This window comes from Sphaerodactylus townsendi, linkage group LG03, assembly GCF_021028975.2.
Source record: "Sphaerodactylus townsendi isolate TG3544 linkage group LG03, MPM_Stown_v2.3, whole genome shotgun sequence".
NCBI lineage: Eukaryota > Metazoa > Chordata > Lepidosauria > Squamata > Sphaerodactylidae > Sphaerodactylus > Sphaerodactylus townsendi.
The window spans coordinates 79,938,711-80,082,547 of NC_059427.1; the positions used below are offsets into that span (position 1 = coordinate 79,938,711).

Genomic DNA, 143,837 nt, shown 5'->3' on the forward strand with positions numbered 1-143,837 from the left:
TTTAAAGTTAATCTTCTTTAGACAGAGCATTCCACTAGATAGAGGCCAGGGCTGAGAAAGCCTTGGCCCTAGTCAAGGACAGCTGGATGGCCTTTGGGCTAGAGACCACCAGTAGCTTTTCAGAGGATGACTGTAAGGCTCTTGTGGGCATGTACTAGAAATGGCAGTCCCAAAGATACAAGGGTTTTAAGTCATGTAGGGCTTTGAAGGTCAGCACCAAAAACCTTGAAACTGATCCAGTATGCAACTAGAGACCAGGGCAGCTGTCAAAGCACTGGTTGGCTATGTGCTTTCCATGGTTCCCTAACAAGGTTGCATGCATCTGCAGCATCTGCAGTATTCTCAAAGATAGCCCTGCATAGAGCAAGCTGCTGTAGTCCAGTCTGGAGGTTACCATTGTATGGATCCCTGTGGCCAACTCGGCAGGTGACAGGTAAGGCAGGAGCTAGCACACCAGGAGGAGATGGGGAAAAGCTGTCTGAGCCATGTTGTTAACCTGGGTCTCCAAAGAGAGACATCTAGGATCATACCCAAACTCTTGACAGATGGAAATGGAACCAATTGCATTCCCTCAAGGATTAGGAGTTGGACTGCCTGATCTGAACCCCCTGACCTAACCACGGGACCTCCATATTCATTGGATTTAGCTTCAGACAGTTCTATTTCAAACATGTTATCAACCTATTGTCGAAGGCTTTCACGGCCGGAATCACTTGGGTGCTGTGTGGTTTCCGGGCTGTATGGCCGTGTTCTAGCAGCATTCTCTCCTGACGTTTCGCCTGCATCTGTGGCTGGCATCTTCAGAGGATCTGATGTTGGAAAAGCAAGTGGAGTATATATCTGTCTAGGGTGTGTGGGGAGTGTCCAGGGTGGGTGGGGAAACCTTGTCTGTGAGTAACAAAGGCGGCAACCAGGTCAATAGTTGAGGGCATCTGAATAGAAGTATGAGTAACAATGAAGACTATAGCCTGGGAGTAACCCTGTAGATAGCAAGGTCACTGGTGGGAGCATCTGAATAGACAATTTTAACAGGAAGGAAGAAACTATGAAAATGAACAGAACTTGGCTGCCAGTGTTGAAAAATACTAGGGTCAAGACTGTGTCAAACCAGCTCCACACAAACACAGGATGACCATAGACAAAAGAAACAAAGGCCAGGATACTTCTATTCAGATGCTCCCACCAGTGACCTTGCTATCTACAGGGTTACTCCCAGGCTATAGTCTTCATTGTTACTCATACTTCTATTCAGATGCCCTCAACTATTGACCTGGTTGCCGCCTTTGTTACTCACAGACAAGGTTTCCCCACCCACCCTGGACACTCCCCACACACCCTGGACAGATATATACTCCACTTGCTTTTCCAACATCAGATCCTCTGAAGATGCCAGCCACAGATGCAGGCGAAACGTCAGGAGAGAATGCTGCTAGAACACGGCCATACAGCCCAGAAACCACACAGCACCCAAATGTTATCAACCATTTGTCCCAAGGAAATCCAAAACACCTTACAACATTATCCCGGCCTCCATTTTATCCTCACAACAACAACCCTGTATAGTAGGTTAGACTGAGAAAGTGTGACTGGCCCAGTTCATGCTCAGGTCTCTTAGATTCTATTTATGTTGCAGATTAGGGGAGGGGTGAGATTGACAAGGCAGCAGCTTGTCTAAGGTAGAATTTGAACCAGAGATGTCAACCTTACGTTATTAGCCTCTACACAACATTCACTTCTGATATAATTTACACATTAAACTTTGCATGTAAATCTGCCCAGTATCAGTGATTGACAACAATATAAAAAATGTGATTTACCCGAAACAGTTCAAACAATAACTGGGAATGCATTAAGGCAGCTCATTAAATTCATTAAATTGCAATTGATTTTCCTAAGGTTGATCATCTATATTTGCAAAATGGGCCATTCAAATCCAGATGCTATTTTCTAATCATGTAAATAAGTACATATGACCAATAAGGTATAAGAAAAGCTAAAGCTGAGACTCAAAACTTGAGCAGTCATTTGGTAGATTTCTCCCACTAATCCATTGTCTTTAGTAGAGTGAAATAGATCCATCACAGAGATTTTATTTTTCTCCCCCTTGCAAGAGAAGTGCAGCTGCATTGATCTCTAATAGACAACCAGCACACATGATGCTTTTTATTGGGCAAACAAAAGGTTTAGTTGACAAGGTTCAAGAGGTCTCAGATTAACAGCAATATGTAGCTGCCTGATACAGAAAACTGATACGTTGACTTAACAGACTTAATAGACAATATATCATATTAAAATAGAGTAACCAGAGTGAAATGTAAATGTGGCAAAGCAGACAAACCTTCAGGCCTGCCAACACCTTATTTGATCATAAAATCAAGGAAGGGGCTTTAAAAGGCACCGAATATCAATTTAGTCATTCTGATCAAGAAAAGAGAGAGAAACTGAAAGAACATGCTATGTAAGCGCCAAAAAGGATGGCAAGAAATAAACATGAATTTCAAATTATTTTAAACATCATGATTAAAAAGTCTGTCCTTAACCTTGGTAATATTTGAGGGTAGCAGTGCAGCACTGATCAGATTTTACCATCAGAAATAACCCAGTCCAGTATTGTATTTTTGTATCTGTAAATTTTAAAATATTGTGCAATTTTGTGCAAAATATACCATATTTCCTGCCATATCTTAAAACTGTACACCAGGAATCTAGTTGCATTACAGCCAAATCAGAAAGAAGGTAAAACCTCTCCTGCTAAATGAAGGACTGTACATTTCGCTTCAGACAAACCACAGATGTCTCCAACAGGAAAGGTCTCCTGGGACTATTTATACAAGCGAAAGTTGCCCAAAGGATACGTTGTAGGGCAAGAAAAAAAAAGTAAGTCCTCCTGTTTTCATATAGTAACTTCTTTACATGGACCATTTATGCCATTTGAAGATGAAGAAGCAGATCCTCATGTATTCTACATCTTGCATAAAAGCAGAGGTCACAGCCCATCAGCTGTGTACTCATGCACATCACATTCATTTCAAAGGGCCTTCTTCAGGAGCAGGCCTTCTAGGTGAATTATAGCCAGGCTCTGATGAATGGAGCTTTGACTCTTAAAAGCTCATACCCCAAAAATCTTGTAGGTCTCTGAGGTCCCACTGGAGTTGAATCAAGGTATTCTGTTGAATAACAACAGGGCTATCCTCTGAAACTAAAGTCAAGCTCAGAGTCCTTCTGAATGTTTGCCTGTATGATTGAACTAAGAACACAACATCATTACAACTTAGTTCTTAATTATCAGCACAGCCCCTGACCGTTCAGGTCCTCAGGGGATTGTTAGATCTAACTGAATGATTGCTGGGAGAGGGTTTGATTCCAATCCCAACTCTGCTATGCACCTCATTATTTTAATCAATTAAGACTATCATTGAACCACACAGAGTCATTGTGAGGACCAAAGCAATCCTTTCTGTAGAGTACTTTGTAAGTGTGGAGTCCTGTCTCACTGAAGAAATTGAACATACAACCTTCCCAGAAAAGTTAAAATGTGCCACTGAGGTACAACCAACTCATGCTGACCTTTATGGGGGTTTCAAGGCAAGAGAAGAGCAGAGGTGGTTTTGCCATTGCCTTCCTCTGCATAGCAACCCCAGTTTTCCTTGGTGGTCTACTATACAAGTACTTACTCTGCTTAGCTTCTGAGCTTTTATGAACCTTGTTTGAATGTCCCCTTTAGTTCTTCTCCCCGATATGCCTCTGCTCTCAGCCCCTAGCACACAGCTTTTTTTTTATCAACACAGGAGGGCAAGGGATCAATCAGATGCTACCTCCCAAGAGGAAGTGGCAGGAAGTGAGGTGCAGCTTCAGTGGGGTGTGTGAAAGGTGTCTGGAAGATTAGTGAGCTGGGTCAGCACACTGTGGAGGTGCCTGATGAAGACCCTGTGTGAGGTAGGGTGGTTTCACAGATTTTTTTTCTGAGAGGGCGAGGGGGTGAAGAATTTTGGGAGGTGTGGGAGGATGTTGTGCAGGAGGGCAGTGGGTATCCCTAGGCTGTGATGGAGTGCTAATAAATGAAATGTAAAAAACTTAATGTATATGCAATGTCGTTTTTATGTTAGCTAAGTATTAACTTGAGCTTATTGTATCTTTTGATTGTAAATATATGTGCATTGTTTGTTCATCTTGTTATTCCATTGCTTTCCATTCCATTATTGGACCATTTATTTGCAGTTATAACATATACATTTTAAATAACAGCAATTGTATTAATTACAAACACTTTGATAATATGGGGGCACAATTTTAGAGAAATGGATTGTCAAGGGGATATACGAGTGAAAAAAGGTTGGGGACCACTCAGCTAATTGATAGGGTCATTCTCCATCCAAGAAAAGTTACCAGTTGTTACTGCTGAAAAGGATTGCCCTCACTGGTATTTCTGTACACAGCATTTCCACTTTTTCCAAACACTATCCCCATTCACTTTCTTGATTATACAAGCTTTGGAATCCTATTTCCTTTATATTCTCTTGCCTGCTTAGATGCAGAACCTTGATGCTTGCTCAGTGGCGAATGTTTGGTTTGAATACTTGGCAGGCAAATACTGCAGACAGAAGGAGCACAAGCAGAGGCTAGCCTTGCTACACACATGCATATTCCCCCACACTACAATGGATAGCTAGGGAGCAAGGCAACATAATGTTTGGAAACAACAGAGCTGAAGATTTAGGAAGAAGAGAGAAGCAAAAGCAGGCCAGGCAACATCTGCAATCTCATCCATGATAAGTAGTATACCTGCAGAGAGAAGAGGCAAAATATATATTGTTGTTTGTACAATATAATAGTGACAAAGGTTAACCACCACCACAACACACATGCCAATAATAAGTGGTATGCCTTCAAGGACAAGTATTTGCTTGTATCTTCTGGAAGGCAAGCAGGATAGCTGCAGCAGCAAAGACTGATGTAGGAGCCAGAAATAAATACTGTCCTCCAGTGAACAGCATGGCCAAACCAAAGGAGACAAGATAGATCTTTGGTAAGAAGGGATTTGGAATGTTTCCTTTCCATGACAGATCATTGAGTAGCAAATTTTTGAGGTCTCTCAACATTTTAACTTCATTTCAAATCAACCACACTGTTTCCTCATACAAATTACTATCCACATCTGCAGCTGCATAACCAGGTTAGGATGGGAGTTCAAGCCCCAGGCATTCCTTGGGGGATGCAGGAAGTGCCACAATCCCGATTGATCTAGCCTGGCCTTACTGTCAACAATGGCAGCTGCCATGCCTCCTCTTTCTGCATCCTGGGTCTGCCAGCTTCTGCCTCCTTTTGCCAGCAACCCACCCACCTCTCCCTTGGGCTTGTAGATGGTCCACCAGAGGGTGGGCTCTCAGGGCAGCAGGCGCAGCAGTGAGCTTGGATCTCACCTGACCTTTCTGCCAACAATGCCAGCCACCATGCCTCCTCTTCCTGCTCCCAGAGCACACCAGCCTCTGTCCCCTGCAGCCCTGGGAGTTGGGGGGGAGGGGCAAGCCAGATCCAAAAGTTGGGGATGAGAGGCAGATCCAGATGTTTGGGGATGAGAGGCAGATCCAAAAACTGGGGAGGGAGACACAGATCCAGAAATTGGGTGTGTGAGAGGCAGATCAGTCAGAGGTTGAGGGTGAGAAGCAGATCCAGAAGTTGGGAGGGGATGATAGACAGATCCAAAAGTTGAGGGGGAAAAGCAGATCCAGATGTTGGGGTGAGAGGCAAATGTAGAAGCTGGAGGGGGAATTTGAAAGGCAAATCCAGAAACATTCAATAGTGATGAAAAATCTAAGAATAAGTATACATAACTTCAACGCCCCCCCCCCGCTCTCATTGACATGGGCAGGGTCGAGGGTGTCTATATTGTCGACCCTCCCAGCTGCTGCCCCCCCTCATAACCCCATTTAATGAGGCTTACTCAATTCTAAAGGTAAGCACAGAATCTTAGTGGAATTGGGCTGTGATTTCTGAAATGGTCTTCATGAATGCACCTTTGTTTCTCTTTTAAGCCATGTTCACACATCACTTTGAATGCACATACAACACATGTACAATGTACACTTGATTTTTTAATATCTGCGTTGAGCCGTGTTCATATTACCTACATTCAAAGCATGTACAACTGAACATGTTATTTAAATCTCAGATTTATCTAGGTGCTTGTGCCTAGTTTCATTTGTAAAGTTAATGTGTTGAATTTTACTTATAAAAGACATGTACAAGCAAATTGTATGTGCATTCACTGTAACATGAGAACACAGTTTCTCATTTGCAAGCCTTGAGAGTGGCATTAAGGAGGCAGTGAAAGTGGAACTGGATGCACTTTTCCGGTGAAACCTTTCCACATATTACGTTCTGTCACACAATTTAAAATATTTGGAGAGAAAGCAAGAAAGCCTGTGTGCATGTAGGAATTGACCTTTTGCGAAACATGAAGCAATACCTTATTTTTGCTGATCCTTAGCAGGCGAATGCAACCCATATGAAATTTTTGCATCTCCTCAGACTTTGTGCTTCTCACTTCAGTCAGTTCGCACATTCACTTGTGCCATGGGTTTGAGGGATGCATGGGTGAATAGGTCATTCTTTCTAGGGTATTTCTGATGCAGTGCAGTTCCTAACACTTTCACTGTTCTCCTCCTGTCTCATAAACAGGTATGGGTCTTCTGTGTACTGTGTACTGTGTACTGTCTTTGTCGTGGTACTCAGATTAGGTGATCTGAGAACACCGTCCATTCTACAAAGCTGTATCACATCTTGTAGTCAAACCATAATAATTTTCTTCTCTAGGAAAGCACAGCTTAGCTAGTGAATTCTGTTCTTTTACTGTGTAATTAAAGAACTGTTGTAAAAAGTGAGCAACAAAACTTCCACTCTTGAGCCCCATTATCAGATACGTGAAATGGAAGTGTCTGATGAAATGGACTCTAGTCTATGAATCTTCTCTTTTAATAATTCTGTGTTATGGATGCTACAAGATTCTGTTTTTGTTTTGTTTTTTAATGCTCCAGAGGCTAAACTGAAGAAGTTTGTTGTGAAACATGGCTCTGACTTACACCACAGAGCCACCCACTGTTGTCCAAAATGGCAGGGAGGCCCGAGGGTTACAGGCTTGGTCAGCTCATGAAAGGGATGGAGTCATGGGCCAAAAGGATGAGCCTTTTGCTTTTCAACCCCAGCAGTTTGTTGTGAATTTTGTCTCTGCAGCATATCTATGAGGTGAAACCACCCACTGGCTAGTACAGAGTGTCTCCTGTCTTTGCTTGGTGACTTAGGGCCTAACTACATATCACACTGTGTCCCCATGTTCACATAGGGCCTGTTGATCAAATGTACACTGGAAGTCCCATGCTTGGAAGCCTTCCCACTTCACTAACTTGATAAATCTTGGATAAAATATTGAACCATATATTGCCAGTCACATGTAATAGTGATCCAGCTGTTTCATACTTTCCTTCAGTTTTATGCACAATGACTGGGGAGAAAATTGCTTTTGATGCTGGACTATTTGTTGTATACATGTACAGCCTGTTTGTACCGACCAATCCGCTATGGAAAAATGGGTGAAAACTGCTTCCACTTCAGGAAGCACATGAGCTGGTTCTGATATGATATTTCTCCTGTTATCACAACCTCACACCTTTCCCTTATCCAAATTAACTCCATACCTTTCTTGATTCTTATTTGCTGCCTGAAGTTAATCTTTGCTGCCTTCATACAAACCTCCCCTTATATGTTTCACCTTGGCACCACAAAATGGATTGCTTCTCTGCTAACCTTTGGGAAATCTCAGGGTCTGATTCAGAACTCTCCCCTCCTTGTATAAGCCAGGGGTAATATAATTAAAGTGAACAGTTGCCCCATCCCATGTTTGATATAGCTTTCTATACTTCTTCCATGGAGTTTGTCTTGAATCATAACTGAGTACAAATTCTGGGTAGAAATCAGCATTGTTTTTTATTATTAGGACAAAAGAGTTTAACAATATTTCAGGTGGAGATGGTTCAGGGATCTCTGATGTATTGTGCAGCTGACTATTAAATAACAACAGTCTGAGATCCTACCATGAGTACCCTATGGGCTGCAGGAGCTGCAGGTCTCCCGCCTTTTATGATTTATTCATAAATCTCACCACTTAAAAAAAATTTTACTAGCTCAAAAACTTTAAGGTTGTATAACCTTTGATAATTGAACTTTTCCTTCCAGGTTGTAGCCCATGTAGTCACACAACAGAGACTGCGTGTACAGCATGCACTTCAGAACTACATAGGAGGGCACCACCCGCTAACAGGTGCTTGGTTTCCTTGGCTACTTCAAACCCTTGAATATTAGAATCAACATTTTAGGGAGGGCCAGAAGGGATCCATTAAAAAGTGTTGTGGTCCTGAGATTCAGGCCCAACTCCTAGCAAATCTCCCACAATGTAATCTTGTAGGCATAAAGTTGACAAACTTAATGAGGTCTCAAGATGATAGTGTTGGTTTACTTTTGTCTCCTCTTTTGTGTCCTGCTCTGAGCTCAGTCTCTAAGGTCTATCTTCCAGACTCAGTCTCTAAGATCTACAGAGCCCAAGGTGTACTCATAAGGCTTTGGGAAATGAGAATAGATGGTGGAGTGCTAAGGTAAAATTACATGTTCCCAAATCTCAACTGCTATTTCTCAGTTGTACAATAAAGTTGCGAGGAGATACTTTGCAAAATGAAGAAAGAAGCAGGAAGTAGAGCCAGGAGAAGGAAAGGTGATTAATTCCGTTCATACCCCACCCCCACCCCAACTTTCGCTCTACAGCTCCATCCATTCAGAACTCTTTTCTCATTTGAGGTTCCAGACCTTGTTTTCCAATGGAACCACAGCTCTGAAAATCTTCTAAGGGAAAGGAAACTGGGAGTGGGGGTGGAGGTGGGATCTGTTTAGTTAGTACAAACCTAGTTTGCACATCTTTATCAATGTGGTGTAGTGTATAAGAGCTTAATTTCAAATCCATTATTTATGCTGTCTTTCTCTCTCATGGTAACACCTATGAATGAGGCTAAATAAGACTATTTACGGACTTTGCAGGTTCAGCTTTTTGCATGAAACAAGGGCACGCAATATGAAGAAGTACAAATGAAACTATCCTCATTTCTTTCACAGTGACTATTCTCATTGGTATACAAGCCTTCCTTTGGAACTCCGCAACTAAATGAAGTGATAACAAAGATAGACAAAATTACTTGCAGCTTTAAAGGTAATCCATAGGATTTTCTCCCTGTATATAAAAACTCACGATTCAGAACTTATACACATAACATGCAAAATTAAAACAAAATATTTTAACATGATTTACTCATTTGACCTTTGGAACCTAGAAATAAATAGATTCATAACAGCTATCTGTCTAATTGCAATGACAATTAAGGCTGAAAGTTGTCATCTTGGAATCTGTGTATGGTCTTTAATTAAGCTGGTCAGAAAAAAACAGCAAAATTCAACAATTTTCACATGAACTGCTATTTTTTAAGATATGCCTGTGAGATCATGCCTGCAACATTCATTATTTATTTATGTATTATTGAATTCCTTCCATTCAGCCCTGAATCAGACCTCAGAAGCTAAGCAGTGCCTGCCCTGGTTTGAATTTATATGGGACATCTTCAAGGAATACCAGGGTCACAATGCAAAGGCAGGCAATGTCAAACCACCTCCACGTGTCCATTGCAAGGGTTGCTATAAGTCAGTTGTGACTTAACAGCACCCACATACACACACCCTCCACTCCAGGATGGTCATTTGTCCCACTTGATAATCTTCTTCCAGAGCAAATAAAGACTATGCATACATTTGATATTGGGTAATGAGAGGGAACAAGGACGGAAACTGTTTACCACTTGAGTGTTTGGCAGCAGCTAGGTTGCTGAGGTTTTGATGTTCTGGTATTTAAGATCAGCTGTTTCAGTGATTGTTAAATGGTAGTTGTCTCAAAGTTAAAAACGGCTTTGAAAACTTCTTCAAGTTTAATAAACTGTACAGAAATTCAGATCAATAGATAAAATATGTCCTGGCGCACTGAACTGCTGAAAGAGGAAACGATTGAAATAGTACAAGTGTTTTATTTGGACAGCATTCACTTAAAACAAGAACAATGAAAACAGTTAAACCATTTGAAAACCCTCCATGTTCACTATCTTCTTCCTGCAGCTTCTGGCCCACTGGGGGAATGTGAATAAAATAGAATTGAAATGTGTGCTGGCCTTTTTTAATTAGACAAAATGTTGCGAGTTGCTTCTACTTATGCGTAAAGAGAGATAAGCATGCTTAAATTCTTATAAGACACATAATGAAACACATTTCTACATGTTCAAAATCTTTAATACTTTATTATACATTAAAGTCTAGTTTTTAAATCTGTATTTTTCCCCTTCCCTCCCCCAGAAGTACCAAGATTGTAGAACTCCCTTCCTGGGGAGTTCACTCCTTAGGGAGCTGCATCTTGTTCCATTTCTGTTGGCATGTAGGTGTTGGGAGGTGCCCAGTGGAACAGCATGGTAAGCTGCAATACTATAGCCAAAGCTCTGCTCACAACCTGAGTTCAATGCCAGAGAAAGTCGGGTGCAGGTAGCAGGGTCAAGGTTAATTCAGACTTCTAACCTTCCAAGCTGGTACATTGAGTACCCAGCTTGCTGGGGGTTAGATGACTAGAAAAGGCTATGACAAAATAATGTCACCCCACTGGTCAGTAATGACCTGGTGCTTGCGTAGGGGACTACCTTTACCTGTAGGTGTTTATGAAAGAGGGAGCTTTTCCAGGGAATCTTTTTGGGGGGTGGGGGTGGGGAAGGAGGCTGGCTGCTTTTTAATTTTCAGCTGCGTACTGCTGCTTCCTTCCTGTGCTGTTGCTGATCTTGTTGCAGTTCTGCTTGTTTTGCCATTATTTATCCTTTATTTTTACATGGTAGAAAGACAGAAGAGTTGTTTCCTTCAAAGATTCCTTATAAGTTTTGAAACTAGGCTACGGCTGCAATCCTAAAATCACTTTCCTTAGGATGCACAACATATAGTAATATGGGGCTTGCTTTGCTCTCTCAATGTCTTATACTGAATACCATACACACAATTAACATCTGATCTCAATTAAAAGATCTTGTTTGATCTCCATGTAGAATCCAGTCCAAGAATTATCTCATAAGCAATAAAAGGAAGTAGGTAATTAGCACAGATAATAAATAGGGGGCTCTGAAAGCACTAACCCCACTCCCTATTTACCTATAAATAATGTATGTACAAACAAACATCTATACATGAACAAAAATGAACTTTATGAATGAGGGGGATTAAATTCTGGCCCCTCCCAGAGGTATCCAAAAGATGAAAATTGTCCATAAGTGTAACTGTTTTACCACATATCTGTATTTAATTTGCAGTTTTAAAATTGTCCTTGCTACTGGGATCATGGTACATGAAGACTTTTGCTGTCCTTATCTTGTTCTTCCAAACAATCATTAATATTCACAGAGCAGCACTTCCTGTTTCAGCGTCATGTGAGGCTACTATTGAAACTCTTTTCTCACTTTATTGCATAATCTCTCGTTACTCTCAAATGTTTGAAGCAGGCAAAGGTAGGGAGCTCAGCTTCAATAGCTAAGGACTCTTTGGGCAAAAAGCTTTTACTTCAGGTGTCTGCTGCTCAGGTATTTTTGCAAAACGCCCACGTAAGCAGCATTCTTTGCTCCTTTCACTCCAGAAGATAAATTATGCTAGTTTGTTCTGTGAGTGAACTGGGGCATGTGAGATATTTCACCATCTGAAAATGCTCATTGTAAGGGGAGGTCACTTCAGCTTTGCTTACTCAGGTCCCTGAATTTACTGCAATAGCTTGGGTTTTTTTCTGTCAAGCTGTCAAACTTTCTTTGCAAAGAGTTTCACTTTCAGGTTACATTTTTCAGCTAGAAACTGAGAGTGCATTTAGCTACTCAGCTATCTTGCTCAGGGGAGCAATTTCAGATTTCATTAAGGATGGGACAACAGATTTTAGCATCGGGAACAATGTTTAGCCATTTGGTGAAAAAAAACAACGCAAAAGACAGATGTCCCAGCATTCCTACAACTTGAAGTGTTACAGTCCTCTCTGTTTCCTCAGCTTCCATTTCCCTCATTATATAAACACTTGTCACAATCTAAAGCACTGTTAAGCCAACTACTTGAATACTCTGAAGTGTGTAACTTTGTACAGGATAGTGTTCTCAGCAATAGATCTGTAAAAAAAAAAAGATACAGATGCACTTTAAAAAAAATAGTGTCCATATTCTAGAAACACTCATCACTTTGCGGTGAAACATGAAATTTTCTCTCTGGATCAGCTTCACAGAAAACAGGCCTGCCTGTCTGCAGTCAGATCTGGCTGTGCACTTTACTGACAGGCTGAAGCCTTGTGATGTTACAAACTCATCTCCCTAGATAGCTTCTGATGATAGCTGTGTCAGTCTGCAGTAGGACAGCTAGATTCAAGTCCAGTAGCACCTTGCAATCCAATAAGGAGGTATAATCTTTTGAGAGTCAAACTTTCCATCATCAGATAACATTGGAATGGAGATTTTTCTCCTTATGTCCCAGTCCATTTACAGCTGAACATTAAGACAAAAATAATGACTGCTGGAGAATTACTCTGCTTCAGGGTGGACAATGAGGAAATGGAAATTGTTGAAGACTTCCTAATCGTTGACTCTACCATCAACCAAAAGGGACAAGCAACCAAGAAATCAGAAGGAGACTAGGAAGGGCAGCCATGAAGAAGCTTGAAAAGATTCTTAAGTGTAATGATATGTCACTGGCAAACAAGATCAATTTAACTGATGTCACAGCATTCCCTGTTATTATGTACGAGTGTGAAAGCTGAACAGTTAAGTAAGCTGACAGGAAGAAAGTAGATTCCTTTGCAATGAGGTGTTGGAAGACAGTGTTATAGATACTGCGGACCACTTTAAAAAAAGATGTGGGTTCTGGACCAAATCAAGCCTGAACTGTCCCCAGATGCAAAAATGACTAAACTTAGGCTGTCGTACTTTGGTCACATAATAAGAAGACAAGAGTCACTGGAAAAGACAATAATGCTAGGCAAGGTTGAAGGCAGCAAGAAAAGAGGAAAACCCAACATGAGATGGATTGACTTTATAAAGGAATCCATGGCCCTCAGTGTACAAGACCTGAGCAAGGCTGTTAACAGTAGGACAAAGGATAGGGCACTTATCACACATACACAACGGAAGACATGATAGAGGTCTATAAAATTATGCATGGTGCGGAGAGAATGGACAGGAAGTTTTTCCCCCACTCTCATAATACTAGCTCATGGGGTCCATCAGCTGAAGAGTGAGAGATTCAAAACAGACAAAAAGAGATATTTGCATAATACATAGTTAAATTGTGGAATTCCCCATCCCAGGATGTAATGATGGCTGCCAACTTGGAAGGTCTTAAGGAGGGAGTGGACATGTTCACAAGGATAGGGCTTTCCATGGCTACTAGTCAAAATGGATACTGGTTGTGATGCATAATTATTTTCTCCAGTATCAGAGGAAAATGCCTATTATATTAGGGGCTGTGGATCACCGACAGGGTAATGCTGCTGCGGTCGTTTTGTTTGTGGGCTTTCTAGAGGTATCAAAGTTGACCACTGTGTGAATAGACTGCTGGACTTGATGGGCCTTGATCTGATCCAACATGGCTTTTCTTATGTTTTTATGAGTACATTTGGGAGAGCTGATCCTTTGTTTGGTGCTTCCTTCTATTTTTTTCTGCTTGGCATCTTCTTGCTTAGGAACTCATCCATAAGGGCACTGTGGGAAAAGGGGGAACAGATGGACCAGGGGGGAGGAATCATGCATCTATCCAGATCTAAATGCAACCTAGATTGTGAGTACTTCAGTTAGAACTCGTCTTTTTATTTTCCTTGGTGTGCCTAGTTTGCAATACCCTGAGTTTGTGCCTTGTAGAAATCAAGTGTTGCATAACTTGAGAGACTCATATTCTTTAAGTCTGCACAGGTCCTTACCCACTTGTTTAGCTCCATGGCATGTTACTGAGTGAACCCCTTGCAAGACTGGCTCTGGGCAAATGCACTGGAGAGAGGGGTCTAGATTTTACCCAACATGATGATGGTGACCAAAGGGGGGGCGACCAAAGGGGGGGCAAAACAGTACCGACTCTTGCTCATAGTGTGACAAAGGGAGCTTGGATTTTTGAAAGCTTACACCTCAAAAATCTTGTTGGTCTCTAAGGGTCTACTGGACTCATCTCCTGAGAATAATTTTTCAACCCTAAGAAACTGATTATATTTTTAAAGCACCAAATTACTTATATTAATGTGTTGAACAGCAACAATGCAGAGGCAATCTGGTTCATGTGTCATTTGAACTGCAGAAGTAACAGGGTCAGGGAAGAATGAAGCTCATCCAGAAAACAGAACATATGGATCTTGTTTTAAAGTATTCCATTCCCCACACACACACCCCATATATTCCATTTCTGTTGGCTCCAGCTCCTCAATTTCCAATCATTTCCTTGAAACCTAACTTGGAAATCTGGCAGCATGTCTACAAAAGAAGGCTGACTGTGCCACTGCTTCAAGCTGCAGGCTGGAGATCACATTTATGAATGTTACTTTGTATTTGTGTGGGTGTGTGCTGTCAAGTCACAGCTGACTCATAAGTTTTACATCTGACTTGTAGGAGCTTCCAGGCAAGAGATGTTTGGAGGTGGTTTGCCATTGTCTGCCTCTAAGTCATGACCCTAGTATTCCTTGGAGATCTTGTATTCAAATTCAAGGCAGGACCAACCCTGCTTAGCTTCTGATATTTGATGAGATCAGGCTAGCCTGGGACTATCCAGTTCAGGGCTTGCATGCTCTAAAGTGAACAAAATCTTACTTCAAATAGAAAACCAGCACGCCAAAGAATGAACTCAGCTAGAACCTGAACAAAGGTGTAAAAAAAAACCCTTGGATTTGGGTCTTCTAACAGAATGACTCAACATTTCCAATGGTAACTTTCAGAGTCCTCAAAAAAAGAACTAAAATATTTGTAGAAGTATTATCCCCACAATTCCAACCAGTGTTTAAGCCAGTTCCAAAGAACAGAATGATTGCCAAGTCAAATAATAAACATGTTGGGTGATCCTGTCATTGAGCCTCATGTCAAAAAATGTCCTGGGAAGATGGGGAAAGCATCTGGAATAGAATAAGTGGTGACTACATGATTTCTCCCAGACATTATTTAAGTCTAAACATTCCCTTTTCTATTTCAAGTGATTGCACAATTGCCCTTCCACTTCTGTGATTTTATGAAAGTGTTTAACTTTTGACCTTAAAACCTAGCTTGCTTTCTGACAAGAATTACAATGTTTGGACTCTGCAGTTACAATTGTAGTTTCATATTTTTGCTTGTTACATAACCACATGTATGAACCAGCAATCTCATGTCGTAGCTCTGAGCACTGAAACTCAGATTCCTGACAGGCAATGCTGGGGTTCCCTTAATTTGTAAGGTCAAGAGCTCTCAAAGACCTAGCACTCCATCCAGTTCATTGCTGTGAGGAGGGGGCATTCTCAAAGCAAACAGTGTTCTACTCATTGGCTTTATAAAATACTAACCGTAAACCCCATAGGACAAACAAATACAACGGGCTCTAGAAAACTGTTGGTGGATTAGTGTTGCCCACCGATGAGGCCAGTCCGTCCTGTGTTTCCTCCCTCCTTGGTCCCACATCACCAGTTCCATCCTCATCCTCCTCTTTTTTCCTGGATACCTGCATTGCTTGATCTTTAAAGTGTCATAAAGCTATTTTGATTTGCCTCGGGCTAACCAGTTTTTCCCTAAAGTGTAGCTAGAGCAAGAGTTGCTGAAAAAAACCAATAATGCTGTGTGTGAAGTGCTGTCAAGTCACTTTCAACTCATGGTGACTCTATGAATCAATGTCCCCCAAAATATCCTATCATTAACATGTCTTGTAAACAAAGACTAATGCTAAGAAAGTTGAAAGCATCAGGAAAAGAGGATGGCGCAATATGAGATGGATTATCTCAATCAAGGAAGCCACAACCCTCTCAGTTTGCAAGAGCTGAGCAATGCTGTTAACAATAGGTTGTTCTAGAGATTATTAATTCATAGGGCCACCATAAGTTGGAAGCAACGTGTCTTGACTGCCCTTAATGCACACCTAGAGCAAAACAGATTCTGCTGGAGAAGGGTCTGCATAAACCACTGAATGACTTTCCACTTTAAATTGGAGGAGGGTTCCTAAGGCTTAGAGAAAGGCTTTGTGGAAGTCTTCACCCCATCCTTTGTGAAGCGAAGCTCTAGATTACACCTTGTTAGGAGCTTGAAGTTGGTCCCCTGTTCCTTATTAACATTTCCTAGTTCCTTATTTGAGAATCCTCCTTCAAATAATTGCACAAATAATTGCACAAACTGGAAACCATCTTCAGCCTCCTCAGCTCGCTGTTGTTAAATCACGGCACTAGAATCAACTAGGCCCATAATTGTGACAGGGGGCAGAGCACATTGTAAGAGCTCAAGAGGAGGGACATGTGCGTCTCTGGGTAGGCTGGGAGGCCGCGCCTCACCACCTGGCAATGAGCGTGCTGGCGCATGTGGGCAATATCAAGGCAGCACGCGGTTGCTCCGGCCCATTTTTGACGCCTGGAAGTGAACTGAGCGGGTGTTTGTGGTCTTAGCAGTTCAGCTTTGGTGGCGAGTACTTTGGCTATGGCGTCAAGAAAGCAGGGTGGACGCTTGACGGTTCAGGTTGAGAGGAGTGCGGGGCGAGAGGCCCCCTCTCTCTGCACCAATGGGAGAGTTCTTCTGGCCCCTGGGGGAGCTCTAGCGGTTTTCCCCCCATTAGGCGGGGTTTTCCCTCTCAAGGCCACAGCCCTTTATTAATATAAATTACAATGAAGCTCAGTCTCATTAGATCTCAGAAGCTAAGCACTGTGTATAGAGCAAGTAACCGCTGAATTCCACTGTTTGTTTGGGTTGGTATTTTACTGATTCTGTGTAAGCCCCACCCAAAAAAGTGTGTGTGTGTGGAGACTGGCTGGAAGTGAGCTATGCATGCAGATTGGCTGGAAGTGAGATGAGCAAGTTGATTGGCTGGAAGTGAGTCATCTCCACCTTTTAGGCTTGCTCAATTATATATGGAAATGTTAAAGTTTAATGGCAGATAGAGTTAAAATAAAGCTGGAGTACTCTCAGATAACTACAAGCAAAGCAATATTCCTTAACAGCTATAAAACTTTCTGATCTCTAACTGTATAAACTGATATTCTATCTATTTAATCTCCAAGACCCATAAGTACTAACATCCAATCCCAGATGTTTGCTGTGTTTTCCAAAAGTGATGCTGCAGCCCATGTAGAATGAGGCAGTCACCTGAGAATAAGGGGTAAAAGTCAAAGAGCACCTAGCTGGGGCCAAACTAATATTTTTAACCTCACCAGCCTGCATAGCAAAACTGGAACCCATCAGGATCTAGTGACTAATTAACATGTTCAGCTATTGAAAAGACTAGAGATGCCAGCACCAAATACTCAAGAGATCACTCTCAAGGTCAAAATGGGGCACTTCATGGATATCAGATTAGCAGCAGGCAAAAGAATCATACAACTGGAAGGGGCCATACAGGCCATCTAGTCCAACCCCCTGTTCAAAACAAGATCAGCCTAGAACAACCAAGCTACTGCCTACAGACCAGAGGCGTAGCTCCAAGGGAACGGGGGAGTGCACGAAGCACCAGGCGCGCACCCCTGTGGGGGTGTGATGAGGGCATTATGGGGGCAGGATGGGGTGTTCCAAAGCAGGGGCGCTCCAGGGTGGGGCAGGGTGGAGGACGCACCAGTGCACTGGGTGCTTTTCTCCCTTGCTACGCCTCTGTTACAGACTGCCAGTGAAGGAGAATTCATCAACTCCCTGGGCAGATGATTCCACTGTCCACAATCACTGAAACAAAGCTCAGCCATCTTAAAGGCAACAGTCCTAAATAACAAGCGGTTCTTCCATGCACAAATGTGACAAGCACATAATTCCCTGTAACTACTAAAACTGAAGTAATTTTGTATTACATGACATGACACATGAAATCAGGAAGGGAGGGGTGTTAATAAACCCACTATCCTGAAGAAATACTTCACTTTCAACATTGTTCCTTAGGATCTTGGAGAGCTCATTGACTTGGCTCAGTGCACTGAGAGCAGACATGTTGCTCTCATAGGAAAAAGCAGAATAATGTCTTTGCTCAGCCATTCACCTCGCCTTAGGCAAATATGCTCACAATTCTTTCTGGGCACCATTCTTAGCGCGCTTCTTGATAAGAGTTTACTACTTGGGGATTATAGCCATGCAAACAGAAAAGAAATCCCTTCACCTACACTAACAAAACTGAAGGTTATTTACCCACCTATTACACTGAAGAAGAAAAATTCCCAGAGGCAGCCATGCACGCATGCATTAGAACCTACATTCAGATTTAGATTCAAGTCCAGTAGCACCTTAGGCACCAACAAGATTTTCAGGGTGTAAGCTTTTGAGAGAGTTCCCAATGGAGCTTTGAGTATCACTAGCTTATATTCTGAATTATTATTATTATTATTATTATTATTATTATTATTATTATTATTATTATTATTATTATTATTATTATTATTTTGTCTCTAAAGTGTTCCTGGACTTGAAACTAACTGTTCTACTGCAGGCAGCAACCTTCTGAAACTACATCCAAATCACAAATTGAGGTCACTATTGAGTTAAAAGAACCCTGTCAGAAGAGTTTGAAATGGAAGGAACAAATGTAATAAAACTCAAGCAGATAACTCAAGCAAGATGTGGGGTATCCTATACTTTGGTAACTCCTGGGTGTTGAATCAGAGGTATTAGATGGAGGTCCAGAGTCTATCCTAATTTTCCTTATTTGCAGGTATCTCGTTGTGTCACTCAACCCCTTTTCTTCTGAGTAGTGGGCTGAGACAGAGCTGAGAGGAGCCAGGTGATAAAGTGGTAGGTTGCAACCCAGAATCCTCTTGGCTGTCACAAGGTTCAATTCCGCACAACATCATAAATACCAAGTTACATTTGGTATTTAAAAACTGAGTCTATTTTATCCGGGTTTCTCCCTTCACATGGGTGCCTGTTTCCATGAAGGAGTCGAGTTAAGACCGGGAGGAAATACTCCAATTTCTTTCGCACAAGCCTGGCTTTTTTTGCTTTTACAATGCAGATGCAGCACACATGCTTGAACATCCCCTATGTGCTGCGTTCTGATTGGCTCTTCCCCCCCCCCCAAGGCAACACTTCTGACTGGTGGATCCACAGCAACCGCAGGAAAACCAAGCAGGACACCACCACCCCTTTCCCTAGCTTTGGAAAGGAGCCGGTGCAGTGAGCAACATGGCAAGCATGTTGTGCTATGCAATGTAAAAACGTTTGACCAATACTGGGCACAGCACTATGTGCCATCCACATTTAAAGGTGTGCAAGAATCCACAGCACAAGACACTCACCACCACCACCCCCAACATACCAAATAATACTTCCCCAGTCCTCCCTCCCAGGACCCCGTTGGGAATGTGAGCCTGGAGCTACAGGGCTGGGCTCTCCCAGCTGTGGCTCAGCCAGCGAGTGGTGCTTGGCAAGAACGAGGGGGAACAGGGCGAGTGCTCGTGCTTTCCTGCACAGGCTTGCTTGCCTGGCTCCTGAAAGAGCTTCCCGGCCCCATTGGGAATGTGAACCCAGAACTGCAGGACTGGGCTGGTCGGGCTGCGGTTTGGCTAGCGAGCGGGAACGGGGGTGAGCGCTCATGTTTCCTGCATGGGCTCGCTTGCCTGGCTCCCGGAAGAGTTTCCCAGCCCCTCCCAAGATCCCGTTGTGTGTGTGTGTGTGTGTGTGTATAATTCTCTCTCTCTCTCTCTCTCTCTCTCTCTCTCTATCTATCTATCTATCTATCTATCTATCTATCTATCTATCTATCTATCTATTAGCAGAGTAGAACAGAAGAGACAGATTCTCTGTTGCTTTTTATAAATGAATTTACTAACTATGAGGGAGGGTTACATGGAGATAAAATAATAAATCCTTTCTTTCCTGTTACACATCTACATCACTGTATGTTTGGTTACATCTTGCTACCTATTTGCTGTCTCACATGATGTTGTCTTCCTGGTGTCTCCTCTCCGGTGTCGTGTCTGCTCAAACAAAGAAACAGAGTTAACCCTATAACTTCAGATGTACGTGCTCACTAACATGTAAGCAATGGCTATCTGACTGACCAATAGCTAATCAATGGATCAGGTCATAAACAGTGATTTCAGCAACTCATTAACGTACAAACAGTTAACCCTTTTATAACTAAGTTGTGACAGACACTTGTAAAATCCCAATACTTTGGGAACGTGAGCCTGGAGCTGCAGGACTGGGCTGGCCAGGCTGCAGCCGGTTAGCAAGCAGCACTTAGTGAAAGCAAGTGAGAATGGGGCGAGCGCTCATGCTTTCCCATATGGGCTCGCATGTCTGGCTCCCGCATGAGCTGTCAAAGGGCAGAAAACTTGGGGAATGTTTCGGAAAGGGCGGGCTGCCATGCTGGTCTGCGGCTCAGCAGAAATGAAGTTGATATGACGTCAGGCAGGCTGGGGAGTTCAGGTGGCAGGACAGGAAAAATCAATCAATTTTATTCTCTGGTGTTCCCATGGAAGCGAGTTCAATGCGGGATTTTGGGAAAGATTGTGATTTTAGCAGTTTTTGAAAAACCTGGGATGAGGGAAATATGGTGGGACAAACCCGTTTTAGGACTGGGACCAGTGCGAACTTCTTGGCCAAACTGGGATATTTCCCTTGCTCAACCCGGGCTATTTGGACCATGTGGAGTTGACCAAGGAGTACAGTCCAATTCCCATCAGGGCCAACTAACAAAAAGCAGTACACAAGACCATTGTTTCCAAATTCTGACCTAGCTGGCTGCCTCACACCAAGTCCTTTAGGGTAGACTCCAACCACGCTCCCTTCCCTCTTCATTCATCCAGTGCTTCTTGCATCCCACTTCCACAGTCTCATCACTGTTTAAAGATAGAGGGAAGAGTGCTGCTAGGCAGGGGGGAGATCTGGAAGACCAGATAGCACCTCTCACAAGATGAGATCCCCCCCATCCCCAGCTGGCATTTTGAATTCTTATTTTATGAGGGAAATTTCAATTCAATTCAACCTTTAATGGCATACAAATAGGGGAAATTAAGAAGTTGTAAAAGATTTGGGGTCACAGAGTGAGTGCCCTGGCAGTGGGGTAAGTATACCTCACTCTCTGTATCACTATCATACCTTGCCAGAGGAGGACACTGTTAGATCTCTTTCTGCTATACTTGAAAACACCAGTGCAGATAACCTAACAGTGGTATTGCAGTACCAGTGCAGCAAGGTTCAGAGGATACTAGGGACCAATAAAGTTCTATCTGGTTCTGCAAAGCTTCTAGTTCTGACCTAGTTTTTCAGATTAACCAGCAGATAGAAACTAAGCCGCCACCAGAATCCTTATTCTGTCTGCCCTGCTGTCTTCCAGCTCTGTCATGTGTCTAGCTGCTGTCCTCCAGACACCCAGCCCTGATGGATGTTCTACTGATCACAATAATTCTCAATCACAAGTATGGGAGCTTAGCTAGCCACACATATAAGATGAGTGCTGTGCCTGCTGATGGCGAATGGATGATACCTTACAAAAGCTGGAGCAATTGTCTATACTAAACCAACACACCATTGGTACTGGAACATTTTTCAAGGTCATACCACAGCCAGTTTTTTAATTGCCATGAATCTTTTATGTTGTTTCTTTCAAGCCAAGCTCCAGACCCACAAAAATAGTCCACTTGGAATTTACACTCTTCTAAACTTTGCATTGCTAATAAAACTACCAATTGTTTTACTAATTCTTCTAGATCCTTGAAAGTGATATTCTTAGAAAACAGCGTCAAAGTTTTATTGCAGAAGGTGTATGTAAACATTGACTGTGGCATCGACAGACACAGGGTAGGAACGTGAGTTCAGAATGATCATATTACTGGGAGGATTTCATTAATCTGAATCCACATTTGCTTAGTGCTGCAGTATTTTATTACAGAGAGAAATCCATTTAATAGGAATTTACTGAAGACTATGAAAGGTTCCCAGCTTAATGTGATTTGAAAAACTTTATTTATTTTATAGATTATCTAACAGGAGAAAAATGCTGCAGTAGCAATTTAAATTTTTCTGCCTTTGGGAAGCACAACCAGGGCTCTCTGGGCAGTATTTCCTCACTAGTTCCTTGCTAAACAACACAATGACAATAATGGATTTAGTGTCCCCAGAACACATGGAGCAAGGTTTGCTGCCCGAGGAAAGCACTTGTCTTTTGGAAATGCTATATAATTCAGTTTGGCTTGGTAAGGATTTTATTTTTCAGATAAAGCAAGTAGAGGAGGCATTTTGTTTGACTCTCTCTCTGGACTTAAGTGACTACAAGAATGAAACAAAATCTAATTCAGTCTTGAAACTTCAGTTGTAGCCAAAAGTAGGCAGAATGCAGAAGACATACATGCAGTGGTGGGATTCAGCAGGTTTGCATCTCTTCAGCAGAACCAGTTGTTAAATTATTTGAATCCCACCACCAGAACTGGCTGTTAAATTATTTGAATCACACCACTGCATACATGGATATTATTTACTGTCGTTCAGTACTAGCTTTGAGAGGTCAGAGATTCTCTGTCTGAAAAAAATTATGGAAATGGTTCTTCATTAATCCAACCTAAAACACGAAGCTGTCTTACAGTGAATCTGACCATTGGTCATCGTTGTGACTAGAAGTAACTCTCCAGGGATTTGGGTGGAAGTCTTCCAAATCATCTGCTGTCTAATCCTTTTAGGAGGATCTGCTGGAGATTGAAGCTAGGGCTACCTCAGTCCCACTCAGAAGACTAAACAACTAAATAATGACTTTGGGATGGGTAAAATCAAAACAAACAGAACAGCCTTTACCACCAGGAAGTTCTTCCTAATGCAGAGGCAGAGCTGCAATGGAGACATCTGGGGTGGCTCACCCCGGGTGCCACCATTGCAGTCACGTATCAAGGTAAGGGGGTGTCGGGGGAAGGATGGGCTTGTTGGGGGCAGGAGGGGGCACACGGGCATTTCATGTCCCAGGTGCAGTTTCCCCTCCTTTTGTCACCATCCTAATGTTTAGGTGGAATCTCTTTTCCTGCACCTTGAACCTATGACTCCTTGTCCTTGTCTCTGAAGCAGCAGAAAAAAATGCAAGCTTACTCCCTCTTCAGCATGTCATCCCTTCAAATATTTAAACATGGCTATCATGTCACTCCTTAACCTTTTGTTCTCCCTTCTAGAGATACCCAGCTCCCTAAGTCTCTCTTCATATGGAATCCAGCAGACCTTTTACCATTTTTGGTTGCTCTCCTCTAGACTTGTTCCAGCTTGTCAATATCCTTTTTGATTTGTGGTGTCTAGAACTTGATACAATATTCCAGGTGAGGTCTGACCAACACAGACTAAAGTGATACTATTACATCCCTCAGTCTAGACACTAGAATCCTATTGATGCAGCCCAAAATCACATTAGCTTTCTTAGCTGCCACATCACACTTTTATTGGCACAGTGTGGTATGTACAGGTACAATTTCCCTGAGGAGGGGTTATGGAACTTTCTCAGCTCCTGCCCATACCTGCCTTTTTGCCTCTATGCTGTCCAACTGCCCCCAGATTTTCTCAACTATGACCTCAGGGGCTGTTCCCAGCTCCTTAGTCCAGCCTCTGAACCCAGTGTCCTAGACAGCCCATAGTAAATCATAGAGTTGAAGAGACCATACTGGAAGAGAAATCACTGCGTGCAGAGTACAATAGTGATTTGCAGTGCAATCCTGTGCACAGTTATATGCCAGTTTAAATTCACTGAAATAAAAGATGAGTTTGAGTTTCAATTGGTTTAGAGATAGGATTGCACTATTAGTGATTTGTTTAACTTGTGTATATCTGGGAGACTAGACTTCATCTTCCTGTTTAAGAACTATTATTCCAATCATGTACATTCCACAGTATGTAATAATGGAGTTGTGAGGACAATGGTTTTATGCAATGCATACTGGCTCCCATATATATATATTCATTTTATCTATATATTTTGAGACTTGTTATATACATACATGCATGCATTACCAATTTAACTTTAACCAAATAGATGACAAAGCATCGGTGAAACATGCAGGGGTTGTCCCCTCCACTGCACCAACCATTGTGTGTGGGGGGGTTGCCTTTTCTGCTTACTGGAGTGGCCCTTTCTTGTGGACTTCTGTAATAAATAACTATTGATGTAGAAATCATCAGTGATAATGACGATGACATAATGAATTCTCAGTTGAAATGTTTTTGTAATAGAAAGTACAGTTAATTACAGTTGGGGCTGGTTCCAGGTGTGTGTGGGCCCTCAGCAAAAGAAGCCCTCTTCTCTAACAACATCCCTTCCATTTTGCTCCACCCACTGGCTCTGCCTTTGCTTCTTCAACCACTTCCTTTTCCATTTCAGTTTGCTTACTCTGGGGAAAGAGAAATCATACCAAATTGTGCTTTATTAGTTACTTATATTACTTTGTATAAAACCAGAGAGAAGAAAATAAGCCTTCCATAATTTTATTTGATGCACTATTCAGTAAACTTGGCATCATTTGTGTAAAAGGAATAAAAGTGTTTTTCTCAGTCTCAACATCTATGGAAAGGTTTCTCCACTCTCACCATTGAAAGTGGGGAAGCCAATCTACATCTGTCCAAAATGTTTAAGCAATGCCCAACATACTAAGATGTTCAATTAGAACCATCAGGTTGAAGTCAGGTTGAAGGAGGGGAACTTAATCTTATCACTCAGCACTGGATCAAGGAATCCATAACTTAGTTAATTAAAAATATTTTTAATAGTGAGAAATGTATCATGTATTTGACTGAGGCACACAGGCAGCGGCCGGTGGGGCAAGACTGCATGAGGCAAATTTCCAGGTGACATCATTCGGGCCCATGGGGGCAGCAACGGCAACAATCCACCAGCAGTGAGAGTGCTGAAGGGCATCTGTCCATCGCTGGCAGCCCCCAGATGGTAATGGGGGGTAGTGGCAGGGGCTCCCACAGAATGCAAAGGACCATCATGCTTGGAACTGTTTTGCTCTGAACTATTGTACTGGAACTATCATGCACCCAAATCTCTTACTCAACAGTCATGGCAAAAACATGGTGGCGGACTACCAGACCCCATAGAGAACAGAGTTCAGTGTTACTATTACTGGGTGTGCTGACTGTGAGGGAGGGTTGGGGTTGGTTCTTACAGCTGTTAGAGACTTTGATTGCATTAGCTAGTTTAATTGTTTGTTAAGTAGTAATGTTGTTATATTCTTAGTTGTTTATAGAGTTAGAGTTAGGGTAATATGTTTATGTATTAAGCTTAGTTAGTGACTGTTCTTATTTTTAAGTTAGCGCTAGGCTTAGCCATTGCCCTACCACCCTATAGACCAGTGGTGGCGAACCTTTGGCACTCCAGATGTTATGGACTACAATTCCCATCAGCCCCTGCCAGCATGGCTAATTGACCATGCTGGCAGGGGCTGATGGGAATTGTAGTCCATAACATCTGGAGTGCCAAAGGTTCGCCACCACGGCTATAGACTGTCTAGATAGTTAGAACTAGATTGTATTTGTAGTTCTCGTTTTTGAAGAAGTCGCCATCTCTACCTGTATTTTGAACTGTTATTGGGCTAGAATTATTGTTGTTTTTTAAAAATAATTGTGCAATATTTATTGATATTTACTGATTTTGTTAGGTATATTGTTATGATTGTTATCTTGTTGATATTATTATATTGTATCCTATTGTGTTATGCCTATTGATGTTTTTCCAATTTATTGATGGTATATTATGATTTGTAATGTATGATGTTGTGATGTCTGCTATTTGCTGACTTTATTGCCCATCTTTATTGATGTTAACTATTTATTGTAATATATTGAATGTTATTGTTACGTTATTATGTTATTGTTATGTACGCCACCCTGAGCCCTCCAGGGGAGGGCGGGATACAAACCGAATCAATCAGTCAGTCAGTCAGTCAGTCAATTTTTACACCAAGAGTTGCACCTTGGAACAACTAATTGGATCCTACAACAAATATCACAATCCAAATCTTTATATATCTAAATATCTAATAGCCAACTGTGGGCCAATTTGATAGTGAGGCTTGGAGCAACATGAGGCTCAATAATGGGGTAGAGAAGGGATTCCTCTGTGCAAGTCTTACAGGTCCCCTCTTGTTTGTACTATTTTAAAAATTGAGTCACATTATCTTTTTAAACTGTTAAGAGCCTTGAGTGCCTGCCCTAATTGGCTGCAAAGATGACCAGATATACTTTTTACCTGCATGTACCCATAATGATGAAGAGAGAGTCAGCAAAACTGATTTGACAGCACCTACTCCAACATGACACATTGCAAGATGTCTGAGACAGAGCTTTCAGGGTCAGTTTTGGCAAATGCTGCAAGACCAAGGATAAAAATGAATAAAGGTGATGTAATGTTACAAAAAAAATTCTTTGCCTGGCCAAAATTGTCTGCAGCATGCACAACACGAGATTCCAGTTGTGGAGAGAACAAGATACAAATAATGCCTGGGGAGTTTTTTCCTAGAACAATGGCTTGAATCCCTTTGGTACCATTATCACAGTATTGGCCACAAATATTACATTTCTGTCACTCTGTCCAATGCAATGCTTGTGAGACCTTTTTCCAGTGACATCCAAAAATTCCAAAACATTCTCCTTCGTGGCCACTGATTTGCTTTTAACAAAGAGAGAGTGACTGTGTGTCATTGGAGTGGGCAAATTGTCCCTTAACACCTTGGTGAGAGCTTAGCTTGGTGAAATGTCCCTCTTACATGAATGCCCTCCAATAGCCCTTTATTTCCAAAAAGGAAAAGTTGGCAGCTGAAGTATGGATATATGTACAACTAGGAGATCCTATGAACATCAGTGATCTTGAAAAATCCAATTGGTGTTCTATATCTTTGGTCCTTTGTCTTATACTTTGCTTTGCTTGGTCAAGAAAAGCTTGGGGTAGAAGGAGAAATGAAGACTTTCAAATTTGCTTTCAATAGTATTTTGCCATTTAGACTTAAAGTTGTCACACAGGCTCAGTGGTAACAGAACATTTGGGTCAAAAATTAATTTTAACCATAACCAAGTAGATGAGAGGCCAAATCTTGTTTCACCCTTCAGCAAGCCTGTTTCTAACCAAACCAATGAATTAGGGACATATTTGGGAACCTGAAGAATTGCACCTTCTCTAGCAGTATAAAACAAGAAGCAGGTGACCATATTCCATAAAACATTTATGCCTTTGTTTTTTGTCTGAAACAATCTGTAGGAAACTGGTACAAAATAGGCCCCCTGTGTGCAGAAAAATTTGATTATATTGTGGACAGATCTCTCCCCTAAATCTGCAGCATATTTACAACATTCCACCTTCAAGCCAGACGCCTGAAGTGTCATCTCCCAGATATCTAAAATTGTTTACCTGTTCTAGATTTTTCCCTTTTATACACCAGGCCTTGATTCTTGAATGTTTGCCAAAACCTTGGTTTGCTGATAATTAATTGTCAGCTAATCTGGCAAGAGCTGTTTTCAACCCAATAGCATAATTGTATCATAGGCATAAAGTAATACCAAAATATTCCAGTGCATAAGTTTTGGAGGTAGTAGTTGGGCTACCCGTGAACAGTTAGAGCCTGTTAATCCAGTTATTCTACAGAAACAGTACAATGCAACTGGCAGTGTTTTACATGTGTGCTTTCTCACACAACCCAACTGTAGTCCTATTTCCCCTCCCACACAAATACACAGCAAATCAGTCAGTCAGTGATTGCAAGTGCTTTTAAAAAAAAATACTGTTCAGTTAATCTACATCCCTGGGATCCACATTTTTATATACATGTGCATTTTGCATAGCTTTATGGAAGTCATCACTTGCCCTTCATGCCTGACCATTCACGATCCTGGGTAGAATCATCTATTATCCATATTTTAAAAAACTGAAAGACAAGGAAAGAAAATTATGGCACCACATTTACTGCTGTTCAAAAACTATTCAAAGTGAACATTGGACTGGTAAACATATTAGATATTTGATTCATGAGTAATCACACCTGTCAACCATACTATGTTTACTTGTTGAGTAGGTTTTCTGCAAAATTCACAGCTTTTAGGCAGATCACTCTGTAATGTTTTCCTAGGGAAAATTTTTGTGTTCCTGTTATATATATTTTTGAAGGACCATAGTCATGTGAAGGAAAAAAAGTTGTTTCATTAGGATCCTAAAGAATGGAGGATTTTATTTATTTATTCTGCCTTTTGTGACTTTTGGTGGCCCCGGTAGGGTTTTCAAGGCTAGAGACATTCAGAAGTGGTTTGCCATTGTCTGTCTCCTGAATAAAATACTTGCCAGGGTTAACCCTGCTTACCTTCTCATCATCACCACACACTTGATCTTAGCCAAAAGACCAAGATTGCTTACCTTCTGAGATCTGACAAGATCAGGCTAGCCTGAGTTATCCAGGTCAGGACATGGAAAACTAGGGAAAGTCTAAACATAGTATCCCAGCCATACACATACACTGGGGAGCATACCACCAATATAAAAACAAATTGGCTTAAAGAATTGTTCTCTAGAACAGTCTTGCTGCATTTCCCTGACTATGATGACAAAGCAATAGTGCAAAATGCAGACTGGGAACGAGGCTAGAAACATCCAGACTGTTTCTGTAATTGCACTGCATTCAAGTTGTTGCATCACATGGTACAACTAAAAAAACCTGAATGAAACAGTCCTAAGGAAAACAAGAAAATGATGAAAGCTTTACCTTACTGCACTGTATTCTCGGAATACAAACTATAAAAATAAAGAATGACCAGGGAGTGATTCAGTCTCCCAAGACACTTAAACAGAATCATTTCCAAGGACTATCATGATGTGAAGCTGCTGAACTGGAATTGATTAGCAAATATGATTGCCACCAAATTTTAACTAAGGATTATGAATGATTCTCATATGAAAAGTTGGCTCTCTCTCATCAGAGTCTGTAGGGTACATCAAACCGTGTTTAGCGCTGCAGAAAAAAAGATTGTATTATTTTACTAATACCTTCAGTTCTCACTTTGACCATCCTTCCAATCTTCCTGTGTTCTTCAGCTTTCTTGGTTTTTTCAGTACATCAAAGTGAGCTGTTGTTAATGTAATAATAAAAGACTCAAGGCTGATTCCCACATTGGATTCACTAACACATGAGCAGTCGCAGCACCATAATCACACAAGAAATTACGAGTGAGCAGGGCTGTACAGGGAGCCATAATCCATAATCACAGCAATGCTTTTTCTAGCTGCTGCACTCATGGAAAGAGCTGTGGCCATATTTATGCACAACCAAGTTTACACTAATATTGCACTTCTTGGGTCTAGAGCAGTGGTGGCAAACCTATGGCACGGGTGCCAGAGGTGGCACTCAGAGCCCTCTCTGTGGGCATGCATGCACAGAGTTCATCATGTGGGGGGAAATTGCCCCCCCCCCACATCTAGGCTGGCCTGGGCTGCTGGACTTGATGTGCATGCACCTCAGCAGCAGGGAGGACTTGGCTGGCAGGCCTGGTGCCTGTGCTCCAGGTGGCTGCTGCTCGGGGAGGGGGGTGGCAGAGGCAGCAGAGATGCTAGAGAGGCGCAGAGCGGTGCATGTGGGACTTGTTGGAGGCTATAGCAGGCTGGCCCCTGCTTGAGGAGGTTATTCAGGTTAAACTGCAGTGTTGGCACTTTGCGATAAATAAGTGGGTTTTGGGTTGCAATTTGGGCACTCGGTCTCGAAAAGGTTCACCATCACTGGTCAGAGTAAACCAATGGGAAAAACACAGTGGAGAGGATCCATCCTCCAAGTAACCTTCCTCTGTGAAACAGCTGAGGTAAAAGGTAAACAGGCTCAGATACAGTTTTGTATCTAAATGAATTAAATTCAACTGAATGGAACAGTCCTAAGAAAAGCAAGCAAGTTATAAGACCTTATTGCACTGTAAGCTGGAAATACAAACTGTATGGATAAAAAGGAGCAGGAAGTAATTCAGTCTCTCTAGATACTTAGGCCATTTCTGCACGGCACAATTATACTGGGTTACAATTGGTATCTTACAATCCGGGTCAACTTTATCCTGGTTTCTCCCATCTCATGGTTGCCTGTTTCTGTAAAAAGAATCAAGTGAAGACTGGGAGGAAATACTCCACTTTGTTTCGCATGAGCCAAGGTCCGTTGTATTTACACAGCAAGTGTATCTGTGCATGCACAAACATCCCCAGTGTCCCACATTCTAATAGGCTGTTGTTTGCAGCAACTTTTTTCCAGTTCTGGGTAAGTCCCAGCACAGGCCTCAACAGAACAAGTGGAAGCAAAAAAACAATGGGACAGAGCATCACATCACGTTCCCACTCCTATTTTTGTAGAAAACGAGAGACTCCCTGCCCCCACCGCCCCCATGAAATGCCCACTAACATTAGGCCCAAAGTGCACATCTCCATAGCTATGCTGTCATGGACTCAGAATCAGCCAGCTAGGAGTCCTCTGATGAGGAGTAATGGCAGGATGACCCCACTGTGCTGGAACCCCAGTCAACTGAACCTGAAGCACCACCAGAAGCCTCACAGGTTGCAGACAGAGCTGGCCCAAGTCATGAGGTGGAAGCCAGAGTGTTTGCAGAACCACCTCAAGTTACTGAGGGCCAGTCTAGCAGTCCACCCAGCTCCCCTGAGTCTGTAAAACAGCTGAGGATTCACACCAGGCAGGATTTGCATTCTAAAAGGCACAGTCTCTAAAAGTGCATTCTTGGAAGCCTAGGGCCTAAGGCATCACAGAGAATGCTGTGAGTCAGCTCAGGATCAAGTATGAGCTACAGCAAAGGCTTACAAGAGACTGCTTCAGGAGGTGGAACTTGCAAAAACCACCTGGTTGAAAGCCTGACAGCTTTCTGCTGTGCCTGCTGGCAGACTGATTCCTTGAACCTCTGACTGGGATTGGATTGCCTGACCTGATCTCACTTGGACCCTTGACTTCCTCTTTCCAGACCTGCTTGGACTCTGTTTCTGTGGACTCAGAGTAAGACTGCTCTCTCCCCCTCTTGCTTCTGTGCATGCTATTAGCTGGGACCTGATTCTCTGGGAACCTGGCAGGCTAGGACATTTGCACTCCTAGCAACCAGTACATGGACAGAAAAGAAAATGGGGACATTTTGGGATTCCACTTTTGATTAACCCAGGAAAAAATGGCACCCGGTTGCTACCATGAGCAGAAAATGTGCTTGGGGGAATGTTTCAGGAAGGGCAGGGTGCAACAGTCAGCAATTCAGCAGAGTTGAAAACTGACATGAAAACTGACAGGTAGGAAGAACAGGGGGGCGGCCGGTGGGGTGGAAAGATCAAGCAACTGGGCAGGGAGAATAAACTGGTTCTGCTCCCATGGTGTTTGCACAGTAGGGGTTTCAACACAGGATTTTTGAAAATCCTGGGATGAGGGAAATATTGCGTGACAAACCTGCTTTAGGACCGGGAACCATGCAAACTTCTTGACTATACCGGGATATTTCCCTTGCTCAACCTGGGATATTTGGAATGTGCAAAAATTATCTTAAAGAAAATAATTTCCAAGGGATCTTACAACTTGAAACTACTGAAAGTTGTGGTAGAAGGTAAATGGAATTTAGACACCCTTTTGTTCCTGACACCTCCAGCCTAAGAACACTTCCTCCAGTTTAAGAGGCTCTTCCTCCAACATAGAGGCCACTTTCACTAGAGGAAGCCTCCTTAGAATGGAACAAGGCTTCAAACTTCAGTCTAAAGGAGGGGTAGCAAAGTATTTTAATAAGCGAACACGGTGCTCAGTGGAGTGGTAGGAGTAGAATCCACCCCACTGTTACCTAGGAATGCTGCAAATTTCACAGCAAAGCTGTTTAGCAGTCAAACATGCTCTCACAATCTGACAGTGAGCCAATCACAGATATGTTCAGCTGGCACCAAGAAACTTGGGGCACCCGCTAAGCAACTTTGCAGCTACCTGTTGCAGCTGACTGATAGATGGTCAGGGGATCAGATGGGAGTCAGTTCTGATCTGTAAGCACTCCTTTGTGTCGTAGCCTTCTTACAATGGAACAGGGGAATCCAAAGGTCATTCACACCCAACGCAGAATTGGCTTTTTAGCTCCACATTGCGGAAAGGAAAGGAGAATGGGATAATTTCTCTTCCCTTGCCTGAAAGCTAGATGGGGCAGAAGCAATGCTACTGAATCTCCAAATTGCTGCATCTCCTCAGGACTAGGATGCAGTCTACTTTCTAAGACAGACCCCAATTTCCAGTTGATCCTATCAGCTGAGACTTGGCTCTTGATCCCACCCTACTACAAAAGCTCCTACTCTGGGTACAGAGCAAAATGTCTCCAGCAGGCAATCAAAAGCCAATTCCCAGTGGTTCCTTTAACAGCTAAGAGTCAGTTTCTTATGGCTGCAAGTAACCTGTTCGTGCACATAGATCTGAACAGGTTGCAGACAGTCAAACAGTCTGTCAATTAATCAGCTTCATGATCATCACTGGTGAACAGAAAGCGAGCTGAGCTAGTAGGTGTTCAAGCATCCTACTGTCAACTGAAATTGTTATTTACACATAACATTCTAAATGAAGAAGCATATATAATTAATCATCCTGGAACTGCCAGGTTGTGATGGCCATTACAGGCAGCTGCAAATACAGGCCCCTTTCCAGTCTCCTCTTTGCCTGAATTCCTAACTAGGAAAGAGCCTCTGCCATTATCCCATGCTCACAGTAGTGCTCAGTTGTTCTTTGCAAGTGCAAATTGCAACCTTTTAGGTTTCATTTGCCAGTGTAAACAAGGAAATTGCTGTTTCAGCTGTTTTCCTTGTTCTCTCCAGCAATGGCTGCTCTTGTCTGGATTCAGGAAAGCAGTTACATGTACCCAATGCCAGAGAGAGCATAGAAAACAGCTGGTGCACTTGTCCTTTCTCCTTGGCAAAGCAAAACTAGATTCTACATGAAGGAGTGGACAACAGTTGCTGGGACTCTCCTTGCCAGTGATGTTGGGCAAGATGAAGTCCTTAAGGTGGCTTTCCATTTGCTACATTTCCATGGCTGACACCGACAGGAACTGACACAAGTAGGTGTCATCACACATATTCCCTCATTAATTGGATGGTACATGAAGTAGCTCAAAGGTACAACATTACCATTTATCTTTCACTTGGAAGATATTAAAACAGATACTATTGAATGTATCATGGGATGGGAACCAGTTGAAAAACTGTAAGTTGCCCAATTTTATCACATAGTAACATGGGGTCCTTTACACATTTCCCTAGCCACATGAGAACTTTTTTTCATTAATGGTTCCCACCCAACTGGGGAAATATTCAAATAACCACATACTAGATATAGTTCACGTGGTTCCCAATCACAGAATATCACAATGCCAGGAGTACAGATGCCAATTCCCTAGAAACTGCTCACATGATTGGTACTCATCCACATTTATTCATTTACCTCAGCCTGATGGGAAATCATGTGGTATAGTGGGGAAAGTGTGGATTGAGGTTGTGTAAACCCAGACTCAAGTCTCCACTTAGCTATTGAGCTCCCCGGATGACCCTTAGCTAGTTATTCTATCTCAGTCCAAACTACCTGACAGAATTCTGAAGATAAAATGGAGGAGGGAAGAATGATGTTGAAGGGCAGGGTAAAAATGTAATTACATACATATGGGAGTCATGAGCAGCAAAGTAGTTTCTAAAGGGTTAGGGTACTATTTAAACAACTCTTTATTAAACCTCTCCACTATGCTGTCCTTGTTCTAGTGAAGCTAATCAAGACTGTTTTAATTCAAGATGTGTATGTCTGAACCCTACTGCTGAAGTTAGTAGGTCTAAACTGTGACAGTTCACAGCCTCAGAAAGTTCTACGGGTCTATATTGTGTCAATTCACAGACTCAGAAAGGTCATTTGAAACATTCTGAAGCGAGATCTCTTGCTACAGCTTCAGTGAGTTCTTTAGCAGTATTTATTTATTTATTTATTTTATTAAACTTATAGGCCGCCTTATCCCCGGAGGGCTCAAGGCGGCTCACAACATGGCTGTTACATCAAACAGCAAATCAACAGCATAAAATACTAAAATCATTAAAACCTAAGACATAAGCAGCAGTGTACAACAAGAAACTATAAGTTAGACAACCCAATTTATAAAATTGTTTAAGACAGGCGCCCCGTCAAAGGCCAAAGAAAGAAAAAGAAGGGGAGGAAGTAGGCAGGGCCTGCGATGGAATGTATAAATAAAGCAGGCCCAGCTATAATAAGATGGAACGGCAGCCTCAAGAACGGCAGTACTTGAGTGGTGGGTCAGTCTTAAAGAATGAGTAAATAGGGAATATAAGGTTCACTTATTCCTAAAAATACCTGCAGGGAAAAAGCCAGTGCATACTATCAGGTTGATTAAATCAATCAGATTTTTTTTTAAAAAAAAAGATTAATGCAATTTAATAATATAACTACTGGTACCATTTAATTATACTGAAGAAACAGTATAAGCCACTAGGAAGTTTTTTTGCAACTACCCTGCTGAAAGAAATGGGTGTGGCACAAGAGCAAACAAGGATGCCCAGGTGGATAGTGTCTTAAATCTCTTCCTCCAAATCAGAGAGTACAATGGATACCAGGCTAATATTTAGATTTCTGTCCCTCTTTATGCTGAAGTGTCAAGGCAGGTTGCATTACACCTAACTTGCTGAAACAGGAAGGCTGATGCACCTACAAGGAATCATATTTCAGCAGAGGGAACCACTCCATGTACATGCAAAAATGCATGTAGAAAATTGCGGAGCTCACTTATGAGGCTTTGTGTATATGCATCAGAGTGCGTACGGGCATCTGGAGTAGAGATTTAAGTCATACTGTAACATAATCTGTGCACGATGACAATCTGAAAACATAGCATGTAAAAAAAACCTCATTCATACCCATAAAAAACAGCATACTTAAAATGCCTGTTTTTTAAAAAAAATCTTTAAAGATAACCAAAATTGAACTAATATGGGTATAATTTTATTTCTGATGGGCTCAAATTCATGAAAATTGGAAGAACTTTCATTGAAGAATATGCGGGTGCAAAATCTCTTGTAATGAAAGAGTCCTCTGGCAACACCTCCCTTAGCTATTCAAATAAACCCAGCTATATATACAATGAAGGAAACAATATCTCTTCATCAGTCCTTTGGTGAGAGTTATAAGATCAATGCCAAGCCATTACCTTTAAAACAAGCAGCTGAAGCTCTATGTAGTGCCAGGATGCTGTAATCTTGTGGCCATATTCAGTCCCGTGGGCATTTTTTCAAACAGAATTCATTTGTACATGAATACTGAATGAAGTGGTCCTCTGGGAAGAAAAGGATCTTTGACAGAAGGAATGGTTTGGTTGTTTAAACAAGCTGCAACTACTTTTTTTTAAGATGCCGATGCCAACATTATCTGTCAAGGAGGATATACATAAATATTTCCTACCATGTTGGGCTAATGATCCATCTAGAACAATAGTCACCCATGACTGGCAGCAGTTCGCCAGGCTTTCAGGCAGAGGATGCACTGTTTCCAGGCACAACTCAAATTGCTGAATAAGGTCCTAAGTGGTTTACAGAGGGAGAACTGGAAAGACTTCCTGCTCTTGGACAATTCATCCCAGTTGTTATCCTTACAAATACTGCCTTTATACCTCCACCTTCAGAGGTGAACTAGATGAGCAGAAGTGAGCAACCTGGTAAGGTCCTTTTCAGTGGTGGCTCCTCACCTGAGAAATGGTGTCCCCTTTGAGGCTCATCTGAGGCAGCAGTCCAGACTAATTCTTTTTATTTTTATGCTTTTAACTCTCGTGTTTTTAATCAGTTTTACAATCTGCCTAAGGACTTGTGAGGACTGTTTCAGCTGCCACTAGTTTTATACTTCTGGGTTTCTATGTGCTTTTATGCTTCTAAGCTTTTGATCTGGTTTTTCATGGTTGTTAATTTTAATGATTTTATTTTATTTATCATTTATGTTGTGAGAGGCCTCAAGCAATTTTCTGAAGGTGTGGCGTGTAAAAATTGTAAGTAAAAATTTCAGGAGTTCTGCTTGGGAGTCTCTAGCTGGAAACCAAAGTTACCTAGGAGCCCTTACGTTCTGAACATGCACATGCAGCTGCCGGGAAAGGACAATTGTAGTGATGCTGTAAACTCTGAACTCCATGCCCCACCCCCCAGAATTATGTTTGGCTCTTTTTTACATGCCTGCTGACATCAGCAAAAGTGTTTTTTTTTAATTTGGGAAGTCCTTTTAAGTGGAATCTTACCCCACATTTTAAATTGTGTTTATAATCTTTAACGTTTTTAATGTGGCTGAAATTGTTATATTTCTAGATCTGTTTTTGTCATGAGCTGTGGGGTGAGAGGAGTAACTCATGAATATTCTAAAACAAACAGATTTTTTCTCCATCAAATTATGACTTCAGAATATCCATCCCCACATAATGTTTCCAAAGTCTTCCATCAGCGCAAATCCTATGTTTCAGGCCAGGACTTGCCATGAGAGAGCAGGGAGTTTCTTCTATCAGGCGCAGGAGTAAGGGAAGAAGAGCCACCATCCCCTCCTAAGGATGTATGGTATGGGAGAATGGATAGGCCTGATCCTTTGCAGGAGGGCTAGTGCTACCACCTAGATCAACCAAGTGTGGTTGATCTGAGCCACAGTGGTGGGTATATATATATTGCTTGGAACAATAAGGTTCAAACAGAAATGACAGCAACCAAAGATATACAATTGTTCTCAGACAAATTGAAGAAATAGGAAACTTCTGCTGAAGTTTTGAAAATCATCTGTTGAGATAACCAGTCTTAGGGTTATATCAACAGATGATTTTCAGAACTTCAGCTAAAGTCATTCAAGTGTCAACTGTAGCAATCAGAAATTCAAGTGTCAACTGTAGCAGTCAGAAATCATAGAGTCCTGAGGATGGAAGAGAGTAGAACACTCACTCCAAGTCTGAATTCCTAAGATGTCTCTTGGCATGTCTGACTAAGGAATCAATGTGACAGCTAATCTACTAGTATAGGAGTTATTAAAAAGAGTTAATCCTATACATCCTATACATACATGTTGTTGGCTTCATGATTATACATGGACATCACTGAAAGATGCATGAAGGTAATTTCAAGATTCAGCTTTTCCTTTTAAAAAAAAACCCGAGGGTTCCCTGTACTGACATGATTCAGCTTTGTCATGGAAAGGGAGCATCACATAGCTTGTGCACTTTGGCTGGCAGATGCAAATGCCATTTTCCTGTTTCACACATTATTCAGTTTCAGGCTTCCGTTCCATACTGTTTTATTAATGTGCACATGTTCTTCTGCACATTGGGCTGGATCCAGACACATTTTCCACTAACGGAGGGGAAAAAGAAATGTTCACCTATTCCTTTTTTTTTCTGCTACAGACCCTTGATTTTCCCTTTGTGCAGTTTGGGGTGGAAGGAGTTTCTCCCCAGGAGCAAGATTCTGTGGAGTTAATGGGCTACAGCAAAAGAGGGAGGCAGGAACATTCTGTTTCACTGACAGAAGTGCTTTGAGTGAACGGAAAAATTAGTCTGGATCCAACCCAATGGTATAATACCAAATAAAAAAGAACATTGGTCCAACTGTATAAACACTAAAAGACTGTTGCTTTGCAGTGCTTTATCAATGGCCATGCTCATATAGTCAAAACAAATGGTAGAAAAGATACATATGAATGGAAAGAGCACAAAACTGCCATGAACCAGACACACACAGTGCTCTATACATAATTCAAAATAGAAAAACAGAAAATGTTTAATGTTTTGACTTCACTGTGAAAGGAGGTTGTGTCCTTTGTTAAACTACACCAGTTAAACTACACCAGGCTGTAACAAAGAATTGAAATTTCTATCTTGGGGATAGATGACGCTTGCTTCAGGGAATTTGGGCCAGTCATGCTTTCTTTCAGCTTAATCTTCCTCATAGGGCTGTTGTGGAAAAAAGAAGCAGCGAGATCCTGAGCTTCTTTGAGAAAACCAGGATAAAAATGTGCGAAGTAAATAAATGAATGCTGCTGGTTTCATAGATGAGAATTGGAATAGAGAGGCTTTTGTTTCCTCCCAACTCTGATTACCTGACTCTAATATACTTATTACCAAAAGGGTGTTGAAATAATATTGTGGCTCAAAAACACCTACAGAAATCACAGCATCCTCTGCTCCTGCATCAGTTGTAATTATATAATTCCCAAATCCTGTGTCATCTCTCTTACAATATATTTTAACCTTTGACCACACCATCCTATCCCAAATTCACTTTTCCCCAGATAACCTAACCTTACTCTTTTCCCCTTCTGCTTGCTTCTCCTTTGATGCATATGTGGCTTCTAGCTTACTCCCCTCTCTCAACTGTAGCCAACCTGACCTGGGTGGTGCAGAGGGAGAGAGAATAGTCTTTCTCCCGGAATGCTGCCCTGTCAGTCCTGGCAGAACAGTGCCCTGAACATAGGAAATTCCATCTTGGGACTGTGTCTGAACTTGTGGGCAAGAATGCTTAATGCCCCCCCCCCCCCCCCCCCCCCCCCCCCCCCGCCTAGCACATACTCAGGAAACAGCATTTGAATATGGACAATAGCACACCTGGGCGAAACCAGTTATTTTGTCTACCTCTCTTAATCTACTCAAGAGTCTTCCTCTGACTCATCCTCCTGTGACCATCTATGTTGCAACACCCACTAAGGGGTGTTACCTGTTTTGTCCAACACCTGGCAAAAACCATGGAGATAATAGCTCAGCCATCAGGTCAATGGTCTGATACTCAAGACCATTACCTCACCTGGAATAGCAGGAAAAATCCTTTGTTTAAGGATTTCCCCTGCCCCAAGATATGTTTTACCCTATAAAAGTCTACCCCAGACCCCAGTCAGATGTTCAATATTATCATACCATCATGGTGCTCAATAATATTGTTCCAACAGCGCTGATCATCCAGAGCCTAGCCATTAGGTCTCTGTTTCCTGGACATCCACTAAAGGACTGGTAAATATTATATTTGATGCCCCATCCTTTCTTTCTATGTATATCCAAAACCTGTCTTTAACCTCTAAATTACATCATAGGAAACCTTGTATGTGTGTACCCCAGTAACTGAGTGATTGTGAGTGGGAATTTATGTCTCAACTCTGCAAACAGGTGTGCAGAGAGCAGGACTTTGGAAGAGGATCTTGGCTGGCAGGTTGGACAGTACTGGAGGAGGCAGCTCTTCAAATATCCCAAGCTGTTTAGAGCCTTAAAGGCAAGAGCCAGCTGGCAATAAATGGGTACTCAGAGCAGATCTCTCTTTACAGGGGTGACAATGATCCACAAACCCAGTCCCAACAATAGCTCAGTCCCTATGGAATATTCTCAACAGTTTTCCAAAATAGCTCACATTACAGTAATCTAATCTGGATGTAATCAGAGCATGGATCAACATGGCCAGATCAGGGTTTTTTCAAATGGAGCCTATGTTGACAGATAAGCTGATAAAAGGTGCTACATGACACAGAGATCTTTCCCTCCAACCACTAGCCAGGATCCAGCAGCACAATCATCTTCAGGAGGGTGGAATCCCTCCAGAACAGGCTGACTTCATAGTCTTCAGATAACTTTTCCATTGACCAACAGTGCTTTAGTCTTGTCTAGTCTATTCAGTTTTCAGGTCCCCACTCCCCTTGCTACTTTCTCCAAACGTTTGGCACCTCCATAGACCCATTTGATTCAACTGTTAAGCAGAAATAAAGAGGAAGGTTGTCTACCTATTGGTGGCCCCTCCCTTCAAATCACCGGGCAATCTTTTGCAGCAAGGTCATATATACATTGAACTGCATGGGGGCCAAGATAGATCTCTATAAGACACCTTGGAGCCCAGCAGAGGTTCTTCAGTTCCACCTTCTGTAATCAGTCAGCTAAGTAAAAACTGAAGTCCAAAGCAAGGTACCCTCCTCCAACCCCAGTCCAGCTAACCTATCAAGAAGGATATCATGGATGATATTAGGAAAATGCTCCTGAAAAATTGAGGAGAATCAGCTATGTTTGAGGTTACACAGTATTACATTTAGGAATCTGATCAGTTGCAGCTGAAAACAAAATAGAAGACTAAATGGATTTCATGAAAGTATAGTGATATGCTTAGATATTCTTCTCATTCCTTATGATCCCACTTCCCCCGCTCCACTTTTTGCAATCTGTAGCTTGCTGCAGCCTCCTCATTCTCCCCAAAGATGACCCCAACCAGATTACATTATTCTCTTTTCTTCTATTTTATCCTCACAACAACCCTATAAGATAGGTTCGCCTGACTGAATGGCCCAAGGTCACTCAGCAAGCTTCCGCAGCAGAATTTGAATTGGTGACAGATGATAGTCCAGCTCTCTAACCACCTGCACACAATGGTTTTACTTCTTTACATTTCCCATATAAATATTTTGCACACATCATTTAAAAAAAATAATATGCATTAGGGATCTTAAGCGCTTGACCCTCATTTCATTTTGTATTTTTCACCATGTAAGTCTTTATGTTCCATTTGTTTGCAATGAAAAACATCAGGTCCTCAGGGCAGACTCACAGTGTCAAGTGTGAGGCATCCTGAGGAAGGCAGAGAAAGCAACTCTGTGCCTCATTGCCAGTAAGTCCTTTGGGATCCTTTGATCAAGAAAGCCTGAAAGGAGGGGATAGCAGAGCTTGTTCTAATGCTGGGGTAACAGTTCAAATTAGCCTCTTGTCTCACATCCATTTACTTACATAAGCATGTATAATCTGTCTTGTTTGACATCAAGCTGGTAACAAGACAAATATACCATCCAATGTATTTTTAAAAAAGGAAACCCATACATTAAAACACCATAGGCACAATCCAGGCTAAGGAATACACTTTTCAACTCTGTGTGAAAGTTAGATGTGTGCTATATCTCCCATGGAAATCAATGTCTGTTGGTAATGTCTGTAATAACTAGACACTGAAAGCATATTATTTTCTTAACAATCTAACGCCAATTACCCACTGGAAACTGGTGCGTGGTGGGACAAGAAGGGCATCAGGGCAAGACATCTTGCCCCGATGTGCTTCTTGTTTGTGGCATGCCAAGAAAGGAGCACATCGGGGCAAGAAATCTTATCCAGACACACTTCCTGTTTGTGGCGCACCAAGAGAAAATACGTGGTGGGGCCAGATTTCTTGTCCTGACGCACTGGAAAGTGAGAACACTTCTGGTGCAACTTTTCCCACCACACTTTTCACAGAGCTGGGTGAGGCTGGGGAACTTTGGCAGTGGGTAATCGGCCTAAGACTGCAGTCCAAGGCACACTTATTAGAGAATACGTATTCTTGGAATCAATGGGACTTGGTCCTGAGTAAGCATTAATAGGACTGAGCTGCATTGTAAACCATCAATGGGAAATTGCCTGCCTTATTTAAGACCCACTGATTAAATTGTTAGACTCTCCCAACCCCCAAATGCTGTCATTCAGTGTTATGATCAGCAGCCCCCCCCCCCCCACACACACACACCCATCACTAAGACACCTTGCCTGCTGCCCTGGCCTTCCCCACCCCCTCTCTTAATGCGATATATAAAACTTAGTTGTGTCATAGTTACTGTGTAGAAAGAGATCTCTAACCAAGCATGAAACATTGAAAACTTGTATCTTTGAGCATCAGAGCAGGTCAGTGCTGAGATTCAATGCTACAAAGCACTGTGAGTGAAAGAACACATTCATGACACACCAGAAAACATTTATCTGCCAGTTGGGTGACTTCATGCAGGTAAAGTGCATTGATTTCTAATGTGAATTTTCAGAGACAAACATGAGCACAAAGAATGGATGCTACTAATCTGTACATAGTCGGGGAAACCTAATTCTACCTAACAAAGCACGACCCAACCCAGTGGCAGAATGTCCTCTCGCCCCAAACTGCATTTCTAGTCAGAATGGAATCAAGGGACGGAGGCAAAGACTAGAGAAACAGAGAAGTCTGGTCTAAGGGAAACTTCGTAATTGTTTGTTTAAAATATTGGGAAGGGGCAAACAGTTACGGAAAGGGCGGGGAAACAGCTATAAGAACTGAATCTCACACTCTTCTCAATTGCTTTTTTAAAAAACTCCGTCTCGGATTTGGAGAAACCAACATCTCTTATTTCAGTGATATTGATTAGCAAAAGGCAGCGCCCGGCAGAGCTATTCATTTTGTGATCGGAAACTGCCAAATTCTCCTTACCTGTCACGCTTAGGTGAGTTGTCTCCGATGTTTTCCAACTCTGTTCAAAAAAACATCGCGGGGGTGGGAACAAAAGGAAATCTGTCAAACCCGCTGATCTCTCCCTTGATCCAGAGACCGTGATACATTTGCAGGAAAGGTGGTACGTCAAAGGGGGGATTTCGGAATCTTAAACCCGTGAGTTCAAACCAGGAAACAAAAAACCACTGGCATTTTAAAGGTTAACCCTCTGTGCCGAATAATAGGCGTTTGATCCAAACACAACAGAGAGTAGCTGTTCAGTCTCGCTGGCCAATAAGAGCAGCCAGTGGGAGGACTCAGGATGCTACAGAGGCCGGCTTTTCAGTTGGGGGTTTTCTTTCTCTTTTTTTAACACTCCCCCCCCCCCAGCGCCGACCTCCCCCCCCCCCCCCCTTAGTTTAGTAAATTAATGCAGCAAGAAAGTCTCAAGATCTGGGAGGTTCCATTGAGGAGAAGCTGGGACGAAAAGCAAAATGGTCCGGGTCAAGAAACCACGGAGAGACTTTTCGCTTGTTATTTCTTGCTGACCGCCCTGGGACTCCCAGCCCCATGAAACTTGCCCTGAGCTCCCTTCTGCACTTTAGCCCCGAGCGATGGGACGCCTTCCCTGCAGCACTCATCACTTATTCGTGAGGACAAGATCCCGGGAAGAAAGAAGCAACAGCAGCAGCAGCGAGGAGACGGGCAGGGAAGCAACCTGGCCGGAACAATGCAGCCAGTGCCCGAGCAGGATGGCACATTCCCTTGGATATAACTGAAAAAGGCAGCCCCGCTTCCCGAGGAGATTAAGCCGTTGGGTTTCTGCCTCCCACCCACCCCTGTCTCCCCACATGGCCAATATATTCTCGTGGCGTTCTGCATGGTCCAGAAGCCCGGTGCGAGCGCTGGGATCCCAGTGAAAACAAGGGAGATTTCTTGGCAGGAATCTGGTCATCCCGCAACGGACGGCGAGGCTGGGACACGCAGAGCAGCGCCGGAGTTTAAATGCCAATTTCTCTCTCCAAGGTGCTGAAACGTAGGGGGGGTTCCTGTCCAGGGTCCTGAATTCCTCACCAGTCTAAGCTCAGCTCTTTCCTCTGGCCCACACCGCCTCTAACTACAAGGATTGCATTTAAAACGAGACGAAAAAAAAGAGGAAAATTCCACCATTTTATTCGAGCTGGGGGTTTTTTAGTGCCAATTTTTTTTTCTCACTCGCGGACTACAAATTCATCTGATCTGAAAAAATGTGTAACCTCAATGCACTTGGAGTCTACCTTTGGGAGACCATAGTATTCTTCAGGTAGGCTGTTTTTAAAAACCACTGAGCTAGGGCTGTATGTGTATGAGATTGCGATGATAGATCTGGTATGTTTCCTCGGTTGAAGCCTGCTTCTGAGAACACAGTCAAGCCATCTTTTGGGACACCCACATACCTTTTTCAGGTTCCCGTTGTTTTCTGTTTCTCATTGTTTAATCCTGAATATAAGGACTTCTGACAGCTTTATGAGTTACTCGGTGTAATTAGCACTGCATTCTCTGCCTGTAACCGCAGTGCTGAAAATACCAGGGGCTCAAACTGGTAGGAATGCGACAACTAGTGGTGACTGCAGAGGTTGCACTTGTACTCCACGAAACTAAATATTTCATTTTCCGTCTTTTTTTAAAAAAATGCAAGTTTAGGTGAATAAAGTGGATTATAGTCCTATCATCAATTTATAATCCAGTTTTTAAAGAAAAGAATTGCTTTATGCCTGGTGGATTATTCATTTTCAGCTCAACAGGTTTAGTTCTAATATTTTTCTGTTATGACAACGTTTTTTTAAAAAAAACTTTCTACAAAAGTTTGCTCTTTGTCATTTTTTTTACCTTTTACTTCACCCATTTTAAAAAGACATGATTGTGTATGTTTCTGGTTTGTCTCATAACTTTATGATATGCCAAGCGTTGCTATGTTTCTCTCTAAAATGTTCTTATTGAACAAATGGGAAGAGGGATCATGAACATCCCTGCTGTGTGGAAATTAATAATCATCTGCAGCGGTAATAGATGTGCATTTGGGAACTGATATTTCTTTCACAACCTGCAGGGTTCATCAATCTTCCACTTCATTTGAGTTGCATGACCTGAACACTTCACCCTCCATGTGCTCTAGAAAAGCACAGTTGTATGTTTTCATAAAGAATGCTGAATCATGCCATTACACACACACACATGGCTTTACCATCATTCTGCATATGAACTTTGCTAGTGCCGTCACTACTTTTTCTATCTGTCTTGGCTTACCATAAACGAATCATTATAATTCGTTGATTTTGAAGATTAACTGGCTTTGTTGTCTAAGCATGTCAAGGTCAGCCCTGGAAGCTTTTCCAGTCATTTAAGAATCAAAGACATAGGCCTCCGAGAAGAAACATGTTTGTCCTGGCCAGAGGTCATATTATGAATATTACATTTTTAAAAGCTTTTAGATATGATAACAGGGGGAATTGATTGCAGTGCTGCACATAGTTAGCCATTGACTTAAACTGAGTTGAAGATAGAAACCCTTCCTTAAAAAATGATAAGCGTGTGAGATGCAGTAATCTTGCGCCTCGGTCTTTTAAATGGAGATTTCTTAGGGAATATGACAAAAGTGTGCTCCAGACAGGGTGGCAAACAGGTCAAGTTGACATGCCAACCAAACCTCTCATCTTGGCAAATTTCATGCCATGCTTTTATTGAAAGGTGGTTAATAAGATGAATTATATCTAAAATTGCCTCACTGATAGGTTTATGGTGTTATTAACGCTTCTGAAGAGAAACTAGAAAAGCATGTCAAGCTAAAGTTTTAACAGTGTCAGCATAGTATTCTAGAACAGTTATCCAGCGAGAGGGCCATCACAAAGAAAGGGGGGGGGGGATGTGCATCCACATTTCCATTTCCCTGTTTTGTTCCAGACTGAAAAGTGTACATTTTATGTATTTATCATATTTTATGTGACATAAATTCATATATTTCTCATTTGCAAGAATCCTGATAAATAAGTAGTGTTCATTTCTATGAGAGTTGTAGATTGTGGATTTATATCTCACCCTAGAGACTAGCACCAAAGGCATGAAGCTTCATATATTTTGGTGTTTTCTAATATTCTTGGTAGAATAAATATGAAGCAGCCTTCTGCTCTTGTATTTCTGTCTTTTCAGAAGCAACAGTAGAAAGGAGTTCCTACCAGTCTCTGCTGCTGTCTATGACAATTTTGGGCAATTTAGGAGGCAAAAAGCCCAACAACAGTGTCATCCCCAAATATTGGGGAGGATTTCCATGGTGTAGATTAGGGACAGCTGGGGGGAGTGAATATAAGTCAATTATCCGCATGGAGGATGAAATGCTACCTAGTGATCCAATAATCTATCATAGAACAGAAATATGCACTACATTTATCATCTATCATGGAAATATCATGGCCACTCTCATTGCCTGTCTGTCAAGACAAAATATTTTGGGATAGGAGCAAGGCAAATACTGCGTCAGTAGTCTGAAAAAATGAAAAAAGAGGGAGGGGAAAATGTTTCTAGCGATTACATGAGAGAAGAAAGCTTAGCTTCTGTTAAACATAAGGCCTTCTGTAAGCCATTAAAACCTCCTAAATCTGTAGGGATAAATAACATCTGGTGTGCGGTTGCAAACATTATGATATTGCCAATATAATATTTGTTTCTGTTACACTTGAAGTGTTTTTGAAGTTTATTTGCAACAGCTTTTTAAGCAAGAAGTTCATTCATATTGATATTTGTGTGGCTTTGCACACTGTAGCTGTTTCATTCTATAGCTAGAATAAACTGCTCCTGCTAAGGAAGAAAGGAAATGGCAATTTTATTTGACAGATACATAGGCAAGTTTCCCAGCAGATCTCTGTGCATAATTCTGCAAAGCTGGGGCTTTAATTCTTTTTTCTACTCACTTTCATTGCATTCTTAAATGCAGCATTTAAAATTTTGCCACCATTTCATGCAGAAATATTGACACAACTGTATGTCTATCCGCCAAACAAACTTAATTTCTTACCCCATTGTCTGCACAAGAAGTTCATATTGTGCCTTGACAAGGGTGATCTTGCAAAATGGACATCTTTTTGTTTCAGAATTTTCAATATTTCCAAGATACAGTCTATTCAGTTCACATTGAGTGGAATGCTTGTGGCATTTTGTAAAAAAGACGATCAGTGATAGCTCTAACTGTGAAATTCTTTAATCATATTTTGAAAGTGCTGAAATATTACAAACATATGTATTTTACTTCCAACATTGATAAGTCACCTTTTCAGAGATCTTCTTAAGACCAAAACATAGGTTAGAATGTTTATTGATGAAGATAAATACTGGGGCTTCTAAAAGTTATCCATACGCATTGGATGGAGACTAGTTATTAGTTCTCCGGCACTGGAATAAATTCAATGTAACTTCTCAAAAGCCAAGTAGATAGGTTGGTTGGACTGGGTATACTAGAGCAGAAACATCCGAGGTTCTGTTGCACCAAGAGCATCCCTATAGTTTGGAGAAATTGGTCTATTTGAACTATGAAGGAATCAGGTCTCTTCTAGTGATTGATTTGTGCTGAGAATTGTCCTGATTGGGTATGCTTGCTGCAACTTGCTAACACTTTGCAGAACTTGGTGGGTGTAGTTGTTTCTGATATTTGCCTATTTACTACTGATTTCCTTTTAGAAGGCATTCTAAAGCACAAGAGGCACACATATTTAAAAAAAACACTCCCTTCCATCTCACATAAGATAAGTAAATCTATTTATTCTACCATATCCTTGGGAAAGAATAAAAACAAAAGGCAATTGGCTTATCCACTTGATTCACAGACTTTCTGTTTCTTCTTCTGAAGCCCTGCAATGCTGAATAACAGTGTGGTGCAACCTACAAATGGGGCAGCAAAGAGATTTCTTGGTGCATGTGTCTATTGGATATCCCCCCCTCCTTTTAAAAAGGAACTCTTTCCACATAACAAGGAGGGGGAATCATGTGGTCTTCCTGTTGAGAACCCTGATTTTAAGTAAATGTTATTTTAAGTTGGTAAGCATTTTTAAAATAGATTTCCTATATGTAGTTTCCTATATGTAGTTCATAGAATCGACAACTAAACTTATTTTGTTGTAACTATTAATATCTTGAAAATATAAAAGTTTATATCATACATTTTAATGCAGTGATTCCCCATTTTTATTTTGTATTATCCTGTTTAAAATCATTTTTAAAATCATAACAGATAGATAGATAGATAGATAGATAGATAGATAGATAGATAGATAGATAGATAGATAGATAGATAGATAGATAGATAGATAGATAGATAGATAGATAGATAGATAGATAGATAGATAGATAGATAGATAGATAGATAGATAGATAGATAGATAAGAGCCTGCTGAATCAGACCAGAGTCCATCTAGTCCAGCACTCTGCTACTCGCGGTGGCCCACCAGGTGCCTTTGGGAGCTCACATGCAGGATGTGAAAGCAATGGCCTTCTGCTACTGCTGCTCCCAAGCACCTGGTCTGTTAAGGCATTTGCAATCTCAGATCAAGGAGGATAAATCGATCAACCGAGAGATAGAGAGATAGATAGGAGTATCATGGACATTAATCTTCCACACTCTTTGACGTAATCCAATGCCTTCCTGTCTTTACTTGTGATTAGCCACCAGAATTTCTGATAAATCCTTTGATATTTTCATTGATGTGAAAGAAGTCTTACAAAGCAGTATTTGGGAACTCATTTGTTCCCACCTGCATAACTTACTACATGCAGCTTAATGTGGCTGTAGTTTATTACTGTTTGTATCTCTGTTGGCCTCTTGTAAGAAGTAAAAACAGCCTGCTAGATCAGTTCTACATTCCCCCGCAACCCACCCAGCATCAGCTACCAAGAAAGCTCCAGGAACCTCTGTGTGGCACAGAGCAGCAACCTAATCTTGTGTAAAAGGAACAAGAGTTATTCCACTTTGCCCCTTCAATGCACAGCTCTACCAGGACCACCAGGTTCTCAAATTGTATACTGGGAGTTCTTCATAGGAGAAAAAGAAATTGCTGTGGAGTTAACGAGCATGTCTCAGACTTGTATGATCTCAGTTTTGATCTTTCAGAAAATGCCTCAGGATGAAGAGTTTAGGGAAACTATCCAGGACACACTTTTGTATGTTTAATGTCTGTGACTGCATCTTTATTAACTGCATTCTAGACAGTGTCTGATCTTTAAAGGATGAGAGCAGCTTTTAGATTCATTTGCAGACATATAATAGATCTGAGCCAGAGTCCTAGAAGGTGGGGGGGGGGTCGTTGTTTGCTCCACAAATGACTCAACTCTGCTAAGAAAGCAGCATATTCTTGGAAGAAGTAGTGCAGTGCAGCTGCCTCAAGTCCCTACCAAAAAAGGCTCAAACTGTCACTTTTATGGAAGCTGAACAGTGTAGTGAGATTTGCTCATTTGGTCAAATCAGATTCGCATTTCCAGCATATGAACATACATGTTCATCGATGCCTGATGAGAAGTCCCTGTTGGTGACTAATGGGCATTATCTTACACAGTAAACAGAAAAGTCTTTCTGCATTTCTGCTCCACACCGATATGAAAAACCAGTGTTAATTGTAGATATTTCTTAGCAAAAACACAGACATCCACATGCAGCTAACTGCATGTACTGATGTGAAGCAAAGAGTTTTAGTTCACCCTGAAGCAAAGTTATTTGAAAAACAAAGCAGTCAGATGATGAGCAGATACTCCCTAGATTAAAACTCTGTATATCCATTATTTCTACCCAAAAATGATGGTTCAAGCAGTCAAGATCATAGTGAATGACTACCAGGTCCATTTAAATCTGATGTTTAGATCATTTATTTATTTATTGTTAGCAGAGGGTTTTCATTTGAAGCTGCATTAATATGTACGCTGGCTATGCAGTAAGGCCCACTGGGCCTTTAGCAGTCAAAGGAAGAGTTCACAGAAGCAGATATCTAATTTTTCCTGAGGGGTAGTCACTGCAGTCCATTGAAGCTAAAATAGCAAAGAGTATTGTGGCACCACCCAAATGACCAAATTTATTATGACATAAGTGCCTGCGTAAGACCATATTGGGCAGCATTGTATAGTGGTTAAAAGTGGCAGACTCTATTCTGGAGAACAGGATTTGTTTTCCCACTTCTCCACTTGAAACTGGGTGGCCTTGAGCTAGTCACAATTCTCTCAGAACTCTCTCAGTCCCCCCACCCTACTTCACAGGGTGTCTGTTACGCTGAGGGGAAGTGAAGGAAAAATTACTGTAAGCTGTTTTAAGACTCCTTAAGGTAAAGAAGGCATAAAAATCAACTCTCCTTCGATGTGAGTTGTGGCGTATGATGATTTGTGCCACAATGAATTCATTAGTCTTGAAGATTTTTTTGTTCTTTTTGTAGTTATTTTATTTGTGTTGCCTCTAATTGGTTGTTGTTTCCTTAGCTGTTTTTTTTAATTGCCCCATTATCTGTAGGGCACTTATAGTGTTGCAAAGTAAAAATAGTAATCTTCATTCCCTCCCTTCAGGCTGAGATCCAGGGATGAATCTGTCCACCTCTAAATATAAAGTTTCATATAGAAGTCTAGACACATTTACTTGCATTGGTTTCAGTAGAATTTACTTTCAAGGAAATGTGTTTAGGACTGCAAACAAATCCATTCTCTCCACGTGTATACACACACATTCACACGTACAGGGAGACCTGCATTTCCTCTAGTGGCTGTGATTCAAATAAGTTACCTGTTACCTGTAGGTAAATCAAATAAGTTACCTGCAGGTAAAAACAGCTGAAATCACCACCTATGGATAAGTGCAAAATGTAAGGGTTCGAAAAGCAAAATGGCTGGCTAAAAACATGAAAGACATTGTAGTTGATGTTGCTTTCTGAAAGCCAGACAAAGGCATACCTACTTTTACATATAAAAATAAAGAGAGCAATCAATGCAAAAATTTACCATAATGATGTGTTCCATTGCTCAGCTTGTTGATTTATCTCCCACCCTTTTCCCCCTCAATAAAATAGTCATGATGACTACAGCTTTCTATTATAAAGCATAAAGATTTTTTATGGGTTGCTACCAATGATTACTCTACTGAAAGGTCACAAGCTTTCATTTTTTTTAATGATGCAAATTAGCATATATTCAATTGGACATTGGTGAAGCTATGAGCTTTACATCTCAAAGAAGGTGGCTTCTCTAGAACTGACATGTATTTATTCAGGGACTGGCTACACTAATCCTCTGCCCTGTCCTCTGCCCTAAAACATCCTCAGACTTCTTCCACGGAACATTTGCCCCATATCTAGTCTTTATTACCCAAATTGGGGGGGGAGTAGAATTGTGTTGCTGGCCAACCCTCACAATTCTGTTGCCTGGACTCCAGCATTAGACACTAATATTGCCACATATTGCCAGATAATATCACCAGATAACATCCAAACTGTCTTATTCTGGTAACTGCAAGAAACACTGAACATTTCCCTTCTAATACTGCTATACCAATGTAGTCTGTATAATAGATTATGCAAATTCGGGGTGATAGGGGTGGTCTTCTTTTGCATAGAACATAGTACGTTGTGTGTAGACAATTATTTACTCATTTACCTGTCTTGCACTGTATAAGCCACCTATTTAGCTAGTACATCATCACATTTTTGCAAATGTGTTTTTATGTCGGCAGTTAAGTAAACAAGTCTTTGTTGGATCAGTATAAAATTAATCGTATGGAATTCTGATGGGCAAACCGAAAATATTGCATTATGTCAGAAGACTTCCCATTTTTAGCTCATTTCTTAACACATGTCCTCCATATTTTGTTTCTATGTGGGTCTCTTTTTTTTAAAGAAGAGAGAGCTTGATTTGTAGAACAAAAAGCCAGGATGGGTTTTGCATTCCTTCGTTCTGAGCAAAGGGAGAGCGCAGGAGTTTGCCGATAGGGAGATCATCACATGGATGGTACATTGATTCCTGCAGTGCCATCAATCATTGCACATTGCCTTCAGACTCAAGCTGGCAGCGGCAGCCCAAGCTACAACAACATCCGATAGATCGCTCCCAAGACAAAAACCCCGCCTCCACATTTGTTTTCATTAACAGTGCAGTTTCCGATGGAACATGCACGACCACAGCCCCGAAAATCAAGGGGATTCTGGATGTATATATTTCAAGGCCATTCCAGCAGCAGAGTAGCCTCTTAGGGGGAAATTGTCACTGCCATTTCTCACACATCTGAAGCTTTCCATCATTTTTCTGTTAATGGATTGGGGGGGGGGGAGTGTTGGATTTTTAATGTTGTTAACTATTCAGGTTTCAAAGAAGGAAAAGGGGGGGGAGAGCTGGACACAAGACTAAAGGGATCATGAATGCAGAAAATGTAGCATCACCTTACCCTACACTCAAGTGTGAGGATGATTGGCTTTTCAGACTGATATATACCAGTAGTTCACAGCCAGACAGGTAGTATACAAAGAACTCAATCAATAGACTGACCTTCTGTGCCTATTTTGCAAAAAATTAAATTTGGCCATGAAAATCAGCTATTTACAAATATTGCTTTTGACATCCCAGAACATTTTCACAGATGTTTTTTAAAAGGTTGGTTTCCAAGCTAAGTAGTACAATATTTCCGTATTGGGGAAAGACTGAGGAGGAAAACAATGCCAAACCGTTCAAGCTAGTGAAAACAAACTTCCTTTTCTCTACTATCAAGTAAAACTATGGTAATAAAAGTCTCTCTGCCTAAAGAAAATAGGATTCTGTGAGACTGGAAATGGTATCTATAGGCACGCTCACACACATGCACACAGCATCTATACATGAGGTCAAAATTTATCCAAATAGAAAAAATGCATATTGTTCTAGTTGAGCCCATTTCACTTAAGAAAGAAGACAAACCGCCTTTCCACCCATCCAATCTTGCTGTGAGTTCTCATATAGTCACAACTGTTGTTTAAATAACTGCACAACTTCTCTTTATTCTGCTTCATCTAACATGATCACCTCTAAAGTCAGTGGGACTAAAAATTAGCCAGACTACAGTGCTGAGGAACAGTTGAGTCAAATGCAGCTCATTCTTTCCCATTTATGAAGCTCCATAGATGGGAACAGAAAGAGTTCTTTGCATTTGAGGAAGATCTCAAGCATCCTAAGGAAGGAGCTATCTTGGATTCTCTAAGTTTAGTATTGGTAGACTTACTTCCAAATAAGAATGATTAAAATTACAACCTTTGCTGAAAATAAGACTCATTGATTTCAGTTCACATTCAGTTCACAGTACACCTTGTTGAAATAAATGGCAGGGCTACTATTAACTTTAGTGCTCTGAACTGCAGCTTCCTTTGCTTAGAGTAGGAGTAGTAAAGCATTATTAATTTGTATATCACACACACACACACACACACTTACACAGATATAGACAGTGTTGCATTGCTCATGATAACCTTAATCAGTTCCGTAGGCCTGTAAAACAGAGCTGTTCCACCGGGCTTTTGCGGGGGCTGGTCACTGACTGTCCTTTCCCCCACTAGCCCCTGCATATCATCTAGCTGGTTGTTTGTTTTATGTCAGTTCCCTCCGGGGGGTGGGGGATAGGATATCTCAGGTGCCACCTAACATTGTGTTTTTACTATGTGGATCCTGAAATTTTTAATGTATTTAATTTTGTTGTGTATTGGTTTTGTGTTGTGTATTGGTTTTATCTTGTACACCACCCAGAGCCCTTCGGGGGGGTAGGCAGTATGCCAAATTTAATTAATAATAATAATAACAACAATAACAACAACAGCAACAACAACAGTTAAAGGCCACTGAACCACATTCAGACCCTCAGTTAGAGGCATTCTGCTAAAACTGTAAACTACCATTAGGTCTGAAATGATACAAAATCCCTGATCTTTTGTTCTGTGTCTTATCACTCATTACTGCAATAATAGAATGTTAACCATGCACGTGTAAATTAATCTGTAATCCTTCCCTTAACACAAAATTGTACCTACATGGATTCCATTATCAGATAAATTATCAACCAGAAAGTAACATACGAAAACAGAAAAACTTACCAGTACACCTTTTGCTGGACCAAATTTTGTTTATGTAGAAATGTAAACATTTCATATTCTACTAAACTTGATCTCATCACATGGTGAAGAGATCTGAGTGGAAGAAGGGTTTGCATGTTCCACCTTCAATTCAAGTTCTTTCAATAAATGGAACGACCTTGTTCCTTTAGTTTGTATTTCTCTGCAAACAAAGCATTTTTTACCACTGAGGGGCTGGAGTGTGTGCATTTAAGTGACAGAAAATGTTTTTTCCTGGAAGGTTTCTTCTGCAATTTCATGAAAGCAACTAAAAAAAGTTATTCTAGGTGCCAGAAACTGTATTGAAATGCATGGAGATAAAAACCCACAGTTTATAGAAAAATGCAGTTATTATCTTTTATCCAATTTTAACAAATGATAACAGTTCTGGCATGGAAACGGTTTTCTTTTCAAAAATCATTTATCACACATTGTTTCTATGTGCTGCATCCATGCAGATACAGATGTTATTAAAATGAAGACATACAGACAGAATGACATCTGAGAAGTAACAAGGAAATCAAAGGGAATTTCCAAAGCCCACAACAGTCAATGGCAACATTCCTACTGATTTCAAGTGGTTTCAGTTCTGGCTTTCAGAATTTCTATCTGCAGGATATGTTGAAGAACACATGGACCACTGGCCCTTCAAATACAATGAGATGTTTATTGTTATTCTGTACTTGCTCACATAGAAATCCCACGGATTTTATTCTACTTTAGATTATTGCATTATTACCAGAACTATAAATGCAAGACTGCTCTTAATGACCTCCGTGAAACTGATGAAAATAATATTTTATGGGTTAGGGCTTATACTTTAATAACACAAGGTCAATCCTTTGTAAATTCCAAGGTATTTGTATTTATATAGTGTATTTTTCAGTGCTCATAGTGCATCACGTACATTGACTCAGTAACAGAAGCACAGTAAGGGAAGCTAGTGTTATGATTTGCCATATTAGAAATGCTGTATTATAGATATCACCATCATCTATCACATTTTTACCCCACCCTTTATCCAAATAGCTCAGGGTGACACACATAGGCCGTTTCCGCACGGGCATAAAATGACGGCCTGGAGACGGTAAAAACGCCGTCTCCAGGCCGCCATTCGCACATTAGTACAGCTACAGCGCTATACGCGCCGCCTTCACGCCTACCTGCCTGAAGCCGGGCGTATCTCCCAGAGCTGCTGGGAAGCGCTTTTGGGGATACGCCGCCGCGGAAGCCGCTGCCGAAATAACGGCAGCGCTTTACACCGCCTCCCCCACTAGCACTTATTTTAATTCTGCCGCCGGTGTTGCCGCCGAAGCCCTGGGGACACGCTCCTCTCGCCCTGGCGCTTCTGGAGCAGGCGATAGTTATTGGGGCATGTCCCCAGGCTCGGGCGACGTGCCGGAGGCCCAGGGACAAAGCCGGAGCCGGGCAATACCGGTTCGGTCAAGGCGCCGCTGCCTGGTTAAAGTTTCCAGGACCGCCCGTATGACGGTCCTTAGTAATTTCGCTGGTCGGCGACAATGCGCGACTCGCCGCTTTTCCTCGGGCCGCCGCTGTGCGGAAACGGCCATAGCTTTATACTCTTTTATTTTATCTCCACAATACCCTGTGATCTAGATTAGACTGAGAAACATGACCGGCCCAAGGTCTGAGATGTATCGGAACCTAGGTTTCCCTACTAATTCAATATGCTAACTATTACACTACATTGGAGAGTAGCTGACTGTATATCTGATGGAGAGTGTTCATTTTTTTATTTAGACACAAAATAAAAATGGGAGATTACCTAACTCATATTTAGGTCTTAACCGCTGTGTAAGCCCAGTGGTTCATGATACAATCACATTCAGTTAAATGAAACATCATCATAGGATCATAATTATATTTCACTCTACTGAATAATGTGTTTCATTCACAGTGAGGACTGCAGTTCTTATACATTGCATTTTAGTGGGATCTGTCCATCTCCTCCTATGGGCAAAATTCATGTTTCGCTGACACCAATGGCATGAACAGCTTGCTCAGTGTTACAATGAGATTAGACCTTTCTAGCACCCCATGTGAATTTGGAACCTGGCTTCTCCAGCAAATCTCTGACAATACTTCTGACTAAGAATGTTCTTTTTTCATTAGGCATATAGGTGTGTGTTTGTTTGTTTGTTTTTTAAAAAAACCAAAACAGTCAGAACTGTCATTAAACTCGTAGACAAGCCATCATGAAACTTGCTGTTTTGCAACCACTTAAAAAAGAGTAAAATGTAATGCAAAGCCCATACCATAGCAACTCAAAAAGAAATAATGCCCATTTGAATTGAAATATTAGCCACTTGAAATGTTTATATTAAAAATGAACAAGGAACACAATAAAAGGTAGGAAGGTAGTATCTCGTTAATGTTGTTGTCAGCTGGACCCCATCAAGATGATTGCAACTGTTCCCATTCCAGTTTGACTATGTTCATTAAGAAGAAAAACTGACCCTGAGGCAGCAGTACATTAAGGTGATATTGTAGAAAGAGTACCATTAATTGCATACAGGGGATTTGTACAAAACAGCCCAATAAACTGTTTGTGCAGCCAGGCTTTGGCTCATCTGAACAGTTCGTAGTGTAAGGTTTGCTTTTGCCAAGGGGCTGTGTTTTCTATTGCTTTGTGACCCTGAGCCACCCTTTGGTTATCTGGGCCCAGCTGCAATTTCGGCCTACAGTGGCTTGCCTTGGTTTAATCAGTCTAATTGGACTGTTTTATGGGCTTGGAGGACGCTTTTGCAGTAAGGAGGGGTGGCTGATAGAATGTGTCACTGGCACATACAGCTTGCTGCAGTCTGAAGCAAATTTTTACTCTATCTACCTTGTGCACAGGGTGTGAAATGGTTTTCCACTGCAATTCCTATCACATAAAAGGGCCATTTAACCCTTCTCAGTTACTCCTATCAGTGTGTGTGTGTGTGTGTGTGTGTGTGTGTGTGTGTGTGTGTGTGTGACAATCTAACCTTTCCATAACACCTTCCAGAGTCCCCAAGCATTTCAGAGATGGCTAACATAGTGAAGACTGAACCGAGGTATCCAGACATAAGTTTTATGCAATCTTGACCTAAATAGACAAACTCTAAAACTTAAGATCATTACATGCTCTCTGTAAGAAGTACAATTTGAATAAGTCAAAAGTTATATCTTCACTAAATTACATTGGTGTCATCTAGAGATCACTAAATTTTAGGGATTCATTAAATTACATTGAGGCCTAGGAAAAACAGTACTTGGAAAGTGGTGGGACATTAGCAGGGTATAATGCCATAGAGTCCATCCTCCAAAGCTACCATTTTCTCCAGGGGAACTGATTTCTGTCATCTGGAGATAATGTGTAATTTCAGAAGAACTCCAGGCCTCACCTGAGCTCTGGCAATCTACACCATCCTGTCTATAAATTTAAAGCAGTCATTTATGAGTTTAAGTAAATAAAATGGGTAAACAATGAATTCAAGGTAGTATTGCATTTTCATAGAATTATAGAGTTGGAAGAGACCACAAGGGCCATCAAGTCCAACCCCCTGTCATGCAGGAACACACAATCAAAGCACTCCTGACATACATTCATCCAGCCTCTGTTTAAAAAACCTCAAAGAAGGAGACTCCACCACTTTCCGAGGCAGTGAATTCCACTGTCAAACAGCCCTGACAGCCAGAAAGTTCTTCCTAATGTTTAGGTGAAAATTTTGTGAAAGAGTGAAATCATTCTAGTTGTTAGCAGATTCCAGCAATGGTATTTTTTTCATTCTTATGGCTAGCAAAGGGATGTATGGTCCATGGGTAACCTTTATCAGGCCATTCATTTGTCCTTCAGTGTTGCATGTAGTTCATTCTGCAGCGCTGTCACCACCATCTGCTTAATCCTCATTGTTTCTTACTGAGATTCTCTTTTGTGCCTTTACTCTGACCCCATGTTCATGATTTTCAACTATCAATGTTGGCCTTCAAATTCCCTAAACATTAGTCAGAAGATCAACTAAAAAAAAGATAGCTTGCTCATCTTCATTGTCTTTATCATATGAAATCATTTTTTCTTATTTAATACATAGACTGGAAAGAATTACAAAATGGTTTTCCCCGGGCCGGGGGGTGGGGGAATGTATTAGAGATAGGGGACAGGAATATGTGAGAATTTATTTTAAGTACATCATATCTTAAATTCTGTGTTAAGAACTCCTAAAAAGTCTGCCAAATGCTACCAATTTAGAGGCAGCACACGTCACACAGAAAGGCATTCAGAAAATGAGCTTGGGTGATTTTTAAATTGAATTATATACAAATATTGATTGTGCTACCCATTTTAATATTTAATTTTTAAAAAACCCATACCCCTTGAGAGTTTTTTCGAGGCATTTTGAACTACCATCTATTTGTTTTTTTATATAGCATGAGTCAGAAGTAATATGAAGAAGAGCTAATAGAGAATTTAAGACTACCTCTCCAGAGGAATTTTGTGGGCACATTAATCCTATCTCATAGATATGCAGAAAAATGCAAAGGTTTAAGGGAGAACAAAAAAGAAACTACCTGAGGACAAAGTGAGTATGCATGTATGGTAGATAGCCAAAGGGTCATAGGAAAGACTCAGCTACTAACAATCTGTAGTGGACAAGTGTGAAAACAGGAAAGACCTGACAACAACTGGGTACAAGATGAGAAGGAAAGGGCGAAAGTGCAGATTAGATGTGCAAATGTGGAAGAAGAGATTATTTGAAAGGGAATACAACTACAGCAGCTCTGAAGGATTGAAAATTATTGGAGGTGCTGTTTTCAGGTACATTTTCCAAAATGGTGCATTAAGAAAATGGTGGAAACTAATATTTGGACCCCTTTCTTTTGTGAGAAAATAGTGGCAAGGAGTTGTCAACTATTATCTTAAGGTAATATCATCATTTGTAACAGAATATCCATGACTGAAGGAGGAAAAACAAGTAGTTGACCAGTTTAGATAAGCATAGATCAGAAAACAGCAACCAGAATTAATATCTATGAATGTAATCTCTGTCATTGCACACTTGCTAGCCCTTAGAGAGGTCACTTCAGAGGTTTTGCTACTGTAGATTTAATAAAGATCTTCATCTCTTTTTCAGGGTAGCTTTATAGAAAATTGAACAGGGGCCTCTTTCCAGAGATCTATGAGCCACATTGTGTTTCTGTTACTTTCTAAGGTCATTCTCATATGACATTCATTTTGAAATACATCTGTGACACATTTCCGAGTCTGTAACTTATGAAATATGGGCACAAACTGTAATCAGTCTACTGTGTAGGCTTGAATTCTGTTCACTAGAGTAATTATTTATGGCATCATGCTTGAAAAGTCTTGTATACACAACCTCTCCCTGTGTTGACTGGTGCGTGGAGAGGGAGAACTGGCATGAGTGTGCTGCCTCTGCCCCTCGCCCCTTCATACCTGCCACCATGTGAACATGGCACCTAGGTGAGGAGGCAGTGTTTACCTGTATGATTCCCTTTGATGCTGTTTTCTAAATGTTGCCAATCATTGGGAGGGAGCATACATGTGGATGCTGCCTCTGTGCACAGGTGCCGAGCTCACAAGCCAGCAGTTGTTGGGGGGGGGGGCAAAGTCAGCAGGCTCATGCCCACTGTCCCTCTCTGCCTGTTCAGCTAGCAAGTGCAAGAGTCATATGTACAAAGTTAAAATCTGTCCCCAGTCTCACGCTCTAGGAATGAAACATTTCTGCATAAAAGATTAAGGTATTCAGTTTCCCATGGAATTGAAACAGGTCTGGAAAAGTTAGCCTCTGTTGTTGAAACGCTTTGTATACCTTTTTATTTAAATGATCTTTATGATTTACCCAGAGTTACCAAGGAAGATACCTTAATGACAAGACAACAACCCTAAAAGGTCAAATTTGCAAATATTCACTTATATTCGTTATTGATTTCATACATCTTGAGTCAACATCTGATTTTACTTAGAAAAGACTTCAATTTAAAGCACAGTAGCTTCTTTATGAGCACATTGGGAGCAAGCCTTCCACTTGATTCATATTTAGGTTTCAAGTGAAGGTTCCTCATGTATGGAAATGCCAGTATTACAGCATAAATAGAAGTGTACACAAGTAGTGGCTCTGCACACCGGTCTCCAGGCTGTAAGCTTTACAGCAACCCAGCATGCTCCCAGAGGGCTCACCTGAGGATCACTTACTATCAGTATGTGAATCAGTATGCTAAAGATACACATGCTGATTTGCTGCTGTAGTATTTCTGAATGAATTTGTCTGTGGGAAAAAGGATGATTAGGCAGCAGTTGAAATATTATGACAATAAGCAATGTCAAGAAAAGAGGAAGCTTCTGACAGTTAACAGAGGATGTGCTAAAAATTTTGAAAGTGGCAAAGCCAGCGTTGTCACTGTGGTCCATATGTACATGCATTTGCATAGAAACAAGGTGTTATGTACAAAAACACATACTCTGATTAATCTACCATTAACAGAAACATGTTTGTACCCTACTCATTAACAAAAATAATTTGGCTTCCCATATTCAACTGCTATTCTGGAACCAATCTGTGTTACAAGCATATGATCTATGGCACTACATGCGATAGCAGTGACATGGCAGACATTCACAAAGCCATTATATTGTAAAATGAATTTTGGATTTAGCTTCGTGTTGGCTACTCCAAAGAAGTAAAATGCACAGATCCCTGTTTTTCAACTCAGAGGAAAATAGGTGCATTTTACTTAACATTCTCAAAGTAATCACAGCCAGTAATTTGGGGAGTTAGTCGAAGTTTCCTCCCAAAATCAGACTGGGCCTTGAGGTATTCCAGACTTTTAATCTTGGGAGATTTCAATGTCAGTGCAGATACCACTTCTTCTCTGGCTTCAGATCTAATGCTATCTGCGACTCTCCCAAGTTGTGTCAGGTCCCACATATCAAGCAGGCCAGATGGTGAATTTTATCTTTGTAATGGTAAGCCCGATCTCTATGGATGGAGTGTCAATAGGTCAGGCTATTTTCCCCTGAAAGCCCATCTGGGTTTACTAGCTCCCCACCCCCACATGCTGATATAGGCAAAGAGTGGAATTATGTTCACCTGAAGAGTCTTATGGCTTCAACTGGTTTCCAGGATGCTCTCTGGGATCCAATACTCCCCCCAGCACTTTGTTGGATGTACTAATAACTGGCTGTCATAAACATCCTTTGAAAGCCATCAATAGGATCACTTCCTGATATTCTCTTCCCCATGATATACCATCAGGCTCAAGGAGAAAAAAATGGAGCTTAGATGATTAAAGTGAGCTTGGCAGCATACTCACGATGTAGCCACAGGAACATCTTATAAGCTGTTTATGAGATCCTATGAAGTGGCAGTGAAGGCTGCTAAGAAAGCTTATTATGAATCCGCGAGCTCTCAGCTGGCACAATTGTTTAGGGTAATTAGGTCTTTTACGTCCCTCTCAAGGGGTTCTCAAAATACTAGAAATATGACCATTAGCTGTGAAACTTTTGCAAGCATTTTTGCAGATAAAGCCTTGTCATTTCACCAGGATCTCTCTGCTAATTGTGATACAGTAAGTGAACAAGAGGCCCTTGGCCATCTTCAGGTCGAGCATTAGTGGGGGACTAATTTCATTTCAAATGACTCTCCTGGTCTGATGTAGACAGGGGTCTGTTTGACCAGCAATGTGATCTGTGTCCATCCTGGTAGTTAAGGTCAGCACAGAAGCCGTACAAACTTCACTGGAAGCCATTATCAATCTGTCCCTGACTTCAGGGGTCTTCGCAGGGACACTGAAGGAAGTGGTGGTGAAAAACCATCACTGGATCCTTTTCATCTAGCCAACTACCACCCAGTATTGAATTTGCTGTTTCTGAGGAAGGTAGTTTCCCCCCTCTTTTTGGTTTCTGTCTCCTTCCCACTGAGGTAGTGCTAGCTGGGGGCCACTTATTGTCACTGTGCCCTGCCATCGTGTGGAATCCTTTCTCACTCTCACTTTTGAGTTTGAAAGGGAAATGACAGTTTATTGTAAGGTGCCATCAATACATATTAGATATTTATTTAGATAAGGTTTTAATTATGCATTTAGTTTTATATTTGTATGTATACTACATGTTGCAAGCTGCCCTGAGCCCTCTCCAGGAAATGGTGGGGCATAAATAAGATAAAAATAAATATTACCAAGAATTTTTCCATGTTACTTCCACGATTGATCTACTGAAAGACAAGCCGGGAAACAATGGATTTAAACTGCTTATAAGCAGCTGAAAGTTTCAGAAATGATTGGTCAGTAAACAGAAAAATGAATCTCTTGTATCCCTCTAAATGACTCAGCATTTTTCAAAAGGTTCACTGTAGCCTCCATTAGATGCTGAGGAGACCTAATGAGGTTCCTACTTAAAGCATATCTTGAAAGTTCTTTATTTCAAACCCTTCGTTGTTATGCCCAGATACATGTCCTTTTGATGTTAACCAAACCTAACCTAATTCATTCACTTACACTCATAGAAGTTGTCTGGACTCAACAACAAAAATAAAAGCATCAGACCACCAGTAAAATGAACACTGCAAAAGCTAACCCAAACCTGTAGCAATCAGGACAAGCAAACTGCATAAACCCACTTTATTCTAACAGGCAGGGCTCACTTATAGGGATTGCTATTCAGAATTTTAGTTACACAGGGGAAGCTGCTCCTTATCAGTACAGGGAACGCCATTATATACAGATACATTTTGTATATTGCCTCATGATGGCATATATACAATCCTGCATCTGTATCTTTAGAACACTATAGAAAGCCAAAGTGCAGAGCTTTTGAAAATTGTTTTAAGATTGCCCAAGATCTTTCCAGCTTTTAAAATGCTGCTGTCTCTTAATGTTTTCATTAGTTACCTTTTACATTGATTTTAACTGACTATGGACTAGGTCTCGACTTCCATAGGCAGAAGAAGTTAAGGGAAATTGGTCTTCTCCTGCTTATCTGAGGCATCCTCTGGTCCCCCTTGAAAATCAGGGGCTGAGGAACCTTCCTAAACTTTGTGCTCTGGGAAGAAGGGAAACTGGAGCCAAACTTGTTCCATATGTCGTAGATAGAGCAGGATTTAGTTCTGGCATTTTGCCCCCTGAGCCTTAATAGTGGATTTTCAGGGGGATGCTGGGGTGGAAAGAGGAAAGCAGGGAAAGCTTCTGTGAATTCCTTCCATTTACTGAAGTATGGATCTAATTCATAATTTCTTTTATTGAATTTCTGATCCTACATTCCTTTTATTTCTATAAGCTGCCTTAGGCATTTATGGAATAGAGAAGTGGAATATGAATGTCTAAATAAATAGAATAAATAAACTTATGATCCATGCCATTTCACTCCCACCATTTTTCCAAGTAAGGTTCCCAGGAGGTCTCTTATCTAGTCATTGAATGGACACAGAACTGCAAGGTTGCTGTCTCACATCTTGCAATTTTAAAATAAGCTTAGCTTACAACAGTGATGCTTGCAATAATGGCCAGATAGCACAGAAAGAATGATGGTGACATGAAGTACATCATATCCACAATGAGACTGCTGTTATCACTATCATTTAAATGAATAGAAAAAAAGGCTGTAATTTCTGAGTTCATTCACTGTCTGTTGGCAGCAGGAGTGATCTCATTAACAAGTTCTCTGAGCTAGTGGTATATGTACCTTTTCATGTGGCTGGTATTTTACTTGCTTCTATAATATTTGTAAATGACTCCCATTTGTCATTCATTGTGCTTTGCTCTAAAGCTTTCACATGTTGCCCAGAGAAACATGCACACAACCCATTTTGTTTTTCTTAACTTTGTTCATTAGGTCTGGTTAACTGCACAGAGATACAGGAAGTCCAACTTGTAAAGTGCTGATAAAATAATTTTTCTCTTTTTTTGCATAAGGACTCATTTTCAAAGAGAGAAAGGAGATAAAAGTTTAAAAAAATACCGCATTCTGGCCCAGTTGTAGTTTTTACATTATCTTTAAAGCCAGCCCTGCATAGAGTATGTTGCTGTAATCTAGTTGTGAGGTTGCAGAAGCATGGATCCACATGACCAGATCAACTGGCAGAATCCAGTTGAATTCTGAAAAGACCCAGGCTCTGGTCCAGTGCCAGATGGGCCCTGCTAAGTGGTGGAATAGCCACCAGATGACTGCCTTATGGACACAGTCGGTGCACAGGGTTAGGGAGGAGAAGGAGGCGGTCCTTCAAATATGTTTGAAGCACATTGAATTGAACTTGGAAACAAAGAAGCAGCTGGCATAGCTGTTTCAAAATAGGCAGCCTATGTTCCTGGCAGCTAGGCCCTGACAACAGTCCATGGGGAATGTCCATAGATAATCTCCTGCAGCACACAAAATGGTGGGTGCGAGTAGTGGGAGGAAAAGTAAGATGTTCGGGCTGAAGAAATAAAACATTTCCTGCCTGCTGGCATTCGTTCAGCAGGCTGGAATCATCTTTAACCCAGGTCGTGAGGGAAAGAATTGCTATTTTAAAAATGTTTGAAAAACCTGAGAGGAATATAACAGGCTGAACTTGTTTTGGGGAACAGAGCTGTGCAGAGTTCTTCTCCTAAATGCTATTTATAACATCCTAAAGACATTATATTTGCGCTGTGCAGAATCCACCAATGTGGAAGGGAGAAGGTGTTTCTTTCTGCCTGTAATTCTTCTACATGTCACACTTTTGACCTGAATCAGTCCTGGAAGGCTTTATTTATCCCATCAGGAACTGTGCATGCACTGAATGTTGGCATGAGGAACCCCTGACAGAACAAATAACACTCCCGGGCCATTTTGGATCAGGTAAATGATGTGTGGGAATGACAAAAACCCCTCCTCCCCTTGGGTCATGATCCCTCTCAGCATTGGTCTTCTGTGGTGCTTCTAATTTGTGTTACCATGTAGAACTTGCAACTGGCATTGTACCACTGCAGATTTCCATTAGGACCACACAACGTGTTAAAAATGTCATTCTCACAGCTTCCTGCAGACCTTTCCTCAGTGGCACTGGGCAGTGTGTACAGCTAACGAGTGACTAGAGGGGTGGGATTGGCAGAAGCGGGCCTTGCCAGAGACCTTGGGCCAAGGCTGCTACTCCATCAGGTTATGCTGACAGGAGCCCTGCATATTAGATTTTTTTTCCCTAGCCACTTATATCATAGCTTTTTTAAAGAGAGAAGTATAGTGGCTTTTAACATCTATATGTATGCACATATACATCTTCTTGGGTTTTTTTAACAGATATTTTATTACATCTTTCCCTATAGCCTACGGTTAATGAGAAGAAATCATTATATTGCATTTTCTGGCACCTCTCTGCTGAACTGGCAAGATTCTTTGGGCACCAACTCATTTGCTGTTTAATTGAAATTTTTTTTCTCCCGGCTCATTTCCATGTAGAACCTCTTTTGGAATGCAGATTTATAGCCTAGTATTGATTTCCCCTCTTCCCATTTTCTCCTGCGCTTGCAAAGCAAAGATACCAATTTTTAAAGCAACCACAGCCTATTTCTTCAGATTGCTCTAGGGAAGATATCAACTTTTAAATGGATAAGCATAGACCACTCTAATTTAGATCCTTCCTTATTTATTTGCAGATATATGCACAATATAGAAAGCCCCGCAAACACACTACATGCTTGTGTGCATGCACACACAAGCATACATGCACATGACTTTTATATAGCTCAGAATTTAATGCAAAAGCATTCTCAATTTGGGACAGATTTTACTCACCTTGACAAATGTCTTGAATATGGAACTTCTTCAGATTCCATATGTATTGTGCAATCACATCTGAGGTACATTTCACAGATAGTCTAATTAATAATGTTTCCCCAGGCCAGAGCTTCTTGTTCATTCCATTGGGCATGCAATGCCTCTTAATGCCTTTCTTTTCACTTCAAGGAAGGAAGGAGCTTCCCATGAAGTTCCTTGATGGGCAGCTTTCCCTTATACTGAAGTGAATAGGAAAGAATAGCCTTTGTCAACAAGGGAGTGCTGTGTGTACAAGGAATCACAGACTCAAGGTTCATGAATGAAGTTCATCAAAACCTATTTTTATGCTGTTCATATGTATATATGTACATACGTGTGTACATGTATGTATGCATGCATGTGTTATTCAGCTTTAAGATGGACAATAAGGAAATTGAAATTGTTGAAGACTTTCTATTCCTTGGATCCAGCACCAACCGAAAGGAAGATTGCAACCAAGAAATCCGAAGGAGGTTGAGACTAAGAAGGGCAGCTGTGAAGGAGCTAGAAAAGATTCTTAGGTGTAAACATGTATTACTGGCAGCCAAGATCAAGTTAATTCATGCTATTACTATGTACAGGCATGAAAGTTGGACAGTGGAGAAAACTGACGGGAAGAAAGTAGATTCATTTGAGATATGGTGATAAAAGAGAGTGTTCTGGATAATTTGGATAGCCAAAAAAACACAACTGGCTTCTAGATCAAATCAATCCTGAACTGTCCCTAGAAGTTAAAATGATTAAACTGAAGCTATCATACTTTGGTCACATCATGAAAAGACAGAAATCACTGGAAAAGACAATAATGCTAGGAAAAGTTGAAGGCTGCAAGAAAAGAGCAAGACCCAGCATAAGATGGATTAACTCTATAAGGGAAGGCACCGCCCTCAGTTTGAAAGATCTGAGCAAGGTGGTTGACAATAGAATATTTTGGAGGACATTGTTTCATAGAGTTGCCATGAGTCAGAAGCAACTTGATGGCACTTAACACAGATACACATATTTTTACCTTAAATGAACAATAAATGAACTCAGTCCTAGCTGGTGGCATACTCTGTGAAGGAGCAATGCTGGAAAACACAATCCTGATTTTATATTCCAGATCATTTCTGGTCATAAATTCTACCTTCCACGGGCAGAATAGCATCTTGAACTGCTGAAGCAAAAGACAAACAAATTCAAAGGAGGGGGGTGGCGAATGAATGCAGTGCAGTCAACATAATTTGCAGAAAATTATTCCATTAATAACTGCCTGTAGGTCAAAGATGCTACTCGTGAAGGTTAAGGGACTGTCACTGCAGATAGAGTTCAGCAGAATTATGCCTGCCCGCTAGGTATACTTTTGTGTGGATTCTGTGCTCACTAGTTATCTATATTCTGTTATTCACAACTCATAGTGTAAAATGTAGTCATATATTATGTTTGCTTTATCAAACAGGAAAGCATGCTTTTTTGATTAAACATTTGAACAGCTGGGAAAAAGAAAAAACATTGCAAAGGCAAGTTACACCAAACCTTTATGATGGAATTTTAGAAACTCATTCTGTATAGTACTTAGTACCTCCAATAGTTGGAGGGTTTTTTTACTTCACTGAACAATAATGCATAAAGGTCAAGAGGTACTAGAGCAAGCTATTACCATAAACAACAGAAAAACGCTGCCCCGAGACTCACCTTGGGCTGCTGTTGCTGACGAGTAGTCAGGGCAAGGAAGAGAGCTGGTCCAAGTGACATTGAAGGTCCCTGGCAGGAGGGTCCTTCCAGCCAGCTGTCACATATTCATGATGTGACCTGAGGTGGAGCTGTGGCAGCCTGGCGATTTCTCGCCCCTTGCTCTGTGCTCCAATGACACATGTATACTATTCAGCAATAGTACCCAAACTTTTTGCAGTGGGATCTACTTCTAAACTTGCTCTGCCTTTTGGGACACATTTGTCAAGCAGTTCCACACTGCTTTCTTCTGTCTTACGTCAGTTAATACTGAATTATGTTTATATTTTTCATGTTTAATATTTAGAAGTACATAACACTACTGAGCGAAAGGCTATGCTTTATTTTATGTGGAGGAAAGCTCAGATTTGCGACCAAGATTCCCACACAGAAACATGGTTGTGAAACTATGTGATTTACCAGCAACACCCTCTACTAGCTTTCCACAGCCTGGTAACATAGCCCCAACCAACCTGGGTAGACAGACAACTAGTTGAATGATTTCTCCATGCAGCCCAAAGGTGAGGGAGAAGCTAACGCAGCTTAAATGGATTATCCTTCCCTAGAAGATGTAATATTGTGCCCCAAAATGAATATACCTTACCATAATAGTTATTATTATTCATTTATTAGACTTCTTTTCCACCTTTCCCAACCAAGGACAGGCTCAAGGCAGCTTGGAAAAAAAAGACCAGTTTTATAGGTATACATTGAAGGGATCCTGTGCAAAATCACCTGCAAATTTCAAATTCAACAAAGTGAGTTATTTGCACAAGTCCCATGAGATCTACTTTCTGAACTAAGACCAGTTTGCCTATGTATAAGCAAGATCACACTCCCAGACCTATACTCTAATATCAAGAAAAAAATACAAGCCACATTGTCAAAGCACTGTTTGGATGATTATTTCCTTTAAACCCCTCTTTCTCAAGCTTACATCATTCTCCTCTGTTCCATTTTAACTTCACAATAAACTCATCCAATATATGAAGGCATGGAAGGCTAGCTCAGCAAGGTGTCACATAGTATAATCTTATGCATGCTTATCTGCTTTCTTCAGTGAGGCTTTAGGTGAGTTTGCATAGACTGCAGCCTTAGTATCCCTCCACACATTTCCCAGATTCAGGTATCTCCTGTTTACTGTGCAATCCGAAGCACTATACGATGTAATTGGTAGGCATGCACAGTGTACAGTGCTATCCAAAGAGTTAGACTATTCTATGTCAAAGGACATAGAAGGATGTAACTCTGCTTCCATACTTAGCTCCCATAGTTTGCTTGACTGCCTAGAACTTGATGTCTTTAAGTCAACAAGATTCATTTTATCAGAGCTCTTGGACTAATTGTTATGACCGTAATCGAGAGAAAGCACACTTCAATGACATTTTGTTGACATGAAGTTACAGACAACTTACATCCATTGAGCTGCATCCAGCCTAACTGACCATGCCTAACAATTACCCCTTCCCACGGCCAGCATCTTCATGTAATGCCTCAGGATGCCCTATCCCTCAAGAGAAGCATTTTGCACAGATCAGTGGACTGCAGAGAGAGGAGGCAGATAGGAACGTTCCATCCCACTGATGGAACATTTAATCTGGATCCAACCCATTAATCTCAATAGGCACAACTATCTTTAATTGTCCAGCACACACTTCATATAACCCAGAAGTGATTAGAAGGACAAATGACAACATTAAACATGATTATGCTGCCTGTTGTATATTTGGATTAAAAACAGAGAACCTGAATGCTTGAGGAGTCTTGAGCTGAGATCCCAGCATGCCAGACACAGTTCTGTAACAAGTATGGACTAAGGTGGGTGTGAGAAATCACAGGCTTTTGAAGTTTCACCATACTGTGCAGGAAATTTAGACTTGTGCTATCTATTAAAACAAATGGAAGTTGACAGAACTCGTGCACCATGTGCCCTTTTAAAAAAAATGAAAATGTCAACATACTGCAGGTTCTCCTCCACTATTTGCCATGTAATTACATGGTAATTGATGCTCCTTAATAAAACATGACTAATCCTCAAGTGTGTTTCTGCACTAAAGTTCACATTTCTGATTTTAAGTTAGCCGCCGGGTCTGTTCTTAAATTAGCAGGGGGATTTTCTTTCTCAGTTATCGTGCTTGATCTGGGGTAGCAGTCAGGATTCTGTGTTCAGGAATGTTTGGGCTGAGCAAACAAATTAACAAAGACCAGCTTCATTAAGAATCCACAGAGGTATTTGTCACAGCTTATAATGGGAACAGTGTGCTTGCTGAAATGAATTCTGATGCCAGACCCTCACAACATGGGGCAAAAGATACAATTTCAATGAGAGATGGGAGGCTACTAATTAAATCTCTGCTTGCTCTCTTCTTCTTCTTGGCTCAGCCTCGCCGCTTCCAAAGAAACTGGAGCAGCAGCCCGATCCGCTCCTAAACTCATGTCCCCTTCAGATTTCCTGGATAAACTGATGGGAAGGACGTCAGGATACGATGCCAGAATCAGGCCCAATTTTAAAGGTATGCTGCTTCCTATCCCTGAAGTTTTCATCACTTTTTTGTTTTAGACCAGAATATGCTCATCAAGGTGATTTTGATCAAGTTCTGTTGGTGGGTCTAGAATCCTAAAAGCATTGCTTCCTGCTAAACGCCAGCTGCTATTTCTCTTCCATTCTTCCCATAATTGTTTCCTATGAATGCAACTCATGATGCAGTCCAGACCTATACATGCTGCTGAATATGGTTGCCAGGTCCTTCCTGGGCACTAGTAGGGGGTGGAAAGTTAGGGCTGCCAGGTCCAGGCTGGGAAACATCTCAAGATTTGAGAGTGGGGAATTAGGTGAACATGGACCTCAGTGGGGTACAATGCCATCAATGCTATCCTCCAAAGCATCCATTTTCTCCGGGCGAACTGACCTCTGTAGTCTGGAGATGAGGTCTAATTCCAGGGGATCCCCAGGTCCCACCTGGAAACTAGCATCGCTACAGCCGAATAAGGCCACAGAGTTCTGAGGCAATAAATTGAATGATAGCAGTTCAATCTGAAAGTAGGGGATATAATTTTTTAAAACTCTCCTGTACATTTCAACCCCCCCCCCCACACACACACACACAAACACAGTTCCACAGAACGTCATTTAAGTATAAAACTACAATATCAAAGAGGGAGGATCTAACCCAACTTCCTGTTTAAAGGAAGGTTTCTTTTATTTTAATAAGAAAGGCATTTTAAAATATGGTCTCCCACAATCAATTCTACAACCTCCCATCTCAATTCTACTCCATTCTGCTGCTTGAGCCTTGATATAAATGTGGCATGTTCAGGGTAAAGGGGTTTTCCTACATGACTTAGCATTCACCCAGCGTCTCATTTAAAAGGGAAAGCTACCAATATGAAGCAGCTATGCTTGCTTTGTCTGCTTACCAGTATAATATCCTCAAGGGCTACGAATCTCTGGCAATCAAGCTAAGCATGCATAACTGCATTGCACAGGTTGCAACCCAGTTAAACAAGAGACAAAGTTGCACGGACCTTAGCCTTTTCTTTAGAAGGGATGAAACGACATGCAAAAGACACTCTTGAGAAAAGAGAATGCTGAGCATACATTCTGCTTCTGACGAATTGTCATGATATATTTGATTTAATGAAAGTCTCCACTGAATTATCTTTCTCGGAAAAGCCATGTAGAAGCCTACACAGCACTGTATTCTCTCTTCAGCAGCAGAATCTTCAGAAATGGTTCACAATGTCTTAATAATTTGGGGTGGTGGTGGTCATATTTGCCATCTCTTTCCAGCCATTTAATATATCAGTTATTCACTAAACATACAGAGCAATATGCTAACTATCTAACAAATGTTGATATATCTACTGCCCACAAATTTATCTTTCCATATTCAAAATTTAATCATAATGCCTCAGATAATGGTAAGTTTGAATGCATATTGAATGCATATATGTCGCTTGAATACATATTATAAAAAAAACCCGCACTTGCCTATTTGTCTACTTGCCATAGGTCGATCACAGTTTCATTGTCTTTTGGTTTTGGTAATATGTGAATTAAGGGTTAAATTCTATGAAGCCCAAATGCAATGGTACTTGCAGACCTTTCCTCCTTTCCTCCTTCCTGTAACAATTCTCCGAAGAAAGCTAATGCTGAAGGTTGTAGGAACAATATAGACAGAGAGACATGTGAGCTGAGCTATGGGGGGGGGGGGATCAATCAGACACTGCTTTGCATCAGCGAAACTTCACATATGGAAGAGAAAGGGGAAGGCAATTTCAGTTGGCTTCCCTCTACTCAGCAGCTCCATGGACCATGTGGTTTTTTGGCTATGTGGGTCCTCCAATCTCCAGCAGCAACATTTTGGAGATCTCAGGAGATACTCATTCTTCAGAATCTGCAGTTGAAAGTCTTGACAAGTCATGTTTTCCATTCTGTACAACAAATTATATATTTCAATCACCTCATTATTAATGTGTTTAACCATCTACTTTCTGCTTTTTAGTATTAAATTTATAATAATATGCAAACTAGGTATTTTAATTTCCTCAACGTTCCCTGGGAGTCAGATAGCTGGAAATTCAGAGACTATTTGTGGATTTTTGTTTTACACACAATTTACCTCATTGTGGCTCAAGGCCCACAAAAAAATGACATTTGCTTTATCATCCCTGTACCACTAATGCACACATATTGTCTATCCACAAATGTCACCATGATGTTCCACAATCCATCATTTGCTGTTTGTATTAGTTCTGACAAAGGGAAAGGGGAAACAAAAGGAAGAAGCAAGCTTAACATGGAATGAATGTGCCCAAATATGCAATTAGATGTACTTTGAGTAGCACTGCCAGTGGGTGCAGGAAAGAGTTGCATCTGTGATTTCGTGAGAAAAGACATCAAGAATAACGATCCATGTGGATGCCTGTACATGTGGCTCTACAGATGTACATGCACCTAAGAAAAATGATTCATGTCATGGCCACCTTGAGTCTCAGTGAGAAAGGTGGACTATAAATAACATAAATGAAAAATTGGGAAAAAATGTTCACATGTGCTCAAAGTGGTTATACACCTGTGAGTTACTTTCACACTTTATGCATTTGCTGTAGAAGACACCAAGGTAACATCATCATTTCCCATCAGTCATAAAGTAAAGCATTTGCTCTTTGATGCACTTGGGAATGAAGGAAAAGACCCACTTCTCTTCTGAACTGATGTCTTGGCCAAATTCCCACTGAAAATTTTATCTAGATACAACCAAGTTTCAAAAGAATCAGCACCTTTTCATCCAAGTTCCAACATCCTCACTGCAGCATGTTTCTAGTGAAGACACCTAGGCCTGCCCCTTGGGGGGGGGGAGTTCCTGCTGTCAGGGGTGCAATTGTTAAGCCAGCAGCACCAAAATTTCAGAGTATCTTTAGGAGACCCTCCTGAAAAAACCACCCAGGTTTGGTGAAGTTTGGTTCATGGGGGCCAACGCTATGGACCCTCAAATGTGTAGCCCCCATGTCCTATTAGCTCCCATTGGAAACAATGAGGGATGGGGGCACCCCTTTAGGGAGTCCATAGCTTTGGATCCCCTGGACCAAACTTTGCAAAACCTGGGTGGTGTAAGTAGGAGACTCTCCTGATGATACCTCCCAGGCTTGGTGAAATTTGGTTCATGGGGCCAAAGTTATGGACCCTCAAATATGTAGCCCCCATCTCCTATTAGCTCCCATTAGAGTGTTTTTTCAAGAAGGTGCATATACAAGCAGGTCCAGGAAAACCCCATGATAAGGGGGGAGCTCCAGAAATGGGACTGATCTGTGTTCCACAGTTCAGCTGTGAGGAAATCTCAAGGGAACCTGGATATTTCGGGTGACTATCTCAGGATTAATAGCCAGTGAGGAAATCACTCTTGTCACATGAAAGAGTCTGCTCCTTAGTAAACATGCAGCAGCTGCTTTATCAGCCTTGGGCTTGGCCTGGGCCATCACCCAGGCACAGCTGGCCAAAATAGCTACTTTGTATATGAGTACTTTGTACACAGCATGAAATCCATTCTGATTAAGTACCATAGCTGATGGGAGAAAATGACTCTGGATGATTTTGTGCTATCTGAACATAGTGATAGTTGTTGAGGTCAATCTGCCCTTTGAAAAGATCCCTGTGCAATCAGGTGTAAAATGATTCATGCAAACAAATTTAGGACTTGAGGTTGTTTGCTTTTTATAACTCCCCTAGAACCTGATCAGAAAGAACATTTTCTATTTTTCTCCTGACCATTTCTCATCATCCAAATGTAGCAGTTCTATGATAATGAGCCTTGAGCCATCAGTCTTTTGAACATTTGGCTTCTCATAAAGACATACAAAGCTGTATGTCCCAGACAGAAGCAGAGTTGAAGTCTCTCAACCTCCCTGGAGCTATTTTGCAGTTTATGAACAGAACAGATGTTGCTATGACTGACAGTGATTCTTTCCTTCCATTCCACAGATATTACATGTGACCAAAAACATTTAGATGCATTTCCATCTACCTTTGACTCATTCTTGGATAGACCAAGCTAGCATAAACTTGTTGTACCTCAGAAGCTAAACAGAGTTGGCTCTGGCTAGCATTTGGATGGGAGACCATCAAAGAATGTCAGGGTCATGACACAGAAACAAGCAATGGTAAACTCCCTATGAACCCCTCTTGCCTTGAAAACTCTATGAGGATTCCATAGGTCAGTTGCAACTTGATGGCAAAAAAAAACCCCAACAACCCTTCCCTCTTTTATTATTCATTTATTCATTTACATTCATTTACCATACCTTTCTAGCTGAGACTCAAGGCATAGTACATTGTAGAAGTCAATGCAATCAATAGGATGGAATACTCAATAAACAATGTAACAGGATTAAGACTGTGGAAACCGAAAATCCCTTTGGTATAGCAAAAAACTGATTTCCGCAGGTATGTTTGCTTCCAAGTATATGGCACTTCCTCCAGTTTCTTTAAGATGTACAACTTGACATGTTATTCTGATGTACAGCAACAAATGTACAGCATGAAAACATGCATATAAGACAAAAATTCTCTCCCACTTTGCCATCATTTATTAAGACCCAGATTTGTCTTCTAGTTTTCATAAATTCCATAGTGGTGACTTGCAAAGTAGAATATTGCAGAAAACAGATCACTATGTGTGATTGGCACAAGCTGTCTTATTTTCTCCTGCTCTTCTACCAAGGAGTTTGAGGCAGCTTAGGTGACATCCTCCATTGTATACTCATAATGACCCTATGTGGTGGGTTAGGCTGAGAGAGAGTGGTTGGGCCAAATTTAGCTACCTTGAGCTTCATAGTCAACTGGGGATCTGAATGCAGGTCTTCGCACCCCTAGGCTGACACTCTAACCAATGTACCTCACTGGCTCACTGTTTTCTAAAGAAATGGAACACAGTCTTTGGTTCAAATATTTGCTTCCTCAGTTTTTTTCTCCCCAGACTATATTTCCATAAGTGGAAATATAGAGCCACAGTCATTTGGGAATTTATTCCTGGAAGGCAGTGGCAACCTTGCCAGATGTAAGCTTATACAGCAAGAGCACATTTGTCAGTGATGCTGTAACTCATGTTGACCAGTATACTGAGGGCACCAGTTGCACAGTTGCACAGCTGGTTCAGGCTGGTTCATACTGGCATAGCTAATTTAAAAGGTGACAAATCCACCAAAGACCTTACACAGCCCAAATTTGGCATCTGACGTACATTTAAGGTAGTTTCTATTGACATGTAGCCTGTAGTGGCACACGCATGTCACCATCTTGGCACAGGCAAGAATCATCTAGACTTTTTTCCACAGGTAAGAAATGTTACTAAATATGGAACAGTAGCATCTTATGCCTTCTTTGAACTACCATAAGTGTGGATAGCCCTGTTCACATGTTACAGTGAATACAAGTGCATTTTAAATGCATGTGCAGAGATCTGTTAATAGGAAAGGGTTAGCACATGTTCTTTTTATAAATTAAATCAGGAACCAGCAACTGGATGACTGTGGGATCTGAATCACACTTGAACTATACATGAATTGAATGGAACCTGAGAATTATGCAACACACTTATCAACAAAAATCAAGAGTACTCTGTAGACTTGTTCACTGTAATTTGGGAGCAGGGCTATAGCCTTTCAGCAATGGGGATTGAACCAATGAGAGATTTTTTGTTGCACAACTTAAGTGTATTTTTCCATTTCTTAACATCCCTTTCAAAATCCATATTGGTTCCCTGGGAACTAATGACGATAAGATCAATACAGTACTTGTACTTGTTGAGTAAATCTATAATGAGTGGGCCTCAGTGCTCTGAGGAACAGCTAATCAAAAATGCTAAACATAGAATTCAAAGGAGTTATTAAATACTTCAACTGCTCCTGAAGACCAGTGGCAAACATGACTATTTGTTCAGTTGAAATTGTTAATTCCCCCTTCTCAGAGACACAGAGCAATGAACTTAATAAATATATATATCCTTTTAAAATTGAATTAAAATCCAATTCACTAGCTGAAACTACAACAGAAACTTAATCCCCAGCCAATCAGATTAACAGTGCAATTCTGACTAGAGTTACTTCTTTCTAGAAACCTGTTAACTACAGTGGGTTTTTATGGATATAACTGAGTTTAGGATTGCACTGTAAACCTGCTTACATAAGCAAGTGCTTTCTGTCTCCCCCTTCCCCTGAAAAGAAAGCTATAGATACACAGGCTTTGGAAATGTTCCAAGGCAAACTTCAAGAAAGCCAATATACTTCAATGAAATTGGATTTGGGAGTCTGCTTCAGCGGTATAATTAGGTTGGATGAACTCGCGTAAACAGGAAATAAACAGCAGCTGTTTAAAAGCGTACTATGCGGCACCTGCAACCATGAGAAGGTGGTCCTTGGCAGTGTTCAATCATTAGTTATGCCCACTGTAACCATCCTTTGGCTATTCCAAATCCCCTGTTCTGAGTGCTTGTGAATGAATGTTAACAAATACTAGATCAGGGGTCTACATCCTGCAGCTCTCCAGATGTTCATGGACTACAAATCCCACCAGCCCCTGCCAGCATGGCCAATTGGGAATTGTAGTCCATGAACATCTGGAGAGCCGCAGGTTGCATCTGGAGAGCCGCAGATTTAACTATGTGTTTGGAAGCTACAAGCAACCGCTTCCCCATTCAGTTACAAGCCATACCAGTAAGGATTTAAGCTGCTCCATGCACCACCCAGTGAGTTGTCTTTCCCTCTTTTATTTGATTTGTTTATTGAAAACATTTATATGCTCTCCTTTCAGCAAAGCCCAGGGCACTAAACAGTTAGGATGTCATACCCAGACAGAATTAATAAAAAGAATAAGGCAAACACTAACCATAATACATCTCACTAATTTCACCCACAGCAGTGAATTCCAAAAACTGCTTCATCAACCAACTGCCATTTTTAAACACAGAGACCAATAATCATTGCCATCAATATGCTCTCTGAAACAGTTAAATTTTGCAGGTTTTCCAAAAGTAAAAGGATGAGAGGAATCTGATGAACAGATCTGAAAGCTGTTCCAAAATGATGTGGCAACTGAAAAAGATCCATGTCTGGCTGAAGCCATCATACTTCCTGAGATGATGAAAAAGGACCAACTCATGGCAACCCCATCTGTTGAGTCAGAACTGACTCCAGGCAAGCGCACCCATGGGATAGTCCAGGAAACAGATGAGCAGAAGTGGTTTGCCAGTGCCTTCTTGTGCAAACCAAACTGAGCCTTCCTTGGTGAGCTCCCATCCAAGTACTAACAATGGCCAATATTGCTTAGCTCCCAAGTCTGGGCTAAGCGGGTCTATTTGGGATATTTACCAGAGAAGAAGGGGCAGCTAAAAGAAAGCAAGGAACAGATCTGAGAGGACGCACAGGATTTGCGCCTTGAACAAATCTCTAGCTCTCATCAACCTTTGATTTGGCTGTCTGCCTGCAGAATGGGGATAACAGTGGCTGGCCTTGCAAGGTTATTGTGAGGTAAAGGGCCATCAAGTTTACGAATCATTACGTTAATCACAACTATTTTTAAACCAATTAAATCAAAATAATGTCCACCTGAAAAGATCTCCCAACGTCCACCTAAAAAGATAGAAAATTACCAAGTAAGCGTATCTGTTCACCCTTATATATATATATAATGGGATGATTTATGTATGGGAGACTGATATTGATAGACCTTGCTTTGCCCAACGTCACTTATTGAGATGGCAGTTTAGCTAGGATTTAAAACTCACATCTACTAGATGGAAGCTTGGCCAGCAGTTTAGATAAACCAAAGCTACGCTGTTCCAGAAGCCCAGCTGAAGAGAAGGCCTGAGCTGTTGGGATACACAGCAACAGAGGGTTAAAAGACATGCACCGCAAGGACTTTTTCCCATCACAGCATGCACGTATACACAAAAGAAATTAAACTTTAATATTTAATGAAATATATGCATTACCCTGCTGCTGAAGGCAGTTGTATTGTAATTTTATTCAAGATAATTTAATTTCAGATTTATTTCAATGAACTGCACCTCCCCCCGTAGGGGGCAGTTTGCTGGCATAGTCTGTCACACATAAATCAGGATCCAATTTATATGAAAGTCACAGCAGCTTTGCAGAGCTCGGGGTTGTAGTCCGAACGCATCATTTCAATGAACCAGCCATAAGTCACAGAGGCATTTTAATGGTTCAGATCTAGATGAAAAGAATACTTTGGCTGCAGAAGACAGGGTCAGTTTCTTTCTTTGTTTCTTTCGGCAAAAAGTAAATAAGAGAAGTGGGTGGAGACATTTTTGGAAAAGCCTCACAATGTCCACCATTTTCCACCTGAACTCAGATGCAAGCTAATATTTATATAAAAAGAGTACATGGAAACATTCTCATTTCACATTTATACTCTCCTAAATAATTAGACTAAATTAGTTTTGCCATAGTCAAGCTCTCTGAATCCGGGTGGCTTAATTTGCAATTCTTTTGCTAATTATGCAAATCAAACCTGGTAATTTTAGTGTTATCAGATAGTTCCTTTGCCTCTCCTGCTGTTAACTTTCATTGAAAAGTTAGCAAAGGACTGTAGTAAACATATCTTTATCTGACCTTGTGCTGGTGGATTCTTGCAGTAGAAATCACAGATACACAGATGCACACTATGCCACCTTCTCATATTCCCAACAATTGCTACTGGGTAATGCTCTTAAAAGGCTCTTGGATTGTACTAATAACAGCATAATCCATCTAGGTTTTATGGCTGCTATTGTTCTCCTGACCGAAGCTCCGTGATAGGAAAAACTTTACCTGTCAAATTTTTTCTGCCACAAGCCGTTAAAGGTAATGGGGGGTCGAGGAGAGGGGTTGAAACCCCAAGTGAAGTTTCATGTAGTGATTCCAAACTACTTTTCAAACAGTCCTTTTGCCTACCTGCACTACAAATGTATACTGTTTTTATAATTAGTTTCACAGACATGGGGCTCCTGGGAACTGTAGTTGGCGAGAATGGTGAAAAAATTGAGATGCTGCAAATTTTGCAGTAAGCATGTTCAAGAGCCACACACATCTTGTTTGACATCCACCATCATCTGAGACAAGCATCTTTTCTCATCTATTCACCTGTCCCTCCAGCACTTTACATTGGCTGTGGAATAGTTAGTTACCTGCACAGTAGCCGTGGTGGTACAGTTTCATTTCCTTGAGGTTGGTGCAGTTTTATTTCTTTGCCTTCAGAGGAGGGCTGCATCTATATCATAGGTGCGATTGAGTCTACCCAATAGTTGGATGAGATTCTTAAATTACATGAGGGGAGCTATACTTCCCATAAGACTGTGCAAAAATGAGTATGTTTAAAATAATATTGATATTACAAAGACTTATACAAGCAACAAATTGTGAGTTTTTTTAAAAAGTGTATTTATAATCACTTTGGATGGGTTGATTTTGCTTGGTGTTTATTTAGCAACAATGGGTTTGTGGAGGATGAAGCAGGACAGCCATTTGGCTCTGTGAGAATGTATATGCATGAAATACTGCCAAGTACTGTACAGTACTCTATTGGCCGAATAAGTAACTCGATGAACAGGCTCAAACTGCCTTCAAACTTCAAACTGATCACTAGTCAATCCACAGTTTTGCACAACCAAAAAACCCAGAGGGTTGATAAACCAACGGGTGTTTGAGCATCCCTAATTTTTTTAAAAATCACTGTCGTCGTCATCATCATCATCATCATCATCATCATCATCATCATCATCATTATTATTATTACTAAAGACTGCTAGCCCTTCTCTTAAGACTAGAGTTCTCTGGTTCCTTCGGGCAAGGAAAACAGTTTCCCTCAGGGAAACTTTAAGTGGCATGGATCTGTAGCTTAACTAAAGCCAAAGATAGTCTAAGTGAACCTGTAAATTTGAGCTCAGAATCTATGCCATATAATTTATACCACACAGTGCAAAAGGACAAGAAAACATTATTTATCATATGCAGCCTTGGAGAGGCCAGGGGGCATAGCTTTCACTACAGCCATTCTCAGTAAATGCAATAGACCATGGTAATGTTTATTTGCTGCATATGAACTGCAGCACAAAAAAAATAGTTATTCTTGCACATCTGAAAAAAAAGCAAGCACTTTTAAAGAAAGGTGGTAGATATTGTAAATCTTGTGGTTTTCTAGCCTGCAGTTGAAATGAAATGCAGTTTTTTTGCCATGCAAGGGAAGGGGAGGGAGTGAGGAGTGACATGCAAGGGCGGGGAGGGAAGGGGAGGGGGTCCGGCATCTGGACATGGCCCACCCACCCTAGCGGAGGGAGGGGGAGGGGAAGGAGTGAGGAGTGTCATGCAAGGGAAGGGGAGGGATTGAGGGGTGTCATGCAAGGGAGGGGAGGGGGCCCGGCATCTGGACATGGCCCACCCACCCTAGTGGAGGGAGGGGGAGGGGAAGGAGTGAGTGGCGTCATGCAAGGGAGGGGAGGGGAGGGGAGGGGAGGGGGAGGGACTTCTCCCCATCTCTTCCTTCCCACTTTCTCTGCCCTATGGAGCATGGGCTTATATGATTTAAAAATCTTCATTGGAAGGGGTTGCTGAGTGAGAAGAAATGGTAATGAATCTTGGGAAATGTTTGCTGAGACATATTTTGGCTGGTTGGCTTGAGACATTCAGGGATATGTTCGTTCTACAGACACCACAGGGGCATTCTGCCTTTGCTTGTAGCTTTGGGAGGCTGCTGGCTCAGGCAGTGCTTGCTTAGCAAGTAAGGTCAGATCGATTCTTTCTGTTGGCTCATCATTTCCCTGAAAGCAGTTGTGCACCTATATCAGTGTTGTGTGTGTCCAGAATGTGGAGAGCTGTAACCGGGGAGAGAGCGCTGTCAAGACTCTGCACCTACTGCAGGAAACTGACCATTTCTGCATTGTGCATTAGTTTTTTTCCCTTGCTGTACTGTTCGTTGTTGTTGTTGTTGTTGTTGGAAAACTGTGTATATATAGGATGTTTACAGTAAACTTGTATCCTGCTTCCAGCATAACAGCCAGCACGGTGCAGTGGCTGGAGGGCCTGGGAGACCCAGGTTCAAGTAGCCGATCTGCCATGGAGTTTGTCCTTTGCCTCTCCCACTCATCCCTTTCGCATCTCTTCCCCCAGCTGTGTCATATATGGAAACTGCAAACAAATAGGAACTGCTGTAACAGGCATGGGATGAGCCAGAAGGGCCTCTGCCTCCATGGATGTTTGATGGGAACGGGACACAAAATCATTTTTTGCCCCGGACTCCATTTGCAGTAGATTTGCCACTGGTTGGCTGCTTGTTGGCACTTTACATACATGTTCAAGGCCCAAACATACATGAAACTGGAAATTTAATCTTTCCAGAGTTTTTAAAATATCAGTGGCTGCTATGTAGGGTATTGATTTGGCTGGGGTTTGAGACACAGGGAGGGAAGCAGTTTTACCTGGCTATGTTTTTTATATATATGTTTGTCCCACTCTTTCTTCTGGGCAGCCTACATTTATATTGTGAGATAGGTTAGGTTAAGAGAGAGAAGTTGGCTCAAGTTCACCCAGTAGCCATATGAGTTTTTGAACAAGAACTCCCAAGTCCTGCTCTGATACTTCTAATTACTATGACATTTACTAACCGAAAGTAACCCTAGCCTCGTTTGCTTTCAAGAGGTCCAACAGTGCAGGGAAATCAGATTTGGTCAGAGAAAGTGTTTGAAAGTAGAATTGCGACCCTGCTTGGAAGCTGTTAGCTTCTGAAAGAGCCAGAGAAGATCTGATCACAAAGCTTCTCAGTGTTTTCTCTGTTTTTGCCCTTAAGGAACTGTAGCTAAAACTTGAGGCCCTGAGCAGAGATCTTCCTGTGCCTGTGGGAAGCGTCAACCACGTTTATGAGTCTTCGTGTAAGGGCTGCTGATCTTCTGAAACTAGTCCACACGTGCAGCAGCCAAGTATGGAGAAATCCAATTGTGGGCATGCATGTGTGAACCAGACCTACAATTCTATAAAAGGACTTCTAGCTTCAGTGAGTCTAGACAGCCAGCTGCAGCTGTTTCCTGGCAAGACCTCAGGAGCTGGATGACACTCTCCTCGGCCTCTTCCCCTGTGTGTTCAGTCAGCCAGATCCTGGCCCTGAATATAGATTGATATATTATCCTGACTGAATTTCACAGTCTGCTATTGCCATTCACAGAGACAAATTTATATTTGGAATAGGTTTGCTGGTGTGTTTAATCCTGTAATCTCTCCAAGGTAGAATGGTAAGTAATAGCAGGTATTAAGACGAAGGTGAATGGAGCAGTCCTCCAGATGGTGTCTTTTGGATCTTTTCAGAGCATCCTGCTAAAATTCAGGTCTCTGGTGCTAATCCTCACACACTGCTTAAAAGCCTCCCTTGCTGCTCGCAGATAGGAGGCCCTTTGCCACTTTTTATTTTTTACAAGGGACAGCCAAAGCTTTCTGTCACTCCTGTTCAACGTGATTTCTAGCCTTCTGTCTAGAAGATCTCCAGGGGGTGTGATTTCAGGGAACCATGCCCAGTTTATTCCTTCCTGCTCTCTAATAAGTCTTTCTACCTAAAAGACAGTCAACATGGGTGGGGAAAGTGGGGCACGAACCAGCTCACACCATTCCTACATACTGAACTGTTTGATTAGTTAAACATCCAGACTTGGAGTCCATTGAGTTCTCCACACAGCTATTTATTAGAAAGATGTCATACATCAACAAAAGCACCACCAATATACGCTCTCAAATCATCAGTTCTCCCAAGTATTCAAAATGAATCAAATATCCATTTAAATGAAACTCAATCCTTTACTCAAAAGCAGTCCTATTATATCTTAACAATGGAGTCTCTCACCCCAAGCATGTTTTACATCAGAACACTTAACACAGATGGCAATATTGTTACTAAATTAAATGTCTCTCATAATCGTAAAGTCCTCTTTTTGGAAAAATGATTGGCAATAGCGTTCCCATGTTTTCTGGAACAGCTTTGTATGACGGAAGAGCAGCCTTGCAGAACAGCCTCGCAAATTTTCCGAACAGATACTTGCCTCAGAAACACCTTTCACAGACTTACGCTTGCTCTTTACTCAGAAGGGTGCTGCTATAATACATCTTGTTATCAGCTCACCAAGATGTCCTATAACAGGAGAGGTTGTGGTTGTAATAACTCCCATTATATGGGGAAATGTAAAAGTACAGTACATATCTCCTGATTCCATCCTGGCAACTCTCCGTGGTTCTTGGTAGCCAATGTATGCCCCAATTTTTTAGGAATCCCTATAGCAGCATTTTGGTGATATACAGAAAGACAATATAGTCATGTTGAACTTCATTTGCTAATGAATGCTCAAGAAATCCCTGATCAATTTTACTTGCTTTGCAGGTCCTCCAGTGAATGTCACCTGCAACATTTTCATCAACAGCTTTGGGTCTATTGCAGAAACTACTATGGTGAGTAAAAGAAAAAAAGTATTGTTTTCATGTACCTTTTAATACAAAAACACACACTATTGACCAAATGTAACCAGTAGAGTCTCATAGCTGCAGTTCAGTTTCAGGATCACTATGAGAATACTGCTCCAATTGGGGTAAAATTCATCTAGTTATTCTTTCAGCTTTTCCCTAGAAAGACCATTCAAATGCCAGTACTGGGATTTGTAGTTTACACGTAAGACATTAACATTGACATTTAAGACTCTAGAGAAAGTCTTCATAGCACACAAATCAGTAGCTATCATCATGTCAACATGCAAAGGTCTGATGAATTCCCAAGCGCAGTTAGGAACATAATCCAATGGAAAATAATAGGAGCTAGAAAGAATGCAAAGAACATATTATCAGGAAATTAACAATGCTGTTAAGCAGTGTTACATACTTCCTAAGTTCATTTAAAATCAATGACCTTAGAGGGTTGAAACTCTGTTTCAGACTGCACTCTGACTGAGCAGTAACTCTGGGTAGTGGGCAGTGGTGGAATTCAGCAGGTTCACACCACTTTGGCAGAACCGGTTGTTAAAATGGTGCTTGTAAATGACCAATTGTTAAATTATTTGAATCCCACCACTGGAACCGGTTGTTAAATTATTTGAATCCCACCACTGATAGTGGGCCTGTATTCATTCATCAGAGGCATATGGGGGCCAAATGGCACCCAGAGGTAAAAAAAAAACCCTCAGGGCACCCCCTCCCCGGCATGGAGCACGGGACGGAGACGGTGCTCACCACCATCACAGACACACTCTGCATCCAGCTTGACTGAGGCGGATCGGCGCTGCTGATTTTATTAGATCTTACCACAGCGTTTGATATGGTCAATCATGACCTTTTGACCCACCACCTGGCCATCTCTGGGGTCTAGGGCGTTGCCTTGCAACGGCTTGCCTCATTCCTCCAACCTGGTGGAACATTCTCCCCCACACACACACACCATCTGGGCCCTATGGGACTTAGAACAGTTCCGCAGGGCCTGCAAGACAGAGTTGTTCTGCTGGGCTTTTGGGGAGGTCAGTTGTTGAGGGTGCCATCCCTTGCATTCCAAGCACTCCATATTCTATTCTTGGAGTATGCATTAATTGTGTCTGACTGCCCTGGTGAGTTTACTGCTGATGTTGTCACCTGTTTTAGAGTTAAGGTTGGAGTTGTTGTTACCTAATGTTTTAATTGGAATTTTATTGTAACTGTGTTTTATTGATTTGTACATCGCCCAGAGCCCTTTGGGGATGGGGTGGTATATTAAATTTGAATGAATGAATGAATGAATGAATGAATGAATGAATGAATGAATGAATGAATGAATGAATGAATGAATGAATGAATGAATGAATGAATGAATGAATGAATGAATGATCTGGCCACAGATTATGCTCAGATTCTTTCCAGATTAGATTATTGTAACATGCTGTGTGTGGGGCTACCTTTGAAAACTGTTTGAAAACTCTAATTGGTCCAGAGCACAGAAGCCAATTATCAGCGAGTGATATCACCCATGTGTAAAAAGATCTACACTGGCTGCCCATCTGTTTCTCAGCACAATTCAAAGTGCTGGTTCTTACGTATAGGCTCTGCATGGGATGGTTCTAGGGTACCTGAAGAATCACCTCCTGCCATATTGTCCAGTTTATCAACTGGTATCCTCTACACAAGCTCTGCTCTCTGTGCCCCCTCCTGCAGAGGGAAGGTGGGTAGTGATCAGAGATAGAGCTTTTTCAGTGGTGCCACCTCATCTTTAGAATGCCATCCCCCTTGAAGTCACCTCTCATTTTTTACTGTCCCTTAGGTGCCAACCAGGCTAAAATATGGCTCTTTAACCAGACTTTTAATTAAGGGGTTTTGTGTTTTTAGATGGTCAACTTCTAGTCTGAGATATATTTTATCAATATCACTTTAGACAGCATTTTATATGCTTTTATGGCATGGGTTGATTTTATTGGCTGTCCTTAATGACATGGCTTTTATTGGTTGGGGCTATTCTGTTTACATTTTAATGTATCATTTTTACAGTATTTTATTATTTATTTGTTTTACTATTGTGAACTGCCTCAAGCAACTCTGGAGAGGAGGCATACATATTTTCTAAATAAAATAAATAAATAACTGTAGTCTCAGCTGTGCAAGGACATCATATAAGATATCCCCTTTAAAAGCAGCCTAAATCCATTTTAGAATTAAAAGCAAAAGTTTTAAATTCAAGCTTAAATTAAAGATCAAAAGCTGACATTTAGAATTCTTGTTCTGTAGTGCCCTTTGCATCTATATGATCGGGGCAGGGGGGTGTCTATTTAAAGAAATGTCATACATAACCCATCTTACTTCAAAAGATTTAACCAAATGTAAACGTATAGGCAACTGCAGTACAACAATAGCAACTGTGAAAATGAAAAGAGAGGGCAGAGGAAACCAGAGGCTACAAATGTCTAGCTGGAAATAATTGTAAGGAGTCATCTGGACTATCCAATTAGAGAATGGGTTATTCGGTAACTGGTTATTAAGAGGCAAGTAAATGCTTGCTGGCCATGATCCTCCAGATGAAGTGGCTCTCAGAAGAGTATCAGAGCTGGCAGACCAAAGTTTTTCCCTGAAGCATAATTAGAGAACAGAATTAGAGGTTACAACAAACATTATTTCAACCCTTTGTTTCCCTTGTAAATCCATTAAGAGGCCCAAACAGAGATTCAGCAAGCTGGAAGGAGGTTCTTAATTCTTCCACTGAGTACGTTTTCCCTTCAAGTATTCCCAGGCTATTTATTTTCCTCTCATCCAGCCTCTACAATCACAAATAGACCCAGATGAAGAAGAAGGAACCAGAAAGGCACTGTGAAGGGAATAGTCAGCAGGTGCAGTACTACACCTGCCCTCCAGCCTAATAATCTTACATTGTACATATGAATAATCTTATTTGTTCTACACTGAGAACCCACCTACTCCAGCAGCTTGTCTCCCATAGTGGCCACTCAAACTTTTCCAGAAAGCCCATAAAGCAGGAGTGAAGGCAATAATCCACCCCATCTGGTATTGCCTCTGCCCAGAGGTGGAGCACTCATGGGGACCTGTGGGCTCACATGTCCCTGAGTGTATGCCAGCTGGTCATGTGGGGGGATGGAGAATCGCCCACCACACCCATTCCCTCAGTCCTCCCTGCCAAGCTGCTCCGCCAGCTGGCAGAGGCTCCACCAGACAAAGGAGCAGCTTGGCTAGGCTGCTGCCAGGCGCCCTTCGGCCCCGCCCTGCCAGGCGGGGTAGCCCAGGTCAGGCTCCTGCTGGCCAAGGTAAGTGAGGAGCAGGGGTGAGGGGCATGGGCGGCGGGGGGGTAGCCAGAGCAGGTGTTGCCCCAGGCACCATTTCCCCCACCCATGCCTCTGCGTCTACCCCAGCAACAGGTTGGCTCACTGCCTCCAAATCTAGAGATTCTGTTCAGCCTTTCTGGTTAATAACAATAACTCAATATTTAAAACTCAATCTATATCTTTTGAAAATAGCTTTTTAAGCCATCTAAGTCCAAGGCTATCAGCTGATTTGGTGTCACGGAATGTTGCTGGTGTCCCACTTGCCCGTACATTCCCATTATTTATTCGATTTATTCAATTTTATCTTAACAAATACAGGTTTGGGTAGACATATTGTCCAAGACAATGCCCACTTCTGCCTCCTGGTTGGCAGGAATCCACATTTTGAAAGGTCTAGTCTGCTAGTCTGGTTTGCAAACACATTCGATGAAATTACTCATCATTTTTGTTTTGTGATAATTTCTTTGTTCAGATATTTCATCTGGAGCATCTTTTTGGAGGGGTACATGGAAGGAAGAGGAGAAGAAGGAGCTATTTAACTCTTTAATCTTCTACCATCTTCCACTGAAAAATACCACCCTTGGTTCACTTTTGCCATTGACTTGGTACCACTTTTACCACCCCATTCTCCCTCTCCAAAAAAGGAGTCCAATGGCTTCATTTGGTAAAGTAAACCCCTTTTTTTTTCAAAATGGACCTGATGAAAAAAAAGTATAGCATTAATTGGTTTGATGCCATTTAAATGACCCCCTAAAATTGGGCACATAAGCACCAGTTCACCTCATTCTGGATAATGGTTGGGCTGAAACTGAGATCAAAGGTCTGCAATGAGCTGCAATATTTTTACCCATCTGGGCCTCACTCACACATTGTTAATATAGAAAAGGATTCAGAAAACAACAATAGATGTATAGTCCAGGCTATGCAGTTGTGCATTTGCATTATAGAGTGACTGAAGTTCAGGTGAATGTACATCTCATATGTGCAGGGCTGGCCTTAGGAGTGCAGTGCTCAATTGGAAAAATATTTTCAGGGTCTCAGATTGACAGTAAAGGTCTGTAATATCTTAAGCATTGCTGTCAAACATACAGGCCATGGGTCTGTTTGGACCCTGTGAGGGCTCTTAACTAGCCCAAGTTTTTCCAGTAATGGCCAGCCTAGCCCAGCATTGAACTGTGGGCTCGATCAGGCCAGGATCCAGCACTGAGCTGCGCCCACTACGTGTGAAGTCCATGTGGGCATCACAGGCAAAGCCCCCATTATATTTGACACCCATGATGTAAAAGGATGGCAGTAAATGTGCATGGGTATTTGATGACACTTGAGTAGATTACCCGAACCCACAGAGCCCCCTTAGGCGTGGGGCCCAATTGGGAGCAACTGATCCAATCAGCTTAGCCAGCCCTGCATATGTGAAAATGACTTCACTTCGGAACAGTGTAGCTAAAATCTATAATTCTTTCTACACTTCAACCCCCAACCCTTCAGCAATTTATTCAAACCTCCATTAATGCAAAGAGTGCACCGTTTCCCTGAGCAATTAACATCATGCTTTTCCTGACCACCCTTGCACCGTTTTCATCATACAAGGCTGAGCCACTCCTGCTAGAATTCCTTCTTTACACAATTTTATTCCATATCATACATGAAACAAGCACAGGAGCAGGGTTGACCTGCCAACCTTCAGCTGGTTTGCACCAGAATAAACAAAAAGCATCTTTTACTTTCTGCCCATTAGGCCAATTACATTGATTTTCACCGACACCAGCCATCACTGATTTTCACAAGCAGAATAGGAAGGAAATCGATGCATTTGATTTGCTCAGGTAGCTGCTGTCTGCAAGCTTCTTTCCTTCAATTTTTTCCTCTTGCATCTTTCTTCCTGGACTTCAGGCTTGCCTGACTGGTTAGTTGTGCATAAAGCCAATCCCATTATTAGCTGTCCTCAGCTATTCAACAGTTTTCTAAAGACATCTTACCTTGGGGAGGAAGAAATGGGTAATTAGCCAGAACATGTGAAGGTGACTTCTTGGAATCCAACAGCAGAGAATAAATTTTTATTCATGGTTCTTACCGACATACTTTCAAGTTCAAATAGAGGTGAGGAACTAGCACAAAAAAAGTTATGTGATGACATTAGTTCTACGAAAGAGGTTTTGGAATGGAAAAGGCCTGTGATGGCTTTTTAAAGGTAGACAAACCTGAATTACTGTTAAGACATTTACATATTAAGTTTTACCATTTTATATCCCAAGTAATGACTTGCACATTAATAGAAATTAATTCGTATGGCCCTTAGCTTTTTAAAAAGGATATTATAGCTTTCTCTCACATTATAGATTTCTCTCACATTCTGCCCCCTGCTTAAAAAGTGGCTTGAGGCAATTTTTGATGGAAAATGTAATAAAATATCAACTATAATAACAATAAGCCATAATTATTGAAACACTTTAAAGATAACCATAGAGCAACATGGATTACCCAGTTCCAAATGAATCTCATATTTGTTCCTGGTACTTGAAAGACACAGTGTAGTACTTGGGATCCCTTGTGTCAGTCTCTTGCCTAATCTATCCATCTTCTGCTGCTTCCAATGCACTGACCACTCTAGTGACCATCAGCGGCTTTCATAGCTGTGCTGCATTCCCACACTGTCCATAACTGTACTCATCCAGGAACTAGGAAAGTGTCTTGCTGTAAAGAAATTTGATACATGCATGGATTTTTTTTTAAAAGCCTGCAGATTCGTTTTTGGTGTACAGTCAGTGTGGGAGCATTTGTCATTAACTTCACAAAATGTGTATTCTATAAGTAGAATGGAGCCCAGATGTGCAGAGATTCCCACCTGGTAAATAACCACAGGACTCATCTTGGTATTAAATTGGGCCCCAGCCCTTTTTATTGAGCCAGAAGCTGGGCAAGCAAGAGGAGTGCATTGTTTCGCAGCTGGTCAGCACCCCTGGCTGACCCCGGCACCATCCCCAGTCCATATTGGGGAACAAATAAAGTACTGGGCCACCTGGGCGCCCGCCCGCTGTGGCCCCCTTTCTGCTTGGGTGTCAGGCTCGATCGGCAGAGGCCTCCAAGGCATGTGTTATGAGCCTGCCCCACCCCACCCCAAGCCTCTTATGAGGCTCCCAACCGCGGGGAGGTCCGGCGCGCAAGCTCATCCTCCCCATAAAGATGCACTCCTCTGCCCAAGGCACCAAGGCTCCGACGAAACCACCAAGGCTGCTGCAATGAAACCACCAAGGCTGCGACGAAATGAGCAGCAAAAGAAAACCTTACCCAAAAGGGAGGGAGAGTGGGTCAGTTTGCTCTAGGCGTTGAAAGAGGCCAGAGCAACTGCGTGCCACCTAATATATAGGGAGCGTGCTCCACCCCTTACCCTCGTGCGCACACGCAATCATGCCGGATGAGGCTCAACCGCCCAGCCGGCCCAGGGCACGCATGCTCGCTTCTCCTGAGCCCACCATGTGCCCTGCCCCCTGTTTCCTTGTTGATTCAAGGGCCGTTATTTATGTAAACTCCTGGTTACATTGTGCAAGCACAGAGGAGGGTGCTAGCTGGTAAAAGTAGTGCCCTGCAAAACTGGTTTCATTTTAATCCTTGAGATTATAAATATGGGTTTACAAGAATATGATGAGAGCTGATGAATTTACCCATGGCAGAGGAACATGTCAAGGTGATTGTCAATGGGTGCTAGTCCAAACCAACCCATTCTCTCAGGAAATTGTATCAGAGATCACTGCAATGTCCCAGAGCCTCTGGACCAGTCTCTCAGTTCACAGGCAGAGTACCTGGAAGTTCTTTTTCTTTAGTCACCATGAGTTCCTTAGAGGGAGGATTGGATGTAAATGTAATATTCCAGACAGTGACGTAGGTATAGATTTTTATGGGGGGGTTCGGGTCATGCCTCCCCAAGCCCCGCCCCCGGCCTCAGTGCTTATAAAAGCAGCTCGAGGCAGGGATGGCAGACTCCCCTGCCCCCCCCACTGGCTCCCCCCCATCTACTATTAGCTCCCATTGGAAACAATGGGAATGTGGCACCCCTTTAGGGAGGCCATAACTTTGGACCCCCTAAACCAAACCTCAACAAACCTGGTTGGTATCATCAGAAGAATATCCCAACAAATCCCTGAAATTTCGGTGCTGCTAATCTAATAACCGTGCCCCCTGCTGGCCAAAAACCAAAAAAATTAAAAACACAAAAAACACAAACGGGGGGTGGAGCTTCGGACATGTAATGGGGGAGTAACTTGAACCCGAGAACCCACCCTTACCTATGTCCTTGATTCCAGATTTTTCACTTTATAGGCACATCTCCCAACTGGTTTTGAGGACCCCATCTTTAGAGCTGATTTAGGGTGCAACTTTCCATCTTCCTCAAATTATAGTTAAATGTCTAAAAATCATCAGTAAATCTAAGCATCATTAACTTGCATTAAGGAGGAATAACCCCAGCTTCTTTTGTATGGGGTTATGCATCAATTTTCCAGTGAACACACATGTAATGGGTTTCTCACATACTTTTTCTTTATTGTCAGCTTCTGACTCCTTGCTTTCAGGTCATCTCAAGTAAGAAAAGCAATGAATAAACCCATAAATCCCAAGCCCAACAATTAATTTGATCAAGGGCACTGAAACTGGTTTATGACCTGTCACTTCTGAAGCACATCGAAAATGCAAATGAAGGAAGGGACTCTCGGCTTTTATCACCTCCTTTGTTTACCAAAAGCTGCCTGCGTCTTTTCTCATGCAGAGCTGGGTGGGGAGGGGAGGGGACAGATGGTGAAGGGAAGCCACTGGTCAGACAAAGAAAACCAAAGCTGCCAGCTATTGTCCAGAAAAATGGTCAAAAATATCAAAGGTCTGGCTTGGCCTGGCCTGGAGATACCCAAAGGAGCTGTAAGACATGAGGTTATGAGGCAAATGTCATTCTCAATAGTGCTAGTGAGACAGATTTCAATTAAATTACAAGGCAGGCCCATAAAATTTGTAACACAGACTGGTTTTGCAGCTGGATAAAAGAACACTGTGAATTACAGAGTTCTCTAAGAGTGTCACCTCCATGTTTCATTCTCCCCTCCCCCCCCCACACACACACACTGTCCTGCTCTTTGTCTACACATAGATTGTTAAAAGCAGTAAGAATGTCATGATATCAATAGAAAAATCAATAAATAGTTGGTCTAGACTAGAATTTAAGCATTTATAAATGCTCAAGACATTACTTACTGAATTGGCATTCCACTCTTTCTTTAAAGGGCTCAGAGCATCTATGAAGTTACAACATTGTTAATCTGCATTTCTGTAAGATATCTGGGGGTTCAAAGCATGACTTACCTAAGGGAAAAATTCAGATGAGATGAGGAAATCCAGGCTCAGATTCATGCCTCTCACAGGTTTTTTAAAGGCCATGGTAATCTGAAGGGAGGGATTGTTTGGATCAGAAAAGAAATACAGGGGTGAGGGACCATTTCTCAATATGCCATTTTCACACAAAAATGCTTCTGCCTGCCTCATAGGGAAAAGCAATCCGGTAAAAGCAATCCCTGGTACCACTTGCCCAGCCCAACCCTCCATCACCCCATAGCTGCTTTGGCCTGTAAGTAAAAATTGAGAGATCTGATCTTGGATCTTTCTGCCTCTTATCTGATTTGGTGAAGGCCCAATTAGTTAGTGTCATATCTGAGTGAAGATAGTAACCACATTGTCACTGAATCAATGGCCCACTGCTCATGGAACACTTACGTTGAGCCAGTTCTCTGAGCTGTGAGCTCATAGTGGTTTCTCCTCACATTTCTCTGTTTACACATGAGGAGGCAGCCCACAGTCTGCAGAGCAGTTTGTCTGCTGAACTCTGCCGGGCCTCTGCTTCTCTCAGTTCTCTTAGCTCCATCCATCAACAGCTTTAAAGGCACAGAGCTGTATTCTCTCCCACCTCTCTTGCCCTCCATTCCCCTCCACACACACATGCTCCACACGAGCCCAGGTCTTTTGTATTTACACCACAAGTGTATCCACGCATGCGTGAACATCCCCAATGTCCCTCATTCTGATTGGCTGTTGTTTTCGGGTGGCAGCTTGAATGAGCATCTCCACCCTACCTTTTGAACTGCTGGTTCACAGAAAGGCTGTGCTTCTGATTGGTTGACCCACAGTGAGCAGGGGAAAACAAAGTCCCCCCTTTTCCCAATTCTGGATAGAGCCTGGCAACAAGCAGCAGCAAAAAAAATGGGGCACAGCATCACATCACATTCCCACTCACGTTCTTCTACTTTTGAGGAAAACAAGAGATTCCCCCCACCCTCCTGGGATATGGCTAATATTCGATCCAAAGTGCACATCTCCCTAGCTATGCACTCCAAGCAACAGTACATGTACAGAGAAGAAAACGGGGACATTTGGGGACTCCATTCCTGATTAACCCAGGCGAAATGGCACCCGGTCAATACCATGAGCAGAAAACATGCTTGGGAAGGGCAAGCTGCAACAGTCGATGGCTCAGCAGAGTTGAAAACTGACATGACATCAGGTGGGGAGATCAGGTGGCTGGGCAGGAAAAATAAACTGTTTCTGCTCCATGGTGTTTGCACAGTAGTGGGTTCAATTTTTGAAAAGAATTACCAAATTGGTGATTTTTTAAAATCCCAGGATGAGGGAAATATCGTGGGACAAACCTGCTTGAGGACCAGGAACTGTGCAAACTTGACCAAACTGTGATATTTCCCTTGCTCAACCCAAGATATTTGGACTGTGAAGAAACAACATTTACATATCTCTGCCACTGTCTCAAGAGAAGAGACTTATTTTAAAACTGAGTCTTGCCTGAAATAAAGTTTTAAAAGCTCGGGGAGGGCAGAAGCAGAGGAAGGGAGGTGGGGTGGGGTGGGGTGGGGTCCCAAAGACCCTGTTTGCACTGTTCCTTGCAAAAACCCTCTTCTTTGCTACTTTGTTTCAAAAGATCAATCTCTCAACATGTTCACTTTAGAGAAGCAGGCAGGAACTGGCAGCATGGAGAGGGAAGCGAGGGGGAAGGCTCCAGGTCACCTGGCAACTGAGACTATGCTGTGCTGAAGCTGTGCTGGTGGAGGAGAGACTGAAATATGTTAGACAGAGATGGGAGGGTTCTCCCCACTGCCACCACTACACATTTGAGAGATCGATCTCTTGATCAGTGCACTTAGGGAAGTAGGAAGGAGCCAACAGTATGAAGTGGGGCAAGGGAGAAGGCATGCAGAGTGCTGCAAGGGACTGGGAAGTCCTGCCATAGGTGGAGGGAAGAGGTTCAGAGCAAAGCTGTGCCCACTGGCAAATCTGTCCTGCTCTGGCAGCAAAACAGAATTTAAAGCGTGTTATAAGTAATTTTGCTTGCCATGAAGAGAGTAGAAAGTGAAAGTGGGGTTCTAGAAAATACGTCTATACAAGAAATCTTGCTGTGGCGGATACTGACCTCCACTACGCAGCAAAGACTTAGTGCATAATCAACCATAAATCCAGTTGGGGCCAATGCCCTCACCAGCCTCACAGACTTACCCCATTTAAAAATATTTGGAAAACAGGCTCTTTGATTTGTGATATGACATATTCCAGGGAAATGGTGGGTTTTTTTAAGAATAGGGATATTTTTGGTTAGAAAATACATCCCTGGAAGTTGGTTCTCACTCCAAAACTATTCAGTAGAGAAGTGGGAGCCAAAAATGAAGGGGAAAACAGTCTCCCAGTGATGCTCTAATAATTTCTCAATATTTATAAAGATTTGGGAAATTCCTAGAGCATTGGTACAATTAGGAATGGATGCTAAGATATAACCAAGTTGAATATATATCCAAAAATGACCTTATTGGATTTTAAAAATATATAATCAGGCCTCCCAAATATATTTGTGATTTTGGGGGGGATAGATATCAAAAGGGGCTTCCAAAAAATCGTGGAAATATTCAAGACTATTGGGAGCTGGTGTTAGCAGGCCCCCAGGACTGTTTTTTTCTTTTTCTTTTTCCTGCTGTGTTTCTGTGTCTTCTGTGGCTTGGTATGATTTATTTATCAAGCTACTTTAGTTAAAATTCAGTGTGTTCGAGTGTTTTTGCTGTTTTTTAAAAGTTCATTCTTTACTGGAGTTGGTTTGTGTCGAGTGGCACTTTTTGGTTGATTCTTATGTTTTAGATTGAAACTTTTGCATTTTACATAGTTTTAGACTCTTGGGTTTTAAAGAGATTTAGATTCTCAGGTTTATTTTATTTTATTTATTTCTTGGATTTTTGTATCGCCCCATCCCCGAAGGGCTCTGGGCGATGTACAACATATAGAAACACTGTAAGACAGTTAAAACTTTAAAACATTAAAGCAGCGGTAAAACCATAGAACGAATTCTAACAGTTATACAACTGTTTTGCGCTGATTGGGTTTAACAATAGGTTATAATAGCCTTCCTTTGGCAAATGATTCTCCAGTTTTACATTTTTCTTTTTTTTTCCACCATAGGAAACAAAGGGTGATGATGGGGGACACCTTGTTCAGGGCCTATGGAACTGGACCCCTTGGTCCAAATAATTTTGAAAACTGAGGATTATTTTATGGACAGACTCCAGTAGCTACCCTAACATTTTGTAGCCAGTATCATTAAAAACATCTCCATCCCTGAGAAAGATTCCACGCAGAGAATAATGAAGTTGAAAAATATCAGAAGCCCCCATCAAAAAATGGATACAAATGCCACACTATTATTTAGAACCCAGAATACTAGAAATTTGCGGGGGGGTGGGAAGCAGTGCTCCAATATATCTGGATCCAACATTTTTGTTTTTGTGGGATTTTTTTTCTTTACATCCCTGGCTGCAGTGTCCTGATGTTACATCTGGGTGAATAACCATAAGTCATGTTATGGCATTCCGCCCCACAATATCATCCCCACTCTGCTTTGAAAATCACTCAGGGGTTTCCAGCGGATGAATGGCAACCCTAGTATTAATAGCTGTAATTTATTTCCTTGTTGATGTTTACCTGCAGAGCCACAGCAGGCAATGCTGTAAGGGGTACTTTAAATTCCTACAAGTTCTTGCCTACTGATCTATTTATTTTCTGTAGTATGCTACTGGGTCTATTGCATACTTTGGGACTTCATGGAATTTTTGTTCAGTGGATGTGGGCAAAGTAAGTCCAAAAACTACATGCCATATTTGGGAAGGGATAATGTGCAGTCTTTCAATTTTGGTTTCTCATGGGTAGCTGGGAGCTCACTTCATCGAGATTTTTAATGATAAAGAACTGAACTGTAAAGTATTGTCCATGCTTAAAAGATTGTGGATATAATCTTAAAGAGGTGCACAAAATTTTCCTACAATGTAGTATGTTGTATTCTCTTGGCATACTCAAAGGCTATCTCACTGCTGTGACCCTACACCCATCTGAAAAGGAGAATGCTTTGCCTGTCTATCAGCCTGGACAAATTTTCAATTCAACACAGTACAGCACTGGTCTGCTGTGGTATGGATTGAAAACTTGTGTAGGGCAGGGGCTGCAGACCTCAGCTGTTGGCCCAATGTTATACCTCTTGGCAACAAAGCTAAAGATAGAGTTAGTTCCCGAACAACTAGCACCAGCACCATCCTGATGATGGTGAAAGCCTAGCTTGCTTATTCCCAGTTGCTTCTCAATGGCTTTCTTTCAGCACACAGCCTTGCAGATCCTGGCCACTTACAATATTTGTCCAGGCACTCAAAAACTTTGCTTTTTGTTTTTTTTGTTACAGGATTACAGAGTGAATATTTTCTTGCGGCAGAAGTGGAATGATCCCCGGCTGGCTTATAATGAATATCCAGATGATGCCCTGGATTTGGACCCATCCATGTTGGATTCCATCTGGAAACCAGATTTGTTTTTTGCTAATGAGAAAGGGGCCCACTTTCATGAGATCACCACAGACAACAAACTCCTACGTATCTCCAAAAGTGGCAATGTTCTATACAGCATCAGGTGAGGGTTCAGGGATGAAATTAAGGCGATTCCCCACTGCAGAGTCAACTAGGTTCGACCCGGTTCCCTGAAAAGGAACTGACCTAGGTCAACTCCTTTGTTACTCCCCACAGCAGCTGAGTTCGTCCCACCAGAGCTGAGCTCAGAGGGTGGGATCACCTCAGCGCCTCTTCTCTTTGTTCCCGATTGGCTGTCGTGTTACCATGGGAACATGAACTTGTGTCCCTTTTTTTGTTGTTTTTTACATAACGGCAACATAGCCACAAAGCAGTGCTCTATGTAGCTAAAAGCAGCATGTAAACGAGTGCTGTTTATATGTATGGCCATTGCTTTGTATACAAGAAGGGTTCTTTTTAAAAAAGGCACACTTTTCCCCGCTGCGAATCTCCCGTTCTGCACATGCCCCAAACACTGAACTGTTATTGGCTGACCGGAGGGAACAGTTCCTTGACGATTCCTCACTTTACCGGCTTCAACCTGAGTTCGACCTAGGTCAGAGGTCTGCAACCTGCGGCTCTCCAGATGTTCGTGGACTACAAATTCCATCAGCCCCTGCCAGCATGCCCAATTGGCCATGCTGGCAGGGACTGTTGGGAACTGTAGTCCATGAACATCTGGAGAGCTGCAGGTTGCAGACCCCTGACCTAGGTTCATTGAAAAAGTTGTACCTCCCTGGTGGAGTCGGAAATTTGACAGTTAGAGGGAGCAAACCTGGGACGGAACCGCATCGAACTCAGCGGCTGTGGGGAATACCTAGGTTGAACCTAGGTTGAATCTAGGTCGACTCTGCCAGTGGGGAATCGACCTAAAAGAGAAAAGAACACAGAGCCGCAATGCCTGTGTCTGTTGTATATATGCTTGTATATGGTGATGGGAAGCAAGACTGAGGCTTACATGTCTCACCACCAAACATTTCTACAGTGGACCAGGAATTATCCATATGTATTTATATGCGAATACTCACAGGGTCATGGGCCATAAAGAGTATTCATGGATCCTGTAAGCAAGGTCTGCTTGCATACATCCATATATATCCCAATTCACAGTAATGTAATGTTATGAAGTGGTGACCTGTAAGCCCATTCTCTCACTCTGCCATATGTTCTTAGACCTTTGTGATTATGTGGACATTTGTGATATTATGTAAATCATGAAGTAGTTGGTATTTTTATTTCTGAACAAATGATAAACAGACGTATGTGAATTCTGAAGTAAAATTTCATTTTAAAGTATGCAGCAACTGGTTGGCATAATAAAAAAATAGCCATTAGCAGGAGCAGCTATTAAAATCAAGTTGTGCATGAAGTTAAAGCACCTAATTAGGATGGGTTTCTATTTATAAGGAGGGAAAGTTGTACGTGCTCACTATCTCCATTCCATAATGCAAGAACAAACCCATTTAGTCAATGTTCCATTCATTCCAGTATCCTATTTCTGTCATTAGCAAGAGCTCTACACTTTTCTTCAACAAAATACTTTTGAGCCAAGATTTTGCCTTTTTATAGCATCCAAATGGCAATAATTTGTCACCACAAAATGGTGGTTGGTATCTAAAAAAACAACCCCATGCCTCCCTAGATTTGCCGTTGCTTCAGCAGACTTCCCAGATTCCCTCCTTTCTATCCACTGCCATTTGACGGGAAGATGAGGATAGCCAGAAAGCGATGTCAACCTGACAGTGAAATATCTCTTCCAGCAGATACCCAAAAGTGACATCACAGCATGTCACAAACCGAATGCTCAAGGATATAGACAAACTCACCCTGGCAAATCTAAAAACATCACATTGGCATCATGTTGACAACATGACTTCCAGATAGTTGCCCAAAGTGATACTGCACCATTGGCATGATATCATTTCCCCTGTGTCTGCTGTCTTCAGCTGGTTACCAACTTCTGACAACCCTACCTGTATGTTACTACTCAGCCCAGCAAACTTTGAGTCATTATTCCAGACGAAGGAGACTTCGCTCAACTTAAGTGACTTTTCTTCTGGCCAAAGGGTCACTTGAATTGGAGAAAAGCTGCTTAGGCTAAGGGAGGGCTTTAAAATTCACTGAGCAGAGAAGTAGACTACCTGGCAGAGCAGTGGACTACTTTTTTCCCGTGCGCACTCACACATGTCCATTATTTCAAGTGCTGCATGGAATATGATTGTGACTGAATATCCCTGTAACATTGTCTGTGGGGAGGAACACAATTCTGCCACCATATTTGAGTCATCATCAATTTATTACATTCAACGGCCAGTTCAATAATTGAGTCTTGAGTCCACTTGTACAGGCTGCTGTATTTTTACAAACTAAATAAGTAGTAAGGCTTTGAAATATCATGATAAGCTGTTAAGTTCTGTAAATGATGCAAAATGAGGCTGTTCTATCTTCTGTAGTAATCCTGCACCATTATTCTAAAATTTTGTTTTAAATTTAGTCCTGTGAAATACCCGACTGCATGTTGTCTTGGTTTTTGTTCATTTTTTTTAAAGTAGCAATGAATGTGAGGACGGCTAACCTACCCTGAAACACTGTGCAGTTAAAGTACATTAAAGAAGAGGGTCCCAGATAAGAGGCAAGGACAAATCACAAGACTTGGCTAGCTCCATGGGCCTTCAATTTGTCCCCCACTCTTGAAGTAGGGTGGCCCATTCCAGGTTAGGACATTGCTAGAGATCTGGAGGTGGAGCTCGGGGCGGATGGAGTTTGTGGAAAGGAGAGAATTCACAAAGAATGCAATGCCATAGAATCCACCATCCCATGTTTCAATGTTCTCCAGGGAAACTGATCTCTATAGTCTGAAGACTGGTTGCAATGCTGGAAGAATTCCAGGTCCCAGCTGGAGGTTGGTAACCATACAGCCCACTTAGTTTAGCTCTTGTGAGAGGAGAAGCATGCTGGGGTCAGAATGGAAGCAGGTGGACATGCACAATGGATAGAGGAGGTTGGGCTGTTAGGCTCAGATTACCTGAGGTAGAAAAGAAAGGAAGAGCTTTTGGCTTTTAGGCAAAATGGAGCTGAATCAAATTCACCAGCTTAAAATAGAAGCTGATGAAGTTCTGGGGTTTTTTGGTTACAGTCAGATAATTCTAAAATGTTTGCTCCACTTTTCACTAAATCCATAGCACTATTTTTTACACAATTTCATAATGTATACGGAGACATTTGAATAGTAGGGTACAAACCGTGTTCTAGTTCTTTTTTGTTTATTTGTTTTGCTTTGTTTTCAGATTTATGAAAATGGTTTAGAAAGAGAGGACAAATCACATAGTAGAACCAGATTTAGCTGGCTTCCCCCCATTCTTGCTCAACACTGTTATTTCTGGGTCATTGGATTTCAGATTAATGCTATGTGAACTGAAATAGCTGCACTGATTTTAATTTGGAAACAATCTATTCCAGCCACCTCCAAATGCGTTCACCTCCCCCTATCCAAAGAATGCAATTAAGAACATGCAATTTTCTTGTTAAGTGCAGTCTAGTGCTTTAGAGGAAAGCACTGACAATAGATTCAAAAGACTGCCTTTTTTGTGAACTCCTGCGATGTTTGTATACTCCTGCTCACTCCAAGTTTGGCACTAGAATCCCAAAATGTAAAGGAGCACATTCCACTGGGACACTGGCTCACGCTGCAGGTGTTGCACTTGTGCCGAGGAACAGGAAATAGACAATGTTGTAATGCAGACAACAAAACAGACGGTGGCTTGAGTTCAAACAGCAGACACCAGACAGCATAGCAGTAATCAAAGCACCTGGACCAGGTTTTTGGGAAGGGAAGGCTTTAATTCACACAGCTGTTTGAAATGTTTCCCAGCTAACAATAGGCCTATCATTTATTGTTCTGTTCTGAAAGATGAAAGACAGGTGTTCATGTTTTTGCTCTCTGTGAAGTACACAGAGGCAATTTCCACATGGCCCCAAGACAGCGGTGTGAAAATGGTGTAAAATGGTGTGAAAACAGCGGTGTGAAAATGGTGTAAAATGGTTTAAAATGGTGTAAGAGTCCATCTAATCAGGGACATAGATATAGATTTTTATGGGGTGGGTTCAGGGGGCACGTCCCCACCCACCTCTGGAGGCATGGCCTAAATCACTGCCTCTATGTCTAAATCACTGCCTCTATCTACTTCACAGGATCACCCTGACACTGGCTTGCCCCATGGATTTGAAGAATTTTCCCATGGATGTCCAGACATGTATCATGCAGTTGGAGAGCTGTGAGTGCCAAAAGTTTCCTCGCTAAGAATGACAAGTATTGCTAACACACTCTCTCACACACATACCGTGTCATCTGTTCAGCTCTTAACTGAATCCTCCAATTATGGAAGTGAAACCGACAAAGAAGGAAGAGATGAAGCAACAGAACAGCCTGGAGTGTCATGTGCACGTTTTATGTTCCTTTGATCAAGGTCCCCATTGATGCTGTCCAGCTTAGAGTTAACTTCCCTCAACAAATTCTTTTTGCAGAAGACTCTCTGGGGTGGGAAGAAAGCTGTGTCTAAAGAAAACTGTAGGAGATAATACTCACTAATTGTTTATCAGTTCTTGATGTTTCCATTCTTCCTCCCCCATCTAATCCATCAACAATGATGATGATGATGTAATAATAATTTATGTGCATAGAATTTTACAGAAAACCAAATCACAGGTCCCTGCCTCAAACAGCCTGCCAACTAATATTTAAGTCTAGAAAAACAATAAAAAGAAGGGAATGGAAGTAGAGAGAGATAAATACATAGGGAAAGGATATGCATAAGTTACATTTATACCCACCCCCACTTCCAGATCATTCTTAGACAAATAGGGCAATCCTAAGTAAGTTCAAATTTATTTCAAAGGGCTTTCTCACTGGGAAGTTTGCTTAGTGTGGCAGCCCTAATTTCAGAAGAAGACTTGCCAAAGGCATCACGGGTAAAGGAGATTTGAAGGACATAAGAGATGTGGCATTACACAGTTGTTCAGGCAGGTAGTTTTATGGGCACAAGAGGCAGCAAGGTAGAAAAGGAGCCGGAGAAAGTAGACCATCCGATGATTGAAATGGTAGAACTGCATGAGTGAAGATCATAGACAGCAATATATTGGGATATGGCAGGTAAGGATGAAGAGTTCATACTAAATTGAGCATTATGAGGATGTCAGGAGTTGTGTAACATGATCTGAACAACATGAGGAGTGAATAATTTGGTAACAGGAAATGAAAGTGTGGGGTCCCAGGTGCAACAATGATGGACCAGAAAGTGGACAATTGGTGCAGTCAAGGCAGGAGATGTCCACCCTGTGAAGGGGAGTTTTTGCACTCAGGAAGGGCTGTATCTTTGCAGCACTGTAATGAGAGAAGCTACATGGTTTGGTGATAGTCTGGATAGGGGAAGCAAAAGATAGAGAAGAGTCAAAGATAACATGCAAGCCTTCAGTCCTTTTTGATGTCAATGCTTGTGCATCCAGAATAGATACTATTGTAAAAATCTGGATTCCACCCAAAATATGTTAGACGGCCAGTGCGGTGTAGTGCTTAGACTAATATCTGGGAGATCTAGCTTTCACTCTGCCATGAGAACTTGCTAAGTGATCTTGTGACAGACACATGCTCTTAGTCTAATTTACCCTACAGGGTTATTATGATAATAAAATGGAGAAAGCCATGCAAGCCACTTCAGGCCCTCTTCAGGGAAAAGGTAGGTGCAAACAAATAAATGCAGCTACATGTTCAGTTTTGCTCTCTCTCTCCATAACATCTAATGGAATTTGCCTCATGTCTTCCTATGACAATGTTCCCCATATATTTTGTCCTAATCCACTGGTTGCCAATTCCTGGGGCCAAGAAAAGTAGGAATGTTACGATGCAACTGTATCATGATGTTATGATGCAACTTTATGCAAGTTAAACAAATGTCTCACAAGTTTTTCAGCCAAGTTTAAGACTTCTCGAGCTTTTACCACACAGACCTCAAATTCAACTGCTTAGATTCCCACTGTCCAAGAATCTGAGTGCTCCTCCATGCTACACTAGACTTAGTCTGCTTCTCCTTGAAGACAGACTACAAGACAGAGCTGCTTCTACCCTGCCTATCAGAATGTCCAACCCCTATCTGATGAGAAAGTCAGTTAAAAACTCCTTTTCTTCCACCTGTAACTTTCCTCTCCTCTCCCTCTACATTTCTGAGGGCTCTAATCAGTTGTTTTGTTTCTGGCTTCTCTGTTGCACCAGTAGGACGAAAAGGGAATTGGTTGATAAGAGGGAAAGGGGATGGACCTAGACCAGGGGTAGGGAACCTGCGGCTCTCCAGATGTTCAGGAACTACAATTCCCATCAGCCCCTACCAGAGGCTGATGGGAATTGTAGTTCCTGAACATCTGGAGAGCCGCAGGTTCCCTACCCCTGACCTAGACCTCTCTGTCATACAGAGGTTTTCATTTTACAGCTCTGCATAATGATGTTCCCCTTGCAGTATTTGTTTTGAGTGGCTTGAAAACTACCAATTTTTCCACTAGCGAAAGGAAGGGTGATTTTACATGATTTCCCCCTTACAAAGCAACCCCACTGTGACACATGGCATTTGTCCAACTCATCCTTTGTTGTCCAGCATAGCTTTTAGAGGTAAAACTGACCTGATAGAATCCATCCCCAGTGTATGTGATGGTATCACTTTTGTCTGTTCCCTTGCTCTCCACAGTTGGCTACACAATGAATGATCTGATATTTGATTGGCAAGAGAACGGAGCCGTGCAGGTTGCTGATGGATTAACTTTGCCTCAGTTCCTCTTAAAGGAGGAAAAAGACTTGCGCTACTGCACTAAGCATTACAATACAGGTCAGTAATCACAGAGACATGTTAATCATTTGCTCTCAATAATAATCAACTGATCAGAATTCTTGCTCCATACATTTTATTGGGCACTTCTCTTCAATTACAAACCAAGACCATTCAACCTGTTTGATGAGCCATCTAATTGAAAGCCGAGTTAGCAAGATCATTAGAGCAGATCAAAATGTAATGTAGAACAACTTTTTTATGAATAGATGTAAAAATTGAGAAGCGCATCACAAAAGACATGGAGCTGCTACTGCTCCATGAGACCTTTTTCCTTTCTGGTAACACAGCATGATGTCATCACACTATTTTCTCAGCTTCACCATCATCAACAAATTATGTTGAGACAGGGGTAAGGAAACACACAATGTAATAAAATCCCATCCTAATAACTGGAAGAAGAAGTGAGGCAAAAGAAACACAAAACTAGTAACAGAACCTTGTCTTTTATAAGATCTAACTCTGTCTTAAAATATAGCCATGCTCAGATTATCACAGTTTTGGAACATCATTTTCGTTTCCTTGATATACGGTTCCCTACAAGTCACATGGTGAATTCAGATGGTGTCAGAGCTAATGATAATTCTGTTATATTTATAAATATACATGAAAATGAAAATATTGGCTAAAGTGGTTAATTTTGCTTGGGTTTTTTTGCTTTCTATAACATAAAGTTATTTTGATTGAATTACTTCCAAATAAAAGCAGAAATATGGCAAAAAAATTAGGAACTAAATTTATTGTATCTACAAAAATAAGGAAAAATGTGATTAAAAATATAAAGAAAACAGTTCATTAATTCTAGACTGGAATCTCTCATAGCCCCATGCCACACTAATTTAGTCAGCAAACGGTGCTGATTCTTTGCCCAAAGGACTGAAGGGAATGCATACCATTCTGGGAGCACCAAGGGGCTGAGGCTTGTTCCAAGAATGTCTGGTCAGGTACAACCCTAATCTTTCCCTCTCTTTTGTTTGCCAGCACACCAATCTCTTCATAGGAAAGCATTGCCAGATTTTTGGTACTTAGACCAAAATTGTTAGCTAACATTTCAATAAAATTTCATGTCATTCCCAGGCAAGTTCACCTGCATAGAAGCCCGTTTCCATTTGGAACGACAGATGGGCTACTACCTGATCCAGATGTACATCCCCAGCCTGCTGATTGTAATTCTCTCCTGGATCTCCTTCTGGATCAACATGGATGCTGCACCTGCCCGTGTTGGTCTGGGTATCACTACTGTGCTCACTATGACCACACAAAGCTCCGGTTCCCGAGCATCCTTGCCCAAGGTAAATTGTCCTGTCTTTTTATAAAATAGGTAATACTAACCTCACAAAGTGAAGCACAAACTTTTTAGAATACGTTTGAGGAAAAGTTCCCACCCTGATGCCTGCTAGCAAATCTAACAGGTGAATTTCCTCCCTTGCAAGTTAAATTGTCCTCTCTTGTGAATTTCCTCCCTTCATGTGTCTGAATGTGCACATGAAGCAGGGCAGATCTAACTTTTGTTAGCAAAAACGATCTCTGAAAGATAAGTGAATCAGTTGAAATAAAGTTCATCTCTAACCATCTCTTGCAAATATATCTGCTCTTGGTGCCTGTGAATGACTACATCACCATCCCACTGGTCATATAGTATGAAAAAAACATACTTTGGGAGGCTGCAGTTTGAAAGGCAGAAATGGTAGGGTAGTGGTATCCATATTCCCACCTGCTGCTTGAAATCTATTTCAACATATTACTAACCACCCTATGCAGGATTCCCCATGTATGTTTATTTTTGTAGGCGTGCATTTGGAAAGCCATAGGTATGGAAATGATCTGGGTCAGATCTCTTTGGAGAAGAGAATTGGTGGGTAAAAAAGGGACTAAGCACCCTCTTCCTAGCAACTTCTCTGTTCCATGTGATTCTTGAGACAGCCTTTCTCCTTTCTTTTTTTTAAAAGGCCATTGGGATCTCTTTACACAAATAGCAGGATTGCCAGCTTCTGGGAGACTTTGCAGAATGGGGCATGGGGGAATAAAGATATTGTGCATGCCTTTACTATGGTAAAATGACAAAGATCAACAAAATCCCAGTGCACTGCTGATATCATTTCTGAATTTTAGCCAGAAGTGACAGTAGCAGGGCCATGACATCTCCCCACCCCTACGTTGCCATAACAAGTTAGGTGGCAAACCTGCACAAAAATGAGACCTTTTAGTGAGTACGGTTTAAATCATAACTGTGATTATGCGTTAAGGATGCATGCCCAATGAGGCTGAAACCAAGCCTGGCCCACTCCTAGCCAGGACACCATCTGCAAATAACATATGCGCTGCTCTTGAGTTTCCTGGGGAAGACAAGATATAAACAGAATGCAGTTTTCTTTTCTTTTAAATGGATGGTTCTTATAAACAAGGAGCAGACAGTTGGGGTCCAGGAATGTACCCGTCAGTGTACCCCAAACAGCTAAGGACAGATGGGTTTATGTAGGAAGATGCATTAATTGTAGATGTGAGACTAAAACTTCCCATCAGATCTCTGCTTTCATTTCATTGTTACCCATCTAAAGAAATATCTGGTCTATGAATGTCATGAAAGTCAACACAGTGATTGAAAATTATGGCTGTGTTGTCAGTTTCTACTGGAGAGTGACACATCTTCACCAAGTCAGTTGGACATGCTGGACTGGTTAGGGTGTGTGTTTTTTTAAAAAAAACAACTTTGCAATACTGAGCTAAAGCACCTTAAACTGACCTCTTTCCTCCTTCAGGTATCCTATGTAAAGGCCATTGATATCTGGATGGCTGTGTGCCTGCTGTTTGTGTTCTCAGCTCTTCTGGAATATGCTGCGGTCAACTTTGTGTCCCGGCAGCACAAAGAGCTGCTCAGGTTCAGGAGAAGGAGGCGGCACCATAAGGTAGGCAATACACAAGTTCGTACCACTGGGTAGAGCACAGCTGAAATGGATGCATCCAGGACACAAGTTTAAAGCCAATCTGATCAAAACTTGAGGTTGGCAGCCATTATATATTTGAAAGGGAGATGCACATATCAGACGATGCTATTGGATAGTGCCTGGGAACAACACCAAAATCCCAGCTCCCTGGCACATGTTCTCAGCAAAAGCCTTTGTGTTCCCATGAGACTCCCTTTGAGTCTTATGATGCTCATTACGTGGCACAGAGGGGATACTTTAGAAAGCTGCCCAGTGTATAAAGAATAAAACTGCCATTACTGAATAAAGGCAGATTAAGGAGGGAGCTGAGGTGTTCAAAGTACAAGCCGATCCAGCTGTCCTTGTGACATTCAGCTTGTTCTCCACGTATGGCAAAATGTGTTGACTGCCAATTCAAAAGCTTGTATCTACAAATGAAGTTCGCTCAGCTACAATGACCACCTTGCTTCACATGCTGCTGTTTTCATTCATGCTCCACGCTGCTTTATTGGTAGGGTTGGGAGGCCGGGATGATCTCAGGATGGCATCATTCAGGAAGCTAATTACACACAACACAGCCTTGCAAGTAGATGTGGCTTATATTACCTTGCCAGTCAAGTGTCCTGTTAGCTCCTTGACCATTCCAGCAATGATTTATGCTCTTTGCCCATTACTGACAGCAGCCTGAGCAAAATGAATTGGGTTGGTCTATTTTCCCCATTCTACTTCAACTCAGACTTTGCTTGCGATGGAGCAAGGAACAAAGAGAGATGGAGGCTGAAATCCTATGCCCGTTTTTACTTAACCCTGTCGAATTCTGTAGCAGCAAAGGCAGGGAAGACAGGCTTTAGAGAAGAAGTAAATGATCCACAGTACAGATCTAGTCTCAGTAAAAGCTGCTTAACCAAGTGATCAAATATTAAATCTGATCCATGCAACTCAGTCCACTGGTGAATGCATGAAAAGGAATGAGTTAATTCACAGTTGAATTTTTTCAGAAGGAGGAAGCAGTTAATTTTGTGTGGAGGAACAATATGAGGGCTTTGATATCTCTGTGCCATTGGCAAAGCACAATCACTTAGGAAGCCATCGCTTCAAGAAAATGTTAGGCAACACAAAGATGTTGGATTAGAAGCAAACGGGGGGGAGCACAATGTTGCTGATTATTTTCAGCTTGCTTGAGGGTTGCAGCCTCAGCTGCCTCACTTGGGAGGTTAGAGAGCAGCAGCAGCATCTGAAATAATCCCAGCAGATGCTCTTTAACTGCCAAGGTGGCTGCAAAAAAGACATCCATGTAAGTTTGTGGGAGAGGAAAAGGCCACTTATCTCTGCTTCCTCACCCTTTTCTCTGTCTCAGTTGGCCACCCTATTATTTATTAAATTAATAATACCTCCACATTTCATGTTAACTATACCAGTGAATCTAATAGAACAGCTGTCGTTTCTACTCAACCTGTGGTTGGAACCTATGAGAACATTCCAAGTATAGCTACTGATATGCTGACAGTCCAGCACTAAGCAGAGTTGTACCCTTCTAAGTCCACTGACTTTGACATGGAAGGATCAAGGTGTCACTCCATCTCATTACTAGTACATTGGTAGCAACACATATGAAGCTCTTATTTAATTGGCTTTGACTCTTTCTGGCGGGAAAGTAGGTAATAAAGTAAGAGACAAATATTCAAATTACTGGACTAGTCCCTTCTGGGGAAAAATAGGCAAACTACTTTGAACCACTGAGAATTCTTTTTCTGAGAACTCTTCTTCTGAGCCCCCTAAAGGTTTGGTAAGTGCTAGGCAAGATAAAATAAAGCAAGAAATACTGTGTGGATTGAATCTGAAAGCTTATTTTGAATACTACAGAGATACATGATTTGAAACAGGTCGTTTTAATGCTCATTTCAGTAATCTTAAAACAGTTAACTATCATTCCCTCTCTCCAGGGTACCTTGTTCTTTAAGGAGGGAAGAGCCTAGGATCTCCACCAGAATTCTCGGCACTTTTGCCAAACTCCATATTCCAGGATCCTTTGGTAGTACCAATGATAGTTAAATTGATCCAAACATGCTCTTTGCAGCTGCTGAAGTTCACTGCCTAATTACATTTGAACTTCCTCTTTAGTCTGTGTGAAAACTAAGACAATAGATGAAGCCTCCTATTTGTGTTTATATTTATTGCTAGGGATCAGTAGTTTGGGAGAAGGCTTGAAGGAGTCCGAGCCCTTGTTTACGTCAGGATTCTGCTGTCTCTGTTTCCACCACAGCTCTTGTTCTGTCACAGCTATGGTTCTGGGATATTTTTATGTTAATGTACAGCAGGCAACAGAACAACCAAACTGAAAAGGGAACATATTTGCTCTATTGAGCATGAAAGCACTAATGGTTTCTCCCACTTCAGGGAAACATCTCCTTTGCTTCTTCTTGAGTGGCTTCCCTTCTGGGCAGATCATGTTCTCACTGAATGTCTGCATGGACCCAGATGTGGGTGACTTACATAGGGTGCAAGCCCATATATTTTGCTTACGTTACCGCTGAGATTCTCAGAGCTGGGTAGTGTGGAAGTTCTGACCCTTTGCCAGGTCCTGACACTGAAACATCCATCAAGGGCAAGTCATGGAATCACATCCTCTGGCCTTTTTATCACTGAGAAAAGTCTCAGGGACAGAAGGGAAAACAAGCAGAGAACCCAAGGAACTTGGTATTACAACTGACTGCAGTAAAATCTCTATTGGCAAGACTGAAGTATCTGACACAGCTTCTTCAAAATCAGTCAAGGGATCTAGCAAGACATCCCTCTGACCGTCTTTCATCCCTCCATTCTTTGTTCAAAGTGTCCTGCACTTGCCAAAACCCTTTCACCTTCCAAGCAGGTGGCTGCACCCTCCGCACTCTCTATTAGTTATTAATTATTAATCGTTTCCAAGATCTGCGGGGCATCAGTTTTCTTTAAAAGTGGGAATGCTCCCATAATAAATCTTTGCAAGAAGAATTGTCCAGTTCTGCAGCACTGAGCTTTTGCTCTTAGGTGTTTGTGAAGTCACCTGATCTGCCTCTATTAAAGGCTAAAATGCAGATTTCTACTTCTCATTCATATACTTCAAGCTTCACTTTGCTGCCACCTGCTGGCAACAGCAAGTTAAAAATGGGAAGTAGGGTAATGCGTTTTTGGAAAGCATCTCTGATAAGAACAAATTCTTCCTGAGGTTAAAAGGGCCATTTCAAATTCCATTTCTTAAGTCACTCCTTCACTTTTAACTTGATGGCAATTTTCAATACTTCATCCACCATATAAATTAAAACAGCAAAAGCCTCTTATTAGTCTGATGACCCACATTTTCCTGTGTCACCATAATCTAAATCTGCCTATTAAACAAATTGGAATCTCATTTTATAATGTAGTGCCAAAACTGTAGAAATAATAGTTCTATGAACTTTTCACTTGCTTTTATCTTGGTGCTAATTCAGGACAAATATTATGCATGCATGGAAATCCCACAGGGGGAACAGCACACAGATCTGTCAAAATACTTGAAAGCCTCCACCAGCCACACACAGTAAGGAGCATTACCTATTGCCAAGAGCAGCTGTTCTTAGCCGAGCTTTGTTGTGATCTCTTACCGTATTCACTTCTCATATGCCAGCTGCTGCTTTACATCCATGAGAAGAAGAATGAGGAAAGAGGAAAGGGAGACATTCTTAGGTGCTGACATTTCCCCCCTTGGTAAGGTTGTCACAATCCAGGTGGAGCCCAGAGATCTTCTGGAATTATTACTGACCTCCAGACTACAGAGTTCACCTGTGGTCTGTATGGCATTATACCCTGCTGAGGTCCCTCCCCTCTCCAAACTCTGCCATCCCCAAAATTTACCCCCCCCCAAAAAAAAAAAATCTGCAGGTAATTCACAACTCAGAGTTGGTGACCCTATGCCAATAAGACTTGTTTTTACATACACCTGGAGGATGAATGCCAGCATGGTTCAACAGCAGGCACCTGTTTCTAGAATAGCTGCCCCCCTGTCTATGCTGTATGGCAAACAGCTTTTGAAACAGAGGAGAATTCCCAACATCGTTTGTGATATGGTATGCACAGATCAAAGAAAACAAGTCAGAAATCCTGCTGGCCCTGATTATGCCTTGGGCATTCTACGAAGACTGTTGTCATCCTAGCCTCGATAGATTGAAAAGTACAATAGATATTTAGATGCCCTGATGTCACATTCTTCTAGTGGGAAATAGCATAGAAAGAAACATATTGAAGGGGTAGCTGAAGAAGAGATCCCACCATCTGAGTGCTGATTGGAGGCAGAGGCAATTGGACCCGAAGCAAAATTGGTGTGGCTTTGCAGATCTATCCCTGATATTGAATCTAAAAGGTTTGGTTGGTAAGTCATATGCCTTCTCCTAACTCCAGATCAAGCAGTGCTTTATCCCATATTGTTTTGTTCAGGTTTCCCCAAGTGCTTTCAACAACATCCATATTTCTGGCTATGACCTTGTGACAGTGTAATTCATCCATACCATGCAATATGAAAAGTGGGCCATTCTTAAAAGATACTCTCCAAACAAAGTTTTAAGGAAGCTGCTGCATGTACAAAAGGGTTTACTAAATTATTCTAAATCAAAGCCCAAAGTGGGAAGGGTGAGTTAATGGGTGGAATCTGTCAGAACTAGGAACATTTTTTTCTTCAATGCACTGCTGAAATTTAATTTGGAAATGTGACACTTTAAACGTGACCATGTTCTAATTCAAAAGACCCAGAATATTTATATCTAGAGCAGCAACTATTCGAATTGCCAAGTGATCTTTGCATTTAGAGCAGTGGAAGCTAACGGGGTCCCCTTGGGTGCCATGGCACTTGTCAATGTCTTTGCTGGTGACCGCTTGCTTTCTCTTCGAAGCATCTCTTCCCCCAAAGCAAAGAGCCAATCCTAGCTTTCACCCAAACTGAGGTGCTTCTGAAGAACATTACCCTTGTGTCTGCAGGAAGCACCTATTTGGAAACCGCTGTTTCCTTTATAGGAGAATCCTTAACTTAAAAACTCTTAACAGTTTGTGACACTTCCCAGTGTTTTGTGATTAGACCTAGTCCCCATGTCAGGCATCTTGTGATTGGTGCTATCATAGCTATTTTGAGATTGTAGCCACTACCTGCAGGAGCTGTCTTAGCCAATGGACAGCGGGGACAGCTGCCCTGAGCTCTGCCTTGGGGGTGGGGCTGACCACCCGTAGCCCCAACTGTGGGGGGGGGGGAAGCAGACTCCCACTGCCACCACTCTCAACTACTCTGTCTAGGGCTGGGGACATTTAGTTGCAGCAACAGCCAGTCATTTCTGCCCTGTCTGGGGCTGAGGTAGCTGGCTCAACAGCAGCTGCTTGTGTCCACTGAATTCAAGGCTCAGGCAGTTGGCTCCTGTCACCAGCTCACACCCACCTCACACAGGGCAAGAGTCATTCCTTGCTTGGCCCTGGCAGGGGAAAAGGGTAGAGGACCCAGGTGGGAGGTGGCAGTAATTATGGGGCCCTATTCTAGACTTTTGGCCATAGCCTCAGTATCACTAAGACCTTTCCTGATAACTTGTTCTCAAAATCCTTGGATTCCTCTGTGCATGCAGACTCAGTGAGGCTGGAGACTTCTGATTCAGAGCACTGTAGAAACTAGATCAGGTTTTTTTTAAAAAAAAAAAGCCTTTTATTGTATCTTAAACAAAAAAAGTTAACACAAACAAAAAGGTTAAAACAAACATTTGAATGACATGGACATAGAGCAAATAAGTGAAACTAAATCAGTTTTTGAAGTAGGAGCCAATGATAAACTTGGTTTCTCTTACTGGCTCTGTATTTTAACCCAGATTACTATTAGGTCGATTCCACACGGTCCAAATATCCCAGGTTGAGCAAGGGAAATATCCTGGTTTGGCCAAGTAGTTTGCACTGTTCCCGGTCCTAAAGCAGGTTTGTCCCGTGATATTTCCCTCATCCCAGGTGTTTCAAAAACCGCTAAAATCGTAATCTTTTCCCAGAATCTTGCATTGAATCCACTTCCCTGGGAACACCATGGGAGCAAAAACGATTTATTTTCCCCACTCCGGCATCTGATCTCCCCGCCTTACAACATGTCAGTTTCATTTCTGCTGAATTGCAGCCTGCCCTTCCCAAAATGTTCACCAAGCAAGTTTTCCAGGAGCCAGGCAAGTGAGCCCATGCGGGAAAGCACTAGTGCTCGCCTCATTCCTGCTTCCTCTTGCCAAGGGCCGCTCGCTAGCCAAGGCACAGCCTGGGCAGCCCAGTACTGCAGCTCCAGGCTCAGGTTCCCAGTGGGATCCTGAAAGGGGCCGGGAAGCTCTTCTGGGACCCAGATATGCGTGCCTCTGTGGGAAAGCATGAATGCTCGCCCTGTCCCCACTTGCTCTCACCAAGCGCTGCTTGCTAGCTGAGCCACAGCATGGAGAGGCCAGCCCCACAGCTCCGGGCTCACATTCCCAATGGGGTCCTGGGGGAGGAGGGGCAGGGAAGTGCCTGCCTGGCAGGATGCTCTCACCCCCTGACAGCCCCAAAGACCAGTCAAATTTTATTTGGCATATCAGGGGAACGGGGTGAGTGTGTTGTGCTGTTTTTTCTTGCACAACTTTAAATGTGGATGGGACATAGTTCTCTGCCCAGTATTGGTCAAAAGTGTATAGCACAATGTGCTTGCTGTGTTGCTCATTGCACCGGCTCCGTTCCAAAGCTAGAGAAAAGGTGTGGGGGAGGTGTCCTGCTTAGTTTTTCTGCAGTTGCTGTGGATACACCAATCAGAAGTGTTGCCTTTGGGAGGGGAAGATCCAATCAGAATGCAGCACATCAGGAATGTTCGAGCATGCATGCTGCATCTGCATTGTAAGAACATTGTAAAAACAAAAAAAAGCCAGGCTCATGCGAATGAAATTGGAGTATTTCCTCCCAGTCTTAACTTGATTCCTTTACAGAAACAGGCACCCATGTGAAGGGAGAAACCGGAATAAAATAGACCTGGATTTTTAAATACCAAATGTAACTCAGTATTATTATGTTGTGCGGAATCGACCTTAGTCACTCCAGCCATGAAATAGAGAGAACACCTAACTTTGAAGGCCCCTTTTGGGTTCTTCGAATGGGAAAAATACAGAAAAACAGAGCATTCTGTATGATTCATTGTATTATTGCAATGAATAATCTCAGTTATCCTATTTTATTATTCATCAGTGCCAGGAAGAAGAGGAAGAATATTCAATATATTGTCTCCGTTTATACATGCAGCATAGGTATTCCCACTGGTAACTCCTGATCTCTAATTATTTTTCATTTTTAAACTGTCAGAATAAATTAAACAAATTAATCAGCTACTTCTCTCCGTGTAGAGCAAATAAACACATTTTAAATCCCTGCTATTCTCTGCTAGCTTCTACCCATCTAAGGATATGATTGCACGGCAGGTCAAGTCACTGGCAATCAAACTCTGGGGGCACAACTATGCAACCAATCTGTATTAATTGTATACCAATTTAGTGGTAGGATTGCCTGCAAAGAATCCTGAGATTCTGAAGATGCCGAGAATTCTTAGCACATACAGTTGCTACAATACATACACGGATCTGATTCCCTGGAGAGTGAAAAGGAATAGCTCTTAAACCAGTCTAAATCTGTGAAGTAGGAATGCTTCCCTATACTTCTTAAAACCTGTTTAACAGATGGAGACAGGAAATACAGAGTGGAGGGGCAGCCAAAAAGAACAGCAAAGAACAGAGAAAATTCATCATGAATACAGTTGAGTCATGATGCATGCAGGTATCTTTTAATGGATGTGCCTTTATGCTAAAAGTCCATGTAACTCCATAGAAATTTTCATTGAATGAGTTTTACTATAAGAGTTACATGGAGCCCACTCCTTCTGGGCAAGCCAGTGATAAAGAAGGTTTGGATGGGGAGGAGGGGCAGAAGCAAAACAGGGGATTTATGTTTTTGACAGAAAACAAATAATGCTTCCAGAAGGAAAGATAGACCAATCTTTCTGGTCATAAATAGATCCCCTGCTTTGCATCTGCACATTCCACTGCACCCATCTATAAGGCTGATCTCCCCAAGAAAGGGTTGTCCTCCTTGAGCAAAGCATCATGGGAGATACATGTCCCCTAGCTGCATTGGGAGTCATGACAGGAGAGCCTTATAGCAAGGGTGCACTGTCTATATCTTATTTTTAAGTAGAGCCCTATGTTCAATATATTTCAGGAGGATGACACTGGAGAAGGCAGGTTCAACTTCTCCGCCTACGGGATGGGGCCTGCCTGTCTACAAGCCAAAGATGGCATCTCAGTGAAAGGAGCAAACAACAACAACACGGCAAACCCAGCTCCGCCTCCATCAAAGTCTGCCGACGAAATGCGCAAGCTTTTTGTCCAGCGAGCCAAGAAGATAGATAAGGTCTCTCGTATCGCCTTCCCCATGGCTTTCCTCATCTTCAACATTTTCTACTGGATTATCTACAAGATTGTCCGAAGGGAAGATGTACACAAGCCGTGAGGGGGTCTGTATGCGGAAGCTGAGGAAGGATGGATGGTTGGGAAGGCAAGCAAAACGGTTCCTCTAATACACACCATGTGCAATAGCAATGCAGTGATGCATGAATTTAAGAATGTGGCAATATCTATTTTAAAAAGTGGGGCGACTTTTAAAAAAATATGAACTGAAGAATACTATAGGGGTGGGTGGGCTATGGGATGAAAGCTTTCAAAACTTGAGATGGGGGAAATTATGAGAGGGGCAAATTGTTTTACAGCATAAGGAAGTTTAGGATTGCTTCAGCAGCAGTCCAGGCAGTGTAATATATTAAATATATATTCATGCTTAATTATAATGCAAAAAGAAATCCTTTTTTAGCCTATTAACAGCTTAGATTCTAAAGCCAATGGAATGATTCATGATTCCATGTGCAAAGAGGACTGCAATTATGCTTAAACCAGACTCTTGCTCTATAAGGTCATACCAGTTTCTAAGCAAGCACGCTTTAAAAAAATACAAGCAAAAGAGAAAGTCATATAACTGTATACTTCCCTGTGTTGTTCGCATATGGTTTGAAGATGGAATAATTTAGACTGGGAGGGGGGATTTTGGATGGGAAAGGCTCAGGGTTTGCAAGGGTTGAAGGAGGGATAGCTCCATATTAGAAAGCAATCATTTTATGACCCCCAACATTTGCTTAAGAGTCCACTATCCATTTCAGAGTTGAGCACAGTGAAATTTTAAAATCCCCCAATAACATTAATGTGGAATTAAAGTTTGGTACAGCCAGCAACTTTCAAAATTAATGTGAGATATTCCTGTTGATCTCAAGGATATAGTGGCTGTGCCTTCTGTATTCAGTACACATTGTAGAAGCTACGGCTTGCTAATAAGGGTACTCACGTGTGTTGACCTCAATGGGATTCCCCTGGTGTGATCACGCAGTGACGAAATGCAATATTTTTAAAACATCATTTATCTTAAAATGATTGCTGTATTTCTTTAAGAAAAAAGCTAACAATGAATAGGCAAACAGCTGCTGCGAGACTTTGAAACAAAACCCACACAAGTCAGGCATGTCACTTCTGCTCTTTAGAGGGGAGAAATGTAAAAAAGCCTGCATATAAGGGATGTGTGTGTTTAACCAGAAACAACAGAAACATAAATCAAATTTGTAAATCTGGGTTGGGAATGGGACAGAATAGTATATATGCAGAGAAGATAACTGTTATTTTCTAACATTTCATAGCATTACGTATATTCAAAAGGAATTGCTAGTCCAACTGTATTTTTGTAACTCTTTGGTGCTGCATCTAGCTCTCATTTCTAACAAGATAGTGTTTTTGGAGGTCCTCTGCACTTTGGCATCTGTGGATATCTTCTCCCTTACCTGGGTCCCATTGATGCTGTGTTGCAGAGAAAGAGAAATAATTTATCAGGGTTTACATGAACTGCAGCTGAGAGCAGCTCCACAGAGGAAGGTGGAACTTAAATGGGAAAACTTTTTATGGCAATGGAATGTTTAGCGAGTATTTAGGGTGGGGATTTGGGTGACAGAAGAAGAAGGGAACCTGTGCATATACCTGTATGTAGTTGGTGCAGGACTCCCAAGACTTTTGGTGCAATTGTCAAGGCACTACATTGCTGCTTTTTAGTTAAATTTTTGGCTCTTTAGAAAGATAAGATTAAGACATTCAAAGAGTGGAAAGACAATCGGTTCTCACTGAAATGTTTCCCCACGATGTCTGGATTGGTGGATAATTGTAGCCCAAATTAGGGCAGCTCCCCATATTAAAACTTCTATAGGGAACACTAGGCTTTCTTCTTGACTCTGGCACTTCTTGAAGCCAACATGTAGTACAGAAACCAGTTTTAGAGGCACATTTCAAGGATTCAACTCTGCCACTCAGAATTTGAGTCCAGATTTCTCAAGTATGTTTGGTTCACTTCAGCCAAATGAACAACAAATCAGTTTCACATTTCAAGAGTAGTAGCAGTCCGTGTTTTTTAAAAAATCAATTCAAAACTAGATTCCCTAATTCTTTGTCCATCTATCTGGTGGGTTCAAAAATCAAGTATCCTTGGCCGAATCCCAACTGAAAATTAAATACAGATACAGCCAGGTTTCAAAAGAAACAGCACCTTTCCATTGAGGTTTCACCCTCCCCACCGCAGTGTGTGTGTGATAAGGACATCCACCTCAATCACGCTTTCAAACAGTGCAGCAATCCCCACTACCACGCTATCAAACACGCGATATGCTCAGTGGCTCTTCCTTCCTCGTCCTGATTGGTTGTCGTGCCGTGTTGGGGCAGGAACTTGCTAAGGTTGAAGCGAGTATGGTTCTTTTGTGCATACATTTAAGCGAGTAATGTTCTTTCGTGCACACGTTTAGGCAAGTAATGTTCTCTCATGCACATGTTACAAGGATAGACTCAGCCAGCGCAAAACAAACAAAAAAAGCATGAAACAAGCATTGCGCACAACACGCTACACTCTGATTGGCTGGAAAGCATTTGCGTCACTCTCTACGGAGGGAAATTTGAAACCACATTAGACCCCCGAACCTACCCACCGATCTGGATTGGTGACGTGTTTTTTTAAAGGTTCACATTCAAGCAGGTTTGGGAAAAACACAGAGTAAGGGGGGGGGGAGCGCCAGAACCATGATGAATCTGTGTTTGGCGGTTCAGCTGTGGGGAGTTCTTCATGAAACCTAGATATTTCAGGTGAGTATCCCAGGATTAATTGGCAGTGGGGATTCAGCCCTTGAATTACAAAATCAAGTACATTTTTTATGTGTAGTCCCCCACTGAGGATAAAGTGGTCCAAATAAATGTTGATAGCCTCTATATAAATTACAGCATCCCAGTCAAGAATATAGATCTAAATAAGCATTGGGGTTTAAATGACCTTCATCATGTGACATGTATCCTCTCACCTTTCATTCCACTGAGCAAAGCCTGAAGCCTTCCTGCAGTTCAGGAAATCTTTCTCCACTTGAACTGGAGGAGGATTTCTTAGGTTGCAGGAAGACCAAAGAAACTCCCTCCAACATATGTTAGGATATATGCCAGTAACCATCAAGTAAATTGTGGGTGTGGGGGCGGGGGGTTCAATAAGTGAGCAGGTTCAGTAAGCAGGTTTCACCTATAACTGTGTCAGCTGAAAGAACAACTGCTCTGTCTCCCAAGCAGCTATCCTTTCAGTTGAACTATATTTTCACCTTTATTTTTTACAAGTTGTTTGCTTCTGTTTTTTTACTATTCAGATTTATTCCTGTCCTTTACAACAGTCTATTTTTTATTTCACATCACTGAGCAGAATACAGTAGTCACCCAAATAGCCTGAGAAATGTGCAATATATTCAGATGCTCGGAAATTTGGATTAAATGCAATGGTGTTTCCATAGGATTAGAAACAAAACCAGGTGACAAAGCTGACAAGTGTCTCCCTATAAGTGGTGTTGCTTGTCTGGCCTCTGTTGTGGCTCTCGTCAGTCAATAGTGGCATGAGGAATTTGCTGGGGGTCTCCCAATCAAGCTATACCACCCCTAAGCTTTAATGCGTGGGCTGTGATTTTCCCTCCACACTAATGTCTGGTATAGACTAGAAATGCAGATGCCCTAACCTGAGTAAATGCTTCCACAGTCTTAAGAGAGAATGTGTTGTATGTTCTCAAGGCTGATCTTCCTCTTCTTGCACGGTTGGGGTAGGGGGCAAAACAGAAGCAGAAAGGCCAACTCCGGCAAGGCCCCAAAGACTTGGGTCTATTTCTATATATGGTGAATTTAGAGAATTTAGTTTGTGAGATAATTTGGATGGATGATAAATGAAATGTAGCACACATGCTAAACCCTGATTTGTGGACCTCAGGTGTGTCCCCCCCCCCCCAACTCAGTGCATCCCCTGACACTGTCATCCATTTGGGCAGACATCGAGCAGGAGCACCTGGAGGTGCACTGTGAGTAGCTGGAATCTACAACCCATGTTGTTTATCTTGGATGGAAGATCTGTCTGCCATCGTTGGTTGGCCTCCAGCCATCTTGAATCTTTGCTTCTTGTGGTGGCAAATGGTGATATTAAGTGTCTGGTGATATACAGCACTGGTGGACAGCAATAAGTATGTGCGGTTAGGCTGCATGGAAAAACTAAGGCATTTGCAGGCTTTTGTCTTCCACTCCACCTTCCCTATTCATAGAATTTAAATCTCATTCTCCCATCCTCTTGATAGACAAAATCTTTGTTCCAAAGAAAGCATGCACATGAATCATTACTCCATAGCCACTGTTAAAATCCACAGATTGCACTGTGAGTCCTGACTCAAACCCATACCTGCCACTGGGCTGAGATTGTTTGTGGATTTGCTGCAGCATTTGTAGCCTGTTGTGCATTGTGTAGGGACTTTCACTTGCAATGCATTCCTGTCTGAAGTCAATGAGCAGATGGAAGGGATTCCCCTACCTGCCCTGTCTGACACAAGAGCAGACTCTACAGACTCTACAGACTCTACAGACTCTAGAGCAGACTCTACAGCTACCCTGCTGCCCTTGTAAAATCCCAGGGAAAATCCCTGTCTGCCTTTCCCTTTTCCTTTCTTGCATGAAATGGAGGCAAGGCTCACCTTGGCACAGATGCTACAGACCAAGATGCATTAAGCAACAGTTTGCACAGCTGCCTGCTCTGTATTCAGACTTGCCTGGCTAGGTTTACTTTGACTGAGCCCAGTTTTCTCAGGTGTAACTCCATAATCTTAAATGGAGGTCAAGGCATGGTTGAAGACCATTTTTTAATAGAAATTGTTTTCAGTAGGAGTTCTTTCTGTTTGCTTTGAGAAATGAGGATATTCCGACCGGTTAGCAGATTACAGAAATTGTGGGCAATGCCTGAAAGCCCTTCTTCACAGCATTGGTTTGTGGATTTCCTTCTTCTATAATTGGCATATAACACCTGCTTAGGTTGCTGTGCGCAGTCTATTTTAAAATAGCTTCCTTTCACAGTTGGGTCTGTGTTAAGAACTGTATGAATACCTGTTAGTCTGGAATGTGTTACTCACAATATCTCTTGAGCAAATGTCCCTAGATTTAGCACTCATCATGCAGTGTGACCTATTTCAATGCAGCTTGAAGGATTGTTCTGCGTTATCTGGGATTAAAATCACTGATGAGGCTCCATTAATTGAGTATTTTCTGTTTTATGGTCCTGTGGTGATGTGCCAGCACAATGGCATAGAGCCAGATCCTGACCCATATAGCAGAAATCACTGAAGTTGGTGCTTGTCCCTGGTTCTGGCAAAACATCAGTGACAGGCAAGGATGTTGACATGGTGAGGAGCAAGTGTTGTGAAGTTTTTTGAGGAAGAGCACAAGCTGAAGCCATGCACAGGTTTCCGAAATCGATTGAAAAGGCCCCATGATCCAGTCAGCACTGCAGCATTTCTCCTAAATTTTAATCACAAACATGAAAGCAAAGTGATGGCCTTAACTGTCAGGCTCAAATATCTCTCTCTACAGAGAGTTCCCAACCCCCCAGGTGAGGGTTGGAGATTTCCTGGAATTGCAACTGATGTACAGGCAACTAAGATCAGCCTCTCGGGAGAAAATGGCTGCTTTGGAGGGTGAACCGCATGCTATTGCACTGTGCTGAGGACCCCTTCCCTCTGCAAACCCTTCCCCCTCCAGGCTCCATCCCCAAATCTCCAGGAATTTCTCCACCCAGATCTAACAACCCAGCTAAAATGGGTTTATTGGATTTGGTGCCTTTGTCCTGAATGTCCGTTTGTAGCAGACTATTTCTTTCCAGTTCCAGGGAAGAGTGTGAAAATGGCTCCTCAGCCTAAACTGACAGAGATTTCACTTGCCTTGGAATCTGCAACTTGTTAATGGCTGGAAATCCCATAGCTTTTGCACAGCATCCTGCTCACCAGTCTAGCCAAAAGCAATAGCCGCTCTTTGTTCCACAGCAGCAGGATGAGATGCTTTGCAATGCACAAAGTATGCTTTGGCAAGTCTGCTCTTACAACCGTGCCAGGCTGTAAAAAGGAAGAAGGGTATCAAGGTTTCTGGGTACATTCTACCTGTATTTATCAAGCCTCTTCATTATTCCAAAATATAATTACAGTGATCCGTCATCCTTTAGAGCATTGTGATTAGCACCAGTGCCGAAATTGTTATGCTGTTTCAGAAGCATTCCGGTGTCCCTGGATTCAAGCCTTGTTTCAGCCTTTCATGCTTCTTGCTCTCATTAGTGAGGTTTACATTTCTGAGCTTGAGGCAGTTTGGAGAATGATGCAAGTTGCCTCATCTGAGACAGTTTGCAGTGTTATTTATTCGGTTGCCATGTTATAGTCCTTGTTCCAGGCCTGATCTGTGCACGCAGTAGAATGAAATGAATGGTAGGCAACTGAAGGGGTGGAATGGACATCCAATGTACAGATAAGGAATGGCATTTGTGAATATCCCCCTATTAGAGGAAGTCTCTGGAAAACTAGCACATCAATGAGCAGTCTGGTCTAGTATTTTTCTCCTTGCAGTGCTAGGTGTCCCCGACCCCCCCCCCCCCAATTTTACATGAGGGAAATAGCATGCCCCACCTGAAGCCAGCAGTGATATAGCCCATTCTGCCACCCCGCATATAGTTGGTTGGTCCCCCCAACTGCTCAAAAACATTCATTGTGCCATCATAACACCAGTCTCCTAAACTTAGCAGTCAATGGATATCAACTGAGCTCCCATTCAGCTTGTACTTGGAAAGGCTTCTAATAAGATTGGAATCAGAGCGGATGGATTCCCATTATGCTCACTTTGGAATAGCTGCTGAGAACCAATGGCAAGGACAAAAAGCCTTTAACCGACACCAGGCAGAATCAGACCATAATGAGATTTCTTGTTCTTCTCCCTTTTCATGGCAGTGCCTTTTATTGACCTTCCTCTTCCCACTCAACTGTTTTATTGAATCTGTAAATTGTAGGCAGCAATTAGATAAGAGAAGCAGCACACAAATGGAGATTGTTGGCCGAGCAACAGGAAGGAAGGATCCTCTTCTGTCCTCTAATCAAAGCACAACCATAACAATAGGCTTGCTGTCTGTGTTGAAAGGAGCCATCCCCTCCCAGTGCAGCTGAAAGAAATAACCTGCTGAAACGATAGGACACAAATACCAGCAGTAGCATTAAATTCCTGTTAGGAGAGTTTATGTGCTGAAGCAGCACAAGTTATTGGCAAGTGTATCGACAATACTGGGAGTGACTGTCGATGTTTGGGAAGGGGAATTGGGGAGATGTGCACACTCCCTTGGGCACACCTATCAGGTGACAGAAGTGCAAGAAAGATCAGGACTGTTGGGATCCTGCTCTAAGCTTCCTACTGGCTTGTGCCATGGTCTGAGGAAGCCTGTGCTGAAAGTCAAAAGTCTGGGTAGGAAAGGCTGCTGGGACTTTTAGGCTGTTGGGTGCTAAGAAATTAGGAGACTGCAGGTGAAGGTGGGCATGCTTAAGGCAAAGAAAACTGCAGGGCCTGGATCAGGAGTCTACCACATGTACACAGAAAGCCTTTCTAAGCAAGAATTTAATTTGAGTTTGGATCCAGACTAAAGGAAGTTTCTGCCAATTCCTCCTTCCTACTGCAGATCTTCCTGTCCTCCAAGAGTAGCATCTTGTGGAGAGCTTTGGACTGCTGTGAGAGAGGAGGCAGGAATGTTCTGTTCTGCTGGTAGGAATGTTAGTTTGGATTTGACCTGTTACCTTACTGTTCCACCAATATCTCAGAATACCTAGTCCTATGTAAATGCTTAGCTCTGCATGCTAGATGCTGTCAGTTTGAACAGTCTTCCATGCAGAGCAAATGACAACTCTCATCCAGCATACAGGGCCTCTGGGTAGACTGAGGCCATATAGATACCCAGAGGAAGAACAGACCATCTGGATAGGCAGATTAATGGACAGATGAAGCTGTCTGCATTGATCATTCCAATCACCTGTTCAGGAGTCAGAGGACCATGTCCAGGCACCCTCTTACAACTCATCAGGTGATCATCATTGCCAGTGCAGACAGCATTAACCATCTGATAAGTAAGTAAAATGTCACAGTGTCTTTGGAGAGTTAAATGTACAGACCTATTGAAATCCTTTGATCCCCTCTTGTGATGTTAGTTTATCCAAGGATTTCAATAGGTCTGTACATATATAACAATCTTGTATAGACAATGTATGGGGAAAGATGGGCTCAGACCAGCTTGTACCCATTAAGAATATAAGAACATAAGAACAAGCCAGCGGGATCAGACCAGAGTCCATCTAGTCCAGCTCTCTGCTACTCGCAGTGGCCCACCATTGGCCCTGCCTCCATGAGCATTCAGCATAACTTCCACAGAGCCTACATGTGTGTTCATATAAGTAGAGACCATGTAAAAACAGGGTCCCTAATCACATAGGTAAAGCCCACATGTATAGGTTCTTGAAGAAGTTATGATGAACCTGCATTGGGTTGGGGACAGTGGATGTGACTCAGCTCTCCCCTTAAACACACCTGCATATTTTGTTATCACACTTCTAATGTGTGTCCAACCCTGTAATTAAAGCAAACTAGGGAGCTGCTAAAAATCTGAGTTGGAGATCAGAAAGTCCCTGGTTTAAATAACCCTGAATTCATGAGATGGCTTGAAACTATTTCCTTGCTGTTTTAGTTGTGCTATCTGGAATTTAGGGAATAGCTCTGACCAATCTTAGAGTGTTATAAAACGACAATACATGTTAAGTATTCTTATACATCTGGAAATCAATATATTCAGGAAAGAAATCAATTCAGAGACGAGGCCAGCCATCTTTATGCAACAGAGTTCTCACAGAAACCTCTATCCAAGTGCTCTGTTTAATTTAAAAACACATTACACTATTTCATCTTAGAACTTGCCAGTTTATTTGCAATTTGATCTATGATTTATTTCATTCATATTTAGGTACAGTGTGAACAATGCTTATAATATTAAAGTAATTTCTGTACAGAGGTATCTGTGGCATTAGCTAGAATGATTGAACTAGGACTAATTAAAAGCAGATGTATTTTAAACATGAGTTTTTTCTTATTTAAAAAAATGTGAGGAAAATCATATAGGAAGTTTTCTTTCTGGAAATCACACAGCTGCATGCCAAAGATATTTCTACCAGTATTAAACCTTAATAATTCACCCATCCACCCAGATCATATTTTACTCCAATGTTCAGAAAATACCAAGTTGAAATAGTCCTTGAGCTTTTTGACCATGCCTTCCAGTTTTTACCAGGCAGTTCCAGTAAAACATCCTATTTGTTGAATGCATTCTACCGCTCCCAAGTTTTCTTATATGCACATATGAGCATATATTCACAAATCTTTATAAGCACCAATAAAGTGGACAACTTAAGGGACATCTATTTATATATCCTATTCTAAACACCCCTCAGGACCCTCCATGACCTTGGTGCTGAAAGGCAAGATTCAGATTTGGCTCAAGATCCTACTGATTAAAATCCGGAATGCGAGAATGCGAGAGAGATCAGTGTAATGATGTACCCAGGAATCCTAACCAAATATATTCCAGTAACAAGCCAGGCATAAGGAAAGTAGAGTCATCACATTGCACATGCTGCCAAACTATGTAAGATCCACACACCATTTAGATTGTTGCACTATTGTATTTATGCCTGTCTAGACAGGAACATCCAGGAAATAAATTGCTGCAACAGAAAAACAATATCCAACCACAAGCAGACCCAATTCCAGAAACCATGGGAAGGCTACCAATGGTCCTGATCCCTCTATGGTTATTAAAATGATTTTTAGGCCTTTGTATATTTTCTTCTAGCTAAAGCTCAGCATCCTGAGGCTGTAGTAATTACAGCTGCCAGCACTTCCTTTATCCAAGACATTATATTTTTAAAAAATAAAGTTTCATAAAAATTAATGTTTTTTAGAAAACAAAATTTGACTTTTTCATCTAACTTTTGGAAGACCCAGGGTAATGTTATGTTCCCAATTTCAAATACCATTTATCTTATGAGAAAAATTAAGTAAAAGTAGACTGACCAGCATCTTTTTTTAAAAAATCAGTTGAAGTATTTAAGTTATAGCAGACACACATATAAATAAAAAGTGAATAGATGTCAGAGTTTCTCACAAAAGAAGCTATGCATATAAGACAATAACATGATTATTAGATGCTAAGTCAATCATACAAAATGCAACATTAAGCATATAGCCATTATTTGAAACAGAAGAAAATTGTTTAAAGAATTTTCTATAGATTTATCATATGGCAAGCAACTTTTTATGCACCATAAATGAAAAGGCAATTTCTCCATGAATCCCTCATCCTATAATACCTCATATCAGGATTCCCAGTACTAAAGGTTTTATTTCATTTCCAATCCCTTAACCATAGGTTGGTAGGATTATTGGTAAAACAGAAACAACAACTATTAAACAATAAATACTAAGATCATTTTAAAACATAGGCGAAATATATGAGTCAGTCCAAATTCTTGGTACTGTTTTCCATTGCCTACCAGTTTCTAATATTCTCTTGAATTGATTATACTAGTTACATAACACTACTAATAGATATGGCACTTTACAGAGTAACCTAAGAAGTCGACAGGTGCTCATATTTCCAGGTGAGGATACTGCAGAGAGAGCAGAAGGGAGACAAAGGGAAAGGAAGCCAGACTTAGATGTGCAAATGCAGCTGGATGTCCGTAGACTTGGTTTCTGCAGGGATTTGTATTTATTTTTTGCCATCAAGTCACAGTTGACTTATGGTATCCCCATAGGGTTTTCAAGTCAAGAGACATTCAGAGGTGGTTTGCCATTGTCTGTCTCTGTGTGGCAACCCTAGACTTCAATGGTGTTCTCCCATACAAATACTATCCAGGGACAACCCTGAGTAGCCTTCAAGATCAGGCTAGCCTGGGGATATCCAAATCAGAGCTCTGCAGGGCATAGAAACCAACCATTCAAGCCAAGCTGAATCTTCAGCACAATCTTAAACAGATTTACACCTTTCTAAATCTACTGATGTCAGCAGGTATAGATGGGTACAACTCTGTTTAGGATTCACTGTTTCAGGTGTGGTTTGAAGAATGACAGAGGTGGGATTATATAGCTTTACAATGTTGGAGGCGACTGTATTTATTTATGTAAGATAAATTTGCAGTCAGTAGGCCTCAGAGATCAGTTCCTCCTCCCAAATGCCCAAGGGTTAGCAACATTAGCTTGACTTCAGGACCAGATTAAGATGTGCTGAAGCCCCATAACATAACCCTCAAAGTCTGTTACACTAATCATTTAGTAAAGCAAATTTGTGTAGAGGCCTCTAATAACCTGAGGCCCTAAACAGTAGCTTCCTTCGTAAAGCCAGCTCTGCTTAGCTTCTTTGTTCACATACATACAGCTGTGTTCAGAAAAGAAGACAGGTCACAGTCAATGACTGCAACATCAAACACTCATTCTTCTGAGAATGCTATAGTTTGTGCTTAGATACAGAATAATTGGTGAGACCCAGCATCCTTGATTCAATGAGTTCTCCCCATTGCCCTGGCCTATTAAAGTATGTCTGTACTCCAGCCTGAATCAATTTTGCTCAAGGCATTTTCTCCTCAAGCTAAACTTTTAGGACATGTGGATTGACACCAACAGCAGTAACTCTGGCATGGCGCAAGGACTCCCTATTTGAAACTAATCACTTTGCATCACTGAATTGATTTTTCTTTTTGCAGCCTATTCTACCCTTTCTGCTGAAGAAAAAGCAAGTCTTCTGAGCTGTATCTGGAGGCATTGGAGTGGGATGGTAGAATCAGTTAGAGAAAGCAGCTAAGATGAATGGGCAGTTCAGGAAGGGAAGAAACAACCCCAGGAGCAGAGCCACAGATCCTTTTCTTGGTGCAAGGGATTCATCTTAACTCTCGCCCACTGCCAACCACATATCTAAGTCTGTGTGGTTGTAGACCAAGTCTCCATAATCTCACACAGTACTGTGAAAGCACATACTTCCTGCATGTATGTGCAAACATCTGTTTGTAAGAAAGAGCCAACACATGTTATCTTTATAGATAAAACCAGGGACCAGTAAGTGGATAAATGTATGGTTTAAATCACACCTTAATCTGTTTATGCATGAAAATTACTAAGTGCATGTGTGAAGAAAACTCAAGTGTACATTGTACACGGATTGTACCTGCACTCACTGCAGTGTTGTAACAAGGCTTGTAAACTGTATTAAACAGTGGAAAGTGCCAAAGGTTGCAATTTTTTCCCTTCTACCCTCACTTCCCCAGCAGTTCTTTCTGACTGTGGGAAAATTAACCCTCTAAGTTGTGGTCCTTGCAAGAACTAATACTCATATGGGTTAGGGCTCTGAAGTGAAGAAGGAGAAGGGGGTAATTGCCCTACCCTCCCTCTTCCATCTGTGGCCTTCCCAGAATAGCACCACCACCCATATGGCTATTTTCCCCTATGGGTCGCATGATGCTGGTACTTACCTTTCCCAGCATTGGAACAGACTTCTGGGGAGAGGGAAAAATGCACAGTACTTGTACCACTCCAAGCATCTTGCAAGGTGTGGAGAAAGGGCTGCATTGAACTGAAGTTACATAGTTTTTGTAGGAGCATCAGGTATGGTACCTTAATAAGAGATGGACATTTGTTTATTTATACCCCACCTCCTTCCATGTTTGAGATATGCAGACTTGGAAAACTGTTACCCTCCCTAGCAGATGGCACTGCAAAATGGCGTCTAGATCTTTAATTTGCAAACAAGCCATTCGTCCTTGACATTTTAGAAAAGCATCACTATTTCATAGAAGATGGATTAATAAGACTCCAGCTGCTCCAGAATGGGTTTCTCCTATAATAACTTGATCAGTAAATAAATTGGTATAGAAAGACTCCAAGCATCAGATAAGTGTTTCCACGAGGCCACGACTACACTGTTCTACACGTGATAGTCAAGCAAGGCCCACAGAATTGCATGCTCAGTTTTGGTTTGATTTTTGTGCGTTGATGTTATGTGCAGAAAAGGCCCCATGAACAATTCAGTTGCTCAAGAATGTGATTTTTTAAGGCAGAGGACCAGGCAGAATTGAGCATGATGGGGTGGAACAGACCATGCCCTATAGATTCACATCAGCAGAATTTGCAACACTTTTTGGCATTTCAGCTTCAACTGGTTTCCATGTGATAAGATGAGACCTTTTTGTTCAGCACCAGCCCACCATGGAACTTAATGTCTCTGTCAACTGGGATGTCTGACTAGCTCAGTTTCAGTTCTGAGCCAAAATACTTTTTTTTTTGGCCGGGGGTAGTGGTGGGTGGGCTTAAATAGACAGCCTTAGAGGTTTTTTAAAACACACACAAACATTTAGTACAACCTATTCTAGTACTGCAATAAGATTCTTTTGATATTTTGTTGTAGCAATCTTTCAACCAATCTCATATTAGAGATTTTACAGTATATCAGGGCGTCACCTCTGTATAGGCAGTTGTGACCAGCAGAAGGCAGTGATGGAGTGAACCTGGAATATACAATTCTTCATACATTTCTGTACAAAGATGGGTCAATTGCCTCTTAATTGAAGCGTGCAAAGACTTCTGTGGATTTCAGATTTCTAAGAGATGTCATAAGCATTTTTATGGTAGGAAAAAATAGACATGAGATTGTTCTTATTTCATCAAGTCTTTGTCAATCAGAGTTCCAAACACAGCATGTGATAATAACAGATCACCATGTATGAAACCCACACTCTGTCAGAAGGTTGTTAAGGAGCCAGACAAAGTAGGAATTGTCTGTGCATTTCAGGTCTGTTCATATTTATTTATACGGTCCAAGGCCAGACTATAAAAGTAACATAATACTAAAATAATTCTAAAAATAAGACAAAACTCTGCACCAGCTCTTACAAGTTTAAAAATATAAAAATCCTTCCAAAATTATAAGTGATGAGCACAGGTTTTCCTAATTTTACTCACTATCCAACCGAATTTGTTTACATTATAAGTGATCTCCTGGTTCCGGCCTGTTGGCATAATCGAAAGGAGAGTCTTTCTTTCTCTTCCTGGGATGATCCAAGTTGATACAGATAGCATGTCAAAGCAACTAGCTGCTGCACTGAATTCTTGAAATTTGAACAAGGATTCAAAATACCGTATGTATACTGAGGGTAGTCTGTCACGGAACTGGGAACATACATTCATGCAAGATCTGAATGCTGACAGTCAGAAGGTCAAGTATTTATTGGGGCAGTTATAGCAGCATTTCATGTTGGTCACTATCAGACCATGTGATTATATTACCGGAAGAAATGAAGTACAATGCATAACTAAAGACAATTTAACAGTAGATTTGAGCTATCTTGTTGACAAAAGCTAAGCAAATTCAGGACATTTTATCTCTAAAAGTGACAGGTAAGACCTCAGCTGAATAGAATTTGGGACACAAAAGGAAGATTTAATAATTTGACCAGGCTGACACCTCCAACTTTGAATGATGCAAATGGTTTTATTGGCAAGGCAGCTTACTGGCATTTTCAGGGAGAAAAGTTATGGGATCACTTAACTGTTGGTTTTGAAACATAAAGAGATGGTTTATTTTTGCCTCTGTAAAGGTCAATTGTTCTGAAAGAAACAGGTAGATTCTTCAGTTCCAAATACTAACAAATTATGATTAAAGTCCTTCACAATAATCTCCTTATATTAGAATTAATTGGTCCTCAGAGTCAGAAGTAGCAGTTGCAGTCAACATGAAGCAAAGTCTGTGGAGGCAGCTGCTCTATTTGTTTGTCTATTTTTAAATTATACTTCTAACCTGCTATCCCTTGAAGGAGCTGAGGGCACCATGCATTGTTCTCCTTTCCTCCATTTTACCTTCGCAACAGCTCTGTTAGACCAGGAGAATGACTGGCTCAAAGAGGTGAAACTGACCCAATTCCACTGATTAATAATGTCTTCCTACATCACTAGGGCAAATGCTAGACCCCTGTAGAAAAGTTTCCTAGAGACATATTTCTTTAGGACAGTAAGTGACAGAAAGTGATTGTACATCATCCAGCTGAGACCAGATAAGACAATTGCACTAAGTACATCAGTCATAGAGGTGACCATATTATCTTTTCATCAACTCTGTTTGATTAATTGATTTAGAGTGAATAGTTGGCATTTCTTTAGTATACTGAAGATTACATCTGGCAGATGTGCCCTCATGGAATCACTTTTAATGCTCATTTTTTGGGTTTTTATGATTTAATTGTTTTTGATCCTGAAGACACTCAAAAAAGATCCTCCCCACCCTTCTCATTCCTTGAGATACCAGTCTCCTAATTGTATTTTTTGTTCTGAAACATCCCTGTTATTTTACTTTTCGACTACTCTCCTGCTAGAGTTAAAGGATATTTGTGAAGTCACAACGATTGGAACACCTCCAGTACCGTTATGTTGAAGTGGAATAGAATAAAAGCATGCCTCTTAGAACATTTGTCAGATGCGGGGACTGGTAGAAAATGAGGCAGAGTATCATCTTGGTACTGCATTTGAGAGTCAGGTGATGAATCTTTAGGCAAAGAACTGGGTAGTTCTACTTAAAGCTTTAAATGAAATCTGTAAAACAATCAGAAACAATCCTGTGCCCCCCCCCCCCCCCCCCCCCGTTAATCACAGATTGATACTAACACCAGGGATACAAAGTTGTCATACATAGCCATTCAAAGGACACACATTAAGCCATGACCAACTTCTGAAGTATCACTGAGTTGACAAAACTTGGTTTGGTTATCCCTGCATACTTACTCAAACAAGGGACCAAATGGTTGCTTTCAACACCCAGGATCCCAGTCTGCTCTTTATGAGTATCTGCCTATGGCAAATATCCAAAAAAATGTTTTGCACCCAAGTGGGTAGGCAGAATCCATGCTGGGTAGATCCTGTATCACAAGCAGAAATCCTCATTGGACATGTGGAACAAAAAGACTGCAACATTTCTGGTCAGAGCTTCTGTCTAGAACCGTGGTGGCGAACCTATGGCACTTCAGATGTTCATGGACTACGATTCCCATCAGCTCCTGCCAGCATGGCCAATTGGCCATGTGCCAGAAATATGTTGGGGAATTAGGGGTGGGACAGAGAAAATGAGGTGGGGGCGGGGGAGACTGTCTGTGATTCTAAGGGGCCATTCTGGGTGGGGAGAGATTTGTACTCATTCCCCCTTCCTGTGACAGACTCCCACTTTGCTTCTGGCATTGTTCCTTCAGGTCTACAGACTCATAGGAGCACAATTGCAAGGGTCACAGAAAACTGCCGTGAGATGGTAAAGGTAGAGAAGTTGCCTTCCTCTAGTATGAATCCTGTTCCTGCTTAGGATCCAATCCAAAGTTTACCCGTGATGGGGGGTTTGCAAATATAAAATGCATGCAGCACAACCAACAGAGGTCAAAAACGTCCATGTTGCTGCCTGCAGTACGAAAGCTATATAACAGTATGAAGGGAAAAATATAAAAGCCATTTCTTTAAGGAGTAGTGATGCCAACCTTACTATAGAATGTAACAGAATAATGGACTGCAGATTGGCCTTGGGTATTGGGGACATGCAGTGGTGTCAGCTTAACGAGAACCAGGGAGGGTACAGTTAATAAGGTCAACATTTTCACAAGCTCGTTGTGCCATTTGCTTTTTAGTTGATTTCCTACCTTGCTTTGTTTTGCTTCTACCTGCCTTGTAAGGCCTGACCATTCCTTAAGAATACTTCTCAGTTCCAGCTCCCTCCCTGCCCGCAATGGGCAGTAACAGAGGAGCAAAGAGTCTTTCACTTTGAAGATTTATTTCACACCTCTGAAGTGTCTATTCCTCGGCTTTCATCTTTCCCTGTAGCACCATCTTGAACACACCAGATTTGGGCCTGATCAGATAACCAGCTCGCGTAGCTTAATGTGTCTACTTTAAGAGTCCAGTGAAAGCACCAAATACTGCAGCACTGAAAAAACAATCGGTTCCTCAATGGCAGACCATTGTGAGCTGTCTGGTTTTCTTTCAATCGACAACTGCTCTGAAGTAAACCTTCACCATTTTAGATTTTCTGTTATTTCCTCCTGCATATTCATAGCAGTGGGCACTACCCAAATCATGGCTGCCATTGTCGTTTTTAGGAGACATCTGCAGGATTGACTTTAATTTCTTTCCAATTAAAATTAGAACACATCCCAATTGAAGGCTGTTCTTAAGCTACAGCAAATATGTCAACAAGCGTCTCCTTCATACCTGATTGATTCTTCCCAGTATTTTGATAGAAAATGTCATCATTCTTATTTAAAAGCCCCAGTCGCAGACTTTGGAAACTGGCACCAATATTCTTGTGCTTTGCTGATTTTTTTTTTTTTGCATATCAACATATAGTAACAGCATCCACCTACAGCTTTCAGCCCAAACAATGAGCTATGACAGAGCCAAACAGTACCAAGACCTTCCCTGGTTTCGAATCACAGAACACTTCATTAACCAAACATGGTCTCCTGTTCTGTTGAAGGCTAAGTCAGATTCAAATCAAATTCACAGTATTAGTAGCCAGCATGGAACAAAATTAGCTGAGATGATTTGATAAGCAGTATCATGTATTATTATCTAGTGCTGAACTGCATCACCCCAGACTGTAGATGTTTTAATACTTCCCTTTTAAAAACACTTGCACACACAACTCAACCCTAGCCCTTTCCTTGACAGAGTTTTGTAGGTGCTAAAAAGTAATAAATCATTACATAGAACATAAAATGAATAGTCCAGCAATAAGTATAACAACATTGTACTGATTGTCTGTTTCACCTCTGATCCCACCTATCAAAGGGTGTATAAATTATTTACCCTGAGACATAAGCATCTGAGCTATCCCACAGTGCAACTGAACAAACTCCCAGAGCAAGAGACATTTGTGCACTTCACAAAGCACGCTTAGCTTGATTACCAAGTTGCATATTTAGTGACCTGGTATGGGGAACAGGAACCCATTTCAATTATTATTTTTTAAAACATTTCTACCCCACCTTTCCTCATGGTTCAAAGTGGTATGAGGCAACACAGACTAGCAGTTATGGCAAGAAAACAAATTTTAAAGGGGAAACCAGGAACTGACAGAGCAGTGAATTCAGTGCGTCATTTGAAGATGACATGAAAGGGTTACAACAAAGACTAGAAGAGGTCCCCCCCCCCCCCCGAAATCAATTCATTTCATTCTGGCAACAGCCTTAAAGTATGGAAGATGCAAATAATGATACTGTGTAAAGGGATTTTAGTAGGTTTCATGGGACTGTTTAAACCAAGAAACTTTAGCTCTGTAGTAGAGTTAATGTTTTTTGCAGAAAGCTATTTGTTATGCCTCAATATCAAAGTGCAGAGTGCCAGGTCTGTAACTTAGAAAAGTGTTTCCCTGTACATGAGACAAAGTGCCACATTTTTATATCTACATCCGCAATACTGGTGCTTCCATAGTATATAACCCATAGAAGACTATACCCAGTTTACTGAATAGGAATACACTCTGCATCGTTTGTAGCTCATTAAAAACAACCAGAAGTGCATGCTTCAGTAATGTTTGTGTATGCATCAAAAAGACAAGAAAAATATTACAGAAGGGAACTGTTCTTATGTCAAAACACAGAATTCTGGTTGAACTGTTCCATAGGGCCAGCAGGGGAGTAATTTCCATTTCCATAGATGTTTTTGAACGAAGCAACAAGATGGACAAGGCAAATCAGCTACTTCTTTCCCACGAATTGATCATTTCCCCTCTGCCTAGGGCAGTGCCAGATTTACTTATGGGCTTGGCAGGCTGAAGCCTAGGGCCTCAAAATCTAGGGGGTCACGGCCAAAGCATATAATATTTTTAACAAATCACTGTTTATTCCACAAAATGTTTACAAAGTTTGGCTATGGCAAAAGTTTTTCATAGTGTTAATTTATGCATTTTTTTCAATTACTATGGTATTTAACAATAACATGTCTTTTAGAGGAGGAATTATGAATTGTGGGATTTTAAACACCCTTCATCATCCTCGGCTTTACTCAACTTTGTTTAAAACACTCCTCCATCTTCCTCTAGTTGTGAGAGTGGGGGGTTGGGAGGGGCCTCATAAGTGGAATAGCCTAGGGCCTCTCTTCATCTAAATCCGGCATTCACCAAGTCATAACTGAGGGGCAACTGATGCCCACAAGCATAGCTACGATGTCCACATGCATTCCACAATCATGCAAAACTGTGACATGGTGAATTGGGCCCATGCTGTTGTGGATGCCAGTGATGGAAGGCGGGGCTTAAACATTCAGATCTTTGAAGCTTCAATTCACAGACTCAATACTATTAGTGTACAAATCCTATTTTCAATAATGAGCACCGGACCAACCATCAATTGCACCCATAATGTTGACTCAGGTTGGAAATAAAGCAGTGAGTGGGGGGAGGGGGACATTTTTAGATGCCAATATTTTCAGTCAATCTAGAATTGTGTGACTATAGGAGACATGCACTTTAGGAGGTATTTCCTCAACTGAAAGACCTTCCAAAAATGTACTCAAACCTAAGTAAGATATCGTATTTGTGTAAACGATGCTGCCTATCGTTTCCAGTGAAGGACTGCCCTTCCTTTTCTATGTGAAATTTGTATGTATGTGTCTCATTGGTATGGCCTTAACGCTCCATTAAGGATGTGTTTGCTACATCGGACCCAGAGTGCAAAGCAACTGCTTCCTTAAGAGTAAACATTTTTACATCATGATAAACCTGTAACTTATATGAAGTACAGCTTGCATGAACACACACAGAAAAAAAAGAAACAATCAGATGTCAATGGCAGATTATTTTTTTGGCTTGTAAAAATAAATTTTAAGAGAAATAAATCTATTTCAGCAGTTTGAAGATGGAATGTAAATTTCTGTTGTGTATATAAAAAGTATATTTATTCAACCATACATTCATGCCAATTCCAATTAAAACAAAAATAAACATTTTCTGACATTTTGTGTCTTTTAGCTTATTTTTTGTGGTAACTGTCTTATACCCAAAGCAACAACAGTGATGCTACAAAGTTCATGGTTTGCAGGAGATGCCTGCTTGAGCAACCAAACACAATAATCAGGGCATTATTTCCAGAGTGTGTACAGATCAGACTTGTGGCATTTACTCAAAGGTGGTGGCCCTTTGGGAGCACATGCTTTTAAATATGTCAGCCCAGAAACAATTCCAGGCACATGTAGAAGAAATTATACTCTGCTACCTTGCCAAAACTCAAAACCACAATACTATGTAAGTTTTAAAGTTCTCCCAAACTCTTCATCATAGTGGATATTTAAAAGGCAAAGGAGAAAAATGTTGATACCTCAGGCGACTGGGAGGCCATCACGCTGTGTACCATATGGAACAGTTATGACACCACCACTTATACTGTCCCTGGGAGCAACAATTGAGAGAACATTTAATTTACTTACTTCATTTACAGCTCATCTTTCTCCAACCGGACTCAAAGCAGCTTGTATCATCCCTCCCTACTCTATTTTATCCTACTATGCCTGCGAGGAAGGCTAGGTAGAGTGGGGATTCAAACTTGAATCTTGCCCAGATCTTGCTCTGACACTCTAACCACTATACCACACTTCTTCTTCAGCCAGAGGAGAATAAAAAGGAAATTATGATCACCTATTTTCATTCAGCAGAAAGTAGCACAGGATTAAAGACAAGTTTTCCTAGAACCAGCTTGCTGATTTGACCTGGTACAGATGGAGGCTTTTGATTTGGGACTCCCATGGCTGCACTTCGGTTAAGGCCCTGCATAGGACATGCTATGTCATTGTGCTTCTCAAGCAGAAGCAGGCTTTATATTGCATTTCTCAAACAGCAGAAGGCCCTTATTGCAAGGTTGGCCTCATAAGTTCCTTGAACTCAACCACACAATCAGGCCCAGAGCAGCCACAACCACAGGAAGGTACTCTTGGCTTCACAGCTTTCTCATTTGTCCTTTTTCAGTGAGGACCAATATGCTGCTTGAGATTTTCTTCATGCACCAACAAGGGATAGCAACTTTAATTTGGAAAAACAAAAGCCTAGTTCTCAGGAACAAACAGTTGCCTCATGAGCCTGAACTGGCATACAAAGAGTGTAGGACTAATTACTTTTGATAAAAAATACTTCAGACTACCGATGTGGGGCACTGAATACTTACTAAATACCCTGCTTAACAAGGCTTCTAATAGTTTATTTATCAAGAGTATGCTGTTCATCCATGGTTGGTTATAAACATTCAGAACTATTCCTTGTCCTCAAAGTTGACCATATTCTGCTAGGAATGTGATTGTTTCTCCATATCAAATTCATGTGCCATGTTTGAAAGTTCATTATCAGAAGATTCCAGAACAAGTTTTAACACTTTCTATTACTCTTCCAGTATTTACAGTAAGCAGTAAGCTACAAAAGGTTTGAGCAGGAAGTGATTAACTGCGACAGCTATCTAAATAGTTCTCACCTCTTCTAAGTCCCACTGAAGTGGGAATCTTGGCAGCAGAAAAGTCTGGGAATCCTGAAGTGTAGCCAAATAATCTCCACAAGAGCCTCGACCAAATGTGTGAGTGACAGGCTGGGAGTGGGTAGAGTTTTAGGAGCCAGAGCTTCTGAAAGGATTAGAAAGGGGTTTAACTCTTAGTTCCAGACAGAACAGATTTTGCCTGGTGGCTGTGAAGGCACTGTAGTATTGGCTAGAACAGAGTACTGGGGAATAAATGACCATACTCTAGCCAGGGAGGAAAATTAACTTCTAGAGAGAGAATTCCTAGCCCAGGGTCTAAGAGCAGAGCTAGTTTGTCATCTAGACAAAGTGGGTAGAACTGAGGGAACCAACAGTGGGAAAGTTTGTGTCAGAGAGGAACCATTCTCTAGTGAGAAGGGAAATCTACACTGTATTTGGGGGGGGGGGATCCATTCCATCCCATCTCTAGTTCTTTAGAAGAATTTACTTCAAATGCTGTGAAGTGATCCAACAGTTTAGAAAGTTAGTAGGGAAATCAAGTTGGGAGAATACTCCTTTCCATATAGTTTATAGGCACCAGAGTTAACACATGAATCTCTCAGTGCTAACTTGAGTTAAATCTGGGAAACATCTTGAAAATTTATCATATTTTAAAGCACTAAGAACTGTGCCCAACTGAAATCTTAATCATCTAAACGCTATCCGTGTTGAACTTTGAAGACAACTTTATACTTGTATATAAACTGCTTTCCTTACAACCAATATTCCTTCTTGTCCTATTCCCTTGAATATTCCCTCCTATCCTCTTGAAATGTTTAATAAAAGTCTACTGTTTATTTTTTAAAAAAAGCTTCTTGCATAGTTATCTGAGGTAAAACAGAGAGAGTGTAAAGGGAAGGGGATGACATCAGCTCCTGAAGCTGGTTCAGTTAAACATTTATTTTAAAGAGGAATAGGGTGAGACAATAGAAGAAACCCCCCCGGGCCATATAAAAATATAGTAAAGCCAACCATCAATGAAGATGAGAAAAGAAGATCTTAGGAAAATCAGGGAACATTCTTTGCCTTTGGGTATAAGGGAGGTGGGTGTTTTAGCTGTGATCCCCAGCCTTCACAGGGTGTCGAAAGCATATTGATGACTTCCAGCTCCAAAGTTATGAATTATTATTTCTAAAGGCTTCACAGCGGGGTAGAATAACAAGGGGAATAAGAATGTGTTTGTGGAACCCCATAAGACAGCTCCTACACTGAAGACAGATTGTCTCCAATGGCAATCCTTTGATTCCTCTCCATCAAGAATGATTTAATCTAGTTCAAGGCATGTCACCTGATGCCTCCTTCTGTACCCAAACACCACGAACCCAATGGCATGATCTACTGCATCAAAGGCTACAGATATTTCCTGCAGGAGCAGCAAAGCATGGCCTTTGCTTACATTCAGATGGAATCAACTAAAGCCATCTTTGTTCCATAGCCCAACCTGAAAAGGGTCTGAAGCAGATTAGTTAACGAAGAAGGCATGGAACTGGTCAGGTGTGGATCTCTCTATTAAAAAGGTGGATTAGAGACCAGGCAATAACTGGCCACATTTGTCCGCTGATTTCATTAATATTTTTCTTCCATCTAAACCTCTTTCTTGGTTTTCATCAAACTTCCTGTTTCCTACTGGCTAGATAATAGTGAATTATGCAGCAAAGGACCATAAGACCCACAGAGGTGACTGATGGCATTGTCAATAATAGACAGTGAGGGTATCTGCATTGTAGTAGGCTGATCTTTTGATCCCTTTGATTGTTTACTGCCTAGAGTGGTGGGTGGTGTTCTGGGTGGTGTTCCCTAGCCCTTTGGCTTACTGCCTGGAGACATCCTTTGTCTGGGTGGTGTTCATTAGTCACTGTCTTGATTCTAGTGTTTTTCAGTACTGGTAGCCAAATTCTGTTCATTTTCATGGTTTCTTCCTTTCTGTTGAAATTGCCCACATGCTTGTGGATTTCAATGGCTTCTCTGTATAGTCTGACATAGTGGTTGTCAGAGTGGTCCAGAATTTCTGTGTTTTCAAATATTCTGTGCCCAGCTTGGTTTAGCACGTGTTCTGCTATTGCTGATTTTTCTGGCTGAAATAGTCTGCAGTGCCTTTCATGTTCTTTGATTCATGTCTGGGCGCTTTGTTTCATGGTCCCTATGTAGACTTGTCAACAGCTGCACAGTACGCAGTAGACTCCTGAAGAAGTTAGAGGATCCCTCTTATCCTTTGCTGAACATAGCATTTGTTGAATTTTCTTAGTGGGTCTGTAGACTGTTTGGAGGTTATGTTTTTTCATCAGTTTCCCCTATACAATCAGTGATTCCCTTGATAAATGATAAGAACACTTTCCCTCTGGGTGGCTGTTTATCTTCTTTCATGTGGTTTGTTCTTGGTCTTGCAGCTCTTCTGATGTCTGTAGTGGCGAAACAATTAGCCTGTAGAGCCCAGTTTAGGTGATTCAGTTCGTCTTGAAGGAGATGGGGTTCACAGATTCTTTTTGCACAATCTACCAAAGTTTTTATTGTGCTCCTTTTCTGTCCTGGGTGATGATTGGAGTTTTTATGTAGGTATCTATCAGTGTGTGTAGGTTTTCTGTAGACTGTGTGGCCTAATTGTTGGTTCAGTTTGGGCCACATAGTATACAGAAAACCTACACAGTATACCGAAAATGTCAGGAGAAGATGCTACTAGAACATGGCCATACAGCCCAGAAACCTCACAACAGCCCAATGATTCTGGCCATGAAAGCCTTCGACAATACTCTCTGTTCTTTCTTCGTTAGCCACTTTGGCCCAACACAGCACTAACAGTCTTGATAAATTCATTCTATTCAATATTGATAAGTCTCATAAATGTAATGGTGGATGCTGTTCTTCTGTCTACAGCTTGGATGACTATTAATGGACGGCTATTAACGGCTGTGTCCCATGGCCTGAATCCTGCCATAAATTTCTTCTGACAGGCAGGAGCCATTTTTTTCTGTCCACCCAAAGATATTACCTTCTGCTGTTCTTGAGAGCTCCCAAACCCCAGGAGCAGTGTTTTAGAGGGTATTTGGGATTGCAAAAGGAGGGGAAGGCAAGAATGTAATTCTGCTGACAGAAGTGTCTTGTTAGTGAATAGTTACTACAGGATCCAGACCATGGCCTAAATTCTTTGCCATCTTTGCCCTTTTTTTGCCAGCCTTTCCATACTTTCTCTGTGGTATCACAAGATAAAGTAGCCTAATTTCTTCGGCTGAATCCTTTCACACCTTTCCTGGATCCTGTATTGCTATTTTTAAACTTCCCCAAATGAAAGTTATTTTTACTCTAAGAAACCATTGGTAGTTATTTCAAAAGGCTTATTTGTTCATTCACATCCTCCTCAAAGTTGAAACAGCAGAACCTGAAGGTAACTATAGATAGAACTTGTACAGATATTTTTGGGTAGGCTCTGAATGCCAAGAAGATACTCTTATCACCTAGATAGGGAGACATTAAGAACTGAAATCTGGGCAGATCGAGATAAAGTAGGAATGGAGGCAAAATTAGCAACCCATGTAACATATTCACAATACAGTAGGAATAGACAACACATATAGATAAAGATAATGAGCGATGATAGAAGTTTGTCACCTGGGCAAAATGAAGCTTTGAGGCCATCTTCTGGATAATTGAGGACATCAATTTGCCCTGTCACATGAAATCCATGATCTCTAAATCAAGGATAAAATATGAATTAGGATCCCATAAAGCAGGAGATTAAGATTCCTGCAAAGTAGCAGCAAAATGGATCAAACCTGAGGAAATAAAATACCAGTTTTCATTTAAGATATATAACCAAGAGTTTGTAAATTCAAGTTAGCACGTAAAGCTGGAGATGGCCATGCACCTAGCCTCCGGATAGTCTCAAATGTAATACCAGCTCTACCTGGCCATGTTGCAGCAATTAAGGCACCATACACTACATATAGGGTTAAGGGAATTCCAGTCAGAATCTATATTTGGATGTGCAGCTATTGTGTTTGGAGCAGAGATGTAAGAAATGGAAGTCTCCATGATGGAAAGCTTCTTGGCTGCAGTATCTTGTGACTTAAAATCTTTTTTCCTCAGAATATCAACATTTGTATAATTGCAGGAGTCACCAAACTGCCAGCTTGCCACTAATGAAAAAAGCTTTCCTAATAAATGTACAAGAGAGAAGAGTTGAGAATTGAGTGAGGATAGAAGCACACTTCAGATACTTGAACAAGATAAACAAGTTTTAGATTAATACAACTCTTAAAGCCTCCTGGCTGAGATCAAACTCAGAAGTTCAACAAGCCAATGTGTTTCCATTTACAAACCAGGGGCCAGCCATTTTTGCTGATTCCTCCACCCCAAACATGCACTGCAGTCCTCTGCCTCCAGATCTATAGGGTATTAGTTAGAGGTTTTTCATGCCTCCTACTACCTCTTCCTTTCAACTGAAGATGCCATAAATCAAACCCGGGCCTTCTACATGCCAAGCAGATGTTCTACTACTAAACCACAGCCTTTCCTCAAAGAACAGAAATTTCAGGGGGCTAAGTGGGCTGCAGCAGAAAGATAAAGCTGCAAAGTCCCACTCTGTTAAGTCCATGGAAGACTGAGTAACACCATAATTTCAGCCCCAACGCATAGTTGCTATTCTGCCAATAGGGACCGAAACTCAAATCATTATATTGTGCCAATTCCACAGCACCTATTGCCTGTTTACTGTGTTTTTCATTTGTCAATGAGAAGAGCAGACAGTGGCCGATTTTTCAGCCAAAATGCCCCGTGGTAGATTTGGGAGTGCGCCTGCCGCAGCGGATTTTGCCCTGCTGTTAACTCTGCGCTGCTCCCTGGTTCTTCGTGGGATTTGTGGCAGGGCTGGTGTGTTATGCCTCAAATGTTTCCTGCACACACCACTTTTCTATCCAAGGTTTCTCCTTTATATAAACCAAGGTTTCTTCATTTTTTTCCCCACTACCTGGGGAGAGGGGCGCCAATTCTAAGCACCTGTCCATTGGTGGGGCAGGCCAGAGCGGCGAGGCGGGAAAAACCATTGGAGAGATGTTCTGCCAGGATGCGATATTACTCTCGAGTAGGGGGGTTGCACTTTGTCCACATCCCCCCCACTCACCCGTTATGACCCGATCTTGCCTGCAAGAGGTGGAAGGCTCTGGGACCTCCATGTCTGTAGCTTCCATGGGGGGTAAGATAGCAAGATCCGCAGGCCTGCTGTGATCGTTGGTGCGCTCAGTTAGACGTTGGGTGCTGAAGATCAGGTATGCACCATTTTTTCCTTCAACAAAGGTGAGCACCTAGCCCTAGGGTTGACCTGACGGCTTCCCGGGCGGGTCAGGTTTCCCTGCTGTGGGTCAGCCTACCGGCTTCCCGAGTGAGTTCAGTTGCCCTGCTGTGGGACAGCCTACCAGCTTCCCAAGTGGGATCGATCCTCCTTGCAGGTGGCTGCTCTCGCTCCCTAAGCAGAAGTCTTGGCAAACCTCTCTTGTGAGGGGAAAAGGATCCAGATGCCATTTGGGTTCCAAGGAACAAAGACGGGAGTCCCTTGAGTCAGGGATCCTAGCCAAGGACTCTTCTCCTCCCTGCTACGGCACAAAGGGTGGGGTGGATTGAGGGAAGCAAAGTACAGACATTTCAGGAACTGACACAACTCATAAGTTTAGGGCAGTTTTACAAACATGTTCCCTCACAATTCTGCTGGTTCCTCAGGGACAAAAAGTTTAAAATGGTCAAGGATAGTGACCAGCTTGTTTGATGAAATATAGGGAGACTTGGGTTCACATTTCCACCCCTTTTCAAGAAAAGCAAAGTTTGGCATCCCTCAGAGAAGTTCGAGCCACCTAACAATAATTCTGCAAGGCAGTATGCTCCCATACAACACAAGGTGGTAGGGATAATCTGCTTCCATTGTTAGGGAGAAGGACACTTCAAATATCAGTGACCCAAATTACAGAAACTTCACGCACAGTCCCCTGCCAAAAAATAAAAATTCAAACTGTCAAAGCAGGCAGATTCTGACCCAGAGTCAGTTGCGGAAACTCAGGTTGCCCAGCCTGTCAGTGCCGCTAAAGCGTTACAGGTCTGGAGGATTCAGGAAGAGATCAGTAAAGATTTTATGGAGCATGTCACAGTGAATAAAGTGAACTCAAAGGTCTCAGAGATACAGCGACTGAAGTGACTCTGATAAACCCAACATTTGTAGGCCAAACAATTAAGATCCAATGGATCAGTGGCCCAGCTTTTGAGAAAAAATTGGTTGAAGTCCCAATAACATACAAGGACTTCTCTGGGAAGTGGACTGTAGAAGTCTATGGAGGTATTGAGGTCCCAACTCTGTTGGGTAATGATTTGGCCTCCCAAATTAAAACTGTAAGAGTTATTACACGATCTACACAACAGGCTTCAACGAGCGCTAGGCAGAACTCTCCAGTAATTGATGTGGGGACTGAACAGGGACACCTAGGGGAAAATGCAGAAAGTAAACTCAGTATTATTCTGCCAGACCAGGGGTAGGGAACCTTTAACACTCAAAGAGCCATTTGGACCTGTTTTCCATGAGAAAAGAAAACACTTGGAGCCACAAATAATTTTTGACATTTAAAATAAAGATAACACTGTATATATTGGGGGTTTTTTACCCTTTACTCCGCTCATTATGAGAAGCGCATGGATGCGTCCGCCCTGCTGCTTGCAAAGCGGACAAGGATGGGGCCAGCGGCTCGGCCTCGCCGGCCGCCGGGAAAACACCCGCCCCGTTCAACAGAAGGCGATGCGAGAGGGGAAGTCCACTGACACGGCCTCAGCCCGACCCGCGAGGTAGTGAAGATGCGCCATACCTGCTGCCTGCAGTAGGCGTATGGCGATAATGACAGCGGCTCTTCAGTCGAGTCGCAGTGAAAGCGTTTAGCAGAAGAGCCGCATGCGGCTCTCGAGCCGCAGGTTCCCTACCCCTGTGCCAGACGCTAATGCTGATGAGGTATTGAGAGAACGAAAGCAAGATGATGGCCTTAAAGAGATAGGCCGAGAGGTAGGGACAAAACAACACACTCAGCATGCTACAGCATAAGAGAACAGACATAAACAAACAAACAAACACTTATACTAAGGAGCTTTTCAAGGTCCGTGCTCTCCTGTAGAGGCAAGAACAATACTGAGGGAAGATGGCTGCCGAGCCTCAGGACAGGAAGTGACAGAAAACTATTTCCTGCCTCCCTGACAAGGGGGTGAGGAATAACCCAAGCAAGAAGGGTTGGCAACCAAAGGAGCCTTAGAAGACTTACCGTCCAATCAGACAACTGGATCCAGCACCAAAGACCTCTCATAAAGGAGCACCTTTAATCTTGATGCGTGAACCTGATGTGCCTTCGCTATTTTCACTCCATATTTGGAGCATTTCTTAAAAACAGTGAAATTCTTCTGTTCCATGACTTGAAGGCAAAAAATTCCCTCCGGTGAACATCACAGTAACGCAAAAGTTACATGTCCTCTCAAGATGGCAGCAAAAAGAGAATTGAGGGGATTTCTCCCTCCCCCTTCAACCTCATGACTGTTTTGGCAAGAAATCTTCCTGCCTACAGCTCCAAGGGAGAGGGAGCACTGTTGATACAAGAATGTCTGAATAAAAGTTTGCTACTCTTCTCCGTGGCAGGCCTGTGGATGCGCAGTCCCACGTGGGACTGCACATAAGACCA

General features: G+C 41.7%; 1 protein-coding gene and 1 long non-coding RNA gene across 3 annotated transcripts; one reads left to right on the forward strand and one right to left on the reverse strand.

The window, feature by feature from the left end:
• Positions 1-20,122: 20,122 nt before the first annotated feature.
• Positions 20,123-42,700, reverse strand: LOC125430048. Its single transcript, XR_007244088.1, has 3 exons — positions 42,469-42,700; positions 24,470-24,610; positions 20,123-20,227 (listed from the first exon to the last, which is right to left on the reverse strand). It is a non-coding gene; the product is annotated as an uncharacterized LOC125430048 (long non-coding RNA).
• A 213-nt stretch (positions 42,701-42,913) lies between these two features.
• On the forward strand, positions 42,914-114,956 carry GLRA1 (glycine receptor alpha 1). Of its 2 annotated transcripts, none has more exons than XM_048491731.1 (9): positions 42,914-43,771; positions 69,448-69,578; positions 82,973-83,040; positions 96,127-96,350; positions 100,478-100,560; positions 103,018-103,155; positions 104,233-104,447; positions 105,915-106,061; positions 114,300-114,956. In XM_048491731.1, the coding sequence occupies exons 1-9, from the start codon at positions 43,716-43,718 to the stop codon at positions 114,612-114,614; spliced, it is 1,377 nt and encodes a 458-aa protein (XP_048347688.1). In that variant the 5' UTR covers positions 42,914-43,715; the 3' UTR covers positions 114,615-114,956. The 2 variants fall into 2 exon arrangements, with proteins under 2 accessions (XP_048347688.1, XP_048347689.1); XM_048491732.1 differs by having other exon boundaries at positions 114,324-114,956.
• Positions 114,957-143,837: the final 28,881 nt, after the last annotated feature.

Coding starts and splice junctions, on each gene's coding strand:
- GLRA1 (XM_048491731.1), top strand. CDS start 43,716: ATGTGTAACCTCAATGCACTTGGAGTCTACCTTTGGGAGACCATAGTA. Junction 69,579..82,972: donor AATCAGGCCCAATTTTAAAG/GTATGCTGCTTC, acceptor CTTGCTTTGCAG/GTCCTCCAGTGAATGTCACC. Junction 83,041..96,126: donor CTATTGCAGAAACTACTATG/GTGAGTAAAAGA, acceptor TTTTTGTTACAG/GATTACAGAGTGAATATTTT.